General features: G+C 56.6%; 3 protein-coding genes across 3 annotated transcripts; 1 reads left to right on the plus strand and 2 right to left on the minus strand.

The window, feature by feature from the left end:
- Positions 1-12,491: 12,491 nt before the first annotated feature.
- Positions 12,492-61,595, plus strand: PLXND1 (plexin D1). The gene is made up of 36 exons (XM_019984142.2): positions 12,492-13,860; positions 29,676-29,852; positions 32,582-32,713; positions 32,963-33,063; positions 33,147-33,276; positions 34,469-34,646; positions 34,805-34,913; positions 35,333-35,435; positions 40,092-40,196; positions 42,851-42,940; positions 43,140-43,233; positions 44,154-44,308; positions 45,117-45,268; positions 46,353-46,452; positions 46,548-46,687; positions 47,674-47,841; positions 47,946-48,036; positions 48,205-48,468; positions 48,643-48,792; positions 49,659-49,773; positions 52,244-52,351; positions 52,431-52,543; positions 53,242-53,346; positions 53,847-53,977; positions 54,323-54,521; positions 55,108-55,254; positions 55,374-55,530; positions 55,841-55,944; positions 56,030-56,093; positions 56,747-56,781; positions 57,001-57,105; positions 57,571-57,734; positions 58,761-58,908; positions 59,851-59,991; positions 60,171-60,245; positions 60,505-61,595. Exons 1-36 carry the CDS (start codon positions 12,532-12,534, stop codon positions 60,619-60,621), a joined length of 5,796 nt encoding a protein of 1,931 aa, XP_019839701.2. The 5' UTR covers positions 12,492-12,531; the 3' UTR covers positions 60,622-61,595.
- Positions 61,596-65,493: 3,898 nt separating this feature from the next.
- On the minus strand, positions 65,494-92,249 carry H1-8 (H1.8 linker histone). Its single transcript, XM_070777069.1, has 5 exons — positions 92,238-92,249; positions 69,917-70,225; positions 67,926-68,274; positions 66,126-66,187; positions 65,494-65,827 (listed from the first exon to the last, which is right to left on the minus strand). Exons 1-5 carry the CDS (start codon positions 92,247-92,249, stop codon positions 65,591-65,593), a joined length of 969 nt encoding a protein of 322 aa, XP_070633170.1. The 3' UTR covers positions 65,494-65,590.
- A 10,697-nt stretch (positions 92,250-102,946) lies between these two features.
- Positions 102,947-109,293, minus strand: RHO (rhodopsin). Its single transcript, XM_019984265.2, has 5 exons — positions 108,923-109,293; positions 107,065-107,233; positions 105,681-105,846; positions 105,323-105,562; positions 102,947-104,463 (listed from the first exon to the last, which is right to left on the minus strand). The coding sequence occupies exons 1-5, from the start codon at positions 109,281-109,283 to the stop codon at positions 104,353-104,355; spliced, it is 1,047 nt and encodes a 348-aa protein (XP_019839824.1). The 5' UTR covers positions 109,284-109,293; the 3' UTR covers positions 102,947-104,352.
- Between the last annotated feature and the right edge of the window lie 7,414 nt (positions 109,294-116,707).

The following is a 116,707-nucleotide window of genomic DNA, read 5'->3' on the forward strand; positions in this document are numbered from 1 at the left end:
GCAGCCCGCTGGCATCATCCTTTGTCCCGGATGGAGGTTCACAGGGTGGTGCCCCCCCACCCGACCAAAACCATATTGGGGCCCCAGGCTGTGATACCAGGAGGAAGGGGGTTTCCCTGGTCGCTTGCCCGGGGAGTCTCAGCTCAGGGGGGACCGTCCCAGCCTCAGACCCCAGACTTTGACTCTGGCCTGACCAGCCAAGCCTCTTGAGTGAAGACAGGGAAGTTGGGGCCTGGGGCGGTGGTGGGGTTACTTGTTTGGTTTTACTATTTTCAGATAGAGACTGAATGGGGTCTAGAGCCCAGCCAGGGGGCCTCAGACACCTGCCCAGATGTTCGTGGTGGTAGCCTCCTGTCCTCTGTGAGCGCTCTACCTGGTCACACTGGGCGGGGTTCGAGTCCCCTGCGGTCCTCTCTGTGGACTTGGCCTTGGCAAGCCCCTGCCTGTCTTTGGCCTTCTGTGAAACGGGGCGAGGGATTGCCCGTGCTCCTGAGGGGAGCAGATGAGATGAGTATGGGTGCCCCTGGGGCGGGCCCCGGATGAGTGTCAGTTGGGTTGGAAGGTTTGGGCAGGTGGCCTCTCCTGCCCCGCTGACCAACCCCAGGTGCGGAGGGGCAATGGGCTGGTGGCTCCATCCGTGTGGAGCTCACCGGCTTCCTCTGGGGCCCCACAGGGCCTCCTGTTTCACTGGGGAGAGGGTCTCCCCTCCTATCCCCTTCCTCCAGGCCTCCTTCCTGCTTCCCGAGGTGCGGCTGGCCCTTCCGTCCAGGCGCTCATCAATTGCGCCCGAGGTGCTGAGCGTCCGGCCAGCCTTCTCAGGCCATGACTCACTTCCTGTTTCCTGGAGCTAGAAATAGCTTCCTCTGGATGCTGGGCCAGTGCTGGGGTCTCCCTCCCCAGCAGCTACTCAAAGTCTCTGTAGCCCACCCTCGCCAGGCCTGGGTACCCCACTAAGTCCATGTTCAGCTGGACACAAGGCCAGCCCAGGGACCATTCCTTGCTGCCTTAGGGTTGTAGGAGCACCCGCTGGGGGTCTAGCCCTGGGGCAGCAGCAATGAACAAACATGTGGACCTGCCCTCGGGTGTCTACAGACACTCACCAAATAACCTGGCAACTAGGGTGCTGTGAGCACTGTGCAGGGAGCGCCTGGGGCCTCTGCCCACTGTGGAGTCCTCAGGGGTCATGGATGAAGGAAAACAGGTGGGGCTTTACCCCCAAGAGCTTTTGCAGGGTTTCAAGCTGTTGGAAAACAATGTGAAGAGGTTTGCAATTGGACAGTCTCCCTGAGGCTGCTTCATGGAGAAGAGATTCCAGGAGAGGCGGGAGGGGGTGGGGCTTGGACGGATGATGTCATCTCAGACTGATGGGAGGGGAGGAGGGGGTGCCCTCTGGACAAATGGGAGGAAAGGACAGGGTGTCTGGGCACCTCCCAGGTTCTGTCTTCAGTGCCACGTGCGATGCAGTGGAGGCCTGGGCTGGGTCCAGGTGGGGTGACGCATTGAGTGCGTGACTGTGGACAAGTCACTCAACTCCACTCTGCCTTGCTTCCCATCTGCAGAATGGGTATAACAGAAGGCCCTCCCTCATGGGCCGCTATTGTGAGGAATAAATGTGATCATCCACGTGCAGCTCCTGGGCAGCCTCAGTAAACTGTAGCTGTTTTATTTTCCGCCTTGGGCTCGGTAGGTCTTCTGCCGTGTGCCCCGGGCTGTGAAAAAGGTGATGAGGCTCCAGTGAAGCTGAGAGGCGCAGCCTCACCCTCATTTTGCAGAAGGGGAAACAGAGGCTGGGAGAGAAGGGCTCTGTTCAAGGTCCTGCAGCTGGGGAGTGGTGAGGCAGGATGTAAACCTGGTCCCTCAGTTCCCAAAGCCTCCCCACACCACCCGGGGCACCCAGAGTGTCCGGCCCCTGCCTGTGGCCCTAAGCTGGGGGAATGAGTTGATGCCAGCATGATCAACCCAGCCAAGTCACGTCCTCATAGGAAAATCTGTATTTTTAGACTCACAAACCCTCCCCAGGCTGGGGGGATGGGTGTCGGCCTTCCCTGGCAGGTGGGTGAAAGCACAGTGTGGCGGAGGGGGAGCATCAGCCAGACACCAGGGCCCTGGGGCTGTGAGGAGTGGGTACCAGCCAAGAAAGTGGCGAGAGGACTTTAGTTCGTCTCCTTGCCCATCCATTCACTCACTGGTTCATTCCCTCTCGTGAGCCTGCTCTGAGTCCCTGTGGGGGACCCAGGTATGCCCCCGACAAGATCCAGCTCCTGAGACACTCCCGGTTGGTGAGGGAGCCAGAGCAACAGACACATTGTCGCTTGGTGTGGGCGCTGTGGTGGTGGCCACGGGGGGGGGCCGTGGGAGCGCAGAGTGGGAGGACTCACCCAGCCTGGGAGATCAGGGAAGGCTGCCTGGAAGGGGAGAGGCCAGCACTGACTCTTAAAGGCACCCTTGGAGGCTCAGCCAGGGCCAGGACGAGGAGGGAAGTTTCAGGGTCGTGGTGAAACGTAACATGCATACCAGGACCTGGGGGTGGGGGGCTCCCGGGCCCTGGGGACTCAGACTCTGGCCTGGAGTCGGGGAGGGATGCGGGGAAGTACTGGTGAGGACGCTGGCTCATCCTGAGCCTCCTGGCTGTGGTCAGTGGAGACTGCGCTTAAGTAAGATGACAGATGGCGTCACCCAAAAGTCCCCAAGGGACCAGTTCCAAGTTCCTCAACTCAGGGGACTGGCCAGGCTGAGTAATGCTCACGGGCTGGCCTGCCCCTGGTTAAGGGCTGGACCTTCCAAGGCCTTAGGAAGCCCTTAGGCTGGACCTTCCAAGGCCTTAGGCTTCCCTGGTGGCTCAATGGTAATGAATCTGCCTGCAATGCGGAGGACCCAGGTTCAATTCCTGGGTCGGGAAGATCCCCTGGAGAAGGAGGACCCAGGTTCAATTCCTGGGTCGGGAAGATCCCCTGGAGAAGGAAATGGCAATCCGCTCCAGTATTCTTGCCTGGAGAATCCCACGGACAGAGGAGCCTGGTGGGTGACAGTCCATGGGCCCGCAAAGAGTCAGACACGACTGAGTGACTAATACTAACTTAACTTCCAAGGCCAGAGGCTGGACCACTCAAGGTCACAGGCTGAACCACCCAGGACCAGACTGAACCCTCCAAAGCAGAAATTGAGCTTTTGACGGTTGATGATAAAAATCTGGCAGTTTGAGGAGGAAATCCTCTAGCAGTCCTGGGGGCAGCAAGCCCAGGGCCAGTGGACACTCCAGAGACCGGAGTCCCAGCGAGAAGTGCACAGCGTGGGCTCTTGTGTCCATCCCCTCACATCAGCCTGTTACCCATGCGGAGCTTAGCTTGCACACTCATCCCCCACGTGTTTCCGGATTCCCACCCTTGTACACACGACCCCAACGTGCACACAGACACACACACACACGTCTCCCCACAACTGTGCCCATGTTTTCCCCTCTTAGCGCCCCCCCCCAGTGCATACACACTGGGAGCCCACCCGAGACAGGGGGTCCTGCAGGCTGGGGCGGAGCTGGGGGGACGGTCATTACCAGAGTGTGCCCCGTGGCCCCCATGCTTCTCTCCTGGCAGGTGAACTGATGGGCTGCGGCCCCGCCCACCCTGGGCAGCTGTCCATGAGAAGGCCTCTTCAGAGCCAAGGGCAGCGTGGTGCCATCCCACCTCTGCGAGTTTCAGACAGGGCAGAGTCTGCCCCCAGTGACCCGGGAGGCCCCTCTGACTTAATGTCTCAGGTTGAACTCTGCATCTCCCATCAGCCTGTTGCTCTCAGCTTCTGGAAGAGGCAGCCCCAGGCTGGTGAAGCCCCCAACCTAGGAACTCCCTGCCTGGACCCTGCCTCTCCTCACCACAGACCACATCGTCGTCCCCTAGTCCTCAGGAGTTCCTCTTCCTAAGAACCCGAAAGCCATCTTTGGCTTCCTGTGCTCACTGTGCAGTCAGGGGGCTCTCCCTGGCCTTGCCTAGCTCTCCAGAGCCTGGAGAACCCATCCCACCCCACCCCCCTCCAGCGGAGCCCCCAGCTCACCTTCTCTGCGCCTCCAGGGGCTGCGCACTGCCCACTCCAGCTGCTGCCCTGGTCCTCGTGCTGGGAAAGCTCTCCCGTGAGCGTCCTGCAGATCTTAGCTCAAGGGTCACTGCCCCAGGGAGGCCCTTGCTCACCCCAAGATGGGCTCAGGTCCCCCCACCCTGCGAGAAATTCTCCTGGAACCACGTGGTGTTGCCCTTTGTAAAGCTGTGGCTCTTCGCAGTTATGTGATTATTTGCACTATTTGATTAAAGACTATCTCCCCCATGAGACAGAGACCATGCCTGCAGGGTCCCCATAATATCCCCAGGGTTTGGCAGAGTAGGTGCTTGGTCAGTGGTGGTGGAAAGAAGGAAGGGAGAACTCTGTTCTGGTGTTTCATTCCACCCAGAGTTTTGCCTGGAGGCGCAGGACCCTCAGAACCACACCAGGAATCAGGCTGGCTGAGGGGTCACCTTGAGGGCCAGCCGGTCTTCCAGGCACAGGGCAGGATGGCCTGGTCTTGTGAAGGGGGGCGGGCAGTGTGGCCACGTGGACAAAGTTGGGGTCGTGGCGGCAGCTTTGGCAGAGTGTGTCTGGCGTCGCCCAGGAAGGGGTCTCCAGCGGCCAGCGTGACCATCCCATCTGCTCGGTCGATGTCCTAGGGTGGGGACACAGAGGTCCATCCATCCTAACGTTTACAGGCAGTGATCATGTGTCCACCCGGGAAGACCACCCAGTCCGCTGGGGAGGACAGATGCTCTCCTACTGTGAGGTGAGCATTCTGAAGAGAGGGGCTTCTGATACTGCTCCAGAAAGTCCTCTGGAAGGAAAGACTCAAGGTAGTCCTCTCAGAAAGACAGCCATGTAGACTAGACCTTGAGGGAGGCCTGGGAGCTCAAGAGGAAAGACTTTCCGAAGGAAGCGACATCTGGGCTGGGTGTGGAGAGACGCCTGCAAGGTGACCAAGAAAAGAAGATGCACGTCTTCTCCAAACACTGGGTTCTCTTTAGAGACTTGTGCAGGCCACAGGGCCGGTGAGACTGAGCCCTGCTCATCCACGCCAGCCTCGCCCACACATGCGTGCCAATGAGAGCATCTCTGCCCTGTCCTAGAGCCAGAAGGACTTTCCGGTTCTCGTGTGTGCCCCGCTGGAGTGGAAGGGGTCTCAGAATCGGTTCAGTTGCAGGCCAGGTCCAGGCACACCTGCTAAGCAGACTCCAAGGAGCCACTGAGAAAAGACCCAGCTCTGTCCCAGGCAGAGACCAAACGCCATGGGCCAACTCTGTCAGGAAGCAGATGCATCAGCCCATTTTACAGAAGAGAAAATGAGGCTCAGGAGCATGTAGTCTGGAGAGGACAAAAGGGTCTTGAGATGAGGCCCTGGCCGCAGGAGGAGGAAGTGGCAGCAGGGGGAAGAGCTGCCTCTGTGGGCACCTGACACCCAAGCCAGCTCTGAGCTCCGTCCAGGCGGGGCGGGACCGGGCGGGGTGGGGCGGGGCCGGGCAGGGCGGCCAGAAGCCAGAGCTGGAGGGATCGGGGGAGCAGCAACATGTCCTCACCATCCATGACTTGAATGATCAATATGAGTGATTCTTTACCACAGGTCAAATGGCTGGCAGCTCCGCATGCTCTAGGGAATATCTCATTTTGATCCACATGGCCTGGAAAGGCTGGGACTTGTAGAACCATTTCACTGAATGTTCACCGGAAGGACTGATGCTGAAGCTGAAACTCCAATACTTGGGCCACCTGATGAAAAGAGCTGACTCATTTGAAAAGACCCTGATGTTGGGAAAGGTTGAAAGAGGGAGGAGAAGGGGACAACAGAGGATGAGATGGTTGGAGGGCATCACCGACTCTATGGACATGAGTTTGGGTAAACTCCAGGAGTTGGTGATGGACAGGGAAGCCTGGTGTGCTGCGGTTCATGGGGTCGCAGAGTCGGACACAACTGAGCGACTGAACTAAACACTGGTGTGGAGTCTGAGACCTGGGGAGCCAAAGGGACTCACCCCGGGTCACACACATGGGAAGCAGACGGATCTGAACCCAGGACCACAGGATGACAGTGGCACAGCTTTGACTGGACTTCGCTCGTGGGGAAGAGGGAACAGCCAGACCTAGGAGTTCCCACTCCAACCTGAGTGGCGGGGTGGCCCTGAGCAAGTCACTTCCCTTTTCTCCTCCCCCATAAATGGGCCTGACAGTCCATGTGGTGTGAAGGATGAAGTTCACGTTCAATCCTGAGTCATCCTGTAAGGGCTCTGTAAACCCCAGGACTTGGGTGCCCCTTCCCCTGGGAAGCCTGCCTTGGTTGCTCCCAGGGGCCTGGCTGCCTGAACGCTCCTCTGTGTATCTTCAAGGCATCATCACAGCTGGGTCCTGGGGCATACAGTAGGTGCTCACTCAAAATCCGCTGGAATGAGGATGGCCAGACAGGCTTGGGTTCAAATCCAGGGCCACTGCCTTGCCTCCCTGAGCCTCAGTTTACTCATCCATCAAATGGGATCACTAGCACCGCCCTTCGATGGCTTCCTTGAGGATTGACTGGGATATGTCTGGTGCACAGTAGGTGCTCAGCCCCCATGACTGTTCAGTGAACAGCAGCGTCCTGCTCAGCTCTGGCCTTCCCCTGCCTCCTCGGGGCTCCATCTGTGGGGGCACCTCCCCTCTGTTCAGGGATCGCCTGCCCCGGGCAGCTGGCCCCCTGGAGCGGGCAACAGCCTGAGAATGTGGGTGGGGTCCCCGGGGGCGGCCCTGCCCCCAGCCCCCTGCCGCTGCCGGACAGAGGCCTCAGTGTGGAGCTGCCGGGGTCCTTTCCCGGGCCCAGACCCATGACTGGACGTCTGAGAATGCCGCCCATTATCCGACTCACAGAGCACAAAGGCCCACGCAGGGGCTTGGCAGGCCCGGCGCCCGGGGTGGGTGCATGGGGGCTCCGGGTCCCCACCCCAGAGGGCAGGGCTGTGCCCAGAGCCGGGAGAGGGTGTCTCTCACACGCAGGAAGGAGAGCCATTTGCTCCAGCCTCTCGGGGAGACAAAGACAGAAGTGGGCAGGGGGCTTGTCACAGGCGAGGGTGGGCGCCCCTCGGGAGCCCTGACACACGACCTAGAAGTCTACCCGCCCCCTCCCCACCCTGCCACCCCCTCCAGGGCATCCATCCTGGGGGATGGAATGCTCCAGAACCCTGAAAAAGGTCCACCCCCCTGGTCTTCCCCAGAGCTGGCCGTGGGCAGACACCCACCGAACCTCCCCAGCAGCACCAGGGGTCTGTAGTTGAAACCCAGGACGGTTATGGGTCCTGTGGCCCCGCCCACGCTGCCGCTCGAGGGTAACCCGGCCCCACCCATGTCCACTCCTGTAGGACGCAGAGACCGTGATGGGAGACCCAGCGTGGAGGGGCAGGGCTGCCTAGAGAGGGGGAGGGGGCAGGGGCCACTTCAGGCCGACTCTTTGCTGTGTGACCTCAGGCAGGCCCCTAGGTGTCTCTCAACCTGGCATTCAGGTTGATGAGAAGAGGGGAGGGAGACCCGGGCGGAAGGTTGGTTAACGGAGGCAACCTTTTGCATCCAGGTGGGTAATGGCAGTGGCATCGACAGCGTGTCTCGGTGGCAGCTGATACGAGGGTGACGTCGTCATCTGGGTCTGGGGGCCTCTCCTGAGTGGGGTACAGATGATCCCATCTGAGGGGCTAGGGGAGAGGACGCCTGCGATCCAGAGCTGGAAGGTCAGTGGACGCCCTGCTGCTTGACCTGCCGGGCCTTTGACATGTCGGTTTTTCCGTTCTCGCCGCAGCCTTGGGAGCCTGCTTACCCTCCCCTTTGCCAGATGAGGAAACTGAGGCTCAAAGAGAGGCAGTTGCCACCAAGCTCACCCAGGCGGCTGGGGCAGACACAGCTGGGCCTGGAACTCAGGCCTCCCCAACGCCAGGGCAGGACACAGAGGGTCACAGTGGCCTAGAGTGGGGTTCAGAGGCCGCCCAGCCGTGCCACCGTGGGCAAAGGGTGGCACCTCCCTGACCCTCAGTGTTCCTGTCTGTAAAATGGGGCTGAGAAAACCCGGCCATCAGGCTTGTTCCCGGGGAGGGTGAGATGGGCAGAGCCTCGAGGAGGAGCTGCAGGGGGGCCCTGGCACTGTCGGGGGCCCAGGCTGGGGTGCCGAGCTGTCCCGGAGGACTCTGTCCCTGTCACCACGGCGGTGCGCGGAGCAGGGGGCGTGTGGGGATCACTTCCTGCAGGGGAAGTGCTGGCGGAGGAGGCCAGCCCGCAGGACTGGAGGGCAGGGGCCCCCTCCTCCCTGTCAGCCCTGGCCCCACTGTTATTTTTTCCAATTGAAGAAGGAAAACATTTCCTCCTCCTCCTCCTCCTTGCACTCTGCCCTGGGCGGCCAGAGAGCAGAGGACAGACGTGTCAGGATGGGGAACCCCCCGCCCCCCGTCCCAGCCCAGGCGACAGGGAAAGGCCCGGGCTCCCCCTTCTCTGGGCCGGCCTGGCCACTGGACCTCTGGGTGTCCAGGCAAGGACCTACCCCATCTGGGCACTGTGTCCTCGTCTCCAAGCACACTGGTTTCTATCAGTGTTTCCCAAATGTTAGACTCGTCATACCACCTGGATTGTGACCCTGCTGCTGCTGCTACTGCTAAGTCGCTTCAGTCACCAGGCTCCCCCGTCCCTGGGATTCTCCAGGCAAGAACACTGGAGTGGGTTGCCATTTCCTTCTCCAATGCATGAAAGTGAAAAGTGAAAGTGAAGTCGCTCAGTCGTGTCCGACTCTTAGCGACCCCATGGACTGCAGCCTACCAGGCTCCTCCGTCCATGGGATTTTCCAGGCAAGAGTACTGGAGTGGGGTGCCATTTGTCTTTAAATCAACCCACGTTTTAAAGACTTCCATAAATGCATTTATCAAGCAAGCTTGACATCGGTATTATACTTGGAAAGCCAGCCTCACTTGCCCAAGCCATAAAATAAGTGCCAATATTATAAAGAAAACAAGGAGCTATAAGCAAAATTCTAGAATGCTGAGCTTGAGACCTCATCTCTATTAAAAATGGACAGTGACAAATGTTAGAGAGGTATTAAAGATACATGGGCCCCAAGCAGAAACTTCCTCTTGAGCAGACACAGAGAAGGGCCTGATCACAGTGCCACCCCGGGTAGCTGGCAGCCACTCCAGGGTAGGTTAATCCGGGTTAGTTAACTCAGCGTGGGTTGATGGTGGGTACTGCCTAACCCCCCTGCCTGGGGATCATCCATCTCCCCTGTGTCCCCTCTAAAATCCCTTCTCAGAGGATACCCCCTACCCCTCCGCCTCTTAGCATGACCAGGGGAGATATGGGCTCTTCCCTTCCTCCCTCCCTTCCTTCCTTCCCTCCCTCCCTCCCTCAGCCCACAGTTATCAGCACCTCTCTGCCCAGCCAGGGATCCAGTGTGGCCGCCACCACGATCCATTGTGGCCTGAGGGTAATGAATGGGCAGAGGGGGGAAAACATGTGATCTGGTTAGAGCTGGGTTCAAATCCTCACCTCGCTCATGCCCCCTCCATTTCTCCATCTGTGAAATGGGTTTGATGACCCCTGTGTTTTCTGCTGGCTGTGAGGAGGGCATGAGGTTGTGCGGGGCAGTGCTGGGTACAGTAGTTTGCTCTTGTTGGAGAGTGGGTCTGCGAGCTGCCACAGGGCCCTGATATAAGGGAAGAAGCACACAGTTACCCAGGGCCTGCCATGTGCCCAGCACTGGGCTGGCTTCACATCCACAGCCTCGCAGGGGCTGGAGGGCTCTTATGGTTCTCCTCATTTTACAGACAAGGACATGGGCTCAGAGAGGGTAAGGGCCTTGCCCTAGGCCACACAGCACTGCCACCTCCAGCTTCCATGAAGACGCTTGGACCCTGGCCGTGGCTTCCACGGCTCACCTGGCCTGCGGAGCCCCAGCTCCCCAGCATCTCTGGAAACCCAGCCCTTGGCTTGGCAGGTAGTTTGGTGTCCAGAGTGCCCAGAACCATCCACCATGCGCCAGACTGAAGTTGCGACCACAGACAGCATTCTCCTCAAGGCTCGGTGGGGGGAGCTGCAGGATGTGGCAAGATGAGCTGGGAGACAGGAAGGAAGCTAGGAGGGCAAGGGGGGTGGAGAGAGAGAGGGCTTGGGAGATCGGGGGAGGGAGATTAAGAGGGGCAGAGACAGAGAGAGAGATGCCCACACAAAGACAGAGTAGAAGGGTTGGTGGGGGAGAGACAAAGAATGGGAGAGACCGGGAGGAGTGAGAAGGCAGACAGAACCAGAGACGGGTGGGGAAGGCTGAGGAGGATGGGATGGGGCGGGACTTAGACGGAGGGGGCCCTGGGGAGCGGGGGCGAGGTGCACTGAGGCAGCCCCCTGCACCCGTCCCAGGCTGCTCCAGAGGTGGCACAGCTAAGTGCTCCCCACCAAGGCTGGAGGTGGGGACCAGGGTCTTATCAGGCTGTCTCCTGAGCGGCCTTGAGCCCCGGGGGCGGGGGATGGGGCCCCAAAGCAGAACCTCTGGCTTCCTGCGTGGAGTGCTCCCGGCTGGCTGTCAGGGCGGCGGTCAGACCCATCCGAGGGCTTGGAAAGAGGCAGGCTGATGCGCACATCCTGACGGCAGGAAGCCGGGCCGTTTGGGGAAGTGGGGGGCCTGCTGTCAGCCTGGCCTTTCCTGCCTGCCCCGTGGGGCCCCGAGAAACAGCCCCCGCCATCCTTCCTTCCTGGCCAGGTGGGAACAGGTGAGGGAGGCTATGCTCCCCCCACCCAGTTCTGAGAGGCTGGAGCTGGCCGGGGAGAGTTGGGTGGGGTTCGGAGCCTGCAGATGGGGCTTTCAAACATCATAGCTCTGCTCCTTAGGAGCTGTGGGTCTGGAGCCAGTCCGTGCACCCCTGGGGCCTCAGGCTCTGAATCTGTAAGGTGGGACAGTAATCTGAGCAGTGTCAGAGGCGGCTGCGAGGGCCGAGTGAGTCAGAATGTGCTTGGTATGGCATATGGCAGGGGGCGAGCCTTGCTTGGGCGCTGGCAGTGGTCAGCTGCCACGTGTGCGCCTCGTGCAGGCCCCATGACCTGTCGTCATCGCTGCCCACTGTTGCCCCCAGTGCCCACCTGCTTCTCCCACGTGAAAGGAGAAGCAAGCCCAGGGCCGGCTTACCTGTGGCTGTGCCCACAAGCAAGCGTGCTAACTCGCTTCAGTTGTGTCCAACTCCCTGTGACCCCATGGACCGTAGCCCGCCAGGCTCCTCTGTGCGTGGGATTCTCCAGGCCAGAATACTGGAGTGGGTTGCCATGGCCTCCTCCTCTTCCCAGTCCAGGGATCAAGCCCGGCTCTCTTGCACTGGCAGGCGGATTCTTTACCACTGTACCACCAGGGGAGCCCCACATGTGGCTGATCTTCCCCTAAATTTGGGGGGATTTTAGATCCTCCTAGAGTTCTGAATAAAGTGGGTGGAAGGGCAGCTTCCACCCTGTGGGCCTCCTGGGGCCATCACACCACCCATCCCCCCAACCAGGACCAAGGCCCCACTCTGGGTGCCCTGGGCTCTGAACGGTCCTAAAATAGTACCTCTGTGCTTTCCCCTGATCTGTGCACTGGTCAAGGCCCCTTCTGGGCTGGAGATCATGGAATCTGAGGGGGTGGTGCCCCTGTCCAACTGACCTGCGGGTGCCCAGGCTCTGGGGTTTGAGGCCTGGGCAGTATATCCTGTGAAGGAGACTGGAGTGTGAGATGGGGAGAGACCAGGAGGACGGGGATGAGGAGGGTGGACAGAGGTGGACGAGACGGGGCAGAGGGCTCCAGGGAGACAGAGGGCCCGACGGGGCGGGCGCAGAGGGAGCCACCAGGACAGAACAGGGGAGGGTGGGTGAAGCAGAGACCGAGAAAAGGAGAGACGGCACGCATGGAGTTGGGGTGGGGGGCGGGCCACGCAGAGACAGGGAGACGCCGAGAGACATTCAGCGAGAAAGACAGATACAGAAAAAGAGATGGGAGAAAAGAGAAAGAAAAAATAAAGCACGACAGACAGGCCAAGGCAGCCAAGAGGGAGAAGGAACTCAAGCAATCAGCGACGGAGGCGGGGGCAGCTCCGGGTGCCGCGCGAGAGGGTCGTGCAGGCCGCCGGGCAGCCGACCCACCGACAGCCGAGCGGGGCCCGGTGGGGCGAGGCCCGGGCCGCCAGGGGCGGGGGGACCCAGAGTGCGTGCGGGAGCTGGGCCTGGGGCCGGGAGGGGGCCCGGGAGGCGGGGCGCGGCCGGGCGGGGCGCGGCGGGGGCGGGGCCCGAGGGCGTGTCCGCGGCGGAGCCGCCCCCGCCCCGCCCCCGAGTTGCGCGGAGCGACGGAGCCGGGCCGGGGCGCCGGGGCCGGGGGCGGCTGGCTGGCTGGCGCGGGCAGGAAGCGCGCCTCGCGGCCCGGGCCCGCCCCCCGCCTCCTGCCGCCTCCGGGCTCCCGGCTCCCGGCCGCGCCGCGCCCCATGCACTCGCCGTGCCGCGCAGCCCGCGCACGCCCGGATGGCTCGTCGCGCCGCGGGCGGCGCACCCCTTAGCGCCCGGGCCGCCGCGGCCAGCCCCCTGCCGCCGCGCCCGCCATTCCGGGCCCCGCAGTGCCCGCCGCCGCCGCTGCTGCTTTGGCTGCTGCTGCTCCTGGGGGCGGCCCGGATCGGCGCCCTGGAGATCCAGCGCCGGTTCCCCTCGCCCACGCCCACCAACAACTTCGCCCTGGACGGCGCGGCGGGGACCGTGTACTTGGCGGCCGTCAACCGCCTCTACCAGCTGTCGGGCGCCAACCTGAGCCTGGAAGCCGAGGCGGCCGTGGGCCCGGTGGCCGACAGCCCGCTGTGTCACGCCCCGCAGCTCCCCCAGGCCTCGTGCGAGCACCCGCGGCGCCTCACCGACAACTACAACAAGATCCTGCAGCTGGACCCGGGCCAGGGCCTGGTGGTCGTGTGTGGCTCCATCTACCAGGGCTTCTGCCAGCTGCGGCGGCGGGGCAACATCTCGGCGGTGGCCGTGCCCTTCCCGCCCGCCGCGCCGCCCGCCGCGCCCGTCACGGTGTTCCCCAGCATGCTGAACGTGGCGGCCAACCACCCCAACGCGTCCACCGTGGGGCTGCTCCTGCCGCCGGCGGCCGGCGCCGGGGGCAGCCGCCTGCTCGTGGGCGCCACGTACACGGGCTACGGCAGCGCCTTCTTCCCGCGCAACCGCAGCCTGGAGGACCACCGCTTCGAGAACACGCCCGAGATCGCCATCCGCTCCCTGGACGCGCGCGGCGACCTGGCCAAGCTCTTCACCTTCGACCTCAACCCCTCCGACGACAACATTCTCAAGATCAAGCAGGGCGCCAAGGAGCAGCACAAGCTGGGCTTCGTCCGCGCCTTCCTGCACCCTCCCGACCCGCGACCCGGCGCGCAGACCTACGCGTACCTGGCGCTCAACAGCGAGGCGCGCGCAGGCGACAAGGAGAGCCAGGCGCGGAGCCTGCTGGCGCGCATCTGCCTGCCCCGCGGCGCCGGCGGCGACGCCAAGAAGCTCACGGAGTCCTACATCCAGCTGGGCTTGCAGTGCGCGGGCGGCGCGGGCCGCGGCGACCTCTACAGCCGCCTGGTGTCCGTCTTCCCCACGCGCGAGCTGCTCTTCGCGGTCTTCGAGCGGCCGCAGGGGACCCCGGCGGCCCGCGCGGCTCCCGCCGCGCTCTGCGCCTTCCGCTTCGCCGACGTGCAAGCCGCAATCCGCGCCGCGCGCACCGCCTGCTTTGTAGATCCTGCACCCGACGTGGTGGCCGTGCTCGACAGCGTGGTGCAGGGCACCGGGCCGGCCTGCGAACGCAAGCGCAACATCCAGGTAGGACGCCCAGGCAGCCGGGGCTCGGGGACCGTCCCAGGGCGCCGGCGGGAGGGCGGGCGGGTAACCCAGCAGGTTGTGCAGCTGAGCGGGTCCCACGTGTGAGCGTACCTCGACCCAGATGTGCGTGTATGGGGACCCAAGTGTGAACTCTGCGCCCCAGGTGCTTTTGTGGAAACCCCGGTGATGACCTGAGGATACAGGTATCAGCCGAGGTGGGGGGCACTGGCCTGAATATGGTGTGAGCCCGTTGGGCCGTCCATAGGAGTGCTCCCTTACAGGTGCACGTGTCTAGGTGTGCAGGGCTGATACCATTGTGGGTGAGTGCCCAAGTGTGTGCTGACGAGAGCCAGAGGGGCATATCTTCTAAAGAGGTGTCTGCAAGACATGTTCCGAAGAGACTTGGGTGTGCAAGTGAGGGTCGTAGCAGTGGGCTGAGGGCACAGCGTGTGAGTGCCGTGTCTGCCCAAGGTGTGTTCGGGGCCGGCCGTGTGGGCCCCTCAGAGCCGCCTTTGCGAGCTGGCAGATGTGTGCATGGGTGTGGCAGGTGTGTGCCAGGGCCCTGCTGGTGGGGGGGTCAGGGAGAGGAATGAGTGTGTGCACCAGACCCGTGTGTCACTGAGCTGGGTGACGCGGGAGTGGAGGCAGTCAAGTGTGGGCGGCACATGGACCCTGGCATTTGGGAACCCATTAGTGCTCCAGGGAGGCTGCCGGTTGGCAACAGCGTGCCTTTACTGAGCGTTTAGCGTGCACCAGGCGTGGGGTTTCGCCTACTAAGCACATCACAAGAGCGTGACTCTGTTCAAACAGCAGTCCTCTCAAGTAGGCTCTGTTCCCATCCCCGTTTTACGGATGAAGCAACTGAGGCCCGGGGAGGTTAAGTAACTTGCTGCAGATCACACAGCTTAGGAGGAGCAGAGGCAGGATCTGGGTCCAGGCTGTGTGGCCTAGAGCTCAGAGTGTGTGTGTGTGTGTGTCCAAGGAGGAGTTGGGGTGGCTGGGGTGGGGAGCTGCCACTCCAGGAGGGGAGGGAGGCGAGCAGGACTGTGTGTAGCGCCCGAGTGGGGAGCTGGAGGGAAGGGGCAGGGTCAGGTACCCCAGCAGTGGTGGTGGCGGGGAGGCGGCCCAGGCACCTGGGGCCAGGCTTGGCGGGGGCGAGGGGGTGTCCAGGCTGGGGGTTCGATGTCTGTGTTGATCTGGGGTGAACGCGACACAAGGGCCCTGGAGGGAATTGTGTGGTCCTCAAGGGAGCCAGCCAGCAAGGGGTCCCTTCTTCAGGGGGCCCTGGAGGTGGACCCCCGTGCCTTTTTCGCGTTCTCCATCCCCAGCTGAGTCAGGGGACCCCTGGCCGCTCCCCTCCAAGCCTCAACTTCTCAGCTTTCCCTGGAGAGGACGGGAAGGAGCCCTCCCTGGGGCTGGTCAGCAAGCTGGTCACGAGATGAATTATTCCCTCCGTGGGTGTGCCCAGTACTGGAGCTTTGAGAAAACACAGATTCCTTCGCTGCAGCTGGGCCGGCCCCCGCCCTGGCGCCCACCAGTGCCCACCACCCGGCTGGCCGGCTGCCCTGAAAGTGAAGGTCACGGTGGGTGAGCAGGGCAGGCGGATCGGGAGCCGGCAGCCGCCCAGCGCCGTGCTCAGGACATCCACTCTTCCCCTTCCCGAAATCCTCGAGCTCTGCTGGGCTGTGGGACACAAGCTTTGTGTCAGGGGTGGGTCTCAGAGCTGCAGGAGGGGAATGGGGAGTCTCCCTGATTCCTGGAGGGGAGACCCTGTTGGAAGGTCCTTTCCAGGCCTGCGCGGCCATCCGGGCCCACGGTGTGAGCAATCTGTGGGATTCCTCAGGCCGCAGCCTCCCTTCCCCCTCCAGCAGGAGCCGCCCTGGTTCCCACGGTCCCTCGTCCCCAGCCTGGCCTGGCCTGCTGCCGTGAGTCACTCTGCTGAAGGGGGTTGGGGCTTCCCTTTCCTGGGGGGCAGGGCCTCTGCAGGGACACCGCCCCAGGGACAGAGTGGCCCAGGGCCTCCTTGCCATCCCAGAGTGGGGCTGATTCCTGGCCCTGCCTGGCACTCTCCCTGCGTCCTCCACACCCGTCTCCCTTCCCCGTGCCCAGCTGTGGGCACAGGCCAGGGCCGCTCCCAGATGTGTGCAGGGTCCCCGGTCCAGACCTCTAGCACCGGGGGGCGGGGGGCAGTGGTTATTCTTGCCCGCTCCCCCCTTACAAGCTAAGGATGTGGACTTCGCACACTGGGTTAAATCCTGCTCTTGCTGCTTCCCAGCTGTGTGACCTTGACAAGTGGCTTCATCTCTCTGAGGCTTAGTTGCCTCATCTGTAAAGTGGGGACCTTAGATCGCTAAGGATTCAGTTCAGTCGCTCAGTCGTGTCTGACTCTTTGTGACCCCATGGACTGCAGCACGCCAGGCCTCCCTGTCCATCACCAACTTCCGGAGCTTGCTTAAACTCATGTTGATTGAGTCGGTGATGCCTTCCAACAGTCAACCCTCATCTCTAAGGATTGATAAGGACCAAATGAGTTAGTTTTCAGTACACAGCACACAGCGGGGGCCTGGCAGATATGTGCTGTTCCGGTTATTACTACCCCTGGGGTGTTAGAAGCACGTCTGAGCTTAGTCCTGGACATCAACCAGTGACCTCTCCTGGCTTATTCTGCAACCTTGAAGACCCAGTAAACATTGCCTAAGTCCCTGCGGTGTCGCTGTGCGCTGGGGCCCAGTGGAGGCTCCCTCACCGTCTGCTCTCGTGCGAGCTAGGTGAGCGGAGGGCCAGACACATGGCCGGGGCATAGGCGCTGTGATGGGGGAGCACAGAGGGGCTTCCGGGGAGGGTGGTGTCAAAGCACAGGTGGGTGGGCGAACAGGAGTTGGGCTCGTGAAGAGGGCAGGAGAAGAAGGAACGGGTCCAGGTCAAGGGTCACAGGTCCAGGGGCCTGGAGCGGCAAGGCGGGCTGGGGCTGTGCAGGGTGAGCAGTGTGCCGGGGCGGGGATCGGGAAGTGTGAGCTGGGCTGGGGAGTAGGCTGGCCTCCCCTAGGCGCGGCTGTGTCCTGGGGACACGAGGTGGGGGAGTGGGGGGACTCTGAGGGCTTCAGCCAGAGCATCCAATCTGAAGGAGCATCTCAGTTTCCCTGCCTGTAGAATGGGAGCGGTAACAAAAGTACCTCCCTTCCAGGACTGCGGCGGGATTAAATAAGATGCCACAGGTGAGGCCCCAGCAGCGTGCTGGCGCAGGTGCTTGCAGCTACTAGGGCTATATTTAATAATTAGGAGCTAGTTTAGAAAGTTGCTAGTTGAGAAGGACAGAGGAGAAGCAGGGTGAGAAGGAAGGAGGTTGGTGCCATCTTGCAGGCAAGTGGGTCCCTCCTGTATTTGCACATATTTCTTAAGCACCTACTGCGTGCTGGGCCCTGTGGCAGACACTGGGGCAGCCGTGGGGGCAGCCAGCCGGGCCTTGTTCCTGGGGGACGGGTGTGAGCGGCCTGGAGGGCCTGGTCTGAGGGCATGGAGGGAAGCAGGGACCTCTGGACAGGTTCGCATGCCCCAGAGGTGGGGACAGACAGGATGGAGGAGGGAGCGGCCCTGTCCAGCCCAGCGCTGGTGTGGAAAGCGGGGTAGGGGCTGAGACGGGTGCCTCTGGGGGAGAGAGTGAGTTTGGTCGGGGCGGGGGTGAGTACCAGGGGCCTGGAGTCCATCTCCTTCCCAACCCCCTCGGGCCTGACTGCCGCAGCAGCAGGGGGCCTCTGTGGGGATGACCACGTGGGCCAGCCCCTGGTCTCCCATCTCCTCTCTGGGGATGTCTGACCCCCAAGCCGGGTGGCTCCTCCAGGCCTCTGGATACCCGACCCTCGTGCTCTTTCCTTCAGGGCCTGGAACCCCAGAGCCCCAGTTGGGGTAGCCTCGGACATTCCAGCTTCTCTCCTGGCAGGCTCTGCCCCTTGCCCGCCACCTTGAAGATGATGAAGAGGTGGGGAACCTTGGCCCCCAGGCTTCAGAGGCCCTCAGCTTTGTCACTGATTGCTTTGGGCATATTTGGGTCTTTGGACTGTCTTGAGAAAGTGAGGGAGGGAATGAGCCTCCATCGCGTGTAGATCGGATCCCTTCCCTCACTTCGTGAATGCGGTTTGAAAGTGGGACGGGAGGTCGCCTCGTGCTGTCGGTAGGGAAACTGAGGCACAGAGCCGCCCAGCACGGTGAGGGCAGGCTGAGTCCAGCTCCCTTCCCTGGGTCTTTCCCTTCAACCTTTGAATGACTGAAGGGTTCGGTGTTTTAAAATCAAAAAGAAAACCAACAGGGAAATGTCAATGTTGCATTTTCAAGGTGTCTTTTTATAGTAAAGGTGGAAAAAAACGCTCAGGCGGTTTTAAACTGGCATGCAGTGGGTGGGTGCCCGTTGTCAAGAAGGCGTTTTCTGAACCGATTTAGGGGCTGAAATAGAGGGTGGAGGTGGAGGGAGATAAGCTTGCAAGATGGCTTTCCATTTGGAGTTGGGCTGGAGGCTGGGAGTGAGCTCCCTGTGGTCGAGGGTATGAGCAGAGACACCGGGTGGGACTTAGGATGGGGGTTCCAGCAGGGTTGGCAGAATGGCCTTCTAGCCTAGAGAGACAGACGGGTTCCTGGGCCAGGAGATGGATACCATACCTCTCTGCCCAGGGCCCGTCATCAGTCCTGACTGCCAGGTACACTAGGGTAAAGCTGATGTGAGTCGTCTTCCTCCTGCCTGTAACTGTGTGACCCAGAGTAAGTCATTTACCTTTCCTGGGCCCCACGTGTTCTCCTGGTCAAATGGAACAGTGTCTCCTCCTGAACTGAAATCTCACAGGAAGCACTCAGGCCATGGCAGGCGGAGGTTCTGGTACCAGAAGAGAAGTACCTCTGGGAAAAGTGTGCTCAGTGTGGAATAGCCACTGGGGCAGGGAGCGCTCAGAGGCGGGAGGAGAAGGGCCAAACCAGGCCCTGCAGGTGAGCGGGGTGCGGGGGGGTGGGGAGAGAGGGGAGTGTCGGGGCCCCCCAGGCCAAGCTCCCTGGCGGGAGGCGCACGCCAAAATAAACCCGGCCTGGCACTGCTGCTATTGGTGGTGCAGGCGCTGCACGTCCGGTGGGCCTGAGGGCTGTGTGCACGGCTCTCTGGGGCTGAATAGGAACCACGGCTGCGTTCCCGCTTCTGAGAAGGAAGCTCTGTGGGTCCTTCAGAGGCACCAGTCTGTTTGCTCTCACAGCCCCTGCCCCCAGCCTGTGAGGCAGGGAGTGCTGTTATCCCCACTTTACAGATAGGAAAACTGAGGCCCGGGGTCTCACACAGCTGGTTAACAGAGTAGGGTCTGCAGACTGGCTGGCTGGCTGGCTCTGGAGTCCGCGGTGGATGTCCTCCCGCGTTAGCTGTGGGCTCTCAGCTAGGGGTCTGCAGTTACCCCCACACCCCAGGGAAATTTGGGAGGGTCTCTGTATTGACATGAAACGCCCTCTGTGACAGCACCTCCCAGCTGGCCCCAGATGGAAGCCGGGAGCCGCTGCTGCAGTGACTCAGTTCCTGAGCAGCGTGAGGCTGGCGAGGATGTCTGCAGAGGCCAGACCACAAGTTGGGGGGCTGGGGGTGCTGATCGAGTCTCCTGGGGAAGCCAGGGCAGCAGGGAAGGCACCTGGTAACACTCATCTCTGAGAAGGGGATTGTTAGCCCTGGCCCTTTGGGAGCATGAGTGAGAGGCGTGGTTGGTTTGAGTGCCTTGACAGTTGCTTTCCGCCGTGACCGCAGCCCCGGACAGTGCCGTGTCCTGGGGCAGGGTAGCGCTTCACGGTCTGGAGTTCCCTAGGAAGGTGGAGGGTATGTCACTGCCCCCGCCACGCCCAGAGCCATGGATGGATCAGTGCAGGACCCTGGTGCCGACTCCCTGGATGCAAATCCTGCCTCTGCACCTCCTCCCTGTGGCCTCCAGCTAGTCACTGTCCTCCTCCCGGCCTGTATTTCCCCATCTGTAAAGTGGGCTCGGCCGTCGACGAGAACAGGGCTGCCTGGAGTCCAGCGGAGGCCGTGTGTGCGTCGGCTTGGGCCCTGCAGAATCTCCCTCTACGGGAGTCTGATTTGCCCACTGCCACGGCTGGTGGATTCCATGGAGATGAAGGAAGCAGGCTGGGTTCCGGGTTCTGGTTGCCGAAGGGTAGAGAGCAGACACTGTGTGTACAGAACAGGAGCCTGAAGGGTCCCTTCCCCTTTCTGGGCCTCGGTTTCCCAGTCTGAACTGGGCTGCGGGGTGGCCGGAAAGCCCTCACTGCCACCAGAACCTCCGTCAGCAGCAGCATCGTTATTATTATCTTATTGTTGTTGCTTCCTGGGAACTTATTTTCTGTTGGGCACTTTGCCAAATCGCATGCGGTGTGTATCTTTTTAACCCTGCCAGAAACAGAGTGGGGTTAGGATTACCCCCAGGCTACAGAAAGGGAAAACAGAGGCCCAGGGAGGGAAAGTGACTTGCCTGAGGTCACACGGCGGTGGAGCAGGCGTTGGGCTTCGGAGTCCATGCTCATCACCTTCCCTTCTTATTTGCTCTGAAAACGCTGACCTGATGGGTGTGAGCCGCAGAGGCCCTCAAGGTCACAGTGGGAAGGGGTGGGTGGGTCCCTCTTGAAGGTGAAGGACCTGAGACCCAGGGACGTCCTTCCCCTGCTGGGGTTCTGGTGAGAACTCGCATACCCAGCATGGTCCCAGGCTGGGACCAGGTCCCCGGGGTGCAAGGCTCCTGTCCCCATGACCACAGCCGTCTCCACCTTTGCCCACCAGACCTCCCAGGCAACATGCCCTGCCTGTCTGTGCTCCTGGTGGAGGGTGCACTGGAGCATGGCAGGGAGGGGGGCTCAGCTCTGTTACCCGGCAGCCCCTCAAAAGAGATGAATCAGCCTCTTCCCCTGTCCTCCAGGAACCCCCAGATGGTCTGGCAGGAGATCAAGACAGGAGGTAGAAGACCCAAGCCAGAGCTGCACGCTGACCAGCCTCATCTGAGAGAGTCAGGGAGGGCTTCCTGGAGGGGGGGGTATTGCAGCAGAGCCTTTGACGGATAGGGCTGGGGGAGGCCTTCCAGGGAGAGGGCATGGCTGGGGCAGAGGTCCAGAGATGCAGCAGAACATGGCTTGGGTGGCTGGCAGAGATGAAGCTGAGAAGTCTGTGAGGCCTGGGGTGTAGGCCAAGGGTCTGGACGCTGTCCTGTGGGCTGCGGGGAGCCAGCAAGGCCTTGGGGAAAGAGTGAGACACAGGCGGTCTGGCTCTGGAGCAGACCCAGCGCTGCCGGCCCTGCATCAGTCCTGCCTGGAGCCAGTGGGAGCCCCCACTGGGGCTGGACCAGGTGACTCCCGAGGGCCCCTCCGGCTCTGCCAGTGGCGTGGGGGTCGCCATGGAAACCAGCTGGTCCCCTCGCGTGGGCACAGGCCCGGGAGGTCTCCTGGCACTGGCCGCGTGGATGTGGATCCCAGCTGCCCCCGGAGCTCGGCCACTTCCCTTCTCTCCAAAGCCCGTGTTGGGCCAGGGCTGAGCCCAGCAGACCACCTGGAAGGGCCCTGGGCCGCCCACTCTCCCCGGCAGCCCTGGGTCCCCAGTGCGATGCCAGTGCCCCTGCGATCGGCTGGGCCAGCGAGGCTCGCCCCGCCCCATCCACCATCCGTCACCCTGAAATTCAATAAATCACGCGCTGGGGGAGGGAGGAAGCTCGCAGCTCCATTACGAGGCCCCACGAGGCCCCGGTGGGGCGTTAATCATGGAGCGCTTTCTGCTCTGATCGGTAAATAATGGGGGAGCGGGCCGTGGGCAGAGGCCTTGAAGCGGAGGCCGGGCCGGGCACGGAACTCAGCCACCATCGGCGCTCGCCTCCGCCCCCAGCCCCTCTCAGAGCCCTCCACCATCTGTGATGGAGGCGGTGGAGCCTCTGGAGGTGGTCAGCTCCTTGATGGGCCCCAGTTTCCCCAGCTCACAACCCAGGGCCTTTCCAGCTCCAAGCAGCCAAATTCCCAGCAGCTGTTGGCGGTCCCCAACAGCGCAGGGGGGTGGCGGGACTGTGGGGTTCGGGAGCCAGCCTGCCTAGGTGTGAGGCTCACGTCCGGCTCTTCTGGCTGTGTGACCCAGGGCAAGTCACTTGACCTCTCTGTGCCTTGGCTTCCTCTGCTGTACAGTAGCAGTAGCACGTGAGGATCTGGTGAGGGGCCCGTGAGGTCCTCCAGACAGAGGTCTCTGCACACAGGAAACCATCGCCGCTTTTTCTTGTTGTGTTGCTGGTGCTACTGCGTCGCTGTAGCTGTAAAGTGGTCCCTTCCCTGTTGAGGGTCGGTCCCTGGACTGGGATGCTGGCAGCTAGAGAGAAGGGACATGTCTCCGTGTCTCCAGCACATGGGACCCGGCCCAGAGATGTTTGCTCAGGGCCCGCCCCCACCCCCCCAGCTGCCCTGGGCTGCGGTCACAAGCCGTTGTAAGATGACTCTGGGACCCAGGCCAGCACCCCGGGGGATGGGGAGGAGGGTGTGAGTTCCAGCCTCCAGGCCCCCTCAGCCCTTGGAGGAGGAGGGCCCAGCGTCCCCAGGAGAGACAGCTGCTCCCTGCTCCTCCTGGCCCTCGTCCCTTCAGGGGAAGGAGTGGGGACCCAAACCCGTCCCCCCAGGGTGAGGAGCTGCCCCGCCCCCCCTGGCGAACCATCCAACCCCGCCAAACCCTGCAAGCCCTCGCCCCCGCCACCTTGGCCTGAATCCTGGCTGCCCAGCCCATCCTGGGCTCCTCTGGGACCCGGGGGGGAGGGCTGGAAACGCGGCCAGGCTGGGCCGGAATGAGAAACAGCTTCGAGAAGGGGGAGCTGGGTGTCCGGGGGGCCGCGTCCAGCTAACAAAACAAGGGCTGCTTGAGTCAGCGGCCGTGGCAGCAGTTCCCAGGCAGGCCCCGGGCGAGAGCGGCATGGATGGTCCAGCCTCCGATGCTTGACTTTGGGGAGCGGCTGCTCCTGGGGAGGCCCTCCTGTCCTCGGGCATTCTGGTCTCTGCCCGGTGGCCTGCAGAACTAATTGGGAACGTTTTAGCCCCCCAGGATTGGGGGCTGCTGTGAGCTGAGCCTCTGTGGCGGGTGCAGGGCCTGTCCCCATTTCACAGATGAGGACTTGGAGGCTCAGTGAGGGTGGGACAGCCCACAGGGAGTTGAGAGACTTGGCACTTTAGGAGCCTCAGTTTCTCTGCCTGTTAAATGGGAACACGCCGGGAGAGTGTGCTCAGCGCCTGCACACGGTAGGTTGGCAATGTGGCCCGGCCTCTGACCCCAGCCTGGGGCCGTCCCTTCAGACTGGCAGGTCAGGGGTGCCCGTTGCGGGTGGGTGGACCTGTGGTGCTCAGGGCGGCCCGGCTGGCTGATCCGCACAGCCCTTGGCGCTGGGTGACCCACCTGCTCCAGAGGTCAGGGGGTCAGGGAGACCGAGGCGGGCCTCTCGGAAGTTTGGAAGGGCGCATGCAAGCTGTTGTGCCCGTTGCCATCGGTCGGTTTTTCCTGCCTGATTCAGGCCAGGTCGGGATAACTGCACCGTGTGTCCTAAGGGAGCCTCTGCCCACTCCGTGCCTCAGTTTACCCAACTTTCCCCCCAGGCTCAGAGCCAGGCCTCCTGACTGACTTGTCCTCTGGCCAGGTTGGCAGTTCTCTCCAACCCTGCTCCCCACGTCCCCCGCCCCAGGAAGTGAGCATCTTGACTCCCAACAGGGAGGTGCTGGTATTTCCTTTCCTGGTGGCAGGCAGCCTCCTCCTTGGTGTGGGGGCTGTTGCCAGAGCCCCCCACACCCCCAGCCAGCCCCCCCAGAGCTGGGTCTGTCCTGCCCCTTCCCAGGGCCCGCACACAGTAGCCCAGGTTTTCCATGCCTCAGTTTACGCTCTGTGGAGGGTCACTCAGGGGGGTCATGTCCCAGGAGGCCTCTCAGGCTGACATGGCTGGGAGGAGTTTGGGTTTGAGGGCCACAGGGGTGGCTTCAAACCTGGAGCCAACCGGCCCCCTTGGAGGCCTCAGGGACACTTCCCCTTTAACCGCAGACCTTCAGAGGAAGCTTGGGGGAGAGGTTGCTCACCTGAGCTCTGCGGGAAGCAGCGTTCAGCGCGCGTGCGTTTCTAGGCCTGCCTTTTGAGGCTGTGTGTGTGTGTGTGTGTGTGTGTGTGTGTGTGTATGTGTGTTAGTCACTCACTCACTTTGCAGCCCTGCGGACTGTAGCCTGCCAAGGTCCTCTGTCCATGGACTCCTCCAGGTGAGAGTACTAGACCTCCCCTGCTACCCTGCTGGGCCCTGCCGGCTCCTGCTTCTCCAGTCTTGTCCTCAGGGCACCCTCCCAGGCCCTCGTCTCCTGTCCACACTGAGGGAGAAGGAGCCGCCGGGGCAGGGGTTGAGGGGAGCCACAGGGGGCAGGCCAGGTGCACCAGGGCCTTGAGGGAGCAAAGTTTGGGTTTCTGTTGAGGGCACTGGGGACCCCCTGAAGGCTGTAGAGCTGTGGGAGGGGCACCACCTGCTTTGCATTTTTTCATTTGTTTTCTGATGGCCACGCAGCTGGGCACATGGGGTTTTAGTTCCCTGACCAGGGATTGAACTCGTGCCGTGGGAGTGGGAGCTCGGAGTCTTAACCACTGGACCACCAGGAAGGTCCCTCCTTTTTTTTTTTTTAAACTGATTTAGTTACTCATCTGTATCGGGTCTTAGTCGCAGTACATGGGCTCCTTCTTGCTTCATGCAGGATCTTTTGTTGCGATACGTGGACTCTGTAGTTGTGGTACTTAGACTCAGTAGTAGCAGTGTGTGGGCTTAGCTGCTCTGCAGCATGTGGTATCTTACTTCCCTGACCAGGGATCGAACCTGCGTCCTCTGTATTGCAAGGTGGGTTCTGAAGGATGGACCCCCAAGGATGTCCCATCTTTTTTTTTTCCCTTAACTTTTCAGTTTGGAATAACTTTAGGTTTACAGGAAGTTATAAAGACAGTACAGGTAGTTCCTGCGTACCCTTCCCTTGGGTGCTAGTGGTAAAGAACTCGCCTGCCAATGCAGGAGACATAAGAGACGTAGGTTTGATCCCTGCATTGCGATGATCCCCTGGAGGAGGGCACGGCAACCCACTCCAGTGTTCTTGCCTGGAGAATCCCACGGACAGAGGAGCCTGGGGGGCTACAGCCCATGGGGTCACACTGAGTCGGACACGACTGAAGCAACGATGCACGCTGCATATAGTGCTTTGCAGTTGTGGAGGCTCCTTCTGACTGCTGTGTCAGAGTTGGGGAGGGTCTCGGTCCAGCCCCCAGCCCCTTGTGATGAGCGCAGGCCCCCCTGCCGCCTGCTCTTCACGCCCCAAAGTGACTGTGTTCTTTCAGCTCCTCGGCGGTGAAACCTCACCTTCCCAGGATCAGGGTTCGATAGCAATCAAAAACCTCGAGGCAGGAAGGGACCCCCCATTTCCCAGACACAGAGGCCCCACAGCCGGTGTCGTCTACACCTGGGGCGGAACCCCTGGGGTTTGTAGTCGGCTGTTGACGCCTCATCCTCCTTGGAGCCACCTGCCGTGGGGCTGAGGTTCGGTGGGGTCTGCGGGCAGGAGGCGGGAGGCCTGAGAAGCAGGCTCTGGATGCTCTTGTTCCACTGGCTTCCTGGGGAGAAAAAGTCAACACAATTACAGTTGGTAGTGAAATCAATATGTCAGCGCTCTAATGTGAGAGTGGGCAGAGCTGAGCTTTGGCCCCGGGAGGCAGCCAGCCAGCCTGAGAAGGGAGGGAGTGTTCTACTCTCCTGGAAAAGAGCTGAGGCCAGCAGCCGCCTGCCGCTCATCCCATTTCCAAGAGGGATAAACTGAGGTTCTCAGAGGAACCAGAAGTAGCAGCCAGGTGCTGCCTGGCCCCAAAGACCTGTGTTGTCACACACACCGTCGACATACAGTTGACTCCTGTTTTTCCTTCAGTTCACCAGCACCCAGCATGGGCGGTGGTGTTCTCAGTATTTCTGCTTGGCAAAGAAGAAGCTGAATGCAGTCATTCACACTTTAGTCAAAATTAGTTTCCTTTCTTTAGTTAAACCCAGAGCACAGTCTCTGCCCTAAAGGAGCTTATGGAGGAATCAAAGTGGTGAGCAGTGCAGAGGAGGGGAGAGGTGGCTTTTTTTCTTTCTTTTTTTTTTTTTTGGAGCTGCATCTTGAAGGCGGGCTGAAAGCTTGCTGCCTGGGCACGCCCGGCAAAGGGAGCGGCAAGGGTCAGGACGAGGGGGACTAGAAGGGCCAAGGGGGAATTCGAGGGGCTCAGAGGTTTGGGAAGGGCGTTGGTTGCTGAAGGAACAGCGTTATGAAGGTTCAGCTGCCCTGAGAGGAAAGCGTGGCCACATTTGAGAAAGGGCAGACTAGTGTGGTGGGAGCCAGGGGCGAGGCAGAGAGAGAAGTGAGACTCCAGGCCGGAGCCGCCGGCAGGAGCCAGCTCACCCGGGGCGGCCAGGAGCCAGGGAGGGGCTGGCCAGTCCTGCGCTGGGAAGGTGGCCCCCGTGGGTTGGAGGAGGCTGCTGTGGGCGCCCAGCCCTCCCCCTGCACCCGGGGAATGGTGTTGTGAAAGACCAAGGCCGAGAGAGACTCCAAGGCGGGCCGGTGCTGACGGAGGAATTTCAGGCCGTGTCACAGGGTCAGGGCAGGCGGTATTTTGGACCTTGGAGCCCACTGCCACCCCTTGGAGACCGAGTTCGGCTGAGGCCACACTCGGGCGGCCGGCCGCCAGGTCCCCGGAGCCCGCTGACCCCCTTTCCCGGGCCGTATCCCCCCAAGAGCAGAGGCCTCGCTCGCCTGCCTGGTGGACGTGTGTATCCAGCTTCCGTTTTCGAGGCGGTTGAAGCCTTGTGATTTCCCCTGGCAGCCGGGAGCCAGCTTCCCCCTCAGATCACAGAATCCGCAGTGAGCAGCCAACGGGTGACTTCTCCTTTAAACTTTTTTTTTTTTTATTTTTAGGATAAGAAAAAAAAAAAGTCAGAGGAAAGGCTTTTTAGAGAATTCCTTCGGTGCAGAATTAATGGCTCTGCGCTTTGGGGCGGGCAGGCCAGAGTCAGATTCCCAGGCCGCCCCACCTGGCCCTCTCTGCCACCCTGGCTGGCAAATCACCCTGGTCCAGGTGGTTCCCAGGACCCCCCACCCTGCTGGACTGGGGATCCCCATTGCGGAAAACCCCAAAGGTGTTCCCCGGGCCTCCCAGGTGGCCCTTCCCACCCAACCCCTGCCCCCAGAACGCAGGGCGGAAGCTTGCGTCCCCTGGGCCAGGGTTTGCAACGTTAATTTTAGAACAACGTATTATTTAATGACGCCCGTCATCCATGTCCAGGAAAGAGGAGTTACACAACCCCCGGGGAAGGCGTCCTTGTGGAAAGCCTGGGGCCCAGGTGCCCACTCTCCTGGCTGCTCGCTGCCTCACCTCTTCCCCGCAGCCGCGGGATTGCAGGGGGTGGGCCCTGGGGAAAGGAGCGGGCAGCCGCCTTCCAGGGCTGTCCCCCAACTCAGGCCCTGTCAGGTAGGGTAGGTCCAAAGCTGGAAGATGAGCAAAAAGTGATAAGGCAGTCTGGGTGGCGGCATCTGAGGCAGAGAGACTGGCACGTGCAAAGGCCCTGGGGCAGGACCCAGCTTGGGCCGAGGGGCAGAGACGAGGCCCGAGGCTGGAGTGGAGAGGGGAGGGTAAGGGACGGGCCCGCTCCTCAGGCCCCTGGGAGGGGCGTGAGGGAGGCTTAGGATGTGAGGCTTATTCTCAGCATCGCGTCAACCATCAGAGAGGGATGGTTTGAGACCTCTCTGCAGAGGAGACCTCTGCACCTTTACAGGGCTCGCTCTGCAGCTGTATCCCAGGGGGAAATGTTGAGGACAGAGTCAGCCCAGAGAGCAGGCCAGGAGAGCCTCCTTTATGGGAAGACAGCTGTCTTAAGGTGGTCCCGGGGGTCCAGGTGAGAAAGCTTTTGAGGTAGGCATGATTTACCCCTAAATTCCACTTGGTAACAATCATGTCAGGGACCATCACGTCTGAAACAGCAGTAGTGTCAGTTCACACTTCCGGGGCATTTACCGTGGGCCACGCTGCATGCTGGCGCTCCACAATGAGCTGTCTTTTCCAGGTGCCTGTAGGGGAGGCGCTGGAGATGCATCAGTGTTTGTTTGGTTTTTTTTTTAACATTTTTTCAAAGTTATTTATGTATTTGTTTTTGGCTGTGCTGGGTCTTCGTTGCTGCGCGCGGGCTTTCTGAAATTGGTTGTGGTGCTGGGGCTTTGCGTTGAGGTGGCTTCTCTTGTTGCAGAGCATAGGCTTTAGACCACAAGTTCAGTAGTTGGGCCGCACGGGCTCCGTTGCTCCGAAGTGTCCGGGATCTTCCCAGTCTAGGGATTGAACCTGTTTCACCTGCACTGGCAGGCAGATTCTCAACCACTGGACTCACCCGGGAAGTCTGAGATGTACCCACTTCACAGCTTGGTAAACTGAGGCTCAGAGGAGTGACGTGACTTGCTCAGGTCGCCCCTAACTCTCCTGCGGAAGGCCACCCTGTGGTGGGTTGTGGCCCCGGAGGCCTCCCCAGCCCCACCCCATCTCTGGGCTTAGGGCTCAGCTGTGTTTATTTTTCCAGGAATGAAGGACCCGGTATTTATGGTTTGCTTTTGAACACTAGCTGAGATTGTGTACAAAACCCATGTGGGCACATCATTGGTGGCTTCGGCTTGCAGGAAAGCACAGATAAGGGAGGAAAGCTTCTCTCTGAAGCCGTGCCATAAAGCCAGTCCTGCCCGCTTCAGTCCTGGTGGCCTGACGTCGCAGCCGGTGACCTGGAGCGGGCCACGTCCCTGCTGAGCCTCAGTTACCCCATCTGTGCCGTGGGATCTCAGAGTGGGGCCAGGATTCAGCAAACCACAGGCCTGGTGCAGGGTCAGTTCTCAGCAAACGTGGCCTGTGCTGCATTTGCTGTCGTGACTGTTAACGTTTATGCACCCATCTGATCGGAAAGGCCCCGTGACACCCTGTGAGTTTTCTCAGCCAGAATCTCCTTCTTCACCATCATGCGGACCTGGGGTGTCGCCCGGGCTGGGCCCTCCCTGCTGGGTGATGCACTCTATCCTGTCCATCCCTACTATCCGCCCTCCTAAACCACCCTGTGTCCACATCCTGGTGGATTTGCACAGTCACCTTCTCAGAGGCACTTCCTGGAGGCCTGTGTTGTGTTTTTGTGCAAATTGCAGAAGAAACCTTCAAAAGGTCATCCCGCCCCTGTGAGTTGGGGCTGACGTGGATGCCAGGAGTGTGCATTTGGACACCCTTGGCCTCGACCTGCCCATCTGTAACATGGGCAGATGAAGGGATGTGTGTTGGGGCCTCAGTTTGGGGAGGCCTCAACTTTTGTCTAGTAACCTGTTGGGGAGTGGGGGTTGCTGGAGTCAGAGCAGGAATCTGGTGGAGGGCGGAGGGAAAAAAAACCCCATGGTTGCTATGGAGACCCAGCCAGACAGGAGGGACACCTCTTGGGTGTCAGGAGGTAAGTTGGGGCAGAGGCTGGCCTCCCTGGGCCTTCTTGCCTCCCTCACGTGACCCTTCCTGGCAAGCTTCTGTGTACCCAGAACAGACCCCTCTGCTAGGGGTCCATGACTGAAGCCAAGGGCAGGGGTCGACCTGGGCTCCGAGACGCGCTCCTGCTTGCCTTGGGGCCTGAGCCAAGCGCAGAGCAGGAGCAGGACTTTGAAAGCTCAGAGGCGGCGGCCGGAGGTTCCGGCCAGCCGCGGGGGACTGAGAGCTGCAGAAGGTTCTGGAACCACGGTCTGACGTGCTGTCTCTCTCGCAGCTGCAGCCGGAACAGCTGGACTGTGGGGCTGCCCACCTGCAGCACCCGCTGTCTGTCCTGCAGCCGCTGAAGGCCTTGCCTGTGTTCCGAGCGCCGGGCCTCTCCTCCGTGGCCGTGGCCAGTGTGGGCAACTACACCGTGGTCTTCCTGGGCACGGTCAGCGGGCGGCTGCTGAAGGTACGGCTGGGCCGGGGTGCTTGGCGGGGGTGGGGGTCCCACGGGTTAGACGGCGTCTTCCACGTCTGTTCCTTCCACTCCGGTTCATACCAGTGAGTTCCCGTCGTGCAGATGAGGGAAGCAGAGCTCAGGTGGCCTGTCTCTGGGGGCCTCCAGGACCCGGCTTCAGAAGCCGGTGGAGTGTTCGTCTCTGGGCCCTGCCACTTGGCAGGCTGTTTGACCTGGAGCAGTGAAGGTGTTCTCTCCCGGCTTCAGTGTCCCCAGCCATCAAAGGCTGAAAGTTCAGCCTCTCGAGACTCTTGCAGGGCTTTGACGGGGGGTGGGGGAGGCCACAACCCAGCAAGTAGGGGTCTCCCCTCTTCCCCCGTTTCCTCCTCCGTTCCTCCACCAGCCTCTGAGGATGCCCCAGCTCCCAGCCAAGGTGACTGGTTTCTGCAGGTAATGCTTCCCGCCCCCGAGATGCCGAGAGCTGGGTGAGAGGAGTCGGTCTCCCTACTAAGCGGCCCCAGGGGAGGGCATGGACCCTGGGTGGCCCTCCAGCCACCTCCCACCCCCGGCCTGTCCAGAGCGTCAGCCGTCTGGCCTGGCTCCGACCTGCACCAGGCCCTGGTCTAATTGATTCAGATCTGATAATCCAATTCACTCAGCTTCCCCGGGCAGACGCCACAGGCTGGTGGTGAGCATTCGGGGTCAGAGTCCCAGCCTGCTTGGCCCCGGGACCCCAGTCGCTGACATCCCTGGGGGAGATCCCAGTCATGGGAGCAGGGGCAGGGGTCCCTCTCCACCTTCACAGCTTCCGTTGAGGGTCGGGGCTTGTGGTCGGGATCAAACACTTGCATGCGGCTCCTGGCTCTTGCCCTCCCAGCTGCAGGACCTGGGGCGGTTTCCCCATCTGTCCAGGAGTCTCCCCCACCCCCACCATGAAGCCGCAGTTATTAGGCGCCACTGTCTACCCAGCCTCAACAGACACATCACGGGCACCCTCACGTTTAACTCTCACATTGCTTCGAGGGAGGCAGAGCCGTGATGCCCATTTCACAGATGAGGACACTGAGGCTCTGTGAGGGGAACCGAGTGCCCCAAAGTCACATAGTGGGGAAAGTGAAAGTGAAAGTTGCTCAGTCGTGTCTGACTCTGCGACCTCATGGACTGTATAGTCCATGGAATTCTTCAGGCCAGAATACTGAAGTGGGTAGCCTTTCCCTTCTCCAGGGGATCTTCCCAACCCAGGGTTCAAACCCAGGTCTCCCGCATCATGGGTGGATTCTTTATCAGCTGAGCCACCAGGGGAGCCCACATAGCAGGAACCAGGGTGGAATCCAAGTCCAGTCAGGTCAGAGGCTGCCCCGCCCCTCAGTCCTGACCTCTGCACTCACCACCCTGCTTCATGCCCGATCATCTCCTGCCCACTCTCACCTCACTTGAGGCTTTGATCACAGCCCCCAGCCCAGGCCCCAGAGCATGCCAGGTGCTCTGTAGACTTTGGAAAGAGTGGAAACACGTCTGCTGGATGCCTGGGGGATGCAGAGGGCCAAGCTGCCCGGGACAGACTCTGCCAAGAGGCCGCTTGGGATGAGGCATGTCCCAGAGGCTGGGGAGAGAGTAATTGCAGTTTAGGGTGTGGGGGGCATCAGGGAGGCTGTTGTGCTGAAGACGTGGGGAGGACAGCTCCCGGCCCAAGGGGGAGAGGAAGGTGTTTGAGACCGGAGCACAGCGGGGAGAAGACATGGGGGCTGGATGTTGAGTTGGGTTTAGTGACTAGAGAGGAGGATCGTGGAATAAGATGGGGTGGGTGGCCAGGGCCTCGCACGCCAGACACATTGACTCCACAAGCAGGACGAGCTGTGAAAGGCTCTGGAGCCCATGGAGGAGGACTGGGGGGCTGGAGGCCCCCTCGCCCCAGCTCAGAGCTTGACCAGGCCTTGACAAGGCAACACGGAACGTGAGATCAGCAGAGAACAGCAGTTTGAGGAGTCTCTGACCAGCCTTGTCAGGTCTCTGGGGGACGTGCAGAGGGGCCCTCAGCCAGACAAGCTTCCAGACCCCAGCTAGTCCTGGTCTTTCTCCTGCCTGGACATTGGACCCCAGCCTTGGATCTGGAGTCAGATGGCCCTAGACCTCCATCGTGACCCTGAGGCATCTTCTTTTAGGACTCTTGCCAAGTCCGTTGGCTCCTCTGGGCCTCGGTTTCCTCATCTGTGAGATGGGCGTGTGAGAGGGGAGGGGTGAGACCAGTGGCCCTGCCGTCTGTCCGGGGCCTGGCCCCAGCAGCGCTTCGCCTGCATCTTCCCTAGCATGCCCCACGGCCCCGTGGGGCGGGTGCCGTCCTCAGCCCCGTTAGCTCAGAGAGGGGAAGTGACTCGGATGGCTTGGGCCTGTGCAGCTTGTAAATGTCAAGGCCAGAATTCAAACCCAGGTCCCCACTCCCTGGCATGATGCCCACAGCCTCCCAGAGAATGTTTTCTTAACTGTGAAGCCCGGCCCTGTACATACCAGGGTAGGACATGCTGGTGAGGGCAGGGAGGGGGGTTCTTGGGGGGAGGGGCGCACGACAGAGAACAAAGTGTGGGGGCCGGCCGCCACCGCCAGTCCTGGAGGGGCCCGAGGCTGAGACTCCCAGGCTCAGGGCAGCCCCCCATCCCCGGGGCCGGTCCCCAGCCTGCCCCTACCTGGGGACGCCTTCGTGGTGCCCCATCCCCTGACGGCCCCCCTCCTTCGCACCCCCCCAGATCAACCTGAACGAGAGCATGCAGGTGGTGAGCCGGAAGGTGGTGACGGTGGCCTACGGGGAGCCTGTGCACCACGTGATGCAGTTTGACCCCGCGGACCCCGGCTACCTGTATCTGATGACGTCCCACCAGGTGTGTCCGGGCCTCAGCCTGACGAGACCCCAGGATGTGCTGAGCCCCAGCCCCTCTTTGCCTCTGCACGAGAGCAGCTGCTCCTGCCAGAAGCATCGCCCCCTCCCTTCCGGCCTGCCGTGGCCTCTGCTGGGAAGGCTCATTCCCCGCCCCACCCCACGCCGTGACAGCCTCAGTTTCCCCAGCCTCTCCCGGCCCTCGCCTGGCTGCCCCTCCCCTGCTGAGCTGGGCCCCCGCCTCTGTCTGCAGATGGCCAGGGTGAAGGTCGCCGCGTGCGCCGCGCACACCACCTGCGGGGACTGCGTGGGCGCGGCCGACGCCTACTGCGGCTGGTGCGCCCTGGAGACGCGGTGAGGCCCCTGGGGCGCAGGCTGGGCCCGGGAGGCCGCGGGGGTGGGGGCGCCCTGGACCCTGACCTGCGCCGGCGCCCCAGGTGCACGCTGCAGCAAGACTGCGCCAACTCCAGCCAGCCGCACTTCTGGACCAGCGCCAGCGCGGGCCCCGGCCGCTGCCCCGCCATGACCGTCCTGCCGGCCGAGATCGACGTGCACCAGGAGTACCCGGTGAGTGCGGGGGGCCAGGACCCCAGCTCCGGGCTCAGGGGTGCGGGTGGAGAGCAGCCCTTCCCCTGGCACCCAGACCCGACAGGTGGAGCCTCCTGGGTGCGGCGCCCCAGGGACCTGGAGGCAGATAGTGACAGCAGTGCCTGGGTGCTCGTAACATCCCCGTCATACAGATGGGGAAACTGAGGCACAGAGCGGTAAAGTGACTTGCTCAAGATTATACAGTGAGGAAGTGCCCAAGCTGGGAGTTGAATTCAAGTAGCTGTCCCCCTGCCCCACAATCCATGTCCAGGAGTGCCTAGGCGTGCCGCAGCCGGCTCCCTGCTTACCTGTAGCAGACAGCCTCGGTGCAGGGGATTCCAGGGGGCAGGAGCTGAGAGACAGACAGGCTTGGGTGCCCCCCACTCCAGCCCTGCCCTCAGAGCCTTCTCTGGTGCAGACATCCTCATCTGTCACGTGATGGTTCTAATGACCGACAGGAGCTGGGGCTCCTGTGCTCCCCACTCCCCATCGTTACACATCACAGTCCTGCACTTACGCCCTCTGGTCAAGCAGGTGGTCCGGGGCTTTGTCCATCTGTTCATTCATTTATTCATTCATCAATAACAGTAGGTGTTATTGAGCTCCCACTCTGTGCCATGTACAGTCCTGGACTTGGGGAGACAGCAGTGAACAAGAGAGGCAAACCTCTGGTCCTCTAGGGGTGGACACACTCCCAGAGGAGAGAGTGGAAACAAAATAAGTGCTGTGGAGAAGAAGGAAGCAGAGCAGAGGACGGGGTGCAGAGCGAGCAGCTTGGTGGGGGGGTAGTATTGACATTTTACATCAGGTGGGGGGCTCACTGCAAGATGGCATCCGAGCAGCAATAGGAAGCCAGTGTGAGCATCTGGGCAGAGGGACCCACTAGTGCAAAGGCCCTGGGGTGGGAACAAGACTCATGATTTGAGTGTTAAGAGGCTGGCATCCAAGGTCCATGGGCCAGATTGTGCAGGGCCTCTGGCCCCTGTAGGGTGGTTGGTTTCACTTTGCAGAGGAGGAAACTGAGGCCCACGTAGGCTGCATCACCGGTGGCCCTGGAGTCAAAGCCACTGACCAACCTCTTCTCCCCAGGTTCCAGGGTGGGGGTGGGGCGGTGCGAGGCGTGGCCTTCCCCCACACCCTGCACCCCCAGCTAAGGGTCCCTGGCCTCCAGGGTATGATCCTGCAGATCTCGGGGAGCCTGCCCAGCCTCAGCGGCATGGAGATGGCCTGTGACTATGGCCACGGCATCCACACGGTGGCTCGGGTCCCGGGCCCAGCCTTTGGCCACCAGATCGCCTACTGCAACCTCCTGCCCAAGGATCAGTTCCCGCCTTTCCCGCCCCACCAAGGTAGGCACCTCATGGCCCGGGGTGCAGGGACAGCTGATGGGGGCCTTTGGATGGTGGACTCTCAGGCATGGGGGGTTCCGGATGGCACAGCCGCTGGTGTTGGTGGGCCCCCCGTGTCCCCTTGTCCTGCTCTCCCTGGACGCCCTGCTCTGTTCCAGACCACGTGACCGTCGAGATGTCGGTGAGGGTCCGGGGGCAGAACATCGTCCGGGCCAGCTTCACCATCTACGACTGCGGCCGGGTCGGGCAGGTGTACCCACACACAGCGTGAGTGGGGTGTCGGGGCTAGCTTCTGGGGTGGGCAGGAGGCTTTGCTCTCGGGGAAGCCCCCTCAAGAAAAATGATGGTGTCGCAGAGGCAGGCGGGACCCTTGGCTGTTCACCTGACGGCTCATTTGTGCAACAAACTCTCATCACCCAGCGTGCCCGGTGTCTGTGAGCACCCAGGCTAGTCGAGGCTGAGAAAAGTGCTTTGATTACGCTTAATTTAGTCCCCTGCTTGCCTATCTCCTCCTTGCATACCTCCTGCACTGGGGAGCTCGTTACCTTACAAAATGCCCAGCCGCGCTGGGCAGCTCTGATGTTGAGCAAGACCTCGTTTCACTGTGCTGGGCTGTGTCCCAGGTCCCCGCTGCTGGGCACAGGGGTGGGGAGCCAGGCAGCTGAGGGGAGGCCCCTGTCTTTCAGTTGCACCAGCTGCCTGTCGGCACAGTGGCCCTGTGTCTGGTGCGCTCAGCAGCACGCCTGTGTCTCCAACCAGTCTCGGTGTGAGGCCTCGCCAAATCCCACGGTAAGCCGGGCCCAGGGGTGCCCTCTGCCTCCACTGTTCCGTTGTTTTTTTTTTTTTTGACACGTTGAGAACATTTCCGTGTCATTACATTGTCTTTCTTGGCTCCAACTTTAACCGCCGCCGTGCTGGGCTTGTCGTCACAGTGCGTGTAACCAGTCCCTTTGCCATTCTCTTCTCCAGGGGATCTTCCCAACCCAGGGATTGAACTCGGGTCTCCTGCATTGCAGGCAGATTCTTCACCATCTGAGCCGCCAGGGAAGCCCCTCCAGTCCCCTGTTGGTGGACGTGCTGAGCGCGCCTTTTTCTTTTTTGCGTTCTGATACGTGCAGGGTATTGCGTGGCCTTGACTGTCCTCTGGAGACCAGTTCTTCAACGGGTATTCTGGGATGAAAGCCCATACTTTCAGCTCAGCTGACCCCCAGAAAGCCTGCACCTGTTTACACTTCCAGCCTTTTAGGACAAGGCGCCTTCCTGCACATCATACTCATTTTCAATTTTAGCTTCAACGTTTTCTGCGACCCTCATGGATCAGGGAGTACCAGGCTTGGGCCTTGAATTGGCCCCTCTTGTTGGCAGCCCATGTTCTCCCCGCTTCCCCAAGTCGGGCTGAGCCGAAAGACCCCAGCCTCCGTCTCCCACGGGCACTGGGCCCCAGGGCTGGGGATTGCTGTGGCTCTCACAGGGTGGAGAAAGCAAGTGACCTCTAAAGCCGCAGGTTCCCAGGTCCTCCTGTTCTGCCGGCCTGATGGTGCCCTGAGCTAGGGGACAGCATGCCATCAGTTACACGGGGCGGGCATGTTGGGGAGGGTAGGGGACGGGCAGAGACACAGGCCGAGGCACCATGTACCTTGCTGCCGGCGGGTTTGGGTGTGGTCACTTATGGGGTGGCCTCGTGTCTTCACCCAGAGAGCCGCTATGGCTGTTGCAGCCTTGTGCCAGGGACGACCAGACGGGACTCCTGAGACTGGTTGAGGTGGGACAGCTGGACTGCAGTGGGTTCCAGGGTGGGATGGCTGGACCGGGATGGTGCCAGGTCATATGCCAGCTTATCCCTCGTCAGGCCCGCCCGCTGGATCTTCCGTCTCGTATCAGGGCTGTGAAAGGCTCGGGGTGAGGTACCAGGTTCTCGCCTGCAGCTCATCTCTTCAGGAAAGGGGAGTTCCCACCCATTTTCCAGATGGCACAGTTGAGGTAGTCAGCGTAACCCCCAAAAGCCCTGGCTCCCAGCAGGGAGGTCACTGAGGCCCGTCCTGCATCCCTAGGAAGCAACCCTGGTGCCCGCTGGGGAAGCAGCCGATTAGACATGATTCTGCCCTCCCCATCATGAACGCAAGAGCCTGAGGCGTGAGTCGTGGCTGTGTGACCCCGGGCAGGCCGCCACACCTCTCTGTGCCCGTCTCCCTGTCTATGAAAGGGGGCCTGTCTCAAAGGGGGATCTGGAGCGACACCAGGTTCGTACCCGACACGCCATGGGTGGCCCCTCTGCTGGGAGGACTTCTCTGGGAGGGGAACCTCCTGCCAGGTTCCGGCAGATGCAGAGGAGCTCGCCAGCCTGGAGGTGTTTCTGGGGCAGTGCCCCCAGGGACACCCCTCCTCCCCGCCCCACCCCCCTGCCCCTAGGTCTGCAGGTCAGAGATGCGTTGGGGGTGCATAGAGGGCCTGTCTCAGAGGATTACGGTAGTCCACTGGGAGAAGAGGCCGCCCCCGCCTGGGCCTGGCCTGCTCCTTAATCCGGCGTTTAATTTAGAGCCAGTCTGTCGTTGGTCGTCTTGGAGGCCGCAGGGCTCAGGCCAGGCCGGGGAGGGGTCTCTGGGCAGGCGCGAGCCAGGGACTATGTCTCCTGACTTCCCGTTGCCTCATGGGCCCCAGAGGAAGGAAGTGGGGGGTACAGGATGCTGCAAGGAGGGCTGCAGCTTTTTTCCAAGGAGGGGAAGGGAGTGGAGAAGGCTGCTGCACCCGCCCCTTCCAGTTGTCCTGGAGGAGGTGGCTTCTGCAAGGCAGGGTGACCTTAGGCCTTAGAAGCGGCAAGGGTTTGGGCAGGTGCCGGGGTCAGGCTCCCTGGGTAGGGGGAACCTGGGTGGGAACCTCTACGAAGGTGGCTTCATTAGGAGCTGGTGGAGAAGTTGGTTGGCAGTGTATAGAAGGGGGGCAGGGCAACGCATAAAGGCAGGGAGGGAGCAGGTTGGGTGGGTTCAGCGGGGCCACTCAGTGCTCGGCCAGGTTGGGTCCCGAACTCTGAATCCTCGCACGTGGAAAGACCCTGGGGGAGTCTGTGAGCTCCAGTGCAGAGTCAGGTGCAGTCAGGCGAGGCTCCGCCTTGGATGCACGCGCTGGGCTGACATCTGGGCTTCCTGGGGCTCCCGCCTCGCTGTCCCCCCAGCTCCTGCTCTCCCGCCTTCACGGCTCTGCCCACGGCTCTGCCCAGAGTCGGGGCCGTGGTTTCCTGAGCCTGGAGGCTATTCTCTGGCCAAGGGGGAGAAGCCACTCAGCTTGTCTCCGAGGCTTGGATGGTTCAGCTTGGGATGGGACAGGAGGCCGCGGTGCTCTGCGAGCCGCTGGCCACGGCCCCAGTAGAGCCAGTCGGCCTGTGTGAGTGCAGAGTCCCAGGGGCGGCATCCCCTTCGGGCTCAGCTGGATCCCAGCATCACCAGGCCCTCCCCGCCCCTCCAGGTGGCCTCCGCGCTCCGGCAGGCCCTCCCCCTTGGCCGCAAGACGCCTTAGCAGCCCCGGGTGGGGTCCTGATCCCTGGCAATCCCAGGAGACCCTCCTTCTCGTTGGTTCTGCAGAATTTTTCCAGGGGAACTGGGTCACATCCACTCCCCGAACCAATCGCTGAGCCCAGGACAGGCCTGGGTGCCTGCCCATCCCTGGGGCTAGGGAGGAGGGTCAGTCCTCCCATACCACAGGCCTGGGGGGCGGGGAGATGCAGGCACACTTGGACCAGCTGTCCCCAGGGGAGATTAGCGACCCTCCGGGTGGTGCTGAAAGAGGGCAGAGGCGCACCCACACTCTCCCAGACTTGCCCACTCTGGAGAGTAGGTACAGGCATCCATGGTGGGTTATGAGGATCTAGGAGAGTAGGGCCCTCGGGGATGGTCCCACGTCGTTTCCTCTGGACCCGCACGCCTCCAGCCCCTGCTGGCCACCTCCCCTCGGCTGGGCCAGAGCCAGGGTCGCAGCCGCAGGGCCCCCGGCCAGCTGTGAAGCGGCCTGGCAGCGGCAGTGAAACCCGATTGGAAACATGTGGTTTCCATTCCCCGAAATTCCACGGGGCTTACACATGGGACGGCTCAGGACAGCAGCTCAAGGGAGGGACGGCCTTGCGTGTCACACAGCAAGCCGGACACCAGCTCCTGCCTTGCAGCCCTGCAGCGTTGGCCGGGCCGGGCGGCCTCCTTGGCCCCTATGGTCGGCAGCAGGCAGCGCTTCCGGGGAAACTCATCGTCTGGGCGCAGTGTCTGGCCTGGGGGTCAGCAGCAGGGTCTGCGCCAGTAGAGCCCACTGTGCTGCTCGCCCCGTACTGGGCACACCACTTTGTTTCTCTGTGCCTCGGTGTTCCAGTCTGTCAAGTGGGTATAACGGTGGTACCCACCTCACAGGGCGTTTGGGAGGAGGGTTTGGTGAATTAATACAGCACAGGGTGCTCAGAACTCTCCAGGTGCATGTGGAGGGCTGTGGGCGCCGGCCGCTAACCACTGTCGCTATCGTGGTCGCTGTTTATGACTGTGGTCAACGATAATAAGTGAAGCATTGGTGTCCCTCAAGCTCTGGTTTCATGCTGGGCCCCTGAGGTTCCCCTCAAGTAGCTCCTTGTCTGATTAACAATACTGAGAAAAGACCCTGGGTCCCAGTCTCTCACCTTGGTCCTCAATCTCAGGCCTCAGTCTCTGGCCCGAGAACCCGGGAAAGATTGAAGGAAGGAGGAGAAGGGGGTGGCAGAGGATGAGCTGGTTGGTTGGCATCATCTACTCAATGGACTTGAGTTGAGCAAACTCCGGGAAGTAGGGAGGGACAGGGAAGCCTGGCATGCCGCAGTTCCGGGGTCGCAGAGAGTCAGACACGACTGAGTGACTGAACAGCAGTGACTCCACACCCGACGTGGGAACGCGCATGCCCAGGCCTCCAGCTCAGGGCTCGTGATGCGTCCGGGCAGTGGGGAGGGGTGTGCAACCTCACACCCTGTTTCTCATGGGCCTCTCCGAAGTCTGTGGTTTCCTCTTTTGTGAATCATTCATCGTGTGTCCATCTGGAAACTGGAATTCCAGAGCTGGAGGGAGCCTCAGAAAGTGAGTGCAGTGCCTCATTTTACAACTGGGGAAAGATGAGGCCCAGAGCCGGGGAGCTCTCCCCGCAGAGGCTCTCCGTGGCATGGCCGTGCGGACTCGGTTCCACTGGGCAGGTTACCGCCTCTTTCCATGCCTCAGTCTCGTCTGTGAAATGGGGCCAATACACCTTCCCGCTCGTAGGATCAGGTCAGGTGGTGTGTGGGAGGTGGTGGATGCGGCTGTCGTTTTATTAGTAGCGTTTCCTCGCTGCATGGGCTGCCCAGCGCCTCCCCAGGGAGATGGGACTGCGCCGGCTGGCTGGGGTGGTCGTGAATCCCGTCTCCTCCAGAACGCCCCAGGTCAGCCCCGCTTCCTTGTGTTTTGACTGCAGAGCCCTCAGGAGTGCCCGCAGATCCTGCCCTCCGCCCTGGCCCCCATGCCCACTGGCGGCTCCCAGAGCATCCCGGTGCACCTGGCCAGCGCCGCCTTCTTCCAGGTAAGCGGGGGCGGGGCCCACCGCCCATGCTCTGCTTTTCCACTTATTTATTTATTTGGCTGCCTGGGTCTAAGTTGCAGCGTGCAGGATCTCTAGTTGCGGCACGTGGGATCTAGTTCCCTGACCAGGGATCAAACCCAGACCCCCTCCATTGGGAGCTCGGAGTCTTAGCCACTAGACCACCTGGGAAGTCCCGTGCTTTGGTTTTCTTCCTCTGAGTTTCTGGGCTCTGTTGGAGAAAGCCCTGCCCTGGTTGCACGGAGGTAGGGGGAAGGAAGGTGGGTGGTGGGCACAGGCCTTGGGGACAGCCAGCTACCCCTAGCTCCTGCAGGAAAGGAGGGTCTGGCCGGGACCCCCAGACCCTCTCCCCTGTCACGCCCCCCAACAGGCCCAGCCCCTGCCCAGTGCTGCAGCCCGTGGGTGACTATCCATGTGCACCCTGCCCTGCCCCTAGGCTGGGTTGTGACCCTGGACATACCCCCCACCCCCTAGTTTGAGGCCGACACATCTTCCCTGGAAAATGGCCTGAGACCCCCTTGGCCGCCCCATCCCCATCGTCCCGGTAGGGAAAGCAGGAGGGGAACAGACGCCTCCAGGGACATGGCATCGGGCTAGACTCGCACCCTAGCCCTGGACTCCTTGTCCAGTGCTCTCCCCCGCCCACCAGCCTTCCCTGCCTGCGCACCACCCCACCACCCACCACCCACCCATCTGGGCTGGGGGAACGGAGGCCGCCCCTTGCTGGGTCTCTCCTGGAGGAGCATCCTGGGTGGGAAGTGTTGACGAGTCCTGGACGCCTGCCAGCCACCCCCTCCCCAGCTCTCGGGGACTCACCATCTGTCGCTTCACCGGGGGAGCTGAGGCCCTTGACGACTTGTCACACGTGGGGGCCACGTGCCGGGGAGCCTCGTCATGGCAGGGGATGCTGCCCTGTGAAGGGCTGGGGGGGCTGTGCCCTTGGTCCTGGGGCTGGGGGGGGCCGTGCCCTCAGTCCTGGGGCTCCTCCCTGCGGTGGTTAGGGCAGAGCTTCTGGGGCATTCGGAGGGGGGAAAGGCCATGCTGCTCCCCTGGGCTTCCGGAGCCTGGGTCAGGGAGGCCCAGGGCTTGAGTGTGGGTCCTGCCTCCTGCTTTTGAGCAGAGTGTAATTGGGGGGCCCCCGTCTGCCTTCCTGGGGCCTCAGTGATCCTGGCCCGCCTTCCCCTGGGCCTGCTTCTGACTCTGCCTGGGCTCTGCAGCAGCCCAATTCACAGAGCTCACACCCGGCAGAACCCCAGACAGGCTGGCCGGCTGCTGTGAGCCCAGGGGCTCAGGAGACCCAGCTCAGCGTGGCAGGGATACAGGAGTTCTCAGCCTGTCAACAGCCACTTCCCTGTGTTAGTTTCGTAGTGAAGCGGGGAGGGGGCAGGGCCAGGGGGTGGCCGACCTGCTTTCTCCTCAGGGTAACACATCTACCAACGACAGGGACATAAACAGGAAGTCCTGCCACGCGGCTGGCCTAGCCCTCTTGAAACCTGGGTTTGTTCACTCAGCAAATATTTACTGATGGCTGCTCCCGGGGGGCCTGTGCTGGGCTGAGGGCAAGATGGCATTGGGGAATTGGCCCTGTTTATTTCTCCCTGCCGCCCCCAGCAAAGCATTTATTGAGCACTTCCTGTGTACTGATCTCAGCCAGCATATATTTGGCGCCCACAGTGTACAACCCACTAAAGACACATGGTGTCCAGTTTCCTTAGAGTCCTGCAGAGTAGGGGAGTCTCTTTCCTTTGCCAAGTTTAGAGACCCACACAGCTCAGAAGAGGAGCCACCTGCACAGAGTCACACAGCTAGGAGGTCGCAGAGGTGGACTTCGGACCTGAGTGGGCCTGTGTTAAGGTTGAGCCTGAGCTCTTTCAACTGCCATCTTCCTGGAGGTGTCAGAGGGCCCAAAAACCCAGCCCCGCCACCTCCTCCCCAGTGGGTGGAGAGACAGGTGTAGACAGAGCCTGGGCAGAGGATAGGGGAGGTCCTTGGTATGCAGGGTCGGGGAAGGCTGTCGGAGCTTAATGAAGCCCCCCAGCACACACCCTAATATTCATTGCCAAATGGATGGATGCTCAAGTGAGGGGTGTCCCCGTGATTTGGGTGAGGGGCGGTCTGGGAGCCTTTGTTGGAACATGGGACATTTCAGCTGGATTTTGAAGGCTGTGTTGAGGTTTGCTGGGAGGGAAGCATGGACTTGGACAAAGGCTGAGGGCAGGACGGCGTGTGCATTGCTGACCCGCGTCCTGTGTGACCTGATCCCAGGCCGTGGGGGTTTTGAGGCTGCAGGGCAGGCGGAGTCTCCTGGGATGAACCTTGTAAGTGTCGGTCGTGCGGAAAAGTCGCGGCTTTACCAGCGGAGTGAAAGGCCCCGGGGTGAGGCCGCTGGAAGCTGTCGGTGAGGTTTTCGGAGGTGTGAGAGCGTCAGGCCGGAGTTCTGGGTGTTCGTGTGTACCCCCCACCCCACGCCCGCCCCCGCCTCTGTCAGATGTTGGGCCAGGAAGGAACGTTCTGGAGGAGACGCAGTTCAGGGAGAGAGCCCCCGCCTGCGCCTCGAGACAGCAGTCTCTGGCGTCCTGAAGAAGGTGGGGGGCGGTGGGTGCTGCTTGGATGCCCCTGACCCCTGTGTCCCGCAGGGTGCAGCCCTGGAGTGTAGCTTCGGTCTGGAGGAGACCTTCGAGGCTGTGTGGGTGAACGAATCAGCTGTACGCTGCAAACACGTGGTGGTGAGCGGCGGGGCTTCAGGGCGGAGGGGAAGGGCAGGCCGGCCCGAGTCCAGATACATGCACGCCTTCCTTTCTGCCTCCGCTTTTTGGTCCCCTTGCCCCCAGTGGCCCTGCCCTCGTCTCTCCCCTGATGTGCCTTCCCCCCAACAGAGACCCAGACAGCGTCCACACCCATCACGCATTTCCCCATCTTTTGCAGCTGCACACGACCCAGAAGAGCCAGGTATTTCCACTCAGCCTCCAGCTGAAGGGGCGACCGGCCCGGTTCCTGGACAGCCCTGACCCCATGACAGGTAGGAGGTGCCCCCCAGCCTCCCATGGCCGCAGCCTTGGGGGGCTCCATCCAGTGCTCGGGTATCCCCCCACCACTCCCCAACACACGCTGTCTCTCAGGTCCCAGCCCCGCCTCTGCCGGCCTGCTCACTTCGCACCTCACTGTGGAGCCGCTCCTCTGGGCTGGCACCACACCCTCGGGGCGTCCGCATGCCCGTGGCTCTGCCCCCCCAGCACTCACCTGCCCTTTCTCAGCCTCAGGGTCCTCCCGTGAGGCACAGGCCCGGTTGCAGAGGCAGGGGCGAGGGTTTGCTGAGACAATACATGCAGGGCCCTGCAGGGCTGTCTGGGACACAGTCTGCGCCCCTAGATGGTGGGGGGTGGCCGTGCTCTTATTACACGTGTCGAATCAACTCTCCAAGGGCCTGTTTAGCAGGAGGGGGGGCCTGTGCACATCCACCCCATACCCTGCCCCGCTTCTGTACTATAAGGTCCCAGACAGAAGCCCCAGAACCAGCTTGTATGCCCGGGGAACCCACCCTGCGCTCCTTCCTGAGCCCATCTGAGAGCCTGAGGCTTGCACAGCCCGCATTGCTCAGTGGTTCCCTAGCATCCCAGAGCTCCGCTGGGGGCTCAGGAGACCCACTCGGGCCTAGCTGTGACTCCAGCTCTCCCACTCACAGGCTGTGTTACCTTGGGCAAGTCACTCTGCCTCTCTGAGCCTCATCTCTTTATCTGTCAAGTGGGGCTGATAAACAGCTCCCACTGGATAGGATCTCTGTGCGGATGACTGTTAACGGGGCTGTGGCTGCACTGTGCTTATTATTAGCAGCCCCCTGGGGTGGCGCTGGGGGTTGGAGAAGGTACTAAGAGCTTCCTGGGCCCTGACTCTTAAGAAGCAGGACCCAGCTGAGCTGGGCCGGCTCCGTGTCTCCCGCAGTGGAGGTCTACAACTGCGCCGTGGGCAGCCCCGACTGCTCCCAGTGCCTGGGCCGCGAGGATCTGGGCCACCTGTGTGTGTGGAGCGACGGCTGCCGCCCGCGGGGCACCCTGCAGCCCACGCCTGGCACCTGCCCCGCCCCCGAGATCCGAGCGGTAAGCACTCCACCACCCAATACCCCCGCCTCGGAGACCCGTCACACCCACACACCTGAATGTGCACACACACAGCGCCCCACACGGGCTCAGGGACCCGCAGCTCACGTGTTTGCACACACCCGGGCCCCCACACGCTGTGTCACCCACTGAGCACCCACTGGGTGCCAGTTCCCCCCTGTCGCCCCATCCTGGGGCTGGAGACACAGCAGTGAACACACACATGCCTGTCTTCACGGAGCTCATGGTTCAGTTGGGGTTGGGGGACAGCAATCAGAAAGGAGACGATTTGCATAGAGAAGGTGGTGAGGGCTGCGAACGAGCCGGGCACGGGGGGTGTGTTGGAGTCTGGGGTGGAAGAGAGGCTGGGGTCGAGTGTCTTTATAGCGAGGTCCGGGAACCCTTGCTGATAAGGGGAAAACTGGGGTAACCCATGAACCTCATTTTCAATTAAGAAAAAGTCTCAGGGAAGGGTTCTGTTTGCCTTAGCCTGGTTCACCTGCCCGTCCCAGGCCCAGCTGGCTCTGCCTGGGATTTAGGGTCACGTGGTCAGACATGGGTTCCCATGGCCACGGGGACTGGACCTCAGCATCCCCAGGAGACGCTCCTCCAATAGCACTGGCTCTGTACCTGCGCACTGGTGTCCCCGAGGCAGGCTGCGTGTCTCACACACACGTCCCCACTGGCAGCCCTGGTGACCTGCCAGCGCTTTCAGAGCCTCCCCTGAGTGGCGGGTCTGCTTTGCCCTACCTCCCCGGACACCCCAGCCTCAGAGCCCCATCCTCCTGTCTCTCTGATCGCCTGGCAGATTGAGCCCTTGAGCGGCCCCTTGGACGGCGGGACCCAGCTGACCATCCGCGGCAGGAACCTGGGCCGGCGGTTCAGCGACGTGGCCCACGGCGTGTGGATCGGCGGCGTGGCCTGTGAGCCGCTGGCCGACAGATACACAGTGTCGGAGGAGTGAGTGGAGGGTGGTCCCGGGGGCCCTTCAGTGACCTGCAGCTCCCAACCACCTGGAAGTGCCAGCTGCTCCTCTGCTCTCTCCTCACCCCCCCTACCCTCTCCTCTGCCCTCGACCACTCCGCCATCCCTGGATCCCTTCTGCTCCCCAGAAGTCACTCACTCCCAGGTCTCCCAGACTTTGCTCAGACCATTCCTGCCATGTGTCCTGTCCTTCCCTGCTTCACCACTCCAGAGCCTTCTCCCCTGGGAAGCCCTCCCAGGTTCCCCTGAGCAGCCCTGCTTCCACAGAAGCCTTGCTCTGATGGAAAAAATTGCTGTTAGGAAAGTGCAGGTCTGCTGGTGTGTGCAGAGACCTGGGGCCTGCAGCCGTGGGGCCCGGCCCAGACGGGCTCAAGGAAGCGTAATGGGCAGGGACTGAGCTCGGTTTCCTTTCCAGAGGCCGTAAGCCAGGCTTGCAGATAAGGGCATCAGTCCCCCAGCCCAGCAGATGTTCTCATGGTTGGAGAACTTTCAAATATCCCCTTGGGCTTCCCTGGTGGCGCAGCGGTAAAGAAGCCGCCTGCCAATGCAGGAGACATGGGTTCAATCCCTGGGTCAGGAAGATCCCCTGGAGGAAGAAATGGCAACCCACTGTAGTATGCTTGCCTGGAGAATCCCATGGACAGAGGAGCCTGGGAGGCTACAGTCCATGGGGTTCCAGAGTCAGATATGACTTAGCGACTAAACGATGACAGAAGACCATCTATCCAATCCGGTCTACTAGTCGCAGAACTGTGGTAGACTCGGGGAGGGCAGTCCCGGAGAGGAGCTGGGCACCAGGGTGATACCTGGGAACTCAGTGGCTGTTCTCCAGCTGACCGGGAATTGTTTCAGGATTTTGACAAGGGTGACGCCGGCGGGTGTCGTGGCCCAGGTGCCAGTCCCAGCTGAGTCGGGGGTGGGGGGCTGAGTGTAAGGAGGCGGGGCTCACACGTCCTGGGAGTCGAGGCGGGGCATTGTTCGAGGAAGAAGCCAAGGGGCGCCTGCCTGGCCCCCAGGCCCCACCGGCTGCTCCTTGACCAGACTCGCCTCCCCGACCCAGGATCGTGTGCGCCACAGGCCCAGCCCCAGAGGCGTTCTCGGACGTGGTGACGGTGAACGCCTCCAAGGAAGGCAGGTCTCGGGAGCGCTTCTCCTACGTGGTAAGGGAATGCAGCCTGCCCCTGCCCCTGCCCCCACCCTACCAGGCTCGTCCCGAGCTGGCCTGGGGCCTGACGGCCTGCCTTCTTCCCCACAGCTGCCCCTGGTCCACTCCCTGGAGCCCGCCATGGGCCCCAAAGCAGGGGGCACCAGGATCACCATCCACGGGAGTGAGCTCCACGTGGGCTCCGAGCTCCAGGTCCTGGTGAATAACACGGAGCCCTGCACAGAGTTGCTGTAAGTCCCTGTCTGGGGGGGCTGAGCATCGCCGGGGACGTCACTGGCTGTGTCCCCTGGCCAGGCCCCTTCCTCTTTCTCAGCCTCAGGGTTCTCACCCAGTAAAGACAGTACCTGTGAGTTGTGGGGAGTATTGTGCCCTTCATAAGTGACCTTAACTGCAGTGAAAATGGTGACGATTGTGCATTGTCTCAGACCTGTCGCCGGCCCAGGGGTGTGGCCAGAGGCAGGGGCGTGGTCCAGAACCTCTCCGTGAAATGCCCGTCTGCATTATGCACTTACGGATAAGGCAGTGGTACCCCACTCCAGTACTCTTGCTAGAAAATCCCATGGATGGAGGAGCCTTGTAGGCTGCAGTCCATGGGGTTGCTAAGAGTTGGATACGACTGAATGACTTCAATTTCTGAGTGACTTCACTTTCACTTTTCACTTTCATACAGTGGAGAAGGAAATGGCAACCCGCTCCAGTATTCTTGCCTGCAGAATCCCAGGGACGGGGGAGCCTGGTGGGCTGCCGTCTATGGGGTCGCACAGAGTCGACACGACTGAAGTGAATTAGCATCAGCATTATGCACTTAATGTGTACCAGGTCCCACTGATGGGCACGCGATGAGCCCCACTCTCTTGGCCCCCAGGGGACCGCAGTCTCTCGGGAACTAGGAACATCCAGTGGGGTTGGGGTTGGGTTTGGGAGGAGCGTGGGCTTTCAGGGCTGTAGGGGCTAGAGCCCTCGCAGGGGCGGAAGCTGGGAGAGTATCTCTGGGGAGGCTTCTTGGAGGAGGTGGGACGGGGCGGGGTCAGAGAGGAGAAGGGAAGGTGTCCAGGGTGGGATGGCCAGTCGGAGCGCAGGTGCGGCAGTGGGAACCCGGAAACGGTGTCTGTGTGAGGCGGGGCCGGCGGGTGGATGGCTGGGGCCATGGGGTGACGGGCAGGGGCGGCGGCAGGAGGCGGGTCCGTGCTGATGAGGCCTGCTGCTCCTCCCACAGGCGCTCAGACGCCAGCATCGCCTGCACGGTGCCGGGGGGCACGCTGCCGGCCATGGTGCCCGTGTGCGTGCGCTTCGAGCAGCGGGGCTGCGTGCGCGGCGGCCTCAGCTTCCAGTACATGCCGAACCCGGTCATCACGGCCATCAGCCCCCACCGCAGCCACGTCAGGTGAGACCTGGGCGCCGCCCTCCGGCCAGGGCACGCCCCGGGGCTGCTCGTGGGCTCACCGGGCTTGCTGTCCACCCCCCCACCCCTCACCCCTCACCCTGCAGTGGCGGCAGGACCATCACAGTGGCCGGCGAGCGCTTCCACATGGTGCAGAAGGTGTCCATGGCCGTGCACCACATCGGCCGTGAGCCCACGGTGAGGGCGGGGCCCTGGCGGGCAGGGTGGTCACGGCCCCTGGCTGATCACGCCTCCCCGTGCCGCGTCTTCTCATCTTTGCCCCCCCCTCTCTCTCTCTCTCCTTCCATGTTTACCCCCTGACTGTCCACCACATCCCCCACTTTGGCCCCCGTGGCCCCCCTCCAGCTCTGCAAGGTCCTCAACTCCACCCTCATCACCTGCCCGTCGCCCGGGGCTCTAAGCAACGCCTCGGCCCCCGTGGACTTCTTCCTCAACGGCCGGGTCTACGCAGATGAGGCGGCGGTGGCCGAGGAGCTGCTGGAGCCCGAGGAGGCCCAGCGGGGCAGCCAGTTCCGCCTGGATTACCTCCCTGACCCACAGTTCTCCACGGCCAAGCGGGAGAAGTGGATCAAGCACCACCCTGGGGAGCCCCTCACCCTGGTGATCCACGTGGGTGCCGGCGGTGGCGGGCAGGGGGGACCTAAGCATATCAGGCACGGGGCAGGGAGGTGGGGCCTGAGCGGATCCACGTGAGGGCCGGTGGGTGCGGGTGGGGTGGGGGGGGGCGTGAGCAGATCGAGCTCCGCCCCTGGACCCTGGTGAGCACCCCCTCTGCTCCCACAGAAGGAGCAGGACGGGCTGGGGCTCGAAAGCCACGAGTACCGCGTCAAGATCGGCCAGGTGGCCTGCGACATCCAGATTGTCTCCGAGAGAGTCATCCACTGCTCCGTCAATGAGTCCCTGGGCACGGCGGAGGGGCAGCTGCCCATCACAGTGAGCGGACTGGGCACCGGAGGCAGGGGTGGTCCCCCCAGTCCTGCCCACAAGGCCCGATCACCTGCCTCGCCATCCGGGGCGTCTCAGCTGAGCACCTTCACGCTCAGGAACTCAGACAGTGGAGGAAAGCAGGGCTTTAGGTCCCCACTGGGCAGATGAGGAAACTCGAGGACTGAGTGACCTGTTAAGGTTCCGTGACTGGCCCCCAGCTGGGCCCAATGGGCTGGATTCTCAGAGGCCATGAGAGGGGGTCTCTGTTCTGCCTGGTGGCATACCCAGAGTCTGGGCCGCCAGTCACCAGGCACAGTCACAGAGGGAGGGAAGCAGGAGAGGTGGGGAGAAGGCCCGGAAAGTGGGGGTCTCTTCTGCACTGTACCTGCTTGCATGCCTCCCGGGATGGGGAGCTCACCCCCTTTCTGGCAGCACACACACCCCACGATGGCTGTGAACTGCAGAAGCTGCCTTTCACCTGCACCCCGGTCCCAGTTCTGTAGTCTGAGTCCTAAGAACTCATTTGTTTTCCTGTCCTCGGGCAGCCCAGCAGATACTTCAGTTCACAGGCCAGGCTCTGGGAACTGCCCATAGTCATCACAGAACTAGTAATCACACTTCCCTGTATTTCTTGAGTCACCCGTTCCGTGCCAGGCCCAGGACTAAGGGCTTGACAAGTGTCATCTCTTGTAGCCCTCACAGCGTCCCCAGGAGGCGGGTGGGGTTATCTCTTCTATTGATACTTGGGACATCTGAGGCTCAGAGAGGTTAGCTGACTTGCTCCAGGCCATACAGCCAGTGAGGAGAAGAGCCAGAGCGCATGTCCAGGGAAGCTACCGCTCCCTCACCACACGCCCCCGCCACCCCGACAGATCCAGGTAGGGAACTTCAACCAGACCATCGCCACGCTGCAGCTGGGGGGCAGCGAGACCGCCATCATCGTGTCCATCGTCATCTGCAGTGTCCTGCTGCTGCTCTCCGTGGTCGGTAAGGAGCCCCCCTCAGCCTCGTGATGCCTCGCGGGGCAGACCTGCCCACCTCAGCCCCCTCTGAAGATCGGTGGGTAGGACAGAGGTATAATGGGCCGGGCACACTGAACAAAGGTGTGGAGCTGGGAGCGGGTCAGGCGCTCAGAGCAGGGTGAGGAGGGCGTCCCAGCGACGGTACAAAGTGTGCAGTACGGGCGCTGTGGAGAGGTGTGCCGGCCCGGGCCCTGAGCGCCAGGCAGAGGGACTTGGAACCGTGCTCTGTGGGCTGTAGGGCTACTGAAGCTACTTCTGAGAGGGCTGCTCGGGGAGATGACCCTACGCATTAGGTAGGCTATACCCCTGTTAAAATAATGGTCACAAAAGTATGATATTCAGTGTCGCAGGGCAGTTGGAGCCCTCGTACACTGCTGGTGGGAATTTAACTGGTGCCGCTGCTATGGCAAACTCGCCACCAATTTCCTCGAAAGGTTAGTGTTCCTGCATGACCCAGCAGCTCCCTACTCTGGGCATCTGCCCTGGAGAAAGAGAACCCTCGTCAACACCAGCCCCTGTGCACCACGGTTCACAGTAGCAACTGCCCAAAATGCCCATCCGCTGATGAATGGACAAAGAAAATGTGGTTTAGCCATATGGGGAATAGTATTAAGTCATACAAAGGAGGGAAGTTCTCACACGTACTTCAGTGTGGGTGACCCTTGACATCGTGGTAAGTGAAAGATGCCGGATATAAAAGGCTACCTCTTGTTTGGTCCCACTTATATAAAATGTCCAGAACAGGTAAATCAAAAAACACAAGGCAAATTAGTGGTTCCTAGAGGCAGGAGGAGGGTGGACAGGGACTGAGTACTTGTGGTCGTGGGTCTCCTAGGGGCAGGAAAAGTGTGCTAAAATCAGATTGAGGATGGTGTCACAACCCCATAATATACCAGAAGGCAGTGAGTTGTATACGTAGATAGATTAGATGGTGTGTGTATTATCTCAATGAAGCTGGTTTTTAAAACACAATGTATTCAATCAATATAGAAAATTTTAGGGAAAACAGAGATAGAACATGTAAATATCTTTCTGCTAAAAGAGAAGAGAAATCACCCGTAATCCTCGTATCTAGAGAAATCCACTGTTGATCACTATTTTATGCTTTTTGCTCCACAAGTAATTTACTTTTTCAATTAACTTTATTAGAGTTAATTTACAACATGGTGTTAGTTTCAGATGTGCTGCAAAGTGACTGAGTTACACACATTCTTTTTCCATGTCAGTTACTACCCAGTATTGAGTGGAGTTCCCTGTGCTATACAGGGGGCCCTAGTTGGTTATCTGTTTTATATAAGTAGTGTGTATACGTCAATCCCAAACTCCTGATCTGTCCCTCCCCTCACCTTTGGTAACCACAAGTTTGTTAAAGTCTGTGAGTCTTTCTGTTTTATAAGTAAGTTCATTTGTACTATTTTTTATAGCATATGATTTTTGTCCAACTTCCTTCACTTTGAATGATAGTTTCTAGGTCTGTCCATGATGCTGTAAACGGCATTATGTCCTTCTTCTTTATGGCTGAGTAATATTTCATCGCGTCATCTTTATCCACTCCTCTGTAATGGTCATGTAGGTTGCTCCCATGTCTTGGCTATTGTAAATAGTGCTGCAATGAACACTGGGGTGCATGTATCTTTTGGAAATTATGATTTTCCCCAGATATATGCCCTGGAGTGGAATTGCTGGGTCATATGGTAGCTCTATATTTAGTTCTTAAAGGTATTCTGTACTGTTCTCCATAATGGTGGTACGTTTTCATTTCTACCAACAGTGTAGGAGGGTTCCCTTTTCTCCATACCCTCTCCAGCATTTACTGTCTTGTAGACTCTTTGATTGGAGAAGGCGATAGCACCCCACTCCAGTACTCTTGCCTGGAAAATCTCATGGATGGAGGAGCCTGGTAGGCTGCAGTCCATGGGGTCGCGAAGAGTCGGACACGACTGAGCGACTTCACTTTCACTTTTCACTTTCATGCATTGGAGAAGGAAATGGCAACCCACTCCAGTGTTCTTGCCTGGATGATCCCAGGGACGGGGGAGCCTGGGGGCTGCCGTCTATGGGGTTGCACAGAGTCAGACACAACTGAAGCGACTTAGCAGCAGCAGCCTCTTTGATGATGGCCATTCCGACCAGTGTGAGGTGATATGGAGTCGTTTAGATTTGCAGTTCTCTAATCATTAGTGATGTTCATCTTTTCATGTGCCTCTTGGCCACCTGTATGTCTTCTTGGAGAAATGTCTATTTTAGGATCTTCCACCCGTTTGTTGATGGGGTGGTTTGCTGTTTTTCACGTTGAGCTAAGTGAGCTGCCAGAGGAGCTGAGGCTCGCAGGCAGGCTGTCTCCCTTCCACCCAGGCCCTGCACACGGCAGGTAACGACACACTCTCTGACACCGAAGGGATCGCAGGCCTGACCCACCTCCCTGCTGCCCACAGCCCTGTTCGTATTCTGCACCAAGAGCCGCCGTGCCGAGCGCTACTGGCAGAAGACGCTGCTGCAGATGGAGGAGATGGAGTCCCAGATCCGAGAGGAAATCCGGAAAGGTAGCGGGGGCAGCCACGCGGGACCTCGGGCCTTGGCGTTGCCCCCTGATCCACTCACGGCCACCTGCCTGCCCGCCAGGCTTCGCAGAGCTGCAGACGGACATGACGGACCTGACCAAGGAGCTGAACCGCAGCCAGGGCATCCCCTTCCTGGAGTACAAGCACTTCGTGACCCGCACCTTCTTCCCCAAGGTCAGGGCAGGCTCCCGCTGGCTGGTGATACCTCAGGAGTTCCTTGAGCAGTGCAAAACCTGCACACCCGCCTATGGCAGCTCAGCCACCTTACCTGGCCGCCCTGCCTGGCCTGCTGAGGGAAAGGGCCCAGGTTCCACCGCCCCGTCCCAACTTGCTTTCTCTGCTCACTTGCTGTTTGAGTGTGCCTACTGAAGCCAGCTGTCAGCCCTGCTTTCCTCCGGGGTGCTGGGCCATCCCCTCTCCATCTCTTCCTCCTGTGCACTGGACTCAGTCCCCTCGCTTCCATGCCTCCTCGTGCTATTCCAGGGGCCGCTGCCCCATCCCCACCTTCCTCGGCCTGTCAGGAATATCTCTGCGGGTGGCCCCACCCTCCTCTGAGACACCAAGCCCCTGTTGGGTCCCCTCAGGCCTCTCTGCCTCGTTTCCTCGTTTCCTCCTTCCACACTAAGCTGCTTTAGCTTCCTCTTATGCCTGTGCACTCCAGCTTCGCCACCCATGGACTTCAGGCTGGTTCTGCTTTTCCTCCAGGAAGCCCCCTGGGACTCCCCTCCCCTCTCCTCTGGAGTCCTGTGACCCCTGGGCGTGGCCCACTGCCTCTTCTTCCTATCGAGTGGGCTTGTGTGTTTGTGGGGCAGCCCCTGCATGAGTCAGGGGAGTGTGCGGCCCTGCTGAGACACTGGGGGTCTGCTCCACAGTGCTCCTCCCTCTACGAAGAGCGTTATGTGCTCCCCTCCCAGACCCTCAACTCCCAGGGCAGCTCCCCAGTGCAGGAGACCCACCCGCTGCTGGGAGAGTGGAAGGTGAGTAGCCCCCCACCCGTACACACACACACACACACAAGGGCTCCTTCAGGGCGCCCCCGCCTCTCTCTGGGCCCTGCTTTCTAGTTATCTGATCCGTTGATCCTAATCTTGGGAAGTTGGGAGGAACTTGCCATTGTAAGGTAGCGAGCTCTCCATCCCAGCAGGTAGTCAAGTGGCTATTCAGGGTGTTCTACATACTGACTCCCAGACCAGAGAGGGGAAAGGGTTGGGTCCCCCGAACATCTCTTTCCCCCTGCCGCCTAGAGAACGGGAGAGGGTTCCCCACACAGGGATATGGGGTTGCCTTCAGGCACCCTCGCCTGAGCCCCCCTTTCCAACTCAGCTGAGCCATTGTTCCCGGTCACAGGGAGTTAGGCATCTCCCACTAATAGGTAATGAGCTCCCCATCCCAGGAAGCATTCAAGGTGCCACTCTGGGCATCCCGAGTGCTCAGACACGGGACCCCGTCAACATCCCTCACCGCTTGCTCCCTGCAGATCCCCGAGAGCTGCCGGCCCAACATGGAAGAGGGCATCAGCCTGTTCTCCTCGTTGCTCAACAACAAGCACTTCCTCATTGTCTTCGTCCATGCGCTGGAGCAACAGAAGGACTTCGCGGTGCGGGATAGGTCAGGCTGCCGTGCGGGCTCCAGGGAAGGACAACGCATCCTGGGTCCACCGGGCTGGATCCAAGCCTGGGGCAGTTTGCAGAGCACTGTGTCCTTGGGGCAGCCAGCATCTCCTCTGAGGCCTTGGCCCCCTTCCCCATTCTGCCCCTTCCTGGTCCTGCCTGCCCAGGACAGGGCTCGTGGGCATGGTGGTTACTGTGCACGGTAGGGAAGGTAGGCTTTTCTCCAGGGAGATTTCTGCCGCATACGCCTCATCCAGTGACGAGGGGAGCCCCTGCGGTGTGGTCCTCGGGGTCCCGGGGCCTCGTGGTGCGGCTGACTCCCCATCCCCACACCTGCCCACAGGTGCAGCCTGGCCTCCCTGCTGACCATTGCGCTCCATGGCAAGCTCGAGTACTACACGGGCATCATGAAGGAGCTGCTGGTGGACCTCATCGACGCCTCGGCCGCCAAGAACCCCAAGCTGATGCTGCGGCGCACGGAGTCCGTGGTTGAGAAGATGCTCACCAACTGGATGTCCATCTGCATGTACAGCTGCCTGCGGGTGAGGGCGCCGGGCAGCCGTGCCCCTGCCCCGGAGGTCTCACTTCCTTTTATCCTCCTGCCACCTCTGCCAGGACCGGTGACTGTGGTCTCTGCACACATGTGGGAAAGGGGCTGGCCCACAGGGTCCGTTATATGGGTGGGGGATCGAGGCTCAGAGCTACCCTGGGAACAGAGACCGTGTCAGGGGCTTTGTGTCAGGAAGACACTCTTCTCAGCCCTCGGGCCCTCCCTGGCATGCCTTTGAGTCCAGCTCTGCCACCTCCCTGCTGGGTGACCTTGAGCAGCTTGCTTGCCCTCTCTGAGCCTCGGCTGTGAGGATGCCCCTGCTACCTGGACAGGTTGCGGGCGCAATAAAACGAATGTGGCCGCCCAGGTTGGGTGGTGTCTGAGCTGGGAATCCAGGGAGATGCCCTGGGTGTGGGGGTGGGAGGGCTGAGCGGCGCCAGGATCAAAAGGACGGTGTGAAGCAGGCAGCCGCGAAGGGGTTGGTGGAACGGGGTATGAAGGGTTCCGGGGGGGCTGGAATCTGGAGAGTGGGCAGCTGGCTTCGGCCTCTGACCGCGCCCCATCCCCCCGCCCCCCAGGAGACAGTGGGGGAGCCCTTCTTCCTGCTCCTGTGCGCCATCAAGCAGCAGATCAACAAAGGTTCCATCGACGCCATCACGGGCAAGGCCCGCTACACGCTCAACGAGGAGTGGCTGCTGCGGGAAAACATCGAGGCCAAGCCCCGGGTGAGCCGGCTCGGAGGGCTGGGAGGGGCTCCCGGCTTTGGTCCTGACACCCCCGCCCGCAGGCTGTCTGCCCATCCGGTCGGTGAGCAGCTGCTGAGCCCCCAGTCTCTCTCCTGCAGAACCTGAACGTGTCCTTCCAAGGCTGCGGCATGGACTCGCTGAGCGTGCGTGCCATGGACACGGACACGCTGACGCAGGTGAAGGAGAAGATTCTGGAAGCCTTCTGCAAGAACGTGCCCTACTCCCAGTGGCCGCGGGCCGAGGATGTTGACCTAGGTGGGCAGGGTCGGGGGGCGGCGGCGGGCCCCGCTCGGTCACATGGTCTCTGGCTCTAGGGACGTGAAAACGGTGCCCATCAGTTGGGAGCTCATGTTGGGGCCGGGTGGTGAGTTCGCCGCAGGTGATGACAGCCCGATGGGCAGGAGAGGCCGGCCTGGCCGCTCCAACCACCCAGTGTCCACCCCGAGGATGGCTGTGCGGAGCCCTGGCTCCCAGATGCAGTAGAGGCTCAGAGAGCTCTGGGGACCCCCGCTTCTCTCCCCGTGGGTGGGCGCCCCGGCCCTCACCCCCGGCCCCCTGCCCCCAGAGTGGTTCGCCTCGAGCACCCAGAGCTACATCCTGCGGGACTTGGACGACACCTCGGTGGTGGAGGACGGCCGCAAGAAGCTCAACACGCTGGCCCACTACAAGGTGGGCCCCGGCCCCGCCCGCCCCACCCTCCTGACCTCCGCCCTCTTGACCTCCGCCCTCTGACCGCGGCCTCTCTCCCTGTCAGATCCCCGAAGGCGCCTCCCTGGCCATGAGCCTCACAGACAAGAAGGACAACACGCTGGGGCGAGGTAGGCCGGCGGACGGGGCCGGGCCCTCCTGCGCAGCCCTGGGGGGAAACTGAGGCCTCCAGGGGCAGGGCCGGGCGCAGTGCTCCGCCGCAGTGCTGCTCGGGCCGGGCTTGTGGCCAGGCCTCCTTAGCGCTGGGTTCCTGCAGGCAGCCGAGAGGGGCCCCAGGAGCGGGGAGGCGGTTTTAAGAGGTCTGGGCGGGCGCCAGGCCATTGGGGGTTCGGGCTGTGTCCCTGCCTCACACCCGCATCCCTGCCTTCAGCTGCCCCATGCTTGGGGGTCCTGGGGTCCTAGGCTCCTGGGGGCTTTGGGGTCCATTCCAGCAGCTGGTGAGGTCTGGGCTCGGGGGCAGTGGGCCCTCGTGGGGAGCCGCCCTGTGTCCATCTGTGGTCGTCTCCCTGCCTCTCCTGTCCCCTTGTGGACATCTTTCTGTCTCAGCGCCTCCGTCTGTCTGAGTCTCCTATGCGTGTCTCTCGAGCTCTCGCTCTCAGCTGTCTTTCTGTGCATTTCTGTCTTCTCTCCACACGTCTGTTTGGCTCTCCCCATCTCTCTGGGTTTCTTTCTCCAGCTTTTTGCCTCCGTTTCTCCTTTGCTCACTCTCTCTCCCCCCGCTCCTGGGTCTTGTTTATTTATCGTGTGTGTTTCCCTCTCGCAGTGAAAGACTTGGACACAGAGAAGTATTTCCACTTGGTGAGTGCCCTGCCTCCAGCCCTGAGGGTGCCCGCCCCTCAGTGGGAGTGGACTTGGCCTCCTGCCGCCCTGGGCCTCTGGAGGCCGTGCTCCCAGGCCTGGGGAAGACTGGGCTGGGGAGTGTGCAGAGCCAGGCGCCCGCGGGGGCCGGGTGGGGCCCCCCAGGGGCGGCTGAGGGCGGTGCCCGGCGCCAGCTCTGACCCAGCCCCGGCCTCCCAGGTGCTGCCCACGGACGAGCTGGCGGAGCCCAAGAAGTCCCACCGGCAGAGCCACCGCAAGAAGGTGCTCCCGGAGATCTACCTGACCCGCCTGCTCTCCACCAAGGTGCTGTGTCCCCACTCCCGGGGGTCAGCTGGGAGCACACGCTGGGGGAGGGGGGACAGCTCTTCCCCTGCGGGGCCAGCCGCACTCCCAGCCTGAAGGGCACCCGGCAACAACTTCTCTGTCCCCTGGTGTGACAGAGAAGGCAGTAGTGGCCCAGGAACGTCCCCAGGGCCACATGGCTAGGGGCAGAAAGCCCACACCCCAGCCCACCAATTCCCTGCTCTGTGTCCGAGTCCTTCCAACACTCCTGTGCAGTGGGTTTCACCAACCCATTTCACAGACAGGAAAACCGAGGCACGGAGCACTTAGGAGACCAGCCTGGGGCTACACAGCTTCCCATTCACCCAGCACTGCTCAGCCCCAGCACCACGGGCTCCCCACAGCCGCCAGAGGTGCCTGTCACCAACACCCCCCCCCGCCCCCTTCGTGTTCCTGGGCTGATGGCCACCACCCACTCCCCTGTAGGGCACACTGCAGAAGTTTCTGGATGACCTGTTCAAGGCCATCCTGAGCATCCGGGAAGACAAGCCCCCACTGGCCGTCAAGTACTTCTTTGACTTCCTAGAAGAGCAAGCCGAGAAGAGGGGCATCTCAGACCCTGACACGCTGCACATCTGGAAGACCAACAGGTGGGGGGCCCTCGGGGGGGCTGGTGAGGGGCGGGGCTGCTTCACTGGCTCACGCCGGCAGCAGTGGGGTTGGGGTTCAGAGCCTGGGTTTAGTCCCTTATGCCATTCCAAACTGTGAGCTTGAACAAGAGGCTTAAGTTCTCTGAGCTTTAGTTTCCCCCAGCTGGAAAACCAGGGCAGTAAAAGGAACCCACCTTACTTGTAAGGATTAACTAGACGTGAGCGTTGTCTAAGTTTTGCCCCTCTCCCCCCCACCCCTCCCCCTTGGGTGGGCACTGTCGGCTCCGTTTTGCAGACAAGCACACTGAGGCTCCCGGAGACGCGCATGCCTCCATCACATCCCTCCTTGGAGGCACATGTTAGCTTTTCACACACCCAAACCCCAACAGGAAGTTGTTGAAAAGTTCAGCCTGACCCTCGAAAAGAATTGCCACAGACACAGAAGTTTCCCTGTCATTGCAGGGGCTGCTCTGAGCATTGGTGGGGGGGGGAGGGGTGAGTGTGTCCCCCGTCCCAGGCCCCCCAGTCACTGGGGAGGTGGTTTTACCAACCCTCTGGCCGTCTTAGGCCTCGCTTACTCTCAGCCCTTCCTGGTGACCCAGCTAATGATGGACTGACTCCCTGCAGCCACACAGGGCTGGAGGAGGAGCCACGGGCTGCCAGGCAGGGCAGGGGCTCTAATGAGAACCAGGATTGGGCCCTGGCTCCCGGCTCCTGCGTGCAAGCAGGAGGCTCCGCGGGGAATGGGGCAGGCAGCGAGGGCCAACTCAGGGCCCCTCCATGCAGGAAACCCGGCTCCCAGCCCCTCTGCTGCGTCCCCCTTCACCCCCTGCCGGCTAGGGACAGTCACCAACCCCATTTGTGGAGGAGACACCGAGGTTCCCAGAGCTTCCATCCAGTCTCTGCTGGCCTCGGGAGTACAGCCAGCCTGTCCTCTGGGCCTGCCGGCCTCCCTGGCCAAGCCCCCATCGGTGACTGCGACCCACTCTCGGGCGAGGCTCACGCCACTGCCTCCCTGTCCCCCAGCCTTCCTCTGCGCTTCTGGGTGAACATCCTGAAAAACCCACAGTTTGTCTTTGACATCGAGAAGACGGACCACATCGACGCCTGCCTCTCGGTCATCGCTCAGGCCTTCATTGACGCCTGCTCCATCTCTGACCTGCAGCTGGGCAAGGTCAGCTGCTGTGGGCAGGCTGCCCAGTGCTGTGGGGCCAGCGGACTTTCTGGGAGGGCAACCGGAGGAGCTCAGATGTGGGGTGAATGGGGTCATCAGACGGGGGTTCTCCCGGAAACGGGCACCTACAGTCACAAACTCCAGGGCTGCAGCTGCCTCAGCTGTGCCCAGCACCAGCTCCCGAATCTTCAGGCCCTAGAGCCAGGCGGGGAGAAGCCAGGTGGGCATGGAAGGCGAGCGTGGTCTGATGTAGCGTCGGCTACCAGCCAGGCTCCAGGTGACAGCCCTGATGGTCAGGAGCCACCCGGTGGGCACTGAGGGTGGGTAGAGGAGACCCCTGAGAGAGAGGGGACTGTAGGGAGAGGGCGCAGCAGGCCCGAGAGAACCTGGCGTTCCAGGCTGAGGGGCATGAGACGGGAGTTAGACCTGGCCCTGCCGTTAGCCCGTGACTTTCAGAGACAGACCACAAAAATGGCAGAAAACGCCATCACCTCTCACAGGCTATCTGGGAGAGCAGGACGCCCGTGACAGACAAAGAACTGGGAGCGTACTTGGCACGCTTTGCTCTCGGGAGTAGGAAACACGTGCTGGGAAATATTCCACTGAGACAGCAGTCAGGCTTCCAGAAATCTTAGCCACCAAGACCCATAACCCTCAGCAAGGACGCAAACTAAACAGCCTGCGTGTCCAAGAGCAGGCACGAGCCCGTGCACTTTCTCCTCCAAGTAGGTCCCCTGTGAAGTCATCACCCTGAGAGTCCTGCAGAAAACAGGGCAGAGGACAGGGGTGGGAAGCCCCCGGTGCAGAGCCTGCAGCACAGGGACACTGGCTCAGCGACAGGCCTTGTCTGTGTGGTGGCATAGACACGGGCTGGTCCAGAAAGAGCCGAGTCTGCTGTCTCCACCCAGCGTCTCACTCTCTGGCTCCTCTCCGCCCACCCAGGACTCGCCAACCAACAAGCTGCTCTACGCCAAGGAGATCCCCGAGTACCGGAAGATTGTGCAGCGCTACTACAAGCAGATCCACGACATGACCCCGCTCAGCGAGCAGGAGATGAACGCGCACCTGGCCGAGGAGTCGCGGGTGCGGCCGGCTCCGTGGGGACCTCGCCGGGAGGATGGGGGGTGGGGGCCAGGACTTGACCGTCAGAGCCGGGGGCGGCGTGGGGCTGTGTACAAGCAGCAGGTCTTGACTGGGCTGGGCCTGGTTCGGACCATGGAGTCTCCACCGCAGTCCAACTGCCTCCCTGTCTTTCCTCACAGAAATACCAGAATGAGTTCAACACCAACGTGGCCATGGCAGAGATCTACAAATATGCCAAGAGGTATCGCCCGCAGGTGAGCAGCCCGCAGTATGAGGCCCAGGGCACTCTCCCCCCACGTCGGCCCTTCCCACCCTCTCATGGAAACCGGCGTGAGCGCGGGGCCCAGGTACTCCCGGCCCCAGCACGTCTGACTGTGCTGTGGGCGTGGCCGCCAGCACTGGGAATCCAGGCCACGTGTGTGTACGCCCCCCAGATGGGTGGTGGGACCGGGGTGGGGGTGTCCTCCGCCCTGAACTAGCTCCGCTGCCGACCACCCCCCTCCACCGCCCCAGATCATGAGCGCCCTGGAGGCGAACCCCACGGCCCGGAGGACGCAGCTGCAGCACAAGTTCGAGCAGGTGGTGGCCCTCATGGAAGACAACATCTACGAGTGTTACAGCGAGGCCTGAGCCGGGCCGGCGGGCGGGCGCCCCCGCGGCTTCACTCTGCCCCCAGCCCCGCCCCCCGTGCCTCCCACGCCGGCTGGGAAAGGACGCTGCACCAGGGGCTTTTTCTGAGCCCGGCAGAGGAGCCTCCGGTCCCGGCCCCTCAGGCACCGTCCCCTCGCACCTGCCCTCAGACTCCAGCTCCAGGCTGAGGCCTTGAACGCCGTCCACCCAGCACAGCCTGGACGGTGCCGCCCCCAACTCGCTCTGTCCCGGCCCAGCGCCGCCGAGGCCGCCGACGGGAAAGGAGGGCCGCCTGGGCCCCAGGCCACAGCCAGAAACGCTACCTCATCCTGCCTGGCGGAGGGGGAGGCCCTGTGACCCAGCCCTCGGTTCGCTTCTGCTTCCCCCACCAAGATGTCGCCCCCCGCCGTCTCTACTCGCCTGTGGAGGAGCCTGGCCCGCTCCCGGCTTCCAGCGGACACCAGCGGAGCAGGCGGCGTCCACGGCCCGCGGGAGGCTCCGTGCTGTCCTGGGAGCCAGGCTGAGGCCGGGGGGCCATCCCGGGGGGGCGTGGGTGGGAGGGGGCAGGGGAAGGGGGCTGAGTTGCACCAAGGCTGTAGCTGGGCTACGTGATCTTGCTGGAAGTGTTTCTAAAGATAGCACCACTTTTTTGTTGTTGTTTTTTTAAAAGAAGCTTTTATATATTAAAGAAACTTATCACGCGCCAACTGTGAATAGCTGCCGCTAGTGCGGAGGCCCCGGGAGGGTCCCCTGGGGCTCCCAGCGCAACACTGGAAATGACTGTTCCAGGGGCGGCGGACCCGGCAGAGACGGCCCCCCGAGATCATCGCCCTTTCTCTTCTGTCAGAAGCGGCCGCCTGGGGCTGGCCTGGTCAGTGCCTGGACGGGCTGTGGCCCACAGGGGCGGGGCTGGAGGGGGAGGCCGGGACGCTCTGGAACCTTCTTTATAATAAAAGCCTGATGGGAAAACCTGCCGTGAGCTCCAGCCTTTATCCTGAAGTGGCCTGCTTGTAGCAGACAGGAGGGCGGGGGGCCTGGCTTGGGACCCCGCCATCCCCCTTCATGAGGGGCAGGCAGACACTGACCCTTGCTTCTGAGCAGCCTTGCAGGGTAACCACGCTGGTGCCTGCTGGCCGCCAGGATGAGGTCACAGCAGCTGTGTCTCACCTCCCACTGCCCCTAACCTGCTTATCCATGTAACAGGCCGTGAGGAAAATGTGTCCCCATTTTACAGATGCAGAAACTGACTCTCGGCACAGTCGAGGACTCTCCCAGGTCTTGGGACGGGGAGGACGACACGCCAGTGTGCACAGGCCCTCATTCCTCTGTTCCACACTTCCTCCAGCTGGCGTGTCCACGGTGCCCCCCAGAGTGTGTGGGGAGCTCCAAGCTGACCACCCTGGAAAGAGACTGGATGTTTATATGCTCATCCTGAATTTGTCATCAGTCTTGACAAATATGCATGGGCTTCTGCGGTGGCTCAGATAGTAAAGAATCCACCTGCAGTGCAGGAGATCTGGATTCAATCCCTGAGTCAGAAGACCCCCTGGAGAAGGAAATGGCAACCCACTCCAGTATGCTTGCCTGGAGAATCCCATGGACAGAGGAGCCTGGCGGGCTACAGTCCAGGGGGTTGCACAGAGTCAGATACAACTGACCAACTCACTCAACACTTTGACAAACACGTACCATCAACCCCGTTATGCAGATGAGGAAATGCAGACTGCTCCGGGCTGGTATATCCCTGGACTCTTCAGCCACTGCCCTTGACTTGGGATCAGCAAATACCACGGAGACCCCCAGCCCTGCTTGCCCCCGACTTGGCTCTGGGCCTGAGCCGGGGCTAAAGGTCACTGAACCCCAAGAAAGGTCACTAGAGGACCAGCCCCAAATTAGAAGTGGCTTAAGTAAGTTTTTTTTCCTTTTAGGAAGGAGAAATAACCACACATATATATCAGGAGTAAGAACTAGGACAGAAACATGTACAATTTAAACAAAACCCCAGCAACACCAGTTCTAGAATTAATGAGCACAGAAAAGTGAGGAGAGAAAAGTAAACAATTTTTAGCTTTAAAAATAGCCTCTTCCTGTCGTGCCTTCTGGGTGGAGAGAGATTATCTTTTCAAATTTTCTATTCTGATCACTGATGCGTCTTTATTAAGCAGCAGATTTTCTAATGTGAGTTATTGACACATTCGATGGGTTTTTTTTGGGGGGGGGAGGTGTGATTCTAGAATGAATGCATGCTTTCTGCAAAACTGTCAAGGAGGACAAAAAGCACGGAGAAGATAAAACCCACCCTAACCCCACTCGTGGTCTGAATCTCAGAGAATGTTGTCCCAAAGCCCAAATCGTGTGCCCGTCTGGTAGGAACTGGAATCAGGACGTGCTCCATCCTGCAAGCTGCCTTTATCCCATGTGGCCTTTCGTCAGCACCATCTTTCTATGCCATTAAATATTCCACAGCCTGTTTTAATGCCTGATTAACATGCGAGTCCTCCTTGAAGTTTAAGGACGCATTTGCAAGTGGAGGAAATCTCTCGTTTCTGGGGTCATCTGCTCACCACCCCCAGTCCTTGCCTGGGCCCCCGAAGGCTTGCCTTGCAGCTCCAGGTGTCCCTTGGCTCCATCTGCGGGTCACAGGAGGTGGGGGCTTCGGCAGACTGTCTGTTCTCAAGCCGGGGAGCAGGCTTTCCCAAGTCTCATGGGTGCTCCATGCTGTCAGACCTTGGCCAGGTCGGGGCTCCTGGCTGGCCCCCAGCTCGTAGAGGTGCCCAGTGATACCCACCCCCAAGAGCCTGCCCGGGGTGCCTCCCACTACTGGACCCCTCTTGTGGAAAGCGCCAGCCCAGCTCCCTGCCAGCTGCTCACAGTGCCCATGGGGGCTCTGCCGGCAGCCCCATGACAGAGGCCCCAGGGAAGCCGTGAAGCCCGACAAAGCCTCGCGTGGGATTGGCGAGGCGAGGGCAGGGCTGAGAGGAGGGGAGGGAGGGAAGACGCTGGGCTGCCTCAGTTTCCCTCTGTGTCCATCTGCCCCCTGCCAAGTGCCGTCCAGTTGACCTCTGATGCCCCTCAAATCCACTTGTTGGTCTCCGCCCCCCATCCCTGGCTCAGCGGTCACCCCTCATCTGGACCATCTCTCAGCAGCCTTCAGAACGAGCTGAGTTCTCACCCCACCAGGTGGGTGTCGAGCAGGTACTCATGTGGACCCCACATTATGGACTCTTTCTACACACAGTCCCTCAACAAATCCCATCCACCGAGCGTAAACGTCTACCTGGCATCCACCACTTCTGACCCCTCTCTCTGTGGCCAGCCAGCACCCCTCAGCTGGCCCACAGCAGGGGCCACCACCCTGGCTTCCCCCGTAGCTTAGACGGTAAAAGACTGCCAGCAATGCAGGAGACCCAGGTTCGATCCCTAGGTTGGCAAGATCCCCTGGAGAAGGAAAATGGCTACCCACTCCAATATTCTTGCCTGGAGAGTCCCATGGACAGAGGAGCCCGGCAGGCTACAGGCCATGGGGTTGCAGAGTCAGACACGGCTGAGTGACTCACACACACACACCGCCCTGGCCTCCTGTGGCTGCCCATGTCCCCCTGTGGGCACTCAGCTCCTCAATGGCCTCAAATGGGCATTTATCACAATTAAAATCCGAAGTTCTTACCCTGGCTCACGAGGCCCTTCAGGATCTAACCCTGTCCACCCTGCAGCTCTCGTTAGAGTGTGTACTGCTGCATAACAAACCACCTCAGTACACTCACAGCGCTCGTGCGTCTGTGATCAGGGCAGGGCTCGCGAGGGAAGGCCCGTCCCTTGGTGTCAGTGGGGCCGCTCAACAGGGGCAGAAGATCCAGTTCCTGGATGGCGCATGCCCAGCAAATTGGTGCTGGCTGGTCAAGGAGCTCAGTTGGGGCTGAGAACTGGGGTGTCTCGATTCTCATCCAACGGCTGTTTAGGCTTCCCCACTGCATGGTGGCTGAATTCTAAGCACAAGTATTAAAAAACAGAAAAGCAGCCCGCATGCAGGAAGCAGAAGCTGCCGGTCTCTTGAACCCTGGGCCCAGAAAGTGTCCCAGCGTCATCTCCTCAGTACCTGATTCAAGCAATCACAAAGCCCAGAATGAAGGTGCAGGGAGGCAGACTCAACCTCTCCTCGAGCAGTGTCACATTTGTTTAAAAATAACCCCAGCCCTCACCTCTGCACCTCCAGGTACCGTCTCTGTGTGGGCTTTAGCTTATGAGCTGCCCTGAGTTCCGTAGCTCACTCCCAACCCAGGGGCCCCGCACTTCCACTTCCTTCTGCAGATTCCCGCGGGACCCACAGTCCTGCTCAGTGACTAGTCCAGTGATCCATACTTCCTCTCAGCTCCTCTAATCCTTCCTCTCTGCAGCCACAGAGCTTCTTCTCAACACACACGTCAGTCTCTCCCTGGCCTGTAACCCTCCCTGGCTCCAACCGCTCCCAAGAAGATGCCTGCCTGCCTTCCCTAGCCTACTCCGCCATGCCTTGCTGCCCCATCCCCACGGCCCAGGGGCTCATGCCACCCCTCCCCGGCTTGTGCTCCTCTCAAAGCCTCAATTCGCCCCCATCCAGGCCTATCCCACTGCCTGCAAGCCCTTCCCCCGTCATCTGTCTGGCAATTCCTGCTCGTCCTTTTAAGACCAAAAGCTGCCTCCTCCAGGAAGCAGTCCCAGATCTCAGGTTGGACGAAGCACCTCTCCTGCGCCTCCGCAGGCCCCTGCATGCCTTTGCATCCCTGTTGCAGTCTGCATCTCCCAGGGGAGGGGCTTCCATCCTGTCCATCTGGGTGCATGCCCTGGATGGCCAAACCTTTAGACCTCAGCCTCCTCTCGCACCCATGAGTGGGGAAAAAAAGCTTTATTGATAAATAGGTTCCAGTGAAATAAACAGAGTGACAGTTTCTAGGGGAGTAAAAAGTAGAATCTGCATCTCTCCACCTTGCCTCTAGCCCTCGGCTTCTGCCTTCTTGCTGGCCGCTTTGGACACTGAAGACTTGGTGGGGATGCCAGGCTTTCTCGGGCCCTTAGAGGCCTCAGCCTTCCCAGCCAGTGGTCCAGGCTCCTTCTTGGACCCAGCACCCTTGGGAGGAACAGGGGCCTTGGCTTTGGGCCCCTCCCCAGCAGCCTCTTTAGGGACCTTGCCCCCCATCTTCTTTTTGGCCAGGGGAGCACCATTCTCACCCTGTAAGAAAGCAAACCAGGAGAAGGTGGCAGGGCTGGGCACACCACGCAGAGCCCACGAACTCAGGGTTGAAACCCCAGCTCTAGGTTGCTTTCGACAAGCGCCCTCCCCTCTCTAAGCCTCAGCCCCCTATCTATAAGGTGGCGACGGTGATCCTCCGGGCACTGGAGGGCTGGGAGCAGAGGAAAATGAAGTAAGTTACCCTCTTCCTCATCTGACCCCCGCCCCGGGCTTAGGGGGGAACACTCGAGCTCTGGCCACTGGAGATCAAGACAAGGGAAGTTACCCCGACACCTACCTTGGTGACCGTGGATTTTGAACTCTGACTTCCAGGCTGTGTTTTCCTGTGGGCCTTGGTATCTGCTGGAAGAGGGGATGCCGTGTGAGACAGACTTTTCCGGAGGAGGTGCCGCTCAGCAGCAGGCTTGAGGGGCCCCACAGCCCGCCCACGGCCCAGTCCTCACGCTGACACTTGCAGGCTGTGTGACCTGGGACAAGTTGTTCAGTCTCTCTGAGCCTGGTGCCCGAGTCTGCCAACTGAAGGTCGCAGCCTCTTGCCCACGGGACAGCAGGAGGATTAAGTGGAAGGAGGGCAACCATCCCTCATTCCATTCACAGCTCCCCATCCACCCACGCCGAAGGCCCCCGACAGGGCTGTCAGCCCCATGTCTTCAATCCATCTTCCATGTGACGGCCAGGATACATTTTAAAAAATGCCTCAGGCCCTGCCTGTCCCCTGTTCAGAGTCTTTCCATAACTTGATAAAAACCATCATGGAGAACAGTATAGAATTTCCCTACGAAACTAGGAATAAAACCACCACGTGACCCAGCAATCCCACCAGGAGGGCATGTATCCTGAGCAAACCATAATTCAAAAAGACACATGTGCCCACCCTGATCATTGCAGCACTATCTACAACAATCAGGACATGGAAGCCACCTAGATGTCTATCAACAGAGGAATGGATGAAGGGGTTGTGGTCTATCTTATACCAAGGAGTATTACTCAGCCATGAAAAGGACTGCATTTGAATCAGTTCTACTGAGGTGGATGAACCTAGAGACTGTCATACAGGGTGAAGTCAGTCAAAACGAGAAAAACAAATATATATTAATGCATATACATGGAATCTAGAAAACTGGGATCGAACCTTTTTGCAGGGCAGGAAGAGAGAGACAGACATAGAGAACAGACTTCTGGACAGTCGGGGAAGGAGGGTGGGACGAACTGAGAGAGTAGCGCTGAAATATACACACTGCCGTGTATAAAACACAGAGCTCGCAGGCAGCTGCTGTACAGCACAGGGAGCTCGACTCGGTGCTGTGATGACTAGAGGGGTGGGAGGGGGATCACCAGGAGGGGATGTATGTATACATATAGTCGATTCACATCGGTGCTCAGCAGAAAAACATTGTAAAACAATCACACTCCAATTTTTATAGTTTTGTGTTTTTTTTTAGATTCGTAAGAAAAAAAGCACCTTGGGCCCTAAGTGTCCCCTGTTCAGGGTCTTTCTGTGGCTCCTCACCAATCAAGTCCAGCCTCCCGCCGCCCTTCACAGCGTCCCCTTCTCCCACCCCCGATGCACACAGACAGGACTATTTAGACTTCTTCCACCTTTGGGGCTTCCCTGGTGGCTCAGATGGTAGAGAATCCACCTGCAATGTGGGAGACCTGGGTACGATCCCTGGGTTGGGAAGATCCCCTGGAGGAGGGCATGGCAACGCACTGCCGTATTCTTGCCTGGAGAATCGCCCATGGACAGAGGAGCCTGGCAGGCTACAGTCCATGGGGCCGCAGAGTTGGACATGACTGAGCGTCTAAGCACAGCTTAGCACAGCCACGTTCTTCATGCCTTCAGGCCTTTGCACAAGCTGGTCTCCTGCATGGGCCACCTCCTCCAGGAAGCCTCCCCTGACCCCTCCTCCCACCCCCACCAGCTACCATGAGTTCTCTGTCTCTCCGGGTCAAGCCAAGTGTCCTAGGGCACATTGAGTAGACAGCCCCTCCTCCCCAGAACTGACCCCTCCATCCCAACTCGTGGCCAGTGGTTGCCAGAAACCCCATCCCATGCCCACCCCATTCACACCCATACCTTGGCGGCTCCCTCTTTCTTTGACCTTCGACTTCCGGCCAGGCCCACCGGCACTGGGAGGGGCCTGAGCGGCCTTGTCCGGCCGTCGGGAGGACTTCTTGGCCTCACCCAGCCTTGGCTCTGGGTCCTTGGTCTGCGTGCCTTTCTTGGGGGCCTTCTTGGCTGCGCCTGGTTTGGAGGGAGCTGCCCTCTCCTCTCTGGGCTTCCTGGATCCTTTTTTCACCTCGACTGTGTTGGCAGGGTCCTTCTTTGACTCACTCGGCTTCTTGGGGTCCTTCCCCTCAGCCTGACAGGGCATCCTGGGGGCCGTCTTCCTGGGTGGGATTTTCCTTTTGTCTTTGGGGACTAACTGGCAGAGGAGAGAACGGGGTGGAAGTGAGAGCAGAGATCTGGGCATCTTCTGCCCCGACACCCTGCGTGAGGCTCAAAGAAGCCCCCATCCCCAGGGAGGGGGCGAAGAAGGCGGCCAAGGGCTTGGGGCACAACCGCCTCCTAAAAGCCGGAAGCCAGCAGTGCATGCCACCCCCCGCACCACGAGAGAGGTGCCGCCATGGAGGAGCTACAGGACTCGAGTCTGCAAAACTCACCCAGCGTTCTCCCCGTTCCCTGGGTAGGTGGCAGGCACGTACCTCCCGCCCCTGCCCCCGAGCCCAGCACATACTGTGAGCTCTGATGCTGTCTTCTCATGCTAACCCGTGAAGCTCCTTTGACCCCCCCCAACACCTCCCTGTGGACTGTGGCCCTGACACCACCACCCCTGCCCCCGCCTCATGCCACCACATCCCCAGGTCTCCTGGCTGCTTCCTGCTCTGCAGCTGAACATGGACGTGGAGGGCAGATGGGCCCCAACTCCAGCCATGCAACTCGACCTGTCCAAGTCTTTCCCTCCCCGCTTGGGCCTCAGTCTTCCCATCTTTACAATGGGGTCATCAGGGAGGGTGTGAGCAGCAGGGGCACGCAAGGGCCCCTGGCTCTGCCCTTCTAGAGCCCAGCTCTGATGACGCTGCTCCCCAACATCCCTGAATCCTCATGGGTCCCCGTTACCCACCATGACCAGAAAACAACCCCCACTCCCAGCACACACACATCTTGACTCCATGGTACCCGACACCCCCTTCTCTGCCTCCCACCCCTTGGTCCAGTTTCCTGACTGCCTCCCAGTCACACACACCCCCAGCACTCTCTCTCCTGCTTCCCCTTCACTCCACCCTGTGCCCCTGGCCTTGCCATGGCAGCTGTCGAAGTTCAGACCCACACACTCAGAGTCCCAGGAGGGGGTGTCCCTGAGCACAGCTAGCCTGTTCCCACAGGGACTGGAACTGGCAGTTTGAGAATGTTCCACCAAGTTCCACGGTGACTGTCAGAGGAACTGCTACATGCTGGAGCACAGCAGTGACAAGATGGATCCCAGGTCCGGGTCCCTGGGATCTGGGATCCAAGATGTCCCTGGTGGCAGCTGGCAGTCACGACCCTGTGGTTTGAATTTTGTGCCAAATTTGCTCTCAGCTCTGGGTGACTTGACCCTTTAAGAGAGGAGGATGTGTTGGCTCAGAGAGGCGTCAGCCCCGGTTTTGGAGCCAGGGAGTGTGGGGAGCAAACCCCAAGGCTGTGACCTTGAAGGGGCCAAGGCTGGGTCTGGGCCGCCCCTGGTAAAGGAATTCCAGGAAGGGGTCATGGGCACCAAGGACCCGGAAGTGAAACAGCTGAAACAGTCTCTGGTCATGGGTCCCACCCAGCAAGGAAGGAGCAGGGTGCAGCAGGGTGACGGGGGCCGTGTCGGGGCTCAGCCTCCCCGGGGGGGTGGGGGGAGCAAGCAGGGGGCATCTGGGTGAAGACAGAGGACAAAGAACAGACAGGAGGAGAGAGGGAACAGCACCCAGAGCTCGGGAAGAAAGAGCTGGAGCTGGAGTTCAAGCCTGGGGCCAAGTTCGCCACACCCCGGGACCACCTGGCACCTCCCCCCCACCCCCCCCCCACCACCCGGCACTCACTTTGAAGCTGCCGGTGGCCCCCTTGGCCTTGGAGTTCACGGGCCTGATGAGCAGGCCGCGGTGCAGGCCCGTGGCCAGGGCCTGCTTCAGCAGGTGGTTGAGCCGGAGGGCGTCCACCGTCGGGTACTTCTGCAGGATGTAGACCTTGATGGCTGCCACCGAGGTACCCCGGCGCCGCTCCCCGGCCTGCAGTGCTTCCAGCACCATGCGCAGCACCGGAGGGTGGCGGCGCGGCGCCCGGACGGCGCCCCGGGCCAGGCCTGCGGGCGGGGGTGGGGAGCAGCAGGACGTCACCCAGGGCCCAGACCGCTGCGGGAGGCGGGGGGCAGCAGGACATCACCCAGGGCCCAGACTGCTGCAGGGGGCGGGGGGCAGCAGGACTTCACCCAGGGCCCAGACCGCCCCCAGGCCCCCAGCTGACAAACGTGCCCAGGGAAGCACCAGCTGGGTGCTGGCCAGTCCCTGTGGCCGGTGGGCAAGCAGCCCAGGGACTCACGTATGCATTCCCCCAGCCCCACCCACCCCTGATCTTGACCAGCCACACTCTCCCGGGGCCCACCGTGGGGCTGGGCACACAACAGCCCTCCAAGAAGGCTTATTAAGAAACGTTAAAGGGTCCTTTTAGTAAACAACACTGGGATCCCCTCTCTGGTGACCCAGGGTTAAGAGGCCACCTGCCAGTGCAGGGGACACGGGTTCGGCCTCTGTTCTGGGCAGTAAGATGCCACGCGCCCCGGGGCCTCAGCGCTGCGTCCACAACCTCGGAAGCCCGTGTCCCAGAGCCTGTGCCCGCATCAGGAAGCCGCAGCAATGAGGAGCTCACACGCTGTAACCAAGACCCAGTGCGCCAAAATAACTCAAAAAAACAAAAACCCTACACCAGGCCAGTTGTCTAGATCTAACATTTTACAGGAAATGCAAGGGCCACATGAAATCAGTAAAACCCAGATATGAGGAACTCTCCAGGACACGTGATCCAGTGCCTCCTACAAATAAGCAAGGAGGAAAAATAAACGTGGGAAAGGCTCCAAAAAGGAAAGATCCTACGAGACCCTTCAACCAGAGGCAAACGTAGGGGCCTTGCTCAGACTCAGAGTATGATCTGAACAATCTGACTGGGGGCAGAAAAGGCAACTAGACACATGTGGACACTGGGATATTTGAAAGCAAGAGAGTTCCAGAAAAACATCCATTTCTGCTTTATTGACTATGCCAAAGCCTTTGACTGTGTGGATCACAATAAACTGGAAAATTCTGAAAGAGATGGGAATACCAGACCACCTGACCTGCCTCTTGAGAAACCTATATGCAGGTCAGGAAGCAACAGTTAGAACTGGACATGGAACAACAGTTAGAACTGGACGTGGAACAACAGACTGGTTCCAAATAGGAAAAGGAGTACGTCAAAGCTGTATATTGTCACCCTGCTTATTTAACTTCTATGCAGAGTACATCATGAGAAATGCTGGGCTGGAGGAAGCACAAGCTGGAACCAAGATTGCCAGGAGAAATATCAATAATCTCAGATGACACCACCCTTATGGCAGAAAGTGAAAAGGAACTAAAAAGCCTCTTGATGAAAGTGAAAGTGGAGAGTGAAAAAGTTGGCTTAAAGCTCAACATTCAGAAAATGAAGATCATGACATCTGGTCCCCTCACTTCATGGGAAATAGATGGGGAAACAGTGGAAACAGTGTCAGACTTTATTTTTTTGGGCTCCAAAATCACTGCAGATGGTGACTGCAGCCATGAAATTAAAAGACGCTTACTCCTTGGAGGGAAAGTTATGACTAACTTAGATAGCATATTCAAAAGCAGAGATATTACTTTGCCAACAAAGGTCCGTCTAGTCAAGGCTATGGTTTTTCCTGTGGTCATGTATGAATGTGAGAGTTGGACTGTGAAGAAGGCTGAGCAGCGAAGAATTGATGCTTTTGAACTGTGGTGTTGGAGAAGACTCTTGAGAGTCCCTTGGACTGCAAGGAGATCCAACCAGTCCATTCTGAAGGAGATCAGCCCTGGGATCTCTTTGGAAGGAATGATGCTAAAGCTGAAACTCCAGTACTTTGGCCACCTGATATGAAGAGTTGACTCATTGGAAAAAGACTCTGATGCTGGGAGGGACTGGGAGCAGGAGGAGAAAGGGACGACAGAGGATGAGACGGCTGGATGGCATCACCGACTCAATGGACGTGACTTTGAGTGAACTCCGGGAGTTGGTGATGGTCAGGGAGGCCTGGCATGCTGCGATTCATGGGGTCGCAAAGGGTCGGACACGCCTGAGCGACTGGACTGAACTGAAGGATGATATTGCTTCCGGTGTGCTGATGGCAGTGCAATTATTTTAAGAGATTCTCATCTTTTAGAGATAAATACCGAACAGTTTACAGATGAAATGATAAGCGTGGCACTTACTCTGAAATGACGCAGTGGTGGAACAAGGGTAACCACGAGCTGTTAGCTGCTGAAGTTGACTGATGGGTGCATGGGGCTGTGGGGGCAGGGCTGGCACCATGCCATCAGTCTGCTTTTGTGTCCTTTTGAAAGCTTTCATCATAACAAGAAAAGGATTTCACTCTTGGGTATATACCCAGGAGAAAATAAAATATATGTCCACACAAAAATACACATACAGATGTTCATAGAAGCATTATTTTTGGTTTAGTCACTAAGTCGAGTCCGACTCTTATGGCCCCATGGACTCCTCTGTTCACGGGATTTCCCAGGCAAGGATACTGGAGAGGGGTGCCCCTCCAGGGGATCTTCCTGACTCAGGGATCGAACCTGCGTCTCCCGCTTTGTCTCCTGATTTGCAGGTGGATTCTCTATGGACTGAGCCACCAGGGAAGCTCCTTACATTATTTATAATAGTTCAAAAGCAGAAGCAACCCCAAAGTGCATAAACAGGTGAACGGATAAACAAGACTCAGTACAGCCAGAACGTCACACAGCCAACAGGAGGAATGAGGAACTCCCTTGAAAAGATGAGGCAGAGTGAAAGAAGTTAGTCACAAAAAAGTCACATGTTGTATAATGTAGCTGATATGAAATGTCAGGAACGGGCAAGTCGGAGCCAAAAAGTAGACTCGTGGTTGCTAGGGGCTGGAAGGCGGGTGGAGACGGTGAGTGACTACCACTGGGTACAGGTTTTTATTTAGAGGAGATGAAAATATTCTAACATTCGCAGTAGAGACGGGCCACAACTGTGAATGTGCTAAAAGCCACTGCACACTTTAAGTGGGCGAACTGCATGCTCTGTGATTTACTGAGATATCCCAATAAGCCGCTATTTTTAAATTGTTGCAAAAAAGAGTAGGATCCAGGTGAGGAGGGAGACAGTGTTAGAAGCTGTCAGTCACCATAAAGCACAGAAAAGTGGTTTAAATATGAAACCTAATTTAAACATGGTGATTAGAAATGTTGATTTCTAACCAATATCTAAAAACTGAAGACTCAGAAAAGGAATCAAGTAGCTAATATTAATAAACATATATGAAGGCAGATGTGCTCAGTTGCTCAACTGTGTCTGATTCTTTGCAATTCCAAGGACTGTAGCCCACCAGGCCCCTCTGTCCAAGAAATTTTCCAGGCAAAAATACTGGAGTGGGTTGCAATTTCCTTCTCCAGGGGATCGTCCTGACCCAGGGATCAAACCAGCATCTCCTAGGACTCCTGCACTGCAGGCAGATTCTTTACCACTGAGCCACCAGGGAAGCCTATATATATGTGTATGTATGTATATATATATATATATATATATATATATATATATATCTCACATATTAAAATGGAAAAATAGAACTTTGTACATATACAGATTGCTGTATCAAAATCTCATGGGAACTATTAATACAAAACAAAAAACTACAATAGATACACACATACAAAAGAAAAAGTCACCCAAACACAACAAGAGGGGGCTTCTCTGGTGGCTCAGTGGTCAAGAATCCACCTGCCAAGGCAGGACACATAGGTTTGATTGCTGGGACGTGAAAATCCCACATGCTGTGAGGCAACTAAGCCCGTGCATGACAAGTACTGAACCCATCACCCTAAAGCCTGTGCTTCACAGTGAGAGCAGCCACTCTAGTGAGGAGTCCAGACCCCACAGCTAGAGAGTGGCCCCACTCAGCGCAACTGGAGACAGCCCTCACACAGCAGTGAAGACCCAGTGTAGGTAAAAACAAACAAAAGAACAAAAACCCACAACACTAGTCATCAAACCACAAGAGATAAAAGAGGGAAGAAAGAAGACCAACAACAACCAAAAATCCAAACAATAAAGAAAATCTGATCTGATGCACCCAACTTAGGAGCACCTCAGAACAACACGTCAAACACCCATAAAAGAGGAAATTGACAGTAACACAATGATAGCAGGGGAAATTAACACCCCACTCACACCAATGAATACATGATCCCGACAGAAAATTAAGGAAACACAAGCATGAAAAGACACAAGAGACCAGATAGACTTAACTGATATTATAGGACATTCCATCCGAAAGCAACAGAATACACTTTCTTCTCAAATGCACATGGAACATTCTCCAGGATAGATTGTGTCTTGGGTCACAAATCAGTTCAGTTCAGTTCAGTCGCTCAGTCATGTCTGACTCTTTGCAACCCCATGAATCACAGCACGCCAGGCCTCCCTGTCCATCACCAACTCCCAGAGTTCACTCAGACTCACGTCCATCCAGTCGGTGATGCCATCCAGCCATCTCATTCTCTGTCGTCCCCTTCTCCTCCTGCCCCCAATCCCTCCCAGCATCAGAGTCTTTTCCAATGAGTCAATTCTTCGCATCAGGTGGCCAAAGTACTGGAGTTTCAGCTTTAACATCCTTCCTTCCAAAGAAATCCCAGGGCTGATCTCCTTTAAAATGGACTGGTTGGATGTCCTTGCAGTCCAAGGGACTCTCAAGAGTCTTTTCCAACACCACAGTTCAAAAGCATCAATTCTTCGGCACTCAGCTTTCTTCACAGTTCAACTCTCACATCCATACATGACCACAGGAAAAACCATAGCCTTGACTAGACAGACCTTTGTTGGCAAAGTAATGTCTCTGCTTTTGAATATGCTATCTAGGTTGGTCATAACTTTCCTTCCAAGGAGTAAGCGTCTTTTAATTTCATGGCTGCAGTCACCATCTGCAGTGATTTTGGAGCCCCCCAAAATAAAGTCTGACACTGTTTCCACTGTTTCCCCATCTATTTGTCATCAAGTGATGGGACCGGATGCCATGATCTTCGTTTTCTGAATGTTGAGCTTTAAGCCAACTTTTTCACTCTCCACTTTCACTTTCATCAAGAGGCTTTTTAGTTCCTCTTCACTTTCTGCCTTGGTAAATTTAAAAAAAACTGAAATTGTATCAAGCATCTTTTCCAATCACAACACTATGAGATTAGAAATTACATTAAAAACAAAAACAAAAAACCACACAGAGGCTAAACAATGCACCAGTAAATAACCAACAGATCACTGAAGAAATCAAAGAGGAAAGAAAAAATACATTAAAACAAATCACAGTGCAAACACAGCAACACAAAATCTACCACCCAAAACCTGTGGGATATAGCAAAAGCAGTTCTAAAAGGGTATATAAGGCACTTTAATCCTAGCTCAAGAAACAAGAAACTCTCATATAAACAACGTAACCCTGCCGATTCATGTTGAGGTTTGACAGAAAACAACAAAATTCTGTAAAGCAATTATCCTTCAATTAAAAAAATAAATTTAAAAAAAACAACCTAACCTTATATCTAAAGCAACTAGAGAAAGAAGAAACAAAACACAAAGTTAGTAGAAGGAAAGAAATCATAAAAATTGGAGCAGAAATAAATGGGAATGAAGACAATAGCAAAAAAAAATCAATGAAACTAAAAGCTGGTTCTTTGAAAAGATAATTGAAATTGGTAAACTTTCATAGAGACTCATCAAGAAAAAAAAGGGGAGAGGACTCAAATCAATAAAATTAGAAATGAAAAAGGAGAAATGACAACTGACACTGTAGAAACACAAAGGCTCACAAGACATTACTACAAGCAACTCTAAGGTGATAAATTGGACAACCAGGAGAAATGCACAAATCCTAAGAAAGGTACAACCTTCCAAGACTGAACTTGCAAGAAATAGAAGATATCAACAGACCCATTGCAAGTCATGAAGTTGAAACTGTAATGTAAAATCTTTCAACAAACAAAAGTCCAGAACCAGATGGCTGTGGATTTGATCAAACATTTAGAGAAGAGTTAACACCTATTCTTCTGAAACTCTTACAAAAATATGTGGAAGAAGGAACACTCACAAACTCATTCTATGAGGTCACCATTATCCCGATTCCAAAATCAGCCAAAGATACCACAATAAAAGAAAATGACAAGCCAATATTACTGATGAACACAGACATAAAAATCCTCAACAAATACTAGCAAATTGAATCCAACAACACATTACATGATCATAAACCATAAACAGGTGGGATTTCTCACAATGATGCAAGGATTCTTCAGTATCCACAAACCAACCAGTGTGATACATCACATTAATAAATTGAAGAATAAAAACCATATGATAATATCAATAGACACAAAACACTTTCACAAAATTCAAAACACCCATTTATGATACAAAAAAAAAAAAAAACTTTAGAAAGTAGGCATAGAGGAAACTTACCTCAACATAATAAAAGCCATAAATGACAAAACCCACAGAACACGTCATTTTCAATGGTGAAAACCTAAAAGCATTTTCTCTAAGATCAAGATAAGGAAGCTGACTCTAAACACTATTATTCAACATAGTTTTGGAAGTCCTAGCTACAGCAATTAGAGAAGAAGAATAGATAAAAGAAACTCAAATTGGAAAAGTAAAACTTTCATTGTTTGCAGATGACAGATACTATACATAGAAAATTCTAAAGATGCCCCCAGAAAACTACCAGAGCTCAATGAAATTGGTCCTGTTGCAGGATACAAAATGAATACCCAGAAATCTCTTGCATTCTTGTATGCTAACAAGGAAAGATCAGAAAGAGAAATTAAGAAACAATCCCACTGACCACTGAAACAAAAAGAATAAAATAGCAGGAAAAAAAAAAAAAACTACCTAAGGAGGCAAAAGACACACTTTTGGAAAACTCTAATAAGACACTGATAAAAGAAATCAAACACGACACAAACAAATAGAGAGATACACCACATTCTTGGGTTGGAAGAACCAAGACTGTAGAAACGACAACACTACCCAAAGCAATCTACATATTCAGTGCAATCCCTATCAAATTTCCAATGGCATTTTTCATAGAATTAGAACAAAACAATTTATAATTTGTATTAAAAAAAAAAAAAAAACAGAGCTGAAGGAATTAAGCTCCCTGATTTTAGACTATACTATAGGGCTACAGTAATCAAGACAGTATATTCAGTTCAGTTCAGTTGCTCAGTCGTGTCTGACTCTTTGCAACCCCATGAATCGCAGCATGCCAGGCCTCCCTGTCCATCACCATCTCCCGGAGTTCACTCAGACTCACGTCCATCGAGTATATGGTATGGCACAAAAGGAGAAGTATAGGTTAATGAAACAGAATAGAAAACCCAGAAATAAACCCAGGCACCAACCGTCACCTAATTTATGACAAGTGTGGCAAGAATATACAATGGAGAAAAGGGAGTCTCTTCAATAAGTGGTGCTGGGAAAACTGGACAGCTACATGAAAAAGAATAATATTAGAACCCCTTAACACTATACACAAATTAAAGTCAAGATGGATTATAAGGCCAGAAACCATAAAACTCTTAGAGGAAAACATAGGCGGAACACTCTCTGACATAAATCACAGCAAGATCTTTTTTGACGGAATATTACTCAGCCATAAAAAGGAATGAAATTGGGTTATTTGTAAAGACGTAGATGGAGCCAGGGACTGTCATAGAGTGAAGTCAGAAAGAGAAACACAAATATCATCTATTAACGCATGTGTGGAGTCTGAAAAAATTTTGTACAGAGGATCTTATTTACAAAGCAGAAATAGAGATACTGACATAAAGAACAAATGTATGGATACCAAGGGGATAGGGGAGAATGGGATGAATCGGGAGAGTGTAGAGAACCTACTGCATAGCACAAGGAACTTCACTCAACGCTCTGTGATGACCTAAATGAGAAGAAAATCCAAAGAAGATATACACATACACACACACACACACACACACACACACCCCTGATTCACTTTACAGTAGAAACTAACACAACATTCTAAAGCAACTATACGCTAATAAAATTTTTTAATAAAAATAAATAAATGGGACTTAAAAGCTTTTTCACAGCAAAGGAAACCATAAACACAACAAAAAAGACAACCTTGAGAATCAGAGAAAATATCTGCAAATGAAGCAACTGACAAAGGATTAAACTCCAAAATATGCAAACAGCTCATGCAGCTCCATATCAAAAAAACAAACAAGCCAATCAAAAAATGGATAGAAGACCTAAATAGACATTTCCCCAAAGAAGACATACAGATGATCAAGCAGCACATGAAAATACGCTCGACTTCACTAATCATTAGAGAAACGCAAATCAAAAGTACAATGACATATTACTTCAAACTGGTCAGAATGGCTATTATAAAAAAAAATCTACAAACAATAAATGCTGGAGAGGGTACACTGTTGGTGGGAATGTAAACTGATACAGCCAGTATGGAAAACAGCATGGAGGTTCCTTAAAAAATTAAAAATAGAACTACCATATAATCCAGGGATCCCACTACCGGGCATATACCATGAAAAAAAAAAACCTTAATTCAAAAAGACACACGCACTGCGATGTTTACTGCAGTATTCTTTATAATAGCCAAGGCTTCCCTGATAGTTCTGATGGGAAAGAATCCACCTGCAAGGCAGGAGACCTGGGTTCTATCCCTTAGTTGGGAAGATCCACTGGAGAAGGGATAGGCTACCCACTCCAGCATTCTTGGGCTTCCCTAATGGCTCAGTTGGTTTAAAAAAAAAAAAAAATCCACCTGCAATGAGGGAGACCTGGGTTCGAACCCTGGGTTGGGAATATCCCCCGGAGAAGTGAACAGCTACCCACTTCAATATTCTGGCCTGAAGAATTCCATGAACTAACTATACAGTTTATGGGGTTGCAAAGAGTCAGACATGACTGAGCAACTTTCACTTTCACTTTGGGCTTCCCTGGTGGCTCAGACGATAAAGAGTCCGCCAGTAGTGTGGGAAACTTGGGTTCGATCCCTGGGTCTGGAAGATCCTCTGGAGAAGGAAATGGCAACCCACTCCAGCATCCTTGCCTGGAAAAATTTCATGGATGAGGAGCTTGGCAGGCTATAGTCCATGGAGTCGCAAAGAGTCAGACACGACTGAGCGACTTCATTTTCTTCTTTACCATAGCCAGGACATGGAAGGAACTTAAATATACATTGACACATGAATGGATGAATATCTGGTATGTGTGTATACACACACACAATGGAATATCACTCAGCCATAAAAGGCAATGAAATTGAGTCATTTGTAAATAAATGAATGGAGCCAGAGACTGTCATAGTGAAGTTAGTCAAAAAGAGAAAAACAAGTATTGTGTCTTAATGCATATGTGTGGAGTCTGGGAAAAGCGGTACAGATGAACCTATGTGCAGGGCAGGAACAGAGACACAGACGTATGGATGTACGGACCTGGGGGTGGGGGAGGGAAGTGGGAAGAACTGGGAGGTTGGGTTTGCCATATATACACTACTCTATGTAAAATAGATAGCTAGCGGGGACCTGCTGGATAGCACAGGGGGCTCAGCTCAGTGCTCTGTGGCGACCTCCAGGGGTGGGGTGGGTGAAGGGAGGTGACATCTGTATACATACAGCTGATTCACTTTGTTGTACAATAAAACTAGCAACATTGTAAAGCAACTATACCCCAACTTTAAAAGGAGAGCAAGCTGGGGTAGCAATACTCACGCCAGACAAAATAGATATTAAAATAAAGAGTGCTGTAAGAGACAAGGAAGGACACTATGTAATGATCAAGGGCTCAATCCAAGAAGAAGTATATATGCATCTAACACAGGAGCCCCTCAGTGTGCTGTGCTCAGTCGCTCAGTCGTGTCACACTCTTTGCAACCTCATGGACTGTAGCCTGCCAGGCACCTCTGACCATGGCAAGAATACTGGAGTGGGTTGCCATGCCCTCCTCCAGGGTATCTTCCCTGCCCAGGGAGAGCAACCAGGTCTCCCGCATTGCCGACGGATTCTTTACCAGCTGAGCCACCAGGGAAGCCCAAGAATACTGGAGTGGGTAGCCTATCCCTTCTCCAGGGGATCTTCCCAACCCAGGAATCGAACCAGAGTCTCCTGCATTGCGGATGGATTCTTTACCAGCTGAGTTACCAGGGAACAAGGCAAATGCTAATAGCCATAAAAGGGGACATTGACAATAACACAGTAATAGCAGGGGACTTTAACACCCCACTGACCCCCGTGGGCAGAACATTCGGGCAGGAAATAAATAAGGGAACATAAGCCTTAAATGACACAATAGACCAGATAGAGTCAATTGATATTTTAGGGCATTCCATCCAAAAGCAGCAGAATACACTTTCTCCCAAATCCACATGGAACATTCACTAGGACGGATCACATCTTGGGTCACAGATCAAGTCTTGGCACGTTCTGAAAAGCTGAAATCGTATCAAGTATGTTTTCATAGCACTATGAGATAAATCAATTACAGGGGGGAAAACTGTAAAAAACACAAACACATGGAGATTAAACAATACGTTACTTAACAACCAATGAATCACTGAAGAAATCAAAAGAGGAAATAAAATACCTAGAGACAAATTACAATGAAAACAGAACAATCTTAACGCAAAAGCAGCTCTAAGAGGCAGTTTACAGCATTAGAATCTTATCTCCAGAAACAGGAAAACTCAAATAAACAACATGACCTCATACCTAAAGGAACCAGAGAAAGAAGAGACAAATACCAAAGTTAGTAGGAGTGACGAGAATAGCAAAAAAAAAAAGAATGAAACTGAAAGCTGGTTCTTTGAGAAGATAAATAAAATTTATAAACTTTTAGAGAGACTCATCAAGAAAAAAAGAAAACAGATTCACATCAGTAAAATTAGAAATGAAAGAAGAGAAATTTACAACTGACACCGCAGAAATGCAAGGCTCATAAGAGATTACTACAAGCAACTACACGACAATAAATGGGACAACCTGGAAGAAATGCACAAATCCTTGGAAAGGTACAAGCTTCCAAGACTGAACCCAGAAGAAACAGAAGATATAAACAGACCAGTTACAAGTCGTGACATCGAAACTGTAATTAAGAATCTTCCAACAAACAAATGTCCAGGACCAGGTGGCTTCACAGGTGAATCTGATCAAACATTTAGAGAAGTGATGTGAAAGTCACTCAGTTGTATCTGACTCTTTGCAGCCCCACGGACTATACAGTCCATGGAATTCTCCAGGCCAGGATACTGGAATGGGTAGCCTTTCCCTTCTCCAAGGGATCTTCCCAACCCAGGGATTGAACCCAGGTCTCCTGCATTGCTGGCAGATTCTTTACCAGCTGAGCCACCAGGAAAGCCCAAGAATATTGGAGTGGGTAGCCTATCCCTTCTCCAGCGGATCTTTCCGGCCCAGGAATCAAACTGGGGTATCCTGCATTGCAGGCAGATTCTTTAGCAGCTGAGCTAACAGGGAAGCCCATCGATCAAACATGTAGAGAAAAGTTAACACCTATTCTTCTGAAACGCTTCCAAAAAACTTGGGAGGAAGAACATTCCCAAATTCATTCTCTGAGGCTACCATCATCTTGATTCCAAACCCTGACAAAGATATCACAAAAAAAGAAAATTGCAAGCCAATATCGCTGATGAACACAGACACGAAAATCCTCAACAAATACTAGCAAACTGAATCCAACAACACACTAAATGATCATACACCATGATCAAGTGGGATTTATCCCGGTGTTACAAGGATTCATCAATATCCACAAGTCAACCAGTGTGACATACCACATTAACAAATTGAAGAATAAAAACCATATAATCATCTCAATAGATGCAAAAAACTCTTGACAAAATTCAAAACACTCATTTAGGATGAAAACTTTAGAAAGGAGGCATAGAGGAAACCTACCTCAACCTAATAAAGGCCACATATGACAAACCCACAGACAATGTCATTCTCAACGGTGAAAACCCGAAAGCATTTCCTCTAAAATCAGGAACAGGACAAGGAAGCTCACTCTTGTCACTATTATTCAACATAGTTTTGAAGTTCTAGCCACAGCAATCAGAGAAGAAAAAGAGATAAAAGGAATCCTACTTGGAAAAGTAAAACTGTACTGTTTGCAGATGACATGATACTATACATAATGCTCCTTGGAAGGAAAACTATGACAAATTTAGACAGTGTTATTAAAAAGCAGAGACATCATTTTGCTGAAAAAGGTCCATATAGTCAAAGCTATGATTTTTCCCAGTAGTCATGTATGGACAGATGTGAGAGCTGGACCATAAAGAAGGCTGAGCATCAAAGAATGGATGCTTTCAAATTGTGATATTGGAGAAGACTCTTGAGAGTCCCTTGGACTGCAAGATCAAATCAGTCATTCCTAGAGGAAATCAACCCTGAACATTCCTTGGAAGGACTGATGCTGAAGCTGAAGCTCCAAGACTTTGGCTACCAGAATTAGGACAAAAAATGTATATAATTTGTATTAAAAAAAAATGGAGTTGGAGGAATCAAGCTCCCTAACTTTAGACTATACTACAGGCTACAGTAATCAAGACAGTATGGTATGGCACAAAAACAGAAATATAGATCAATTGAACAAAATAGAAAACCCAGAAATAACCCCACCCACCTATGGTCACCTAATCTATGACAAAAGCAGCAAGACTATACAGTGGAGAAAAGGTAGTCTCTTCAATAAGTGGTGCTGGGAAAACTGGACAGCTACATGAAAAAGAATGAAATTAGAACACTTCCTAATGCCACACACAAAAATAAACTCAAAATGGATTAAAGTCCTAAATGTTAAGGCCAGGAACTATAAAACTCTTAGAGGAAAACAGGCAAAACACTCTCTGACATAAATCACAGCAAGATCTTTTTTGACCCACATCCTAGAAAATATAAATCAACAAATGGGACTTAATTATACTGAAAAACTTTTGCACAGCAAAGGAAACCATAAACAACTTGAAAAGACAACCCTCAGAATGAGAGAAAATATTTACAAACAAACCAAGTGACCGAGGATTAGTCTCCAAAACACACCAACAGTTCATGCAGCTCAGTATCAAAAAATCCAACAAGTCCATCAAAAAATGGATGGAAGACCTAAACAGACATTTTTCCAATGAAGACACAAGATAGCCAACACATGCATAAAAAGATGCTCAACATCATTAATCATTAGAGAAATGCAGACCAAAACTACAATGAGATATCACCTCCCACCAGCCAGAACGGCCATGATCACAAAATCTATGAACAATGATGAACGCTGCTGGGGGTGTGGAGAAAAGGGAAGCCTCTCACACTGTTGGTGGGAACGTAAATTGATACAGCCACTAAGAAGAACAGTAAGGAGGCTCCTTAAAAGCTGAAGATGGAACTACTATGTGGCCCAGCAATCTCACTACTTGGCATATACGGTGAAAAAACATAATTCACAAAGACACATGCACCCCAGCGTTCACTGCAGCATTATTTACAATAGCCAGGACATGAAAAGAACCTAGACGTCCGTCGTCAGATGAATGGATGAAGATATGGGTGTGCGTGCACGTGTGTGTGTACACACACACACTGGAATATTACTCAGCCATAAAAAGGAATGAAATTGGGTTATTGCTGGATGGAACCAGAAACCATCAGAGTGAAGTAAGTTAGAGAAAAACAAGCATTGTATATTAATGCATCTACGTGGAATCTAGAAAAGTGGTCTAGATGAACCTGTTTGATGGGCAGCAGCAGACACAGATGCAGAGAATGGGCACGTGTTCGTGGGGGTGGGGAGGGGAGCAGGGTGAATGGGGAGGCTGTGTGAAACAGATGCCTAGGAGGACCCTGCTGCGCAGCACAGGCTGCTCGGCTCAGTGCTCTGCAGTCACCCAGACGGGTGGGGGGCAGAGGGAGGCCATGTGCGTGCACACACCTGATCGTTTCGTTGTACAGCAGAACCTAACGACACTGCTAAACAACTATACCCCAATTTAAAAAGAAAGAAAGAAAGCTGGGGTAGCAATACTCATATAAGAGAAAACAGATCTTAAAGATTGCTACAAGAGACAAGGAAGGACACTACATAATGATCAAGGGATTCATCCAAGAAGAAGATAGAACAATCGTAAATATGTATGCACCCAACACAGAAGTACCTCAATACATAAGGCAAATGGTAACGTCCGTAGAAGGGGAAGTCAACAATAACGCAGTAACAGCGGGGGCCTTTAACACCCCATGCCACCAACGGAGAGGACATTTGGGCAGAAAACAAGCAAACATAAGCCTTAAATGGCACAGCAAACCAGGCAAATTCAATTCGTATTTTTCGGGCATTCCATCCCAAAGCAGCAGAGTACACCTGCCCCTCACGTCCACAGGGAACAATTCCCAGGACAGATCACATCTTGGGTCACAAATCAAGCCTCGGTGCATTTTTAAACATTGAAATCATATCAAGTATCTTTTCTGACCGCAACCTTATGAGATTAGAAATATATTACAGGGAAAAAAAACAAACACAAACGCAGAAAGGTGAGACAACATGTTACCAAACAACCAATCAATCACTGAAGAAATCAAAGGAGGAAATCATAAAATACCGAGACAAATCACGATGAAAACACAAGTATCCCAATGCAAAAGCAGCTCTGAGAGGATTTATAGCATTAGAATCTTATCTCAGGAAACAAGAGACATCTCAAAGAACCTATCCTTACACCTAAAGCAACTAGAGAAAGAACAAATAAAAACCCAAAGTGAGTAGGAGAGACATCATAAAAATCAGAGTGGCAATAAATGAAACAAACAAAGAAAACCAATATTAAAAACCAACAAAACTAAAAGCTGATTCTTTGAAAAGATAAATTGGTAAACCTTTAGCTAGATTCATCAGGATAAAAAGGAAAAGCGTTCAAATGAACAACATTAGAAATGAAAACACCACAGAAATACAAACGCTCAAAAAAGATTGCTATAAGTAACTATGGGCTTCCCCGGTGGCTCTGCTGGTAAAGAATCCACCTGCAATGCAGGAGACCTAGGTTCGATCTCTGGGTTGGGAAGATCCACTGGAGAAGGGACAGCTACTCACTCCCATATTCTGGCCTGGAGAATTTCATGGACTGTATAGTCCATGGGGTTGCAAAGAGCTGGACACGACTGAGCGACTTTCACTTTCACAAGTAACTATATGCCAACACATTGGACAACCTGGAAGAAATGCACAAATCCTTAGAAAGGTACAACCTTCCAAGACTGAACCAGGAAGAAACAGAAGATATAAACAGACCAATCATGCGTACTGAAAATAAAACTGTAATTAAAAATCTTCCAATAATCAAAAGTCAAGGACCAGATGGCTTCATAGGCAAACTCTATCACACACTTAGAGAAGAGTTAACACCTATCCTTCTGAAACTCTTTCCAAAAAATTGCAGAGGAAGAAGCACCCACTAACTCATTCTATGAGGCCACCATCACCCTGATTCCAAAACCAGGCAAATACCACAAAAAAAGAAAATTACAGGTCAGTATCTCTGATGAGCATAGATACAAAAATCCTCAACACACACTAGCAAACTGAATCCAACAACACATTAAAGGATCATACGCCAGGATCAAGAGGGATTTATCCCAACGATGCAAGAATTCGTCAGTATTCCACACATCAACCAGTGTGATATATCACATTAACAAACTGAAGAATAAAAACCATATGATCATCTCAATAGATGCAAAAAATGCTTGGCAAAATTCAAAATACCCATTTATGATAAAAACTCTTTAGAAAGTGGGCATAGAGGGAGCTTATCTCAACATAATAAAGGCCACATATGACAAACCCATAGCAACCCTCATTCTCAATGGTGAAAAACTGAAAGCATTTCCTCTAAAATCAGGAACAAGACAAGGAAAGTTCACTCTCACTACTATTATGCAACAGTGCTTTGAAAGTCCTAGCCATGGCAATCAGAAGAAAAAGAGAGAAAAGGAATCCAAATTGGAAAAGTAATGCTGTCAGTGTTTGCAGACATGGTATTATTACACGGGGAGTTCTAAAGATGCCATCAAGAGAGCTCATCAATGAAATCAGCACCGTTGCAGAATACAAAATGAATCCACAGAAATCTCTTGCAGGACTTCCCTGGTGGCCCAGTGGTTGAGAATCCACCTGCCCATGCCAGGGACACAGGCTTGTTCCCTGGTCTGGGAAGATTCCATATGCCGTGGAGCAACTAAGCCCGCATGCCACAACTACTGAAGCCCGAGTGCCCCCCCAAGAGAAGACACCGGAATGAGAAGCCCACACGCCACAACTGGAGAGTGTGCCCCCGCTCACCACAACTCAGAAAGTCTGCGTGCAGCAACAAAGTTCCAGCACAGTCAAAAAAACATATATATATCTTGAATTCTTATATACTAACAATGAAAGATCAGAAAGAGAAATTAAGGAGACCATTCTATTTACCACTGCAACGAGAATAAAATACCTATGTATAAACCTACCTAAAGATGTAAAAGAACTCTACTCAGAAAACTATAAAATACTGGTGAAAGAAATCAAAGGTGACACAAACAAATGGAGAGATATACCGTGTTCCTAGGTTGAAAGAATCAACATTGTGAAAATGACTATACCATCCAAAGCAATCTACGGGTTCAATGCAATGCCTAACAAATTATCAATGGCACTTTTCACAGAATTAGAACAAAAAATTTTCCAACTTGTATGAAAACACAAAAGACCCCAAACAGCCAAAGCAATCTCTAGAAGGAAAAACAGAGCTGGAGAAATTAAGCTCCCAGACTTCAGACTACTACAAAGCTACCATAATCCAACATTTCACTGCACCATGATTTACAGTAGCCAGGACATGCAAGCAACCTAAATGCCCATCAACAGAGGGACGGATGAAAAAGATGTGGAACATCTATACAACGGAATATTACTCAGTCATATAAAAGGAAGAAAGCAAGGCCATTTGAAGCAACACGGACCGACACAGAGGTTGTCACTGAAGGAAGTCCGTCAGACACAAAAAGACACGTATGTGATCTCGCTTGTGTGTGGGACCTAAAGAAAGAGTACAAATGACCTTATTTACAAAACAGAAGCAGAGGCACAGATGTGGAAGACAAACAACAGTTACCATAGGATAAGCTGGCGGGGCATAAATTGGAAGACCGGGACTGAGAGTTACACACTCCTATTTATGCGACAGATAACTAATACTAACCTGCTATACAGCACAGGGACTCCACTCTGTGCTCTGTACTGGCCTGCATGGTAAAAGAACCAAAAAACGAGCGGACACGCGTGTATGGGGGCCTCCCAGGCGCCTCACTGGTGAAGGATTCACCCGCCAAGTAGGAGACGCAGCTTCAATCCCTAGTTTGGGGAGATTCCCCTGGAGAAGGAAATGGATAGCCACTCCAGTATTCTTGCCTGGGAAATTTCAAGGGCAGAGCAGCCTGGTGGGCTACAATCCATGGAGTCACAGAGAGTCAGACACGACTTAGCGGCTCGACAACAACGACGTATGCTCATGTATAACTCACTTTGCTGTACGCTGGAAACTAACAGAGCAATGTAAATCAACTGCACTTCAACAAAAAGTTTAAAAAAATAACTAATGGGATCTAATTAAACTTCAAAGTTTTGCATAGCAAAAAAAAAAAAAACAAACCCCACTATACGAAAAGGCAAGCCACAAACTGTGAGAAAATATTTACAAACAAAGCAACTGACAAGGGATTAATCTCCAAAATATACAAACAGCTCATCCAGCTCAATATTAAAAACTCAATCAAAAAATGGGCAGATGATCTACATAGACATTTCTCCAAAGAAGACATACAGACGGCCAAAAAGCACATGAAAAAATGCTGAACATCACTAATTATTAGAGAAAGGCAAGTCAGAACAATCACCGCACACCAGTCAGGATGGCCATCATCAAAAAGTCTACACAAAATAAATGCTGGCAAGGGTGTGGAGTAAAGGAGACCCTCCTACACTGCCGGTGGGAATGTAGATTGGTTCAGTCACTGTGGGAGAGAACAGTATGAAGGTTCCTTAAAAAACTAAATATAGAATTACTGGATGATACAGCAATCCCACTCCCGGGCATGTACTCAGAGAAAAACATAATTCAAAAAGATACATGCACCCCATTATTCACTGCAGTACTATTTACAATAGCCAAGACATGAAAGCAATCAAAATATTCATCAACAGAGAAGTGGGTAAAGATGTGGTACATATATACAATGGACTATTAGCCCTAAAAAAGAACAAAATAATGACGTGTGCAGCAACATGGATGGATTTAGAGCTTTTTCTTACCGAGTGAAGTCAGTCAGAGAAAGACAAAAAGCATATGATACTGGTTTTATGTGGAATATACAAAATGGTAGAAATGAACTTACTCATAAAACAGAAATAGAGTCACAGATGTGGAAAGCAAACCTCTGGTTACCAGGGGAGAAAGGGGAAAGGGATCAACCGGGAGACTGGGACTGACATATCCACACTATTATATATAAAGCAGATGACTAATCAGGACCTGCGGCAAAGCACAGGGAATTCTACTCAGTCCTCTGAAGTCACCTATACGGAAAAAGAATCTAAAGAATAGATGTATGTATACTGTACACCTGAAATTAATACACTGCAAATCAACTATACTGAAATATGAATTTTTACAAAATAAAGTCGGAAAAAACTCTACCCGAAAACTCGAGATGTCAGCAAAAATTGTACAGACCTTATCAAATTGACCCTCTATTGCCTCCTGGCTAGGAAGAACCCAGTGTCTGAGAATATTCATTTTGGAACCAGAGCCTGCAAGTCAGTGGAGTCTCAGGTCAGCCAGGATCTCAGGGCCTCAGCTGCGTCCCATCCCCCATCTCCAACCGTGGGGAGGGGGCCCTAAGGAGGTCCGAGCCCTCCCAGCTGCAGAGGGAGAGGCTTTCAGGAGGGGCCTGGCCTGGGGTGACAGCTTTGAGACCGGCTGCGACCTGGGACTGCTTGTTGCAGGGCTGGCACCTGGACAAACATCTTCTCCAGCAACAGGACAGAGAGACTACAAGGGACTGCAAACAACCACACGCACGGTGTGCGTGACAGTTGCTCAGTCGTGCCCGCCTCTCTGCAACCTGTGGACTATGGCCCGCCAGGCTCCTCTGTCTGTGGGATTTCCCAGACAAGAATACTGGAGTGGGTTACCATTTCCTCCTCCAGGGGATCTTCCCGACCCAGGGATTGAACCCAGGCCTCCTGCACTGAAGGCTAATTCTTTACTGTCTGTGCCACCACAGAAGCAGTGGAGGCAAATTATGGACAAGAAGATACAAAAAAACCCCAAAACTCGACCGCTACTTCTGATGAGCTGTGAGCAAAAGCAGGGTGCTGCGCATGCCCCCCGCACTCCACACCTCTAAAGGGATGGACAGACCACCTAGGTGGTTCTTTGGCCTGACCCCTGAACACATCCCTACCCTCGCCCCATATGAGGAACAAATTAGCCCCCACCTCAGCGAGTGAATGAGGGAACCTGTTACTTGTTTTCATTCCTCCTTCTGTAGCAGGAACTGCAATAAATCATTGCCTGAATTTCTGATCGATTTCTCTTGTTTTAGGAGGCCAAGAACCATGGTCGGTAGCATACTATCTGGGATAGTTATGGACAGTTGCCCACTTCCCAGGAGAGGATCTGGGCACGTCCAAGACCATGGAATGAAGCCTCCCCGTGACCCGCGCGCACCTGAATCTCGTTTCAGTGTCACCGCAGGTGGTAAGTCTGCCTTCCTGGCCCCGGGGGTCTCAGGATCCTCATCTGGGCAATGCTTTCCCCTCCCCTGTGTCCTCTCCTCATCTTATCCTTCCGAGAGAGTGGACATCGGGCAGCTACAACATCGCTTCTCCCAGCTTGTGAGACCTGCCCCCTCTGGCCAAGGGCTCACCTGACGGGTGACAAGCGGAAGTGCAGAGGCTCTCCCGATGGGAGGTTTATCTCATGAGTGATAGACATGCAAACCTCAGCCCGGGGCTCGAAGTCCAATCACCCCCAATATCCACACCTTTGTTTCCCTGCCGCCAAGAGAAGTCCCCTTGGGAACGGGCCCAAGCAGCAGATTTCCACACACTTGTGTACACACGCGTGAGAGTCCCAAAGATGACGGACCCCAGGCTGGTTTCCGGGCTTGCTCACCCCGTGAGCAGTGGACAGGGTGCCCCCTCCTTCACTGGCCCTTTCTGGAGGCGCACAGGTTGGTGTCTGGACAGACACCTGCAGGGCGGGTGGAAATGGCAATTTCTCCGTCTCTTCCTCTTTCTCGGTTTTTTCTGTCTCTCCTACGTTTACCTCTCCCTTGATCCTCACGCACTACACTCCCACCCCGTTCATCCTGAAGTCTTATCTGTGTCTTTATGAGCTTTTGTCACTGACGTCTTTGTTGTATGTAGTTTCGTCTGTCCGGCAGCTCCTGCAAGTCTCTGCCAAGACACGGTGGAGAATTTAAGCCTCGAAATACAAACACAGCCCACACTGCCTGAGACGCCATCCTTGGGTTATTCGGGGGGAATTTTAAAGAACAAAAAAGAAAAAGAAGAGGGGCTTGTGTCTCTCTCGTCTGCCTTTGCAACGTAACTCTTCTGCCTGGGCTCCAAGAATTACCTGATCTATCCCAAACTGAGGAAGAAAAGAGACCTTTTTAAATTCCAGCAGGAAAACTGTGAGATCCCCGGTTCTGTAGAAATGAACTTATCTGGCTTCAGCTTGTGGGTTTAATACAGACCTGTCTTTAGAGTTATCAGTATGACACTTTTACTGTACCCAGGGTTACTGAAAGTCAGGAAGTACACATTGTTTCTGTTATAAAATCCATCATCAGAGAATAACCTGATACGATTAAACTTTTACGCAAATATAACTGTGAAAAGAGCTTTTTGGTAAATGCTATAGGAATCGTTATGCTTTGGAAATGTCCGTCAAGAATGCTGTTTAGTAGCTCAGTCACGTCCGCCTCTCTGCAACCCCATGGAGTGTATCCTCCCAGGCTTCTCTGTCCATGGGATTTCCCAGGCAAGAATACTGGAGTGGGTTACCATTTCCTTCTCCAGGGGATCTTCTGACCCAAGGATAGAACCTGGGTCTCCTGCATTGGCAGGTGGATTCTTTACCACTGAGCCACCAGGGGAGCCCTCCATCTAGAATAGTTCCTCCAAATTTTGGCACCTTGAAAAGAAACTAAGTATCCAGGTCAGTTCAAATAACATGAAACATTGGAACATTCATTGCTAGACAGGTCTACGTTTACCTGCTTTTGTCATCTTGGGAGAGGGAAACTAAACACATTTGGGTTTACGGGACACACGTCTTGCACCACATTAAGGACAGAAATTGTGCTTTGGGAAGACACATGTTTCTAGAGGTTATGGGATGTTCCAATCAGGGGCTGCTAACGTGAAAGACAGTTCATGGTGGCTTAAGGAGAGGATGTGTGTTTGCAGACAAGAAGGTATGAGGAATGGAAATATATCTTCTTAAAAGGAAAAAGGTGACTTCTGTCCTACAGCTGGTGATTTCTGAATGCAAAGAATAAGGGACAGGACAACACGGCTCCAGAAAGTTGCAGAAGGTTTGGGACAAGGAACACTGGGAAAAGTGTGCGTTTGTGCTCAGGACTTTCTGAGCTTGGGTTAAATTTAATCAGGAAGATGAATTTTATTAAGAGTAGGCTGATGCAAGACTGGATCTGGCTTCTCTCTCCCCAAAGAGAACAAAGTTGTCCTAGAACCCTGCTCTTGACCACAGATCTTGTGAGTTTCTGGGTCTTTAATCTGCATTTACTTTCAAAATCTTGTTTTCAACTCAGCTCAAGGAATAAGTACTTTCACCTTATTCTATGTCCAAAAATCCTCTCTGGGAATATTCCCACCTCTAGGTCCTCAGGTCCTGACCCCCGTGGCAGTTTTCATGGTGAATCTGTAAGGAGAGGTGTGCAGGTTTGAATTTATCAGGCGGAGGTTGTCATTCTGTCTCACCTGGCAGGCCATCACGGTTATTCTGGCCCACTGTGGTACCCCGGATGAAAAGGAGTGTATACTGAGCAAGGCCAGGGAACATGCAGATGGCCTACTGGCCACCAATCCGTACCACCAAACTGATCAGGCAGGTACATCAGGGACATAATCCCAGAATATGACCCACCCTGGGAGACAAATCCCCCCCACAAAATGTAAGGATTTTATCCTGGCTCTTTTAGAAGCAAAGGAGCTCGTGATCCAAGGAGCAGTAATCCACAGTAGTGCCCATCAGAGGGAGGGATCTTCTGTGAACCAGTGGGAAAAAAAGTGGAAGTGTTAGTTGCTCAGTCCTGTCTGACTCTTTCACAACCCCATGGACTGTAGCCTGCCCGGCTCCTCTGTCCATGGGATTCTCCGGGCAAGAATACTGGAGTGGGTTGCCATTTCCTTCTCCAGGGGATCTTCCCAACTCAGGGATCGAACCCAGGTCTCCTGCATTGCAGGTGGATTCTTCACCATCTGTGCCAGGGAAGCCCAAGCTGATTGAATGGCAAAACACACAGCTTGCGTGCAAGAGCCTAAATTATGGTCCTAGTGATTGGCCCCCCTGAACTCCCTGGTCTTCCCCAGTACTCCCCACAGGAACAAGAAATGCTGAGAAATGGAGCTAAGAGAGAGGAAGCGCAGGTTAGTGTGAAGAGTAGGGTTAGCTTCTAGTCCTGGAGGCCCCACAATGGAAACTAAGAGTTGACATGATGCCATCCCCTACGGGAGGGACGTACTATGGGATGTGATGCAAAAGGCTTTTTCAGGGAAGGGGCTTAAAAGAACAGTAAAGCAACCAACATTGGCCTGTGACTTATGTGCCCATCATAATCTTAAAGGGATCTTCCCAACCCAGGGGCCAAGCTGGTTTCCTGCAATTACAGGCAGATTCTTGACTGTCTGAGCCACCAGGGAAGCCCCATGACAATGCCCAGACCCATTCAATACCCCCTCTGCTACTCAGGCCAATTCAGTGCCGAGTGACATATCCAGGGGACGATTGGCAGTTAGATTTCACCCAAACGCCCCCACGATCAAGATATAAGTATGGTCTGGGGTTGGTTGATACTTTCACACGATGGGTTGAAGCCTTCCCCACCTGACCTGAAAAGGCTATGGACATCTGTAAGTTCCTTTTAAAAAGAAGTAATTCGTTGCTTTGGACTTCCCAAGTCTCCCCAGAGCCATAACAAGCCCTCTTTTACAGCCAAAATCACGCAGGGGCTCACAACAGCCCTAGGGAGAGACTACAAGCTACACACTTCATGTTCGACTCTCTGCGACCCCATGGACCGTAGCCCACCAGGCTCCTCTGTCCATGGGGATTCTCCAGGCAAGGATACTGGAGTGGGTTGCCATGCCCTCCTCCAGGGGATCTTCTCGGCCCAGGGATGGAACCCGTGTCTCCTACGTTGGCAGGCGGGTTCTTTACCTGTAGCACCATCTGGGAAGCCCAACTGTATGATTTAGTTCATGGGAAATGCCAGGAATGGGCGAATCAGAGCTAGATAGTAGAGAAGCGGTTGCCAGGGGCTGGGAGGTGGGTGGTGAAGGGGACTGACTGCTAACAGGTATAGGTTTTCGTCTAGAGGAGATGAAAATTGACTATGGAAACAAATAGACAACTGTGAACGTGCTAAAAGCCACTGTACACTGTAAATGAGTGACTTGTGTGCTATGTGAATTACTGAGGGATCTCAGCAAGATGTTATATTTAAAAAGTTGCAAACGAGAGTAGGATATAGGGGTGAGGAGGGAGCCGGTGAGAGGGGCTGTCAGTCACCATAAACCACATAAAAGTGGTTTAAATATGAAACCTGATTTAAACACGGTGATTAGAAACGCTGACTTCCAGCCAATCTGTAAAAACTAAAGGCTGAAGAAAAGGAATCAAGTAGCTTATATATATATATATATATATATGTGTGTGTATATATATATATATATAAAACCACATTTTAAAGGGAAAAGACAAAACACCATCTAAAAACTCTAGACCTCAGTAACATTTGTAAAGAGACTTAATCAAATTCAACCTCTGTTGTTTCCCGGCCAGGAGGAGCCCGGTGTCTGAGAATATTCATTTTGGGGTCAGAGACGGCTAGTCCACAGAACCTGAGGTCAGTCAGACCTTGGAGTCTCACTCTCAGAGCCTCAGCCTTCCCAGCCCCCGCCTCCTACAGCAGGAGCCCTAGCGTGGTCTGAGCCCTTCCCGCTGCAGGGTTAGAGGGTTTCTAGAGGGGCCTGGCCCTGGGTGAGAGCTCTAACTGCTGCCCTGTCTCCCCCAAACCACGCCCTGTCCCAGGGAGCCATCCCCGAGTCTCCGTCCTCCCCCCACCCTCCAAATTGTTCAGCTCCTCATTCTGCAGTTACTCGATGCCTGCTGTATACTGAGGTGTCCAAAAGAAGAGCTCAGGGTCCTTACAAACCTATCTCTCTGCTTCTCTCCCCAACAGTGGTGCCCATCTCTCATACCTACCCAGACACCCAAACAGGTGCCCAGGGCATGTCCTGAGCACCCCCCCCACCCCGAGGCAGGAACAGATAGAAACAGGCTTGAACCATTTCTCCCTTATGGACAGAAACTCCATAAAAGCACATGATGGGGGAGGCTGGATCCTGCCCAGATAAAAGATCACATATTCCTCATTGTCGAAGTTAAGGAGGCCTCCCTGACGACACAGGCATAGAAAGGCTCCTTGGAGGTCAAAGAGAGAGTGGGTGTCACCCCATGGCAAGTAATGTCAGCTACCCATAGGCCTCCGCGCCAGACTCCATCTCGGCTTAGAGATGCGCACACACACGTGGGAGGAGGCTGAGATGTACCAGATACAGACGCCCAAGCAGGCAAAGCAAGGCGCCTGGCCCAAGGAAACCCAGGAGAATTGCCCCATAAAGGCGATTCAGACCACGAGGGCATGACCCTCTCTCAGCCCACCCATGTGTCTACATCCACATGTACTCTTTTTCCTCCTAATAAACACTGGACTTGCTTCACTACTTTCCGTCTCTATGTGGAAACTCACTTCCACACAGGCCACAAGCTAGGGCCTCATCACTGGCCACTGGTCCCTGGGGGTCTGGTGGCCAGGATTCGACACTCTCCCTGCCACTGCATGGCTTCAGTCTCTGGCCGGAACCGAAACCCTGAGGTCACTCCTGCTCCCCACAAGCTTCTCAGCCGCCATCCCCAGGGCGCAGACTTTCTCACCCTCTCCACACGCATCCCCCAGAGGCCATTGCCTTCACACCTGACCCGGGGAGGGGAGGCTCATCCGATCAGCCCCTGCCCCCATCACTGCTGTTCTCCCAACTCTGCCCCAGCCTGAGGGAAGACGCACAGCATCCGCCTCCAAAACCAAGCCCTCCACCAGCACGCTCCCCTCCAGGCCCTGGCCCCAGCCAGGCTGTCCTCTCGGTCTGGTCGGCCGTGACCATCCAAGCTGCTGTCACTCACCCTTTAAGGCCCAAACAGCACTGAGCCGCTCTGCCCTGTGCTTCCCAGGCACTTGAACCTATTCTGACTCCAAAGACGTCTTCGCAAATACTCTGAACACGTCCCCTGTCCCACCCTCCTTCAGGAGTTGCCTCCTCTGGGAAGCCTACCCTGACCACCTAGAGCAGGTCAGGCGACTCCTCTGGGCTCCGACAGCCCTCTGGCTCCCAGCCACTCAAGCATGTGCCAGCATTATCAAATGGGCATCTATCAGGAGGTGGCATCTATCAGGAGGCGGCTTGCCTCCCAGCCTGGGAGCTCCTGGAAGGGATGAAGCGGGTCTGTGTGCCTCAAGGGACCCCATACCCAGAGAATCCTGAGGCGCTGTATGCTGGTTGAAAGCTGGGATGCGGCCCTACAGCCAAAGCCCAGTCGCGCCTCAAGCGCTTGCCGGCCTATTGCTGGAGCCCTTCAATTAGCTCCAGCTGGGCAGAGCCCCTCGCCCAGAGCAAATGGACTCCAGCTGGGGAGGCCCCTGCTCTCTCCTCCCTGCCAGCCCCCCACCTCTGGCATCAGCTCTTCTGCCCCTTGGCGGGGTGGGAGGTGTGTGGTGTCTTGGGCCAGCCTGAGGGAGGAGAGGGCAGGAAGGAAGCGTTCAGGACCCCCAGGGAACAGGCTCTCTCCCGGACAGAGGGGGCCGCTCCATGAGCTCACCTGGCTTTTCAGACCCTAACGGCCTGGACGACCCCTCTGCGGAGGCTGAGGAGGCCGAGGAGGTAGAGGAAGAGGAGGTAGAGGAAGAGGTGTCACTGGAAGCGATGCTCCCGGGAGCCATTTTGCAGGCAGAAAGGTACGGGCAGCCCCCTCGCCTGGCGTGAGGCCCCCAGCCCGCCTGCTCGCCTTACATACCCCCCAATTAGCCCCTGATTGGGCGGGAGGCGCGGAGCTGCTGATTGGGCAGGAGGCTGGGAGGGGGCCCTGCAGCCCCGCCCGGAGCACCGACCATGCCTCAGCTCCTGTGTGACCTTGCCCGTGTGCCTGACTTCTCTGGGTCTCAGCCCACGGTGAAAGGAAGGGGGCTCAGATGCTTGGTCCGCTCTGCGCCTCCGTGCAGCAGAGCCTGGGGGTGCAGACGGGGAACTGGCACGCCTGGGCCAGTGGAGGTACCCTCGGGAGGTGAGGGCCCTCCCCACCCCACCTCACCTCCCCCACCCCGGTGCCCACCCCTGTGCCCAGGCCTCAGCTGGCCTCCGCTGTCTCAGGAAGCAGCAGGTGGAGGCCGGCCAGTGGCTTCACCTGGAGCAGACACCCCCAGGTCAGCCTGTCCTGACCTCCTTCTGTGTTGTAAGAAAGAGTTTCTAAGGGAGGACAGAGTGATGTTTAAATTACTCAACAAAAGTCTCTATAAATAAGGACAACATCCACTGGGAAAGCGACAAAGAACACGAATTCACCAGAAAGGCAAACAAACACAGGAAAACAGCCTCGCCGTCTTTGGCACTCAGGAAAATTTAAATCGAAACAACGATGAGCTACTCCTTTTCTCGTCAAACTGATAAAAACTGAAGACAAAGTGTTGGCAAGGATGCGGGAGCCAGGCCCTGCTGTCTCTGCCAGGGTGTATTTGGGTGCAGCCTACTATGGAAAGGTATTCCCTGGAGCAGCAACTCCACCTCTCCTAGGAGCGCATTTGTTGGAAAAGAAATAATTACTGTGTTATCTGGAAAAGGAAAAAAAAACAAAACAAAACTTCCAGATGAATCACTCAGGGCCTGGCAGAATTACTCTCTTACTGTAGAATACTCTGCAGCCATTTAAAATGACGAGGTGCAGACTTCCCTGAAGCACAGGGATTAGGACTTCGTGCTTCCACTTTGGGGGCTGCAGGTTCAATCCCTGGTCGGGGAACTAGGATCCCATATGCCATGTGGTGTGGCCAAAAATAAATGAATAATAACAACAAATAATAAAAATAAAATGATGAGATGGATTAAAACAAGGAACGAGGTGGTATTTTACATACAGTAGGATGACGGGTTTTTTTTTTTTTTTGGCCATGCCATGTGGCAAGTAGGATCTTAGTTTCCCAAACAGGGATTGATCCCACACCCCCTGCACTGGAAGCATGGAGTCTTAACAACTGGACCACCAGGGAAGTCTCCAGAATGACACATTTTTTAATGTCCATCGAAACTGAGCATCCAGGATGTGAAGAAATACATAGCCGCTGGGAAGCAACACAGAAAAGCAACTGAGGAACATCTATCACGACTAAGATGGATTTGGGCCACATCTACCCATGTCACTCACACTGATGGTGCTTCCCCCCTAGTTCAGTCGGTAAAGCATCTGCCTGCAATGCAGGAGGCCTGGGTTCAATTCTTGGGTCTGGAAGATCCCCTGGAGAAGGAAATAGCAACCCACTCCAGTCTGCTTGCCTGGAGAATCCCATGGACAGAGGAGCTGGGCAGTTTACAGTTCACAGGATCACAAGAGTCAGACACGACTTAGCGCTCTTTCTTTCTTACACTGTGATACGTAAGAGTGCTCAGTGCAATCTTGGCAAAAATGCAAAACAACCTAGATGCCCACCAAGGGCAGACTGGACAAATAAACTGTGATCTGTTCACATGGTGGAATCTTACACAGCAGTGAAAATGAGTGAAACAGAAAGATCTGTGGAATATGTTCCCCACTTCCGAGAAGGCAGAACTTTCTGTGTGTGTGTGTGAGAGTGAGGGTGTGAGTGTGAGTGAAGTCCCAGCAGAAGTTCTGAAAGGATTTACACCAAGGTAACAGCAGTGGTTACCTCTGAGGAGAGTGTAGGATTTTAAGGGGGCAGGTCTAGGACAGACTTGCATCTTTCTCTCTGTGGTTTTACTGTTGGGATTTTTCCAGGGGACTCTCCATTACCAGAGGTCTGGATTGAGGCAGGCAAGGTGTTCTAAAGTGAAACTAGATACCACTGCCTGCCTAGCACCCTGCATGGCTCCCCACTGCCATGAGGACCTCTCCACTGACCTCTCCAGTCTGGCTTATGAAGCCTCCTTCCCCCTCGAAACCCGAGTCCAACCACACTGAGGCTCTTGAAACTGGTTAGGTGTTGAGAGCTGGGCTTTCCACTTTGATTTCCTGTGTGTGTGTTAGACTGATGTAAAAATAATGCCAGTTTTTCACCCCTGCCCACATCCATGCCCATTTGCAGTGTAAGTCTGCAGCTCCTCCCCCGTGCCTGGAATCTGAGCTCACCTTGGGACTTGCTGTGACCAACCCAGTATGAGGGAAGGGACGTCTGGTCCCAGTCCCAGGTGAGCAAGCCTGCTGGATATGGAGAGGCCCGTGGCCCAGTCTCCCCTGTTGCCCAGCCCACACTGGCCAACCGGCCAGCCCTCCAACTGACCACAGATGCTCGAGTGAACCCAGCAGAGGTCAACCAAGCTTGGTCTGGGTCACCTGGCTGACTCACAGAGTCACAAGCAACAGTACACGGTGTGTTGTTTGAAGCATGAGATTTGGAGGTTGTTGTGAGTGCAGCTGATACACTCTTCCTACAAGGCCCTCTTTTATCTATATCTACCTTCTCCAGGGGACTTCCCTGGTGGCTCAGTAGTGAAGAACCCGCCTGCCAATGTGGGAGACGCAGATTCTATCCCTTGGGTGGGAAGATCCCCTGGAGAAGGAAATGGCAACCCACTACAGTATTCTTGCCTGGAGAATCCCATGGACAGAGGAGCCTGACGGGCTCTATAGTTTATGGGGTCACAAAAGAGTCAGACTTGACTTAGCGACTAACAAAAACAACACAACAACCACCTTATCTGAACTGTTTCTCACTCATCCTTTTGGCCTCAGTGTAGACATCACGTCCTCAGAAAAGCCCTCCATGACACCCTAGGATGTTAGGGGCCCCTCCTCGGGCTGCCAGCAGCCTCCAGCGCCCGAGGTTAAACACTGCCTTCCCTGTCTCCTTGAGCTCTGGGAGGCAGGGGCAGTGGGCAGGGCTGTGTCTGTCTTGTTCCTGGTGATGTCGCTTGTGCCCAGCACCACACCTGGCACACAGTAGGTGCTCAGCACCCACTGCTGTAGCAGTCCCAGTGCCAGAGCGGAGCTCGGCTGAGTGGAGGGAGGCCTGAAAACCATCTGCAGGAACCATCTAGAGCAGGAGCCGAGATGAGGCAAAGAGGAGTGTGGAAGCTGGTGCCAACGGGGGCAGCAATTTTGATCACGTTTCCAAGAACTGAGAAAGACTCAGGGATACAAACATTCCCACGAGCTTCATCTGAAACCCTGCTCCAGGTCTGTGCCAGGATAGAGTTTTGCATTTGGACGGAAGAAGTTCTAAAATGTGCTGCGTGATCTAAAAATTCTTCTAGAGGGTTGCCTTTTCACAGGGAAATGGTAATTGTGAAGATCAGGCTGCTGGAGAGAGGACGAGCTGCTTCGGGTACTCATGAGATGTTTTTACTGAGAGCTGTACGAAATTTAAGTTTTGCCAAATTTTTTTTTTTTTTTTTGCCATCTTGGGACACTGACCGGGGTCCTTCTATGTGTGAACTTACAGTTCTGCAGATTACAGTTCTAAACTCTTTGCACTCTCCTTCCAGAGGCAAAAATCAGGGGCTGAGAGAGCTCCGTGGCCTTGTCCCTGGCCAGGGCACAGCCCAGAGACTTGCTCCCTCCAGTCCATCTCTGAGGCCCCAGGGCGTCCTGGCCCAGGGACCCTGGCTGCCTGGAGCCTGGAGATGAGGTTGGTAACACCCTCTCCCCAGACTCAGTCAGCAGTTGTCTGCCTTTATATACGGCGGATTCCCCACCAATGGCAGTCAAATCAACTGCAAATTGAGGAAGTTAAGTAGGGTTTACTCTCTACCAGGAAAAAGTCAGAGAATGTTCTGGTTTTAGGGGAAATTTCTTTTTTCCTCTGGGTGTGAGGCTGCTGAATCCTCACAGTAAGTGGGCTGTGGGAGGGAGGGGACAGGGCTGACCGCAGGGCAGACTGGCTGCAATGCCACTGTGCCTACCACCACTGTGCCTGGTCCCACACGGCATCTGAAACGGAGGGTGGGATCCACACCCGCCGGCCGTGGGAATCCTCTCGTCACTGCTGTGGATGGAGGGCGAACTAGCCGGATATCACAGACACGAAGCGCACCTCTTCTGGATCGCTGTTGGTTCCGGGCCCCTTGCCTGTGGCTCTCCTCCTTCTGGTAACCACCTCCTGAAGTTTCCTTTCAGCTCCTTCCTATCCCCACCCTCAGACCATTCGGTTAACGTAGGGCTAACACTAACGTAGGGCTTCCCTCGTGGCTCAGCTGGTAAAGAATGCTCCGTGCGGGAGACCTGGGTTCGATCCCTGGGTTGGGAAGATCCACTGGAGAAGGGAAAGGCTACCCGCTCCAGTAATCTGGCCTGGAGACGTCATTGAACTGTATAGTCAGTCCATGGGGTCACCAAGACTTGGATGTGACTGAGCGACTTTGACTTTCAACGCTACCTTGCGCGGCAAATGCAATCAGGTGACCGGGGGCCAGGCCAATCAGAGGATGAATGCCCATCCCAGCCTGGTGATTGGCTTAGGAGCTATCATGTGACCCAGGCCTGGCCAATAAGAGCCCTACCTGGAAACGACTAACAGATGAAGAGAAGCCCTATTTCTGCAGGATTTGCTGAGCTTGGAATTAACTGGTGATTTCTATGCTTACATCTTTGGAACAGTTAACCTGGCATAAAGGCATTACTTTGTCAATAAAGGTCCATCTAGTCAAGGCTATGGTTTTTCCAGTAGTCATGTATGGGTATGAGAGTTGGACTATAAAGAAAGCTGAGTGCCGAAGAATTGATGCTTTTGAACTGTGGTGTTGGAGAAGACTCTTGAGAGTCCCTTGGACTGCAAGAAGATCCAACCAGCCCATCCTATAGGAGCTCAGTCCTGGGTGTTCATTGGAAGGACTGATGTTGAAGCTGAAACTCCAATACTTTGGCCACCTGATGCGAAGAGCTGACTCATTGGAAGAGTCCCTGATGCTGGGAAAGATTGAAGGCGGGAGAAGAAGGGGAGGACAGAGGATGAGATGGTTGGATGGCATAACTGACTTGATGGACATGAGTTTGGGTGGACTCCGGGAGTTGGTGATGGACAGGGAGGCCTGGCGTGCTGCGGTTCATGGGGTCGCAAAGAGTCGGACACGACTGAGCGACTGAAATGAAAGGCAGCACAGAGGAAAGTGCGGCCAAAGGGAGACCTAGAAGCCAGATAACACGGACTTCCCTGGTGGGCCAGGGGTTGAGTCCCCCCTGCCGGTATGGGAGACGGAGGTTCCGTCTCTGGCCTAGGCTCCAGGGCAGCTGAGTGGATAAGCCACAGCTACTCACTGAAGCTCGTGTGCCCTGGAGCCCGATCTCAGCAACGAGAAAAGCCACCGTGATGAGGAGCCCTAGCACCAGAGGGAAGGGTGGCCCCCGCTCACTACAGGTAGAGAAAGCCAGCGCACAGCAAGGAAGACCCAGTACAGCCCCCTCAAAAGCCAGGTGACCTCATCTGAGCACCTGCACCCATGCATGCCTGAAGCCCTGAGCTTTTCATTTATGGGAGCCAATCGTGTCTTCCTTTTGCTTCAGTGCTATTGAGTATGATTTCCTGCCTCCTGCAGATAAAGGAATCCTGACTGACATCACCCACCTAGGGAGACAGAGTAGAGAGGGGCAACGACAGAGATCCCAGCTATTACCTGCCCCAGCGCCTCCATGGCATGAAGGATCTCCCTTCTCAGACTCCTGCTGCCTTTTCCCGCCTTGGACGAGAATGGTCATTTGGGAGCTACACCTTCATCCCATTCCCCCTTCAGATGAGGTCCCTGGTAGGGCCAAGCCTGGAGCTCCAGTAATGCAAAAAGCCTCTCATCATCTGCTGAGCCCAGGAAGCACATTGGCTGCATAAAGCCTGAAATCTCATTAAGGTCAGTTTTAAGATCCCCTTTTGCAGATAAGGAGGCTTCCAAGAGGTGACAAAATTTGCTTGCAGTTTCACGGGCCACCTGGATCTCTGTGACTCCGAGGTTGGAGCTTTTCCCATTCCTGGGCCTGCTCCCCAGGGGGCACCAGCCTAAAGCACTCCCAGGGGGCTCTGATGGTTGCTCAAACCCAGAAACCCCAGGGTCAAGGATCAGATGAACACTGCCCCGTTTCTATCCGTCCTGTAGATAAAGAGCTTGAGACTGACAAAAACCACCACCACTAACACCAAGGATAGGAGCTGAGCTTTTAATACCCCAATTTGCCTTCGTCTCCAGGCAGAGCTGGGGAGAGGTAGAGCTTCCCGCTTTGGTTATGTAGTGGAGGAGGGGCAGTTATGAGGCGGCTCGATTCTGATGTCCTAGAGTCCCAGCCAGCCTCTCAGCAGCAAGGACTCTCCGGAGTGGAGAATGGACTGGAGCCGCTGAAGGCTTGCCCAGCAAGGGAGCTAAAATCTGTGATCTGTGAACTTCCCAGGGGGAAGGTGGGTCCAGCCGGATTTCCCACGCTTTTGTTTTTTAAGCTCTTTTTGAGACAAAGGTGATGTTGGGGACCCAGCTCTTCGTTAAATGTGGGCAGGTAAACATAACTTCTAGAAGCTCCATACGGGCCCAGAGATACTGCAGCCTGGGTGCTGGGCAGGAGAGCTAGTGGTTTTTCAGATGCCGAGAGCAAGACCTGTCTCTCTGGGGGTTGCACTGGGAGGGAGTGGCCCGCGTCATGGGGGCTCTGCACTGGCCCCAGACTCTGGTCCTCTGATGTTGTTTTTTTGGTTTTTGTTTTCTTCTCAGGCCTGATGCCTGCACTCTGCATTTCCTTGACCGTCCTTCCCTGTGGCCCACCACCCAGCGCTGGTCTGACCTTGCCATCTGTCTAATGTTTATAAGCCTGACGAGGCTGGATGCTTAGAGCCTTGCCCAATCTCAAAGTGGTCGCTATCAAGAGGAGATGATCATAGGAGATGAATTACTTATATTACTTGATATTATTCATAATGTTAACTACAGTCTGTCCAGCTCCTTACTATTTACAAAGAGCTCACACAAGCGAGCACGCACGCACGCACACACACACAATCTCATTTGATCTTCCCAGCAGCCGTGTGAGGAGAGATTTGGAATTCCCATTGTATGGGGGAAGAAAGTGAGGCCCAAGGACAAAACAGCTGCTCAAGGTCATGAGCCAAGGGCGAGCTGCTGCTGCTGCTGCTAACATGTTGTAAGAGGATGCCTATGCCCTCCCGACCCGTTCATCTCTCCATTCATTCCTTCTTTCCTCCACCTAGCATTTATTAATAAGCACCTACGGCATGCCCCGTCATGTGCTACTCACTTATCCCTAAGCTGGGACACTTTTCCAGAGCAAGAGCTCTTGTGTAGCTGAGAGATGAGCTGGGGGGAGTGGATCTACAGCGGGCCCCCGGGAAATCAGGACTCCAGATCGGGCTGCCCCTGCCACGTGAGGCGCCTCCTGTTTCTCTCGTTGATTCTTTTGCATTTGGTTGGTTGGTCTTTGTGTTTACACTCAGGGAGCCTGTGAGAGCTGGTTCCGACAGGCGCGGCTCCTGATGGAGCTGCTGAGGCTGGGGTGGGGTGGGGGCTGAGGGACTCCTGCAGCTGGCCACGGAGTCCCTGGAGGGGCTTAGGCAGGCGCCACCTGGCTGGTCTCTGTCTTGGAGACGGTGGTGGAGGCCTCGTCGTCACCCAGCGGGTTCTTGCCACAGCAGAGAGTGGTGACCATGCAGTTCCGGAACTGGAAGGAAGAGGTAGGGTAAGGGTGAGGGGTGGTCAGGGTCCCGCAGAGTCTGGGTGGGAAATGGCATCGTCAGTGCGGTGCGCCACCTCCCTCTTCTGCCTCTGGCCCTCCCAGCCTCCGCTCCCCGGTGAGATGGCTCCCTGGAGGAACTTACTAAGCCTCCCCAACCCCACCCAGAGGTGCTAGGACCAAACCCGAAGGGGCCTTGTCACTGGTGATGCTCTGTGATGCCCTCAGTGTGCCAAGGGCCGTCTGGGAATTGTCTCATTGAACCCAAGAGTTCAGGATTTCGTCCTTTCCGTGGATGAAGAAACTGAAGCCCAGAAAAGGGAAGTGACTTGCCCAAGGCCACACAGCTGAAACCTAGCAGAGCTGGGATTTGAACCCAATCTGTCTGACTCCAGGTTTTCCCCACTGGACCAAAGAACCTGCAGAGGAACCACTGGTCTATACGTTAAAAGGACCGCTTCATCCATTCATCGCTCAGAACGAGACTTTTTGGCATCCTGTCCAGTTTGTGGAGACTGGCACCTGTTCCCAGGCCTGGGACTTTGACCATCTGGACCGTTAAAGCCAGCCTCCAGAACCATCCAGACTGGCACTTCTCTTTCCTGAGCCAGTATCAGAGGGCTTGTTAGAAATGCATGTTCCTGGGCCCACCTTGAGCTTCTAATCAGAAGGTCTGGGGGTTGTCCAGGAATCTGCATTTCTCCCAGATGACTTATGATTACCCCAGGGAAAACCAACTCCCCCTGCCCATTTTGCAGGTGGAAAGACGGAGGCCCAGTTAAAACTGCGGCTTCTCCACCTGTCGCCCGGGGGGGGCCTGGCCCCTTCCCACCCCACCAGCAGGCACCTGCTTGTTCATCATGATGTAGATGACGGGGTTGTAGACGGCAGAAGTCTTGGCAAAGAAAGCCGGGATGGTCATGAAGATGGGGCCAAAGTCAGAGCCCTGATGGGTGAAGATGTAGAACGCCACCCCAGCGTAGGGCAGCCAGCAGATTAGGAAAGCGATGACCATGATGATCACCATGCGGGTGACCTCCTTCTCGGCCTTCTGAGTGGTGGCCGACTCCTGCTGCTGGGCAGCCGCCTGTGGGGACACAGGGCCTGGTGTCCAGACTTGAGGCTCCTCTGGGCTGGGGGCCGCACTCAGCCTCATCAGCGCTCTTGTCCCCAGCCCCACAGCACTGGTCCCCCAAGGACCCTACCTCCTTGACGGTGAACACCAGCTGCCCGTAGCAGAAGAATATGACAATCAGGGGGATGATGAAGTGGACCACGAACATGTAGATGACGAACGACTCATTGTTGGTCTCCTCGTGGGGCGTGTAGTAGTCAATCCCGCACGAGCACTGCATGCCCTCCGGGATGTACCTGAGGACCGGGGAGGGGCCGGGGCAGGAGGGGCAGAGGGAGACCCACACGTGAGGGACCGGGGAACAGGCCCAGCTGACCAGAGCCCCCTGCCAGCACCTGCGCGGGGCTGCTCTCACTCTGGGCCTCACTTCCCCTCTCTGAAAAAGGGGGATAATAAACCTTTCCTTGGCTGTGAGGCTCACATCTACTGAGATAAGGGATTCAGGTGTGTGGAAACAGTGTTGTTGCCTTGCTCAGTGCCGTGTTACCCTGGGACCCTGGTCTCTCCCCGTCTCTCACTCCCAGCGCCCCTAGTCTGCACCCCTGCTTCCCTGCCTGGCGCTTCTTCACCCAGCCTGCCACTCCCAAGTGGCCGGAGGCCAGGCCTTGGACCATGAGGTAGGTGGGGGGAAGGGAAAAGGTCCCAATGATCTGTACTGGAGGCACCCAGGTCTTTCTAGGCCACTCAGAGTAATTAAGGGATTTTTGCACAGTTTCTGGAAACAAGAGGCCCTGGGGCGTGTGGTTAGGGTGTGTGATTTCAGAGGACGGTGACACTGAACTGACCTCAGGAAACCCAATGTTCATTAGCTGCGTCTATGAGGATATAACTAGGCCAGACTGGAGAAGATAGGGAAGGAGGGGCGGGGTTTTTTGCCCCTTGCTAAATTGCTCAGGAGGGAAAACACTGGCCCCAGGAAGACTGAGAGAGGAGGAAAGGGGAGAGAGATGGCAGTTTCCTGGAAGCAGAAGGGCACGAAGCCTCTGGGAACCCAAAGAGGCCAATTTCCCAAACCACGTTCCACCCCACCGCCATCTCATCTCAGCCCGTTGGGGGATATCAGCCGAGAGTCTTGCCAGGACTGGTTCCCAGGGCCACACGCCCACACCTGCATGAGGGAGGCTCTGCCTCTGCCGGGGCAGAGGCCTGAGGTCAGAGGAGCCGCTCCCAGGGCACTGGACCAAAGAGGATTGGAATCTGGCCTGGCTTAGTTGGGGATTAGGGGCACAGCCAAGGTGAAGGGTCGGGGTGTCTTGGAGTCTCCTTGACACAGGGCAGGGAGCAGCCCCGTAGTGACGTTAGGGGCTGACCCTCTCTTCCCTGCCCTAAACCTCAACCCTATGACAGCTGCCGGCTCAGGGGGCCTGAAACCAGGCAGCACTACCCCCGCCCCGGCCGGAGGACCCTAGGAAGCACCCCGGAGACCCTCCTCCCCTCCTGGTGAGGGCCGTTACCTGGACCAGCCGACGAGGGGGGGCGCGGCACAGGCCAGAGCCATGACCCAGGTGAAGGCGACGCCCATGATGGCGTGGTTCTCCCCGAAGCGGAAGTTGCTCATGGGCTTGCACACCACCACGTACCGCTCGATGGCCAGGACCACCAAGGACCACAGTGCAATTTCACCTGCAAGGCAGCCGCTGTCAGCCAACCCACCGCGTGGCTGGACCTGTCTTTCTAAGGATGGGGTGTGCTCCTCCCAGGGATGGGGAGGGGGGCCGACCAGGAAGGCACCCGGGGAGCAGTCCTGGAGTGCAGACTTAAGAAGCAGAAGGTCTGGACACGGACAAGGGGAGGTGGCGGGGAAGACAGGCCGATACGCCACGTGGAGGAACTCCCAGGAAGGTTAGTGCAGCCAGAACTCCAGGTTCACGGGGAACACAGCAATCGTCTCGTGGGGTCACGGCTGAGAACTGGGAGCCCGGCGGGGAGTTTTCACAGAACAGTGTGTCCTTCATGGGGCCATTGGCAGAGTTCTGGTCACAGGGGACGGCAGAGTTCTGGTCATGGGACGGCAGAGGCAGCAGGAGCCGGAGGGGGAGGCCTCCCTTTCCTCCTGGGCAGCGGGCCTCTCGCCTCCAGGGACATGTAACACCCTGGGCATGGGTGACCCTTTCCCGGGAGCCAGGGAGCCGGAGACTGTATTGCTCAGAGGGAGGAGGAGAAATAATAATGATGGGCTTCAGACATCTGCTCTGCACATCACCCCCAGAAACTCAGGAGGGAGGTGGCTGTGGGGTTTACCAACTGGGGCATTTCGGAGAGTGAAAGGGAATGCTAATGGGTACTCCAGGCCCACGGTTGTCTCAGAGGCGTGCCCACCTGTGGGTGGCACCCTTCTGGCCTGAGACTAGTGGATCGCAGTCACCCAGCAATGGCCAGTGCCCCGGGAACAGGGCTGAGGCAGGGCCTGGATGCACGTGGGAGACAGGAGACAGAGCATGCTGTGGCTGGTGCCAGGCTCTCTCTGCCCCCCAGCCTTGGTGACAACAACCTCCTGCGTCTCCTGCTTGCCCAAGAGGCCGTATGCCCCCTGGGGGATGCTCCTTGGTCTGAGCCAGGAGCCCCAGGCTCTGGGCACTGGCCTGCCACGTTCCTGAGTCAACTCTTCCCCTCTGCACGCTGCAGTTTTCTCATCGGCGAAATGGGATCTATTCACCCGTCTTTCAGTGAAAATATTTTAAAAGCATGGCTCGCAGCTACGCAGATCACCGGGCCTACTGTCTCCCTGTGAATGGACTCCTCAAGGCGGAAAGCCTTCAAGCAGAGCAGAGAGCCTGGAGGTGGCTGGGATGGAGTCAGAGAGAAGCTGGGGAGGGACCACGCCCTGCACCCAGTGCAGGCAGAGGCTGGTGCTGGAGGACTGAGGACTCTCATCCCGCCCAGGCTGGGGCCCTGAGCACAAGCACCGGTGTCGTGCAGCTCTCTGTCCCGGGACCCGGCGTGGGTCTCGCCCAGCCCTGCTGCCCCAAGCGGAGCAGAACCGTGGCCTGAGGGGCCGCAGAGATGTGGGCTTGCAACTCGGCCTTGCCAGAGACCGCCTGCGACCCCAGTGAGGCCCCGGACTCCTCTCATCTGTCTCCTGGCTGGAGGGTGAGACAACGACCCCAGTGCCAGTGAGATCACGTGCTCGGCGCCCGCCCTCCACCAACGCCAGCCGAGCTTGACTGAGTAAGGGACGGCTTTGGTTCACAGGCTCTCGTCCACCATCCGCAAGGCTGGGGCTGTCCCCACACACCCACCCCCCACCACACCCAAGCTCCTGGCTCCTGAACACACACACCCCTCGCCCAGCCCACCGCACCCAGCTCATACCGCCCAGGGTGGCAAAGAAGCCCTCCAGGTTGCAGCCCGTGGGCCCAAAGACGAAGTATCCGTGCAGAGAGGTGTAGAGGGTGGTGGTGAAGCCCCCGAAGACCATGAAGAGGTCGGCCACGGCCAGGTTGAGCAGGATGTAGTTGAGGGGTGTGCGCAGCTTCTTGTGCTGGACTGTGACGTACAGCGTGAGGAAGTTGATGGGGAAGCCAAGCATGATCAGCAGGAACATGTAGGCGGCCAGCATGGAGAACTGCCATGGCTCCGCCAGGTAGTACTGCGGGGCCTCGAAGGGGCTGCGCACCACGCCCGTCTTGTTGGAGAAAGGCACGTAGAAGTTTGGGCCCTCGGTCCCGTTCATGGCTGCGGCCCTTGCGGCTGCCCGCCGGCGGCGCGAACCCGGGGATGCTTCTGAGGCCGGAGCTCAGCCACACGGGGCTCCGGCTGGACGACTCGTGGCTCCAACTCCCCCCCCAGGCCCTTATGAAGTGACCTCCCCTCCCTAAGCTCCCGGCTGAATCAGCACCTCGGAGATTGGGGGCGTTATTAATCATATTAATCCTCACTGCTGCAACGAGGGGCTTAATTGGCTTCCAGGTGGGGCCAAGGTGACTCCAGGTAGAAGGCTGTGGTCGGGGAGAAGGCGGGGCGTGCTGGGGACCCTGGGAAAGAGCAGAGGCCTGCCCCCAACTCCCCTGTCCCCCTCTGGCATCTCAGCTGATGGCCCTGGCCTGGCATTGGGACCCCTAGCTCTAGGCCCACTTCCCTCTGGCTCAGGGCAAGCAAATTTTGCCTTCCTCCCGCCTGGCCCACGAGCTCCTGGAGGGCAGAGCGCTGGTCCTTCGGTCATCCCCTCACTCAGCCCCTGAGCTGTCCCTTCCCCACCTGGGTCACCTCTGGGCTTATCCAGTCACCACACACTGACAGTGCCCACCGGCCAGGTCGTGAGCTTCACAAGTGCAGCGGGGCGCTCCGGGGACCGGACACAAGCCCCGCGTTGCCCAGGAGCTCAAAAAGCATTTGTTCCCTTGAACTGGAGTTCACTCACTCACTTGTTCAAACCGACATTTATGTGCAGGCCACTGGGGCACCCGAGGCTCCAGGAAGGAGGAGCTTATGGGCTGAGGAGGACTTCCGTGTGGGAAGACCCGCTCTGGACCCGGGGCGGGGAGGCCACCTATCTGCAGAGACGTCCAGGGGGACAATGTGTTGAGGGAGGGGGGCACTTTGCCAGGTTGCCAAGTGGGGAAGTCAGCATAGACTGAAGACAGAGGCCCGGTGAAGGCCCGAGGCCCATCTGGGATGTGGGCCCTCGTGGGCTAGGGTCAGCTGGGGTGGGGCTTAGTGCCAGGGGCTTTATCCAGGGGAACTTGGGCAGATCTTGGGGAGAGGAAGGTGGCTCAAAAGCCCTCAAGGATGAGCTGAAGGGAGCGATGGTGGAGGAAGGGACCAGGGCAGAGGGAACCAAAGCGGGGAGGGGACAGAAGCTCTTAGGGCTCCTGAAGCAAGGCCTCGTCTCCAGGAGGTGAACGGGGCCAAGCCTGTGCCGGGCACCAGATCCCTGCGGTGAGCAAGGAGGTGTGGTCCCGGGCACTCCCATATGGAGGGGAGGTGGGCCCTGGGAACAGCACACGGGCCGAGGCCCAGGACTGGGGTCAGGCTGGGTTAGGGCCGTGGGCCTCGGGTGCCGTGCGATCGGCAAGCCGTGATGGCGTATCCCAGAACAGCAGCACGAGCTCAGGGTGCGAACAAGGGCCCCCATCTACAATAGGATCGTGAAGACCCCTCCTAGGAGTGAAGTGGGGTCGCGGGCAGCCTGGCCTTCGGGGTCCTCAATGACCACAGTCCAGCTGTGAGTTTTATCTGGCACCGACTGTGTTCTACACAAGACGCTCAGTTCTGGGGGACACAGTGGACAAGAAGGACCAAGCCCCTGCCTGTAGGACGTGTCCTTCTTCTGGGGGGGCGGGGAGGGGCCCCCACAAACCATGAAACAAACGACCACAGGGACTGTTCAGATGGTGACGTCCTCCCGACACACAGTTGCCTGGAGCCGCCCAGGAAGGCCTCTCTGAGAACTCGAGGATGGAAGGAGCACTAAGGGGTGGAGCTGTCCAAGGAGAGAGAGCGGCCAGTGCAAAGGCCCCGAGGTGGGGAACGCAAGGGTGGCCAGGAAGCATCCCAGTGTCTGAGACCTCCATCGCTGAGGCTCCCTTGTGCTGTCCCTCTTACCACCTGGGATGTCTACACCTCTCTGCTCAGACACGTGCTCCCTTCGCTGCAGCCCACCTGGGGCTCCAGAGCCCTGCTGTCCCGGGCAGCGGGCAGCATCAGGACTTGTGTGGGGAGCCTGGTGGTAAGTGCTCTGGGGGGAAGGAGCAAGGGGCAGGCAGGTGTGGCGGGTGGGTGGGGCGCAGCTGCTCAAGGTGCTTGGCCCTGTGATTAGGTCCATCGCTAAAGAGGTCAAGGTGAAGAGTTTGATTCTAACACGGCCCCTGGTGGCCAGACAGAGGGACAGACGATGGACTCCCTGGGTCAAGACCAGAGCACGCAGCCCTGCCCTGGCCAGGCTGTCCCCCCGACCCTCAAACTCATGGCCTTGCTTGTTACCCGCTAACGCTTCTGACAACGTGGAAGCTTTTAATTCCTATTCTGTTCATGGGTCTCCTAGGCTGTAACTCGAGCCCCCAGGGGTGGGCTGGAGTCTGTCTTGCTCATCACAGGGCCCCAGAGCCCAGCTCAACACACAGCAGGTGCACGTCAATCATTTCCCTTACTGCTGCGGTCCCCAACCTTTTTGGCACCAGGACCAACTTCATGGAAGACAATTCTTCCACGGACCAGGGGTTGGGGGCGATGGTTTGGGGATGATTCAAGTGCATCACATTTATTGTGCACTTTGTTTCTAATTTAGTGCTGCCGCTGATCTCCCAGCAGGTACCGTAGGTCCACAGCCTGGAGGTTGGGGACCCCTGCCCTACTTGAATGAGCTGGGATTTCTGTTTGGTACCCGGGGCCTGGCACATGAAAGGTGCCCAAGAACTGTCTGTGGACTGAGAGGATGGATCTATGTCATCACAGGAAGTGCTGCCTTTCTCTAAGACTCAGGTCCACCCTCTGTTCAGTTCAGTTCAGTCGCTCAATCAAGTCCAGCTCCTTGCGACCCCATGAACCATAGCACGCCAGGCCTCCCTGTCCATCACCAACTCCTGGAGTCCACCCAAACTCATGTCCATCAAGTCAGTGATGCCATCCAGCCATCGCATCCTTTGTCGTTCCCTTTCTCCTCCTGCCCCCAATCCCTCCCAGCATCAGGGTCTTTTCCAATGAGTCAACTCTTTGCATGAAGTAGCCAAAGTACTAGAGTTTCAGCTTCAGCATCAGTCCTTCCAATGGACACCCAGGACTTATCTCCTTTAGGATGGACTGGTTGGATCTTCTTGCAGTCCAAGGGACTCTCAAGAGTCTTCTCCAACACCACAGTTCAAAAGCATCAATTCTTCGACACTTAGCTTTCTTCACCGTCCAACTCTCACATCCATCTATGACCACTGGGAAAACCATAGCCTTGACTAGACGGACCTTTGTTGGCAAAGTAATGTCTCTGCTTTTGAATATGCTATCTCGGTTGGTCATAACTTTCCTTCCAAGGAGTAAGTGTCTTTTAATTTCATGGCTAAAATCACCATCTGCAGTGATTTTGGAGCCCCCAAAAATAAAGTCTGACACTGTTTCCACTGTTTCCCCATCTATTTGCCATGAAGTGATGGGACCAGATGCCATGATCTTCGTTTTCTGAATGTTGAGCTTTAAGCCAACTTTTTCACTCTCCTCCTTCACATTCATCAGAGGCTTTTGAGTTCCTCTTCACTTTCTGCCATAAGGGTGGTGTCATCTGCATATCTGAGGTTATTGATATTTCTCCCGGCAATCTTGATTCCAGCTTGTGCTTCTTCCAGCCCAGCGTTTCTCATGATGTACTCTGCATAGCAGTTAACTAAGCAGGGTGACAATATACAGCCTTGACGTACTCCTTTTCCTATTTGGAACCAGTCTGTTGCTCCATGTCCAGTTCTAACTGTTCTAAAAATGCTATCTAGGTTGGTCATAACTTTCCACCCTCCGTAAAAGAGTCTAATAATCCACTCTTTCAGGGTGGGGAAACGGGGGATTACAGGTCATCCCTGACATGATGGACGTCTGCTCTGTAATGCTAGACAATTTAATGATAGACAATTAAAAACAAAGAATGCTCTTTTGTTTGGAGGAATGGGCTCACAGAACGACAGGAAGGTCCTTAGAAGTCACCTACTCTGACCCTCCTTTGCAGGTGGGGAGACCAAGGCCCCAGTCCACAGGGGGTCACCCAGGCCACCCAGCACGCCTGCCTGGCTGCTCCTGCCCCAAAGGAGCTCTCAGGAAGACCGTCCATCATCCACACCGGGGTGCCACTGACGAAGGCGGGCTGTGCCGGGGTGCTGGCAAGGGCCCCACTCAGCTGTTCAGGCCTGGGCAGCAGTGGCGGGGGCGGCACTGGGCTCAGTCGCCTAGAGAGTCTGGAAAGGCCCGCCGCCCCCCTCAGTTCGCTGGGACTAAGAAGCTCCAGGATCCACTCCTACCTACAGGGCAAAGCTGCCTGCTGTCCCGCATGGGCCCAGCTCACAGACCTACAGACCCGAGGAGCAGGTCCCCTCGCCCTCCCACATGGGACCGCGGCTATTGGCCACGAGGCTGGGGCCAGCCCAGGCCTCCCTTCCCTGAGCCTGTTTCCTGCCGGGACCAGTGAGCCTTGCTGACAGTATCACCCCCTTCTGCGCGCGTGTGTGTGAGCTAAGTCCCTTCAGTCGTGTCCGACTCTGGGGGCAGAAGGAGAAAGGGGACGACAGAGGAGGAGATGGCTGGATGGCATCACTGACGGACGGTAGCCCGCCAGGCTCCTCTGTCTATGGCATTCTCCAGGCAAGAACACTGGAGTGGGTGCCCAGGGCCTCCTCCAGCAGATCTTCCCGACCCAGGGATCGAACATGCATCTCTTTCACCCCCTGCACTGGCAGGCAGGTGCTTTACCACTAGCACCACCTGGGAACCCTCCTCAGAACCTAGTTCAGTTCACAGCCGTGGAGGGCCCCTCCAGCTCTAAATGAGCATTTCCCACTCAGTACCCAACACTGCCAGCCGCATCTGACTTGTCCCCCAAGTGCCTGCCCATCCCAGAGTAGGTGCTCGATGAACAAGTGTCCAGGGGAGGGACAGCTCCTCCCAGCCCCACGGGGAGGCCTTCGTGCCTCTGACCACTGGGGAAACCAGCTTCCTCGGCAGAGCCGGGTAGAGGCGGGGCGTCCAGCCTTTCACTTGAGCTCTGCTGTCCCCACTGCTGGGCCGGCTGGAGGGAAGCTGCGAGCGCACGGAGGGCCAAGTGCGGTGTGGGTGACCTGAGCCTCCGCCCCCTCTGTGTGAGGGGCGGTGAGCGGCGGGGCTGGTTGAGGGGGGTGTTGGTTGGTCTCTGCTTGGAGGCCAGGTGTGGCGAAGGATTAGAGCTTAGCAGGCAGCGGTGCGCAAATAGCTCTTAAGCCTCTGCGTGGAGGTGCTGCTTGGTCAGCAGCCTCCTCTCCACGCCACCCCCCAGCTCCCCTCACTGCTGAGCCCCGTCACCTGCGTCACCACAGCCCAGCGAGGCCTGAGACTGAGCTGCCAACTCAGGGGGGAAGAGGGGAGGAGAGACCGGCTCTCCGCTTTCCGTCTGCCTCTCCTCCCGCCTCCCCCTCCCCAGCATCTGGCCAAGGCTGGGGGCTGGGGACATGGAGGTGAATCCTAGGCCACTCCCTGTCTATCCTCCTGGTCTCCCCTCAAGGAGCTCCCGGTCTTCAGGGGCAGCAGCCACGGGGAAAACGGATAACTCGGAGAGGTGGGAAAACACTCCCGCCTCAGAAACATTGGGGCCGGGAGGGAGGAGACAGCTGGACCAAGGCCCCTGGCTGGTGGAGAGGCGCTGGGGCCCTGGGATGGGGGGGCAGGGGAGCCCAGGGGTATGGGCGCCAGGTGGCGGCCAGCAGGGCCGCTGAAGCTATGACAAGCAGGGCAGTGGCGTGCTGGAGCCCATTCTAGATGTGCTGGGGTCTGGTGGAGGGCATCAGGATGTGCTTGGGCAAGTGCTGGGCCAGGGTGGGAGCCCCGCCCGGAGGTGGCCCCTCTGCCGGGGCTCCCGCCTACCTGATGGAGGTGCTGGCCCATGCGGAAGGCCATCTGGCGCCTGCCCACCTGTCCGGGAGCTGCAGGGGCCCCTGGCTTCGGCAGGCTGCCTGGAGGTGGATGCGGACGTGGTCTGGCTGGCTGAGGCCACGCTCGAGCTGGGGCCACCTGAGGTCTGGCCCGGGGGCTCTTTCTGGCCGTCCAGTCCCCTCTTCCTCACCTCCTCCTTCCAGAAACGGGGAACAGTGCTGAGGACCCAGAGACAGGAGGTCGGGACGCAGTTGCAGCAGCCCAGCCTGCGGCCACCGCTCCTGTCAGGGCCCTGTGTCCTCATGGGGAGATGGGGCGTCTCAGGATGCCTGTGGCCGAGGACTTTCCTTCCTCGCCTTCCTCACCGTGGCATGCGAGGGGGGCATGGTCACCAACACAGACCAAGGCTGGAACCTGTGTCAGAGTTGCAGGGGTCTCGTACAGATGGGCCAGCAACGGTGGAGAGAGGGCTGGACCTGGCCACGGCCCTGCCCAGGAAGGACAGAAGGGGAGCATGACGCGGCGCTCACACGCAAAGGCTGTGCCTGCCTGTGACCCTGTCTTGGCTCCATAAATATTTCATGAACGGAAGAAAAGAGAATGTTCCCGAGCCTCAGTCTCAGCATGTGTTCAGTGGGCATCCTTGAAGACGCCTGAGGGTTATAGAAGACAAATGCATGGAAAATCCTCACTCGGGGCCAGACTTAACAGGTTTGAACTCAGGCCTCTGGAGCTCAGCTCCTCTGGGGTGGCAGAACCCGGCACAGCAAGGCCATGAGGATGCACGCTGGAGTCTCAGGCTGGGCCCCCTCCCCCGCTTCTAGCCATGAGCCATCTGATCTGTCGCTGTGATTGACGCCTGTTAGATGGGGGGGGGGCGGGGGGCTGTTTGCTCCCTCTCCTCTCTTTCCCAGCCACATGCGAGTGATTTCAGCTCAAGCAACGTGCTAATGGAAATCCTAACACATTAATAAATGTTTAGCACGCGAGAGAGCATGCATGATCGTAAGTAATTAAGACGCTCAACGGAGGAGTTCTGTTGGCACAACTGTCTGGCTCCATTTCTTTCTTTTCCTCCTGAGAGAGCTGCAGAAGGCGGCAGGGGGGATGGGGGGGCCGGGGTCCAGCCCTGGACTCACCCCTGGGGGGCCCCTCTGCAGCCACTCCCCCATCCTCAGGGTCTTCATCCCTCCCTTTGGAGGGGACCTTTGCCCTGCTCGGCCCACTTCACGGACACCCTGCAAAGGATCAGTATCTAATCACCAGGGTGGTTTTCCACACGTTCCCTGGCGGCCCAGTCCCCTTCCTCCTGCCATCAAGACTTTGCATAAAGCCCTGGACTGCTCGCTGCCTTCTTGGCAGGGAGCAGGGAGGAGGGTGAAGGGAGCGGCCTCGGGGAAGGAAGGACAGACCTCAGCACCTCCGCCTGCCCCCGGGGCTGCAGAATGGGAAGTCACCCGCCCTCTTTCACAGAGCTGAGTGAGAACTGAGCCAGCATATGAAGCACGGTTGGCACAGAAAAAGGTCCCCAATAAATGTCAGCTCACCTCCTCAGCTTCCCATCTG

This window comes from Bos indicus, chromosome 22 (genome assembly GCF_029378745.1).
Source record: "Bos indicus isolate NIAB-ARS_2022 breed Sahiwal x Tharparkar chromosome 22, NIAB-ARS_B.indTharparkar_mat_pri_1.0, whole genome shotgun sequence".
Classification (NCBI taxonomy): domain Eukaryota; kingdom Metazoa; phylum Chordata; class Mammalia; order Artiodactyla; family Bovidae; genus Bos; species Bos indicus.

Bases quoted from the DNA above. Each gene is read 5' to 3' on its own strand.
- PLXND1 (XM_019984142.2), top strand. From the start codon at position 12,532: ATGGCTCGTCGCGCCGCGGGCGGCGCACCCCTTAGCGCCCGGGCCGCC. The intron at 46,453-46,547 runs GTAAGGGAATGC...TCTTCCCCACAG, and splicing joins GGGAGCGCTTCTCCTACGTG to CTGCCCCTGGTCCACTCCCT. The intron at 52,352-52,430 runs GTAGCGGGGGCA...CCTGCCCGCCAG, and splicing joins CCGAGAGGAAATCCGGAAAG to GCTTCGCAGAGCTGCAGACG.
- H1-8 (XM_070777069.1), bottom strand. The intron at 68,275-69,916 runs GTGAGTGCCGGG...CTCCTCTGCCAG, and splicing joins GGGCCACCGGCAGCTTCAAA to TTAGTCCCCAAAGACAAAAG. The intron at 66,188-67,925 runs GTATGGGTGTGA...CTCTTCCAGCAG, and splicing joins AGAAAGAGGGAGCCGCCAAG to ATACCAAGGCCCACAGGAAA.
- RHO (XM_019984265.2), bottom strand. From the start codon at position 109,283: ATGAACGGGACCGAGGGCCCAAACTTCTACGTGCCTTTCTCCAACAAG. The intron at 107,234-108,922 runs GTATGAGCTGGG...GCTGCCTTGCAG, and splicing joins CTTCTTTGCCACCCTGGGCG to GTGAAATTGCACTGTGGTCC. The intron at 105,563-105,680 runs GTAGGGTCCTTG...GTGTCCCCACAG, and splicing joins TGGTGTTCACCGTCAAGGAG to GCGGCTGCCCAGCAGCAGGA.